This window comes from Peromyscus eremicus, chromosome 20 (assembly GCF_949786415.1).
Source record: "Peromyscus eremicus chromosome 20, PerEre_H2_v1, whole genome shotgun sequence".
In the NCBI taxonomy this organism is placed as follows: Eukaryota; Metazoa; Chordata; class Mammalia; order Rodentia; family Cricetidae; genus Peromyscus; species Peromyscus eremicus.
In genome coordinates, this window is record NC_081436.1 from 14,552,750 (window position 1) to 14,696,195 (window position 143,446).

The following is a 143,446-nucleotide window of genomic DNA, read 5'->3' on the forward strand; positions in this document are numbered from 1 at the left end:
TCTTAATTAGTGATTGATGGGGGAGGGCCCAGCTACTTGTGGGTGGTCCCATTCCGGGGCTGATGGTCCTGAGTTCTGTAAGAAAGCAGGCTGGCAGGGTGGTGGTGGTGGTGGTGGTGGTGGTGGTGGTGCACACCTTTAACGCCAGCACTGGGGAGGCAGGGCCAGGCAGATCTCTGTGAGTTCGAGGCCAGCCTGGTCTAGAGAGTGAGATCCAGGAGAGGAACCAGAACTACACAGAGAAACTCTGTCTCGAAAAACCAAAAAAAAAAAAAAAAAAGAGAAAGCAGGCTGAGCAAGCCATGGGGAGCAAGCCAGTAAGCAGTAGACACACACACACACACACACACATACACACACACACACACACACACACACACCACACACACACACACCACACACACACACACACACACACACACACACACACACACACACACACACACACACACACACACACACACACCATGGTCTCTGCATCAGCTCCTGCCTCCAGGTTCCTATCCTGTTTGAGTTCCTGTCCTGGCTTCCCTCAATGTGCAAGTGTAGGTCAAATAAACCCTTTCCTCCCCAGTTTGCTTTGGTCATGGTGTTTTATCACAGCAACAGTAACCCTAACTAGGACACTACTCCAGCTAGATAGGAAGAATCCGGGAACAACCTGCCTCAAATGTCATCTGAAGCAGGAAAACAAACGACTCAGAAGGTAAGTCAAGGTAAGATGGTTGAGAATATTCTAGTGAAACATTCTAGTGAAACCTACAATCTACCACCCGAATACCTGTCTATGTAAGTGCCAAACCATGAGAACCGGTTACCAGCATTAGGGCTCTTGCCTGTTCTCTTGCAGGGCTATCAGCAACTGAGGATAGGGACAGCTCATCCATGTCCTTAGCACTAAGGGTGACAGGTGTCCAAACACATCCATCACCTGTCAGTGTATATTCAGGATAAAGATGCTTTTAGTGTCATTTAGGAAGCCATATTTCTGCTGTTAGCATGTTTTTCTGCAATCTCTTTTTATATCCTGTGACATAGGAATTAAACTAGAAAATGATAGTGTAATGCTGAAAATTTAAAACAGGGATAGAACCGCAGGTGAGGTCAGGGACCAGTACAGCTCTAAATGGACCCTTTTGAGCATCTCCAACATATATGCCTCTGGTTGCCATCACGACCATTCCATCTTGTCACTGCAGAATGACAGAAGCTCTTACACAAGATGCAAACAAAACAATGTGCCTGTGATCCAAGAAAGTGGTTTTTTTTTTTTTTTTTGGCTTTTTGAAACAGGGTTTCTCTGTGTAGCTTTGGAGCCTGTCCTGGAACTCGCCCTGTAGACCAGACTGAACTCAAATTCACAGAGCTCCACCTGGCTCTGCCTCCCGAGTGCTGGGATTAAAGGCGTGCGCCACCACCACCCGGTGATCCAAGCAAGTTTTACATACAAAAGCATACAGAACACCAGAAACAGCTGTAGTCTGGCATCCTTGGTCAAGCTTACAGGCTGGGCCAGATCTGGATACATCCAGGTAAATCAGTGCTATGACAGAATTAGCCCAGGTTCTGGAGAAAGAAGGGCTCTCAGTCACTCTTGATTGAGGACACTAAATGTAATCCTACAAGTTACTTGAGCAGACTTAGTCTGTTTTTGTTTTGATTTGAATAAGGTCTAACTCTGCAGCCCAGACTGGACTCAAAACTGGAGATATTTCTGCCTCCGTCTCCCAAGTGCTAGGACCAGCATGTACTACATCTAGAAGGGCTGACTTGTTTTGGAGGGGGAAATAGAAATCTATGAAGTTAAATATCCTCCAGATCTAAGGATATTATCATTCAAATGTATAATTCTAAGAAAATCAGGATGAGGGGCTGGGATGTAGTTCAGTTGTCTAACATGTACCAAACTCTTGGCTCTATGCTCAGCACTGCATAAAACCAGGCATGGTAACATGTCATCAATACGTGGGAGGTAGAAGCACAGTTTAAACTCATTCGCACCGTTGACTACACAGTGAACTGGAGGTCAGCCTGGGCTACACGAGATCCTGCCTCAAAAAGAAAAAAATGAAAGCAACGGAAAGAAAAAACAGAATGGCAACTGCTGTAGGCAGTGTTCAGCAAGATCGGCTAAACTACTGTTTTCTTGCTCCTACCAACAACTAGCCCTTCCCATGCCAGGAGTGCTGGCCAGGGACAGTGCAGTGGGTGGACCGTAGGACTCATGTTCCAGGTCAAGAGCTCTATGACCCTCTGGAAACAGGCTGGTGTCTAGGAGGTAAATGCACAAACACCAGGTAAGAGGGGCTATGGAGAGGTGCTAGCCGAGTTCTAACCATCATTACCTTCATCAAAACTACTACTGTTAGGAAGAATGCCCGACTCCCTAGTATCCTACCGTAACTAGGATGACACTTCAAACACTGTTCAAATCAAGTCTCTATATTAACCCATAAACGCATGCCTGTTTATTATCCTAAAAATAAAAAGCCAGCATCAATCAGCAGTAGAAAATCGCAAATAAAAAGTTTAATTTCAGAATCCAAGTTCATCATTTATAAATACACTAAAGCATAGTCCACGCAAATTTAGACTGAGCCTACGTACAGTATTTCAACAAAAGAACAGCTTTTTCTAGAAGGTCAGAAGCAAATGAGTGATTTGTCTCACCCATAATATTTAATTGACTTGAAATGAGAAAATTAATTTTTTTCTTTAGACATTTTTTAAAACAAAAACTTTGGAGTCTGGTAAAAGAATCTGACAGCTGATACTTCATTTTGATATCCTTGGGTATTATTCTATAATAATACCCCAGTGACAGTTGAATCTTCCCTATCATAGGAAAAAAAAATCTAAATGCCTAAGGCTTTTCTGACAACTGCAATAGACAAGCGCTTTCCCTGTTAACAAGCTATCTCCTCAAAGTAGAATCTGAGCTACAGTCTGATCGAACAGGAGGGGGTCAGTGCACACTTCTTAGGAGATAGCTTTATAGTGTAGAGACGCATATAAATCAGAGGCATGGAGATTTGATCAACAGGCCATCTGCTGTAAACGTGTCCTATCATGCACTGGTGAAATCCTAAGCATGACTTTAAAACTTGGATCCAATTTCAAGGAGTTCATGATAAGTGGGATATCTCTGAGTTAACTGACCGTGTAAAACCTGAATGCAAACACCTGACATGGGAAAGTTCTCGTGACCAAACAGCCACGTAACTGTAACTGATACTCCATGATATGCCTAAGTTCAGTTTTGTTTTCAAATGCCTGGTTTCTGTTACAGTAAACAGCTTCCAGAATATTCTCTCCTCGACATAACTTTGGAGCCTGTGGTTAAGAACTATTCAGTCAGGATGGCTTAACCTCCACCTCCTATTTACACGTTTCATCTGACAGCCACAAAAGCTGTTTTGTTGCAATTAAAATAATATTTAATTAAAATGCAGCACCTGATTTGTGGTTTTTACACAACTGAATAAAAACCCTACACAATAAAATTGTTTACATCTTCCCTCCATTCTAGTAAACCAAATTACTATCCCCTAAAAAAACAAACAGCCAAAAAAAACTTTATAGTTATGAATTAAACCTGATCATCCTATTTCATAATTGCCAAGACTGTTTCTAGTGGGCTTCTGAAAACGCACCTCGACACCTGGCCTGAAGGAGGAGTAAGGCACATGTGGATATTACGGTGAGAGCTGGCAGGTGGCCCTAGATACCTGGTCTGGCGTCCTACATGGCCCTGCCAGACACGTCAGCCTGGCACCACAGCTGGCACTCTGAAGCGCATTTCCAGCCTGGTGGCTCCATCATGAGTTCAATACTGAAAGCATATCAAGGGGAGATTCACTTTTAAAAAGATGAGCTTTTCAAAATGCTCCATCGCAAGCCTGGGCTGCCCAAAGCTGCCAGCCTCCATGGGTGTGCTGAAGAGCTTTTCTGAGGGAACTGTACTTGGGGGGCAGCCCAGAAATCGGACTGCTAAGGTAGACAGCCCAGGCCAGGATGACCGCTTCAGGTTCCAGTAGGTAAGTGGGTCACAGCTGTGTTCCAGCACCTCTTCCTCCAAATATGCAAGCACCATGTCTTCGGGTAGCTTCTCTCTCTTCTCTCTCTTTATTGGTGCAACAAGTGACCACAGGCTCTCCCCTGTGCCAGTGTCTTTAAGTGGGGACCCTGAGTCACAGCCATTGGAGGTGGCCGTGTCCTCTGAGGTAGAATTCAATATTTCTAGCTCCCTGATTAAGTCTTGCCTGTACTGCTCCGCCTCTTCCTCTGTGAACAGGGAAGCTTTGTAGCGAGGGTCCAGCAGTGTGGCAAAGATGTACCTGGGGTCGTGGAGGGTGGCAGATAGGCGGCTCGCCATGGCTTCCTTCAGGGACTTAAGCATGGTGTCAATGCCCATTGTCTCCCCAAAGAGCATCTCGACTTTCCTGCTGAGGATGTGGATCATGGGGATGACCTGGCTCAGAGTAGACATGTGGGCGCTCATCTCTCGGCTTGCAGCATCAAACGGTCTCAGCACATGACACACAGACTGCATGACCTCCCACTGGTCACAGCTGATCAATTCTCTGAAGTTACACTCAATGGACACCTCGTTAACTGCCCTCTTCTGCTCAATTAGCCGTTCAAGCATGTGGAATGACGTGCTCCACTTGGATGGCACATCCTGGATCAGCTGGTGCTGCGGCAGCTCGTACTCCTTCTGCAGTTCCGCTAGCTTCTCTCTTGCCCTGGGTGACCGGTGGACCCGCTCGCACAGCTTCCGGGCAATGCTCAGTAAGTTCTGCACCATCCTCTGGCTCTTGATAGCCTCACTCACAATCAGATTCACTGTGTGGCTGAAGCACTGCACGCTTGAGTGTTCGCCCTCACTCAGCATCTTCCCTATACTTGGATTGTCAGTGACAGTGATGCCAATCTGAAGGCCGATGGAGGTCACCCAGGCTTCCCACCAACACTCCAGCTGCTTCTGAATGCTGTTCCCACTATAGTCACAGTCAATCTGTGACACATCTAAAAGTGCTGAGCAATGGTGGTCCTCACAATGTGGCCGGACAGCAGATGCGAAGGTGACCCAGTGAGCTGTAAGGGTCAGGTACTCACGAGTCTGGCTACTCATCCATATTCCAGAGGTGAAGTGGACCACACCACTCTCAGCTTCCTTCAGATGTGACATAATTATCTGCTTCACATTGTCATACATACCTGGGATAGCTGTTCTAGAGAAGTAAGAAGGGGAGGGTAAAGAGTATTGAGGTTTCAAGTATTCAAGCAGCCTGTTAAAGCCAATGTTGTCTACAAGGGAGTATGGCTGAAGGTCAAGTGCAATCATTTCAGCTATGAGACTTGTGATTTTTTTGGCAACTGGATGAGAGTCATAGAACTTCTCTGTTGAGTCACGGAAAGAGGAAGCTCCTGAGAGCTCCATGGCCAGAGGTCTCCGGACTCCTGAAGAACGGGGCAGAGTGGCCTCTGAGCCATCGTTCTTGAGGACATGGCCATGGAACCGCTGCAGGTGTCTCAAGAGACAGCTGGTGCCCAGGTTGGTGGGCTTCTTGCCCCTGCTGATGGTGCGGCCACAGTGCAGGCATACCACCTTGGTTGAGTCTGCAGAGCAAATAGAGAAGTGGTTCCACAGCTTTGAGGTCTTCTTGCTATGAGCAGGAAACACACCTTGATGGTTTTTTCTGACCACGGCTGGCAAGTCAGTTAATTTGGAGGAGCTTTCTGCAGAAGCCAAAGTGGCATACGGAGAGTTTGCCAAACTTGCACCGAAAAAGTTCTTCTGGTTCCCGACAACCTCGGGGTGGCGTCTGTACAGATGTCGCATCAAACAACTGGTGCCTACGTCCCCCTTCTTACCCCGACTAATCACACAGCTACAGTATCGGCACACTGCTTTGAGACTGTCCATGGGGGCCAGGGAGAAGTGATGCCAGACTTCAGACTTCAGTCTTCTCATGACCTTCTTATTTTGCTGGAAGACAGTGCCCGATTCAAACCTTGAACTTCCTGTATCTGCTGGCTGCTTCTCTGGAGAGGACACTACAGAGGCCTCCCCCAAGTCATCAGAGGATGACAACATGGACACGTCTTCCCGGGACACATCCCCAGGATTTGTGTGTGATGACAAGTCCTCAGGCAGCCTCTCTGGGGATGAGGAGGCAGAAGGGCACTCTTTGACTTGTTTGCCTGGAGACAACGATGCAGAGTTTAGCTCCCCGTCTGGGGGCATCAGGGCAGGCAGCAGGGTTGGAGGCATAGGGTACAATGGTGGGATGCCTGTGCTGCCCCCATTCTCCTGTAGTACAATGGATCGATGTGCTCTCCACATGTGCCTGATGAGGCAGCTTGTGCCCAGGTCCTTCCCGTTCTTCCCTCTGCTGAATTCATTCATACAGTGGACACAGACAGCCTTGGAGCTATCGAGGGGCGACAGGTAGAAGTGCTTCCAGACGGCTGACCTCCTCCTGGACCCAGATGTGCTTTTGGGAAGGGGAAGGTTTCTTTCTGCCATGCTTTCTGAAGCGTCATCATAATGGAGCATGGAGAGGTTGGGAGAGGAGCCTGCTAAGGCCTCTTCTCTGCTATACTTTTCAGTGACAGACACATCAGAGGACACCTCTTCGCAAGAGACCACAGTCATGGGCTCTTCCATTATTTGGTCAGGGGATAGGGTCTTGGGAGCCACTTTCTGGACAAGTCTGACAGGTGAGAGCACAGTGCTGAGATCTCCCACATCTGTATGCTGTGATGGAAGCAGAAGAGAGGGAGAGGAAAAGGAGGACCCTGCTGATAGACTTCCATTTTCTTGAATGAGCTTGGTGGGATGTGCCCGCCTCACATGTCTCATGAGGCAACTTGTACTCAAGTCTTTTTCATTTTTGCCCCTGCTGAACTCTTTCATACAGTATGTGCATATTGCTTTAGTGCTATCTCGAGGAGAGATAAAGAAATGCTTCCAGGCTGGAGACTTCTTCCTGGAGCTTATGTGTCGGCTAGAAAGAAGGCTCTGGGTCACGGCTTCCATGGCTACGTTGTACAGTGTGCTGCTGTACTGGGAGAAGAGTGAGCCATACTCATCCTCACTCTCAGCAGGGAAGAACTTCCCAGGAGGCTGACAGGCACAGCTTGCTGCCCTGATCTCTGTCTGCTCATCGCCACTGTCTGTCTGTCTCATGTCCTCTGGCTCACTTTTAAAGTCCACTCTTTCCAAACTGTGACAAGGAATTTGATCATCTTCCTCTTCTATTTTGAAATTTACTTTGTCAGAAACAAAATCACTGTCCCCCTTGGGACAAACTTCCTGCTTATCCTCCATGACCAACCATAATTATCCTGGCTGCTTCATCATTCTGACATCTTAAGTGAATAAAAACTGGTTATAATGCCTACTTGTGACCCCAAAAGTAGATTTTATTCACTTTTTCATAATCCCATCTTCTAGGATGTTTATTTAGCATGGCTGATCATGAATGTCACTGGAAAGCAGAGTATGTAGCTCATACAAGCACACTGTCACAAGGCATGGAGTGCTGTTCTCCAGGAGTGCCACAAATAAGTACTTCTTGGTGTGTACACCAATACATGCAGCACAGGTTTGTTTTTCTTCTCCAAGACGGGAGCCCCACCATCTTGAAGGCATACACACAGTCCTTTTGCATATCCTGTAATAGATGACATCGAATTAAGCACAGAACTGAACTATAAATTTAAAAATCTATATTGTCCCAAAGATCAACCTAACTGTATAGAAGAAAATTTCCATGACAGAAAGCTAAAGTCAAAAACGTTGCTAGTGACAATTTGCAATCCATTCATATCATAAAAAACCCCAATACTACAAAATTAGCAAAAAGATATAAATTCAAATTCAAATCTCCACCAGTAAAGGAGTAAGAAATATGAGTGAAAAGCAATGATGACACTAAAAGGCAGAGGCAGGTGGATCTCTGTGAGTTCGAGGCCAGCCTGGGCTACAGAGTGAGATCCAGGAAAGGCGCAAATCTACACAGAGAAACCCTGTCTCAAAAAAATAACTTTTTTTTTTTTGGTTTTTCAAGACCTAAATTCCTTGAAACCAATTCATTCTACTTTCCTAATAGAACATGTAGAGTTTAAAAAATTCCAAAGAATCTATGAAATAATCAAATCCACAGAGTAAATCAGACTGAAATCCAAAGGAGAATATAGGTGTGTGGAACAGGAGAGGAACAGTTTAAAAAGCAACAAAAGGGCTGGCAAGATGGTTCAGTGGGCAAAGACAGAGGCCATTATAGAAAGACAAAGGGCTGCCTAACCCCAACTGATGCATCTATAAAGCAACCCCTACATAGAAGGCTTAAGGAACACTGTGAAAGAGGGGGCAGGACACGTTTAAGAGCCATAGGACCAGGACTTCTGCGGTGAGATAGTGTCTTCTATATATATCAGGGAAGCTGTACCCACAAACTCTCAATATGGTTGCATAAGTGAGACCTGAACAGTAACACCACCAGTTGACAGATCAACATGAATAAAGAAAATCTCACAAGACCTCACCCCTAAATAAAGAATTATAGCCGGGCAGTGGTGGCGCACGCCTTTAATCCCAGCACTCGGGAGGCAGAGCCAGGCGGATCTCTGTGAGTTCGAGGCCAGCCTGGGCTACCAAGTGAGTTCCAGGAAAGGCGCAAAACTACACAGAGAAACCCTGCCTCGAAAAACCGGAAAAGAAAAAAAAAAAAAAAAAAAAAAAAAAAAAAAAAAAAAAAAAGAATTATGGGTAATTATTGACTGCTGAGAGAGGGAGAATTAGTCTGCTCCAGGGACAAATCTCAAATAGATGATCCAAGCCCAGTGGCCAGCTCAAAACTCATATACATATGAGCAACACTAAATGAACTAAGCAGGTTGAATTTATAAATTGATGTGTGTGTGCGTGCATGCATGTGACAATAATAAAAAGCTGAGCATGATGGTGTGTGCCTGTAATCCTTGTGCTGGTGCATAGGGGGACAGGAATAGACACATCCCTGGAGCTTGTTGACCAGACAGCCTAGTCAACTCAGTAAGGCACAAGTTCAGTGAGATCCTGTCTCAAACAAAAACAAGTAACAACAGCACTCGGGAGGCAGAGGCAGGCGGATCTTTGTGAGTTTGAGGCCAGCCTGGTCTACCAAGTGAGATCCAGGAAAGGCACAAAGCTACAGAGAAACCCTGTTTCGAAAAAACAAAAACAAAAACAAAAACAAACAAACAAACAAAAAAACCAAGTAACAAAACACTAAAGTGGATAGCTCCTAGGAAAGGACACCTAGGGTTGACTCCTGGCCTCCACATGTATGTGCACACACACACACACACACACACACACACACACACACACACACTCACACTCACTCTTGTATGCAGGAGTAGGGTGGAGGGGATAATGAGAAGCAAGTCACCATGAGTCAAAGTTGACAAAAGAAAAAACAGTCCAGTCTAGAACAGGGCTCTATAGTGAGTCCTTGTATTGAAAAGGAAACAAAGTACAGTTCAGAACATAAAGGCTCTCATCACATGCACAGTCTAATACAATTACATACCGCTGTCCATAAAACAATATGTAGTTCTGCCAGGCAGTGATGGCACACGCCTTTAATCTCAGCACTCAGGAGGCAGAGGCAGGCAGGCGGCTAAGATGAGCCTGGTCTACAGAGCAAGATCCAGGACAGCCAGGACTACACAGAGAAACCTTGTCTCAAAAAATCAAACAAAAACAAAAACAGCCGGGCGGTGGTGGCGCACGCCTTTAATCCCAGCACTCGGGAGGCAGAGGCAGGCGGATCTCTGTGAGTTCGAGGCCAGCCTGGGCTACCAAGTGAGTTCCAGGAAAGGCGCAAAGCTACACAGAGAAACCCTGTCTCGAAAAAACCAAAACAAAAAAAACAAAAACAAAAACAAAAACAAAAAAAAACAACAAACAAACAATATATAGTTCATACATAACTACATACACGTATTTTTAATATAGAAAGCAAAATTGAGCAAAATAAGAGACCAATGATAAGTAGATTGGGAAAAGAATTAAACACAACAGTTAGAAAAACATATACAAATCAAACTAATACATTAATATACACACTAGGGGGTTGGAGAGATGGCTCAGAGGTTAAGAGCACCTGCTGTTCTTCTTGAGGTCCTGAGTTCAATTCCCAGCTACTACATGGTGGCTCACAACCATCTGTAATGAGATCTGGTACTCTCTTCTAGTCTGCAGGTGTACATGCAGACAGAACACTATACATAATAAATAAATAGATAGATAAATAGATGTTCTATTTTAAAAAATAGAGAGAGAGACACTAGGATGGATGAAATAAAAATTTAACAGATCCACTGCCAGATACTGTCTCAGTTACTTTTTTTTGAGACAGGGTTTCTCTGTGTAGTTTTGGTGCCTGTCCTGGATCTCTGTAGACCGGGCTGGCCTTGAACTTACAGAGATCTGACTGGCTCTGCCTCCCTAGTGCTGGGATTAAAGGCATGCGCCACCACTGCCCGGCTGAGTTACTTTTCTATTGCTGTGAAGAGCTACCATGACCAAGACATCTTATAAAAGGCGGCAGTTAATTGGGGGCTTGTGGTGGGGAACATGGCAGCAAGCAGGCATGGTGCTGCAAAACTAGCTGAAATCTTACATCTGATCCACAAGCAGATAGAGAGCTTACTGGGAATGACATGGGCTTTTGAAACCTCAAAGCTCGCCCCCGGTGACACACCCACTCCAACAAGGTCACACCTCCTAATCCTTCCCAAACAGTTCCACCAACTGTAGACTAAGCATTCGGATATATGAGCCTATGGGGCCATTCTCATTCAAACTAGAATACTACTCAAGAGAAGTGAAAACATATGTCCAGACAAGACTTTCACATCCGTATTCTATCAGCTGGATCAAAGATCTTCACAGTTCCAGTTAGAGGAAGAAAGCTTTCAAGTAGGACAAAAATGACATCATCCAAGGTTGCTTATCTCAAGCTAGTATCACTGACTGATATCCTGGGGCTCATGTCACCAACACCCACTTACAAAGCTGCATGTAGCATCCTAACAGTTTTGGTTATATGTGCTAGAAAATGATTTCTAAAAAAGCACCAGGATCAGTCAGGCAACTCTGGCAGTTTCCACTTAGGGAGGCCATGGTTAGATCAGGCTGGATTCTCACAGAAATGAACATATTTCACCCCAGTGAGAGAACATGATAATTTCTAGATACAGAAAAGGCAGTTTACATAATTCAGCACCTGTTCATGCTTAAACACCTCAGCAAATGAAAAAGAAAAGAGTTTTCATGATCTGCTTAGGGGAATCTAGAAATAGTTCCAATCTCTTCCATGTTCAGACAAACCCTCAACATTCCTCCGAAGATCAGGAATGCCTCTAGGAAGTTGTTTGTTCCCATCACTTTCAGTCAGAGTCCCAATGGTGGGGGCCAGAAAAGCAAGGCAAAAATAACAACTAAAGGCAAGCAATTGGGATTGGGGATTTAGCTCAGTGGTAGAGTGCTTGCCTAGCAAGCGCAAGGCCCTGGGTTTGGTCCTCAGCCCTGAAATAAAATAAAATAAAATAAAATAAAATAAAATAAAATAAAAAAGGCAAGCAATTATAGTACCAAAAAACCCCAAAAATGGGGTTGGTGACACATGCCTTTGATCTCAGCACTTGGGAGGCAAAAGCAGGTGGATCTCTGAGTTTGACATCAGCATGGTCTAGAGTGAGTTTCAGGACAGCCAGAGCTACAAAGAAAAACTCTGTCTCAAAACAAACAAATAAAAGTTAGGTATGGTGGTGCATGCCTTTAATCCCAGAACTTGAGATGCAAAAGGTTTGAGAACTAACCTGTGCCTTTTGCAGGTAGAGCTCTGTGTTCAAAGCCAGCCTGGTGAGATCCAGAACAGCCAGGGCTACAGAGTGAGAACTTGCCTCAAAAGACATGAATTTGGACCAGGCATAGTGGCTCATGCCTTTAATCCACCACTCAGGAGGCACAGGCAGGCAGATCTCTGTGAGTTCAAGGCCAACCTGGTCTACATAGAGAGTTCCAGAACAGCCAGGGTTACATAGTGAATCCCTGTCTTTAAAAAAAAAAAAAAAGACATGAACCTGGGAGAAAGATTTGCTTGGAGAGCAGGGGAACAGAGGGTAGATAGGACAAAAGATAGGATCAAAATACACTATATACATGAATAAAATTCTTAATAAGTAAAAATATTAAAGAAATAACATGCTGGGTGGTGGTGGCACATGCCTTTAATCCCAGCACTCGGAAGGCAGAGGCAGGAGGATCTCTGTGAGTTCAAGACCAGCCTGGTCTGGTCTACAAAGCAAGTTTCAGGATAGGCTCCAAAGCTACACAGACAAACCCTGTCTTGGGAAAAAAAAAAAAGCAAGTTACAAGACATAAGGTTAACATACAAAAAGCAACTCTTTTTCTTTTATTCCTTTTTCTTTTCAATCTTTCAAAACAGGGTTTTTCCTCTGTGTAGCCCAGGCTGTCCTAGAACTCAGAGATCTGTCTGTCTCTGCCTCCCAAGTGCTGGAATTAAAGATGTGCACTACCACACCCAGGTAAGCAACTGTATTTCTACAGATGATTAGCTGAAAAATATGCATTTTAAAAATTATATAAATAATATCCTCTCAAAATAAAATTCTTATGAGATGTTTTTTCTTTCTTTCTTTTTCTCTTTTTGGTTTTTCGAGACAGGTTTTCTCTGTATAGCTGTGACTGTCCCGGAACTTGCTCTGAAGACCAGGCTGGCTTCAAATTCACAGCTATCACCTGCTTCTGTCACTGGGATTAAAGAGCCAGTACTGGGGCTGGAGAGATGGCTCAGAGGTTAAGAGCACTGGCTGTTCTTCCAGAGGTCCTGAGTTCAATTCCCAGCAACCACATGGTGGCTCCCAACCCTCTGTAGTGAGATCTGGTGCCCTCTTCTGGCCTGCAGGAAGAAGAGTGCATACATAATAAATAAATCTTAAAAAAAAAAAAAAAAAAAAAAAAAAGAGCCAGTACTGCCTGGCTCTTTTCTTTCTTTTTTAAGAAAGGGCCTTGTTATACAGGCTGATCTTGAACTTGGAATTTTCCTTCCTAAGCTTCCTGAGTGTTGTGTTCATGAGTGCACCACTTCATTCAGTAATTACAAGATGTATTTTTGTTTTTACATATTATTTTGAGCATATGTATGTTACAGGGCTTATACTTTGAGCTGTGATGTAGTAGTAGGTTTTACCTTCACACCTGGGACAACCAGGGTGAAGACCAGCAGTCAGCAGAGGGTGGTGATCACAGACAAGAAAAGCTGGCAACAGCTTCCCTACTTACTACCAGATTCTAAAGAAATAGAACCCGGAAGCAAGCAAGAGTAGCTAATTTATATCTGACAAAGCAGACCCCAAGTCAAATCAGAAGGGATAAAGAAGGTCATTACAAATTAATAAAGGAAACAATCTGTCAAAAAGAAATATATAGGGCTGGAGATGTAGCTCAGTTGGTAGAATGCTTGCCTAGAATGCAGTGAGCCTTGGGTTAGATCCCCAGCACTGGGCTGTGTAAGTCAGGTGTGCTGTAATCCCAGCACTGGAGAAATGAGGGCAAGAGGATCAGAAGTTCAAGGTCTTGGCTAGCTAGAGTTTGAGGCCAGTATGAGCTACGTGAGACAGTGTCTCAAACAGGGGATGTGTTAAGGATTTTAAATGTATATGCGTACTGAATGTCAGGCACCAAATTTAATAAAACATACTACTGGACATAAAGTGACACACAGGTACAGATACAATATAGTAGGGAACTCAATATTCCACTCTAATCAAAAGATTAGTCAGACCCCCCCCACAAAAAAAATCAAAAGAACCAAAGAGCTGTGCCATAAATGTAATGAACTTAACAAAATATTCCATCTACAACTGCAGAATATATTCTCAGCAGCTCATAAAATTTTCAAGACAAACCACATTTTAGACAGACCACAAGTCTTAACAAATACAGAAATATAAAAGTATTTCTTGTATTTTACCAAATCATAATGGAAAAGAATAGAAACAAATAGAAAGAGAAATTATATGAACTATAGAAATACATGAAGACTGAGTAAACTTTCAAACAATCAATGGGTGACTGAGAAAATCAGAGAAGAAATTTAAGTACTTCTAAATCAAGTAAGAAGGGCTAGGGAGATGGCGCTGTGAGTAAAAGCGCCTTGCCACACAAGCCTGAGGGCCTGAGTTCAAATACCTAGAATCAATGTAAAGGATGGATGTGTAGTGCAAGCATATGCAGTCTCAGTGCCTTTGTAAGGAGATGGGAGGTGGAGACACAGACTCCCCAGAAGCTCTTAGGCCAGCTAGCCCAGCATATACAGCAAAAACAAGAGATAGCTTGTCTCTAACAAGGTAGAAAGCAAGGACCAACACCCAAGGTTGTCCTCTGATCTCTACAAATGCGCTGCACACATACACTCTTTCACAAACATTTAATACACAAAAGAAGAAAGGAAGAAGGGAAAGAGGAAGAGAAAGAAGTAAGATTAGGGTAAGAAAAGAAAAAAGAAAATGAAAACATCCCTAGAACTTTCAGTATACAACATGACAGCTCTAAAGGGGAGGCTTATAGCTATGGATATTTAAAAAAAATGTAAATGGAGAGCTGGCTCACTAGTTAAGAGCAATGGTGCTCTTGCAGACAACCAGAGTTCAGTTCCTAGTACTCATTATTGGGTGGTTCACAACTGCCTGTAACTCCAGCTCCAGATGATCTGACACCTTCTGGTCTCTGGGGCAATGGCACACACATGTGCATACATACACACAAACATATAAATAAAAATTTAAATGTATTTTTAAATTAAAAACTGTTAAAGACCATTTTTTAAAAAATAGTGAGATAGCTCAGCAGGTAAAGGCACTTGCTGCCAAGCCTGAGAAACCATGTTTAGTCTTCAGAGCCCATATGATGGAGAGAATTGAGTCTTTCAATCTGTACTTTGACCTCCACACATACACAACACATGCTGTGGCACATGTGTGCATTCACGTGCCTCCCCCCCACAGATTAAAAGGTGTTCAATTTTTTTTTTTTTTTAAAGATTTATTTATTTATTATGTATACAGTGTTCTTTCTGCACATATCCCTGCAGGCCAGAAGAGGGCACCAGATCTCATTACAGATGGTTGTGAGCCACCATGTGGTTGCTGGGAATTGAACTCAGGACCTCTGGAAGAACAGCCAGCGCTCTTAACCGCTGAGCCATCTCTCCAGCCACAATTTTTTTTTTTTAAAGATTTATTTATTTATTATGTATACAGTGTTCTGCCTACATGCATGCTTGCAGGCCAGCAGAGGGCGCCAAATCTCATTTCAGGTGGTTGTGAGCCACCATGTGGTTGCTGGGAACTGAACTCAGGACCTCTGGAAGAGCAGCCAGTGCTCTTAACCTCTGAGCCATCTCTCCAGCCCCCTCAATTTTTTTAAAAGTACAAATGGCCAATAAATAAACAAAAAAAAGTTCAAAATCCTTAACCATCAACAAAATGTAAGTTAAAACTATATTCAAATTCTATCTCACCCTAGTCAGAATTGGCTATCCTCAAAACAACAAAAACTGGCTAGGATATGACAAAAAAAAGCAGCCTTCATACACTGCTGATGGGAAAGTGAACTTGTGTAGCCACTATGGAAATCGTTATGAGGATTCCTGGAAAAACTAAAAATAGAACTAAGCATATGACCCAGCTATAGCTCTTCTGGGTATGTACTCCATGGAGTCTAAGTCAGTCTATCTCAGAGACACCTGTACAACCATGTCTATCACAGCATTGTTCACAAGCAAGTCATGGAGTCAGCCAAGGAGCCCACCAATAACATGAATAAAGAAAATGTAGCCGGGCGGTGGTGGCGCACGCCTTTAATCCCAGCACTCGGGAGGCAGAGGCAGGCGGATCTCTGTGAGTTCGAGGCCAGCCTGGGCTACCAAGTGAGTTCCAGGAAAGGCGCAAAGCTACACAGAGAAACCCTGTCTCAAAAAAAAAAAAAAAAAAAAAAAATGTACTAATGTACACAATAGAGTTTTATTCAGCCACAAAGAAGAAGGAAATGTCATTTGCAAGAAAATGTATGGAACTGGAGATCATCATGTTATGTGAAATAAGCCAGACTCAGAAAGACAACAAGCACGTTTTCTCTCTTATGTGGAATTTAGGGAGTAACTGAAAGTGTCAAAAATCACAAAGCAAAGCAAACATAATCTAATGAGTAATTGCCAAGTCTTCTCCTCTCATCACCTCTGCTCCCAAGGACCAGTGTAAAAAGGAGACAGAAACTGAAGCAAGGATATACCCTATATTCTCTAAACAGTTATACACTGATTCTGCTCACTGCCAAGGCCTGCAAACAACAACCAGCTCACAGAATGGCATCTCTCATATCCAGCCTGGACTATAGTTCAAAACCATCTCTTCAAAACTATTAACGAAAACCAGAGATGAGGAAATGGCTTATTTTAGGTTTGGAGCTGAACAAATACACAATGAGCCCAGAACATTTTGGCATGGCAGACAGCAAGAAACCTTTCAGAGTGTATGAGATCGATTTCAAAAGCATCTAGACTCTTGCAAAGCTTTCCACTGCCCAGAGAGACAATCTGAACACAAATAAGCAATACATCAATGTTTAAATTTATAAAGTCACTATGCACCACTATGGTTTGAATACAAACTAAGTGCATGCTACAGGTCCCCAGAGTAGCAGGACTGGGGGGTCCTGTGGGTCTTTAAGAGGTGAAATCTACAGGAAATCCTTAAATCACTGAAGTACCCTTGGATGGGATGGTGGGATCCCAATCTCTCAGTGTCTATCTGCTCCCAACTTTAACATGGACTCCTGCCAAGCAAAGTCCCAAACCAATGGGAAGGGTTTGTGAGAAACCAGCCCAACTCCATTTTGTAACCAAGAACCATTGTTCAATTAGGTTTCTGTTTACTGTAAAACTTAAGTTTCTGTTCCTTGGAATTGGGCTGTGCCCCACCCCCCATGGCCACAGAATGTTCTGTAAAGGAAAATTTCCTTAACCATGGGTCTTGCTTCTGTAACCATGCTTGCTTGCAAAATCCCCCGCCTCCCTGCAGTTTTGCCCTATAAAAGAGGCTTGAGAAATTGGCTTTGGGCTAATTTCTTGAATCCCCATTTTAGGGAGAGACAGCCACAGGAGTGGTTCTACTGTGCACAGAATAAAGCTTGCTTTGATTTGGCCATAATTTGTGGTTGGTGGTCTTTTTCCTGGCAGCTGTAGGATTAACATTTGGAGGCCCCAGCAATATTAAGACCCCAATCCAGATTCAGAAGCCAGACCCTTCCTCCAGGTCTCCAGGATTAGAGCACAGCTTCCCAGGTGGTGCACAACTTGAAATGTTCCAAGGCCCCAGGCCTGCTTTCAGATTGGCAGACTGCTGGAGTGAATGGCCACGGCAAGAAAGAAAACAGAAAGCACCTGTCTGCAGAGGCCTCCATTTGTAAGTCACAGTCCAATTAGTCATAGTTCTATTTCTATGACATCTGGTTCTGGTTCTGCTGGTTTCCCATTGGGGGACAGTGAGGTGTCTGGTGAGGTACAAGAGCTCCTCTCCAAGGCACTAAGCAAGGCATCATACTGCCCCTGCCTGGTTCTTGGCCCCATGTCTTGTTCTGTTTTGTTTGTCTCTTCTCTTTGCTGTGTGTCTTCCACGGTCTGGACTTGAGGTGACTGGAAGGACGGACAGAATGGGCAACAAGACTAGTAAGCCTGATACTCCATTAAGCTGTGTCTTGAAAAAATTCTGAAAAACTTTATCCTCTTATAGTCACAGGATTATGATTATCCCATCACCAAAGGCTGTCTCCACACTCTCTGTAAATTGGAGTGGCTCATTTTGTGGGTCAAATGATTCCCCAGAGGGTACGTTCGACCCTCAAGTGGCATGGGCAATACCAAATGTTGCCCTTAGAAACTCTGGTCACTCTGACTACATCACATATATCTTGCCATGAGCAGAAGCAACATCAAATTTGCCTCCATAAATGAAGATCTATATAGTCCACAATGGACAAGACGGCCAGGTCTTGGTCATTACAGGAAGGGCCCCTGGGGGACCTTCAAAGGAAGCTCAGAAACCCCCCATTTTACAAGACCCTCAGGAGGATGAAGACCCACTCCTTCCCCCATATAATCACCTTTGTACGCCATTATCTCCCATTCCTCAGCCTCTACCTCAACCCCAACACTTAACCTCAGCTACCTCATTCCACTACCCCCTCTGCCCCTACTCCACCAGCCAGCTCACCCCACTCACCTTCTGTCCTCTCCCCTCCCACATCTGCCAAGGGCTCCTTTATGGTCTCCCTGAGCATACTGAAGAGCAATACTATCTATCCCCTGTCCTTCCCCTGTGCCAGGTTCCCCCTGATAACTGATATGTCTATGTTCCTTTTTCTACAACTGATCTTTATAACTGGAAGAACCAGAATCCCCCTTTCAGCACAGACCCAGGCTCCTTAATCTCTCTAACTGACTCTTTCTTCTTTAACCATCTTCCTACCTGGGATGATTATCCACAGACTCTATGTACCCTCTTTACTATGGAAGAGAAGGAACGGATTCTGACTGAGGCAGCTAAGGTACTCCCTGGAATGGATGCATTGACCAATGAACAGAGGGCAGATGCAGTTGACCCCATTCTGCCCAGACAGAGACCTGACTGGAACTATAGAATGGAAGAAAGTAGGAAGTCACTAAATACCATCAGGCTTTACTGGAGGGACTAAAGTGGGGCGGCCCAAAAACCCACTAACTTGTCTAGGGTGACAGATGTAAGAAAAGGCCCAACCAAATTGCCTTTGGCATTTTCAAATACTTCCTAGAAGCTTACAGCCTACATACTCCCATAGACCTGAAAGACTCGGCAAATCTCAAGGCAATTAACCTAGCCTTTGTAGCCTAGTCTGCCCCAGACATATGCAAGAAATCCAGAAAATGGATGAGTCTGCAGGGAAGAACAGGTCAAAGTTATTAGAAATAGCCCTAAAAGTATTTGACAATAAAGACAGCAAAGAAGAGCTGTTGACAAGGAAAGTAAATCTGGCACCAAGGCCATGCTACATGCCCCTGCCCCTGGCACCCTCAATCCTGGGTAACCAACATACAACAAAAAGAGGAAGCCCCTGCAAAGAGACCAATGTGCTTACTGCAAAGAATTGGGATACTGGAAAAATGAATGCCCTCAATGCAAGACCAGTTTTGGCCTTTGAGGAATAGTAGGGTCATGAATCTTTCAAACTGGACCCCTGGGAGCCTATGGTAATGTTTTCAATTGGGGGCCAACCTGTAAGCTTCCCAGTTGACATGGAAGCTTCATATTTGATACTACAGAAGTTCCTGGGGCCCCTCATCAATCTAACAATGAGTGGTGGAGGGAGCAACAAGGTTAAGTCAGAAAATATAAATGAACCACAGAATGGACCATTAATCTGGGAAAGTGAACAGTAACTCATTCTTTTTATCATTATCCTCAAATGCCTATTCCCCTTACTGGGAAGAGACTTTCTGAATAAACTCCAGGCAACTATCTTGGTCTCAGGAGGTACAACGTATGCTAGAAATGGGAGCCCGGCCAAAGCCTTGATCTTCACCTGTCCCTTGAGTTTGGAGTACCTCCTCCTCCCAGGCCCAACTCAGGCCCCTGAAGGGGAATTAAAAGAGTAACTGATTGAGAATGCTCCAATCATTTGGGTTGAAGACAACTCTCCTAGTCTGGCCAAACATGTACCACCAGTTATAGTACAACTGACCTCTGAGGCTATGCCCATCTGAGTCAAACAATACCCCATCAGTTCAGAAGCCAGAGAAAGGATCAAGTCAAATAGTACCCCATCAATTCAGAAGCCAGAAAGGGATGGGGTCCATATCAAATGCCTCCTCAAGGCAGGCATACTCACTCCATGCCAATCAGCCTGGAACATTCCCTTATTACCAGTTCAAAAGCATGAAACCTGAGACTATAGACCAGTACAGGACTTAAGAGAAGTAAATGAGCAGGTTGAGACTATTCACTCAACTGTCCTCAATCCTTATACACTGCTTAAAATGTTACCACTGGAACATAAGGTTTATACTGTATTAGATTTGAAGAATGCATTCTTTCCCATAGCTTTATCAAAACTAAGCAAGCCCATCTTTGCAATTGAATGGGCTGATCTTGAACTGGGAATATTGGAGCAACAAACCTGGACTTGATTACCTTAGGGGTTCAAGAATTCTTCGACCATCTTTGATGAAGCCCTCAAACAGAACTTAAGTCATTTTTGCAGTAAGTACCCAGAAGCCACCCTACTTTAATATGTGGATGATTTACTGTTAGTAGCTAAAGACAAAGAGGACTGTTTAAGAGCCACTCGGGGTCTCTTAGAAACTCTGGCTCAATTAGACTACTGGGTCTCCAAAAAGAAAGCTCATATTTGCACACCCTAGGTCACCTATTTAAGATATGAATTAAAAGAAGGAAAAAAAAACTATTATCAAAAGCCCACATAAAGGTCTTAATGAAAATTCATACTCCAACTACCAAAAAGCAAATTAGGGAATTCTTGGGGGCCGTTGGGTACTGTTGTCTCTGGATACCTGGGTTTGCCAAAATTGCCAGGCCCCTATAATTGGCCATGGCAAGTATAAGGCAACACCCCCTTGGACTGGACTGAAGAATATAAACAGGCCTTTAAGAACTTGAAAGAGGCTCTTGTACAGGCCCTGGCTTTAACTCTCCCTGATTTCTCCAAGCACGTTCATCTCTACATTCATGAGAGAAACTGTGCTGCCAGGGGAGTCCTGACCCAAACCCTGGGTCCTTGGAAAAGACTGGTAGCCTATATCTCAGAAAGATTGCATCCCATGACCTCAGGATGGCCTCCCTGTTTATGGGCCATAGCAGCTACTACAATTCTTGTAAAAGAGGCAAATAAACTTATCCTGGGACAGATTCCGACCATAATGGTCCCACAACTTGTAGAGACCCTATTAAGAGTTGTCACTACTGCTGGATGTCTAATACCTACCTAACCCAGTACCAGGCCCTTCTCCTAGAAAAGGACAGGTTGACCTTTGACAAATCCATGGCTATCAACTCTGCCACCCTGCATCCATAACTGCCTGGAGATGCTAGATGTCATCAAAGGTTCCTGACCAGACCTGACAGATGTTCCCTCTTGTTTAAGAGACACTGACCTCTATACCAATGGCAGCAGCTTCATCCATAAAGGAATAAGGTATGCAGGGATGGCAGTAATTACAAGCTAGAAAGAAATAATATGGGCACAAGCCCTACCCAGAGGCATACCAGCCCAAAGAGCAGAAATAATAGCCCTAACTCAGGCCAAGGGAAAGAGAGTGAACATTTACACAGATAGCTGATATGCTTTTGCCATGCTCATGTTCATGGACAAATAAATACACAAACAAAGAGGCCTACTAACCTCAGAAGGGGAAAAAAATTAAAAACAAACACAAAGCACAAAGTCATCCAACTGTTGGAAGCCAGCTAAACTAGCTATTACACACTGGCCAGGACATCAAAAGGACAATGGCCCCCAGACCCAGGGGAATAATTTTGTAGATAAAGCAGCCAGGGAGGCAGCTCTTGGGGACCTTTGCCCCCAAATCATATTGGAGCTATCAGCCATCCTGAGTCCCAACTCCACCTCAATGAAAATGCCCCCACGTACTCTCCAGAGGAGACTAAATTATATTCCAGCATGGGAGCCCATCAAATTTGCCATGGATTATGGATCCAACCAGACAGGAAAATTTGCATGCCGAAGTTATTGGGAAGGAATTGGCTGACTGCTCTCCACAAGTCAATGCATTTCATATACACATACACATACACACATACACACATACACACACACACACACACACACATCTCAGAACTCATCTCACCTTGTGTTGGTTGCCTGGACACTGGGAGATACTCCAAAACATCTCAGATCATTGCTTAACCTGTGCTCAGATAAATGCCAAAAAGAGCATGCTCTCCAAAGGACATGGGAGTCAAGGTACAGTACCTGGTAAATTCTGGGAATTGAACTTTATTGAAGTCAAACAAAGACCATATGGATATAAATACTTGCTGGTCTTTACTGACACTGTCTCAGGCTGGGTAAAGGCCTTTCCAACTTAAACAGAAATGGCACAGATGGCACCCAAAAAAATTTAATTAATTAATTAATGATGGAGATTATCTCAAGATTTGGCTTTTCCTTAACCCTGGGGTCTGACATGGCCTGGCCTTCACAGCCAAGCTATCTCAATTGATCTCAAAATCTCTCAATATAAATTGGAAACTCCTCAGAGTTCAGCAATGATAAAAAGATGAGTAGGACTGTAAAGGAAGTCTTAAATACTCTTGAGACTGGTGGTAACTGGGTTGATCTCCTGCCTTTTACCCTCTCCAAACTCTTTTCCCCTTGGGGAGGACATGAACAAGGATGGAAACTTCATTTGGGCGCTTTGGGGGAAGGTTCTGGCACTTTAAAACTGGAGAAAAACTTACAAAGTATCAAAATGTATACATGTCTGGCACCTGCACTTAACCCTAAATCCTGCCAGGAAGACGCACCTATCATTGTGCCTCTTGGAGCTGTGTAACTATTGCCCCCTGGGAAAAGATGTTCTTACCACCTCCCAACCCCACAGAGATTAGTCCCAATTGTAAACAGGGATATTGCAACCCCATAACTTTCACACTTAAACGCCATGGACAGGAACCCCTGTGTTTCCCCAGATGAATTATTCTGAGACACAGGAAGGACCTGAGGAACTAGATTATATCTCTCCATGAGAGACCCAGGTACTTTGATTACAATCCAAAGAAAATGCATTTTATCTGAGATACCTAACTCACAGGTTCCAATACGAACCCTTTCCCAGTGCCCCAAGATCTGCTTCTATGCACCTACGCCCCAAGGATCCACCAACTACTGTCTTGCCTATTCTAACCTCCCCTAAGCTACCCTTGACCACCCATCCATTGGAGGTGTCTCTCCTGACTATGTTAATGGCAACCTTTTCTTTCCTCAACCACTCTGCATCTAACTTAAAACAAGATTGCTGGCACTGCCTTGACCCAAACCCCCCTTACTATGTAGGAATGCCTTACAATCTGCTACTCTCAGCATTGCCACAAGCCACTGCTGATATTTGCTCCTGGTCCCAACCCAAATTAACACTAGATGATACAAGGGTGAGGACTATGCATTATGTCAAAGCTACTAGATAACTTGGCTTTTTCTTATTTGGACAATTGTGCAACTATTTTTGGAACCCGACTACCTCCAGGTACTGAAAGCCAGCAGCTATTCCTCCTTGCACCCTCCAATATACGGTGGGCCTGTACAGATAGTATTACCCAATGTCTCTCAATCTCCTGCATCGATCATAGGACACATCCACTTTTTGGCATCCTTACCCACATCCTCTCATAAATTTATATTTATGATGTGGACACAGACCACTTGCATTTAGCCATGGCACTTGACCATCCTCAACCTAAATGAGCAGACCCCATATTGGTTCCACTCTTACTGGGTGCAAGGATCACAGGATCTGCAGCACGAGGAACATCAGTCCTAGTCCTGCAAGACCAGCAGTTAGAACCTTGAGCAAACAAGCATAGCATGACTTAGGGTACTTGGTAAAGCTCAGTCTCCATACTGGAACATCAGGTAGACTTGCTAACAGAGGTAGTTTACAAAATAGGAGAGGCCTCGACCTGCTCTTTATGTATAGCCTCAGGAGAAACCTACTGTTTTTATGCCAGCCAGGCAGGAATAACTAGAAACAATCTTAAAACTAAGTATTTACACCAGTAGGAGGGAAACAATTGGTACCAATCACTGTTCAACTGGTCCCTAGTTAACAACTCTTACTGTAGCTGTTGCAGGTACCCTAGTCCTCCTGATAATGTCCATGCATCTTCCAATGTCTCACAATTTTGTTTTCCATTAGATAAAAAATGATAAAATACTTGCCCTCTGTCAGCATCATCAGCCCCTACAGCAGCTAGAAATGAAAGTTACCTGCCAAGGATTTGAGAAGGACACATAAGACAATGGGAGGGGGGAATAAGAAACCAGCCCAACTCCATTTTGTAACCGAAGCCATTGTTCAGTTAGGTTTCTGTTTACTATAAAACTTAAGCTTCTGTCTCTTGGGCTGCACCCCACTCCCATGGCCACACAATGTTCTGTAAAGGAAAATTTCCTGAACAGCTAGTCTTGCTTCTGTAACCATGCTTGTTTGCAAAATCCCCCACTGCCTCGTATTTCTGCCCTATAACAGAGGCTTGAGAAATTGGCTCCAGGTTGACCTCTTGAACGCTGTCTTAAGAGGGAGATAGGTGCAGGAGTTCTGCTGTGCACAGAACAAGCTTGCTTTGATTTGGCCATGATTTGAGGTTGGTGGTCTTCTTCTTCTGAGACTGTGGGATTAACAGTGGTACCTGTTCTTGGATGGAAACTTCCAGAACCTCAAGTATCTCTCACTGTATTAACACAAAGCTGAACAACACAGATACCCAAAGATGATTAGAAAATTATTATTCTACTGCGAATGTAATCAATGAATACCACAATGTAATTAATATCATGAGTGTAATTAATGAATATCATGAGTGTAATTTTTAAAAATAAATTAATTTAAAAAAAGAAAATTATTATTATTCTGTAAACTGGTAAATATGAAGAAAGAATCACTATCTTTAGTTTCCTACCTTTGGTACAAGGAGAGGTTCTTTCTTTGTAGAAGTCCAGCTGACACCTGAGCAAACTGGGTCAGAACCATAACACAACTGTAGCTTCTGGAAAGAAGCCTGCCTGTATGTATGTACATGTGTACACCAGTAGCTGCCAATCAAAATAAGATACTCCTAACTAGGCAGTAGTGGCACACGCCTTTAGTCCCAGCACTCGGGAGGCAGAGCCAGACGGATCTCTGTGAGTTCGAGGCCAGCCTGGGCTACAGAGCGAGATCCAGGACAGGCACCAAAACTACAAGGAGAAACTCTGTCTCGAAAAACAATAAATAAATAAATAATTAAATTAAATTAAATAAATAAATAAAAAGGCTTAGGAACGTACATATGTGTGTGTGTGTATATATACAACACAAAAGTGCCCTCTATCTATAATGCCAGTATTTGCCATGAGTTTGAGGTCAGCCTGGGCTACAGAGTAAGACTTAAAAATAATAATCTCAGCCGGGCAGTGGTGGCGCACGCCTTTAATCCCAGCACTTGAGAGGCAGAGCCTGGCGGATCTCTGTGAGTTCGAGGCCAGCCTGGGCTACCAAGTGAGTTCCAGGAAAAGGCGCAAAGCTACACAGAGAAACCCTGTCTCGAAAAACCAAAAATAAATAAATAAATAAATAAATAAATAAATCATCATCATCATCATCATCATCATCATCATCATCATCTCAAAAAAATAAGGGGCTGGAGAGATGGCTCAGTGGTTAAGAGCACTGACGGTTCTTCCAGAGGATCTGAGTTCAGTTTCCAGCATTCACATGGCAGTTCAAAACTGTCTGTAACACCAGTTCCAGGGGACCCAAAACCCATGGCAAAATACTAATGCACATAAAATAAAAATTACAAAAAACAGTTAAAAAAATAAATAAAAAATACAGAGGCCTGCAAATCAGCTCATGAGGTAAAGGCACTTTCCACTAAGTCTGATGGCCTGAGTTTGATTCCTGAAATCCACATGGTGGAAATAGAGACCCAACTCATGAAGGCTCTTCTCTGACCTCCATGTGTGCACTGACACATCCACACCCACATATACAAATATTTTAAATAAACAATACATAAAACTATACAAGTATAACAGTACATGCATACACATACACAAAGCAACAGGACTCTGTGGCACTGGAGCTGATAGACTGATGGTCTCCAGGGTAAGGTAGAAGAACAGACAGGATACACATGCCCTTCATTTCTATAAAGACAATGCTATAATTGTCCTGCCAGGAATAAAGTTATTCCAAGGGAATCTGATTTCTTTCACTATCAGATTATTGAAAAAATGGTCCCCAAGAAATTGGAATTTCCTCCAGGAATCTCATGCTAGGAGAAGTGAAAAGCTGAAGCATGGTGCCAACAAAGAAAAACAATCTGTCTCCAAGAAGATATGACACAGTTCTGACTTGATGAACCACTTTGAGGAGACTGAAGTCTAGATGATGGGTCTTTGACCAGGACTGCTTAGTTATGTAACCTTAACCTTATGTCCAAGGATGGATTTGGGGGGTGGGGCCACTGAACCTCTATTTGTTCCTTTTCCCAATATGTCCACACTAAATAAATCTTTCTGTGCTTTTCAGTACTCTGCTTAGTTGACCTATTGTAGGCAAGGGACTAAGCTTAGGTTGTTAGGGCTGACAGGGGCCAGGTTCTGACCCCAACAACTCTGGGAACAATGTGAGCCAGGGCAGGGGAAAAGATATTTTGCCTGTTAGTCACTCAGAGCACGTGGACTCCAGGAGAGACTACGCAGGGCCACACAGCTATGGGAACTCCAGAAATCCATCTTCCCACTTCTGCCAGCACTGGGTAGTACTTTCTACTTTCATCGTGTGAAGCAGAGGAGTGAGTCCTCCCAGATCAGTGCACCTCAGGTTTTGCCTTCCTGTTAGCTTAGGCTCCCTTGAGCTGTCTGGGCTCTTACTGAACCATCTTAGCAACTGTCCCTTGGTGAGGTCTTATCTCTTGGAGTTCCTTGGAGCCACTGAGCTTCTGTTGAATTATTTTGGCTATTGTTGCCATTTCTATGACAGGCCTTGTCAATTTAGAAGCTAAGAAAATTTGGAGGTCTGTTGAATAACTTGGGTATCTGCTACATGCAAGGGAAGGTTGAAATGTATTAGTCTTTTGGAGCTCTACTCAATCACTGGGGTTCTGCTGAACAATTTGGGGCAGAAGATGATGAGGGGGACCAGCCCCCACTTTTACGACCCATGGTACTCTTGAGTAGGGAGAAGTGAGAAATATTAGATAGGAGATACCTAGATGATGAGTGGAAAGAGAAACACAGGATAGCCTCAGGAAGGCCTGGGTCTGAACCCACCAGCACTGAACTTTTTTCCAAAGGGCTTTTTATGACAATGCCAAGGGATGGAGCAAAAGACCTCCCCCTTGCTAGTTACACCAAGTGTAGACCCTTCCAAGCACCTGGTACTCAGGCCCGAGGTCCAATCATCCTCTCTATGCAGACCTGCTGGGCAAAGCCACTAGGAAACCTAAATGGGCTCCAACAGGAAAAGGGTGCTGAAGAAATCCCTACCGTGATTTATATAACCATGGAAAATATTGCCTATATTGTCTTGATGCCTGAAGGAGAAATCTAGTTAACTAGTCTCTTGTAACTTTGTGAGAGCCAAAGTTACATTTTAAGTTTTAATTACATGCCTTAGCCATCCATGAAACAAAAATGCTTCTGATCTGCAAGCCCCTTGCCCAAGGACAGACAGTTCCTGGAGTACTGGAAGCTACTGTTTATGGAGATAACAAGCCACATGTTTTTACTCCCCTAAACAAGTCTGTGCTTGATCACTGGGCAGGAGGTTTAACGGGCAGGATGTACACTTGCTCCTGATTGGACATAGGCTGGAGGTACTTCAGGATGTCCGTATGCTTGCCCCTGATTGGACCTGATGGGAAATACAATGAATTATGGTTTTCCTTCTTAAGCCCTGGTAAAACTTGATCCTGGGCCATTTCCCAGGAACCTGGGTATGGACAAGGCCAGAACGCACTCACCTGGCCAGTATTTAATTAAAGTGTATTTCAAATTTGGCTTTAAATTGTGGTAGTGGTCTTATTCTTAATCGGTGAGGTTAACAACTTATGAGAAAAACTTAATTGTCCTGGAAAGTTCCTGAAAACAACTGAGCAGCAAACCCCTGCCCACTTCTTTTTCCATTTTTTGAACTTATCACATACTGAAATCACTGTTCCTGGCATGCTTGATTTAAATGTAGTTCTGAGTGCATGAGGGCATTTGGGAATGACTTCTGGACTGTTAATATAGAGGAACTTTGGCCTCTCTTTGTTTTCCTCTTCCTCTGAAAATAATTAACGATTAACTATAGATCTGGGGATTGAAGAAACTGGCTATGAGGACTTTACCAGAGGCAGGCCTAACTAAAATGTTAACGGAAATGGTAATTTTCAGCTTTCTTTCAGGTGGAATGGTTTGGGGATGGCGCCAAATGTTAATTCTGGAAACTGAGGCTGAGAAAAAAAATCTTGTTTCAAGATTCAAGAGATGTAAATGTTCTCCTAAAACAATTATTTATAGTCAACAGACATCTAAAATACTTTACTGAAAGTAGAGTTTATTTAAAAACATTCATTGGCACCAAGATAACAATTTTGGTAAGTTATAATTTTTTTAATTAACTAATTAATGAATTAATTAATTTATTTATTTATTTTTTTTTTTTCAAGACAGGGTTTCTCTGTGTAGTTTTGGTGCCTGTCCTGGACCTCACTCTGTAGACCAGCCTGGCCTCGAACTCACAGAGATCCACCTGGCTCTGCCTCCTGAGAGCTGGGACTAAAGGCGTGCGCCACCACCGCCCCGGCCTCTATAGACATTATTAAATTTTATAACTTAGACGGGCGGTGGTGGTGCACACTTTTAATCCCAGCACTCGGAAGGCAGAGCCAGTCAGATCTCTGTGAGTTCAAGGTCAGCCTGGTCTACAGAGATCCAGGACAGGCTCCAAAACTATACAGAGAAACCCTGGAGAGGGAGAGGGAGAGGGAGAGGGAGAGGGAGAGGGAGAGGGAGAGGGAGAGGGAGAGGGAGAGAGAGAGAGAGAGAGAGAGAGAGAGAGAGAAAGAGTTTTAATAAAATTTTCTTCCAAAACAGATTCTACAAAGAAACTGGATTTTATTTATTTTTAGCAGGGAAGGGTAACAGAAAATTAGGCTGTAAAAAACGCTTTGGCTGGACCTGTGAGGTGGTTTAGCAGTTAATAACAGTGCTTACTGCCAAACTTGACAACCTGAGTTCTAGGGTGGAAGGAGAGACAGCTCCCACCAGTTGTCCTCAGACCTTTCCAAGGGCTATGTGCTCCCACACACAGATACAAATAAGTGCAGTAATAAAACTTTTAATGCTTTTTCTAAATGCATAAAAATTATTTTGCTAGGCATACTTAAAAATGTAAACTTTTAAAATTAATTTTCAGATTGTCTGTATGCAAATACTGTGGTCCATATGAAATATGTGTATATGTGTGTGTACATGTCAATGTAGAGATGGAATTTTGGGATAAATGCTAACATTTTGTTGTACATAATGACAGTGAATATTTTAATAACTTACTGGGTATATATGTTGAAAAATCATGAAGGCTTTAATTATTAACATAATTGCTTATTTTCTGCAGATTTTTAAAATTATTATTTTGTGTGCATGAGTGTTTTTTTTTTTTTTAAAGATTTATTTATTTATTATGTATACAGAAGAGGGTGCTAGATCTCATTACAGATGGTTGTGAGCCACCATGTGGTTGCTGGGAATTGAACTCAGGACCTCTGGAAGAGCAGTCAGTGCTCGTAACCTCTGAGCCATCTCTCCAGCCCATGCATGAGTGTTTTGCCTGCATGTATGTCTGTGCACCATGTGTGGTATGTACAGTGGCCCTGGAAGCCAGAAGAGAGTGTTGGATACCCTGGGACTGAAGCTGGACAGTTGTAAGCTGCTATGTGGGTGCTGGGGATCAAACCCAAGTCCTCTGGAAAAACAGCCAGTGTTCTTAACCACTGAGATACCACCCCAACCTCATTTTTAGCTGATTCTTACAGAATTGACTACTTAGAGACATATCTTTACAAGGTCAAGGTTCAGCTAAGTATCTGCTTATATTAAAGTTTTTATTTGTTTATTTTTAGGCGGGATCTTACTATGTAGCCCTGACTGGCCTGGAATTCCCTATGTAGGCTAGGCTGTCTTTGAACCACCTGCCTCTACATCCTGAGTATCTTAAAAGCACATGCCTCCTCCATGCCTGGCAAGAATATTTTTTAATTGTGTCTATGTGGGAGTATGTGCATGTGACTGCAGTAGCCCATGGAGGCCAGAAGATGGCATAAGATCCTTTGAAGTTGGATTGTGAGGTGCTGGGAAGTTGAACGCCAGTCTTCTACAAAAGCAGTATATCCTCTTAACAGCAGAACTATCTCTCCAGCTTTGTTAAATTTTTGTTTGTTTGTTTGTTTGTTTGTTTTTCGAGACATTGTTTCTCTGTAGCTTTGGAGCCTGTCCTGGAACTCACTTTGTAGACCAAGCTGGCCTTGAACTAAGAGATCCGCCTGTCTCTGCCTCCCAAGTGCTGGGATTAAAGGTGTGTGCCATCACCTGGCTATGTTAAGATATTTTATGGTTTTATTTAGGTGGTGGTGGTGTTTGAGACAGGGTTTCTCTGTGTAGCCCTGGCTGTCCTCTGTAGACCAGGCCAGAGATCCACCTGCCCCTACCTCCCAAGTCCTGGGATTAAAGGCGTGTAGATGTAATTCTAAACAGTCTTATTAAATAAGAAACACAGAGCCAAATATAGAGTTAAAAGCCCAAGAGGTCAGAGCACTAGCGAATTGCCTTTAGCTTACCAGTGGCTGCCGTCCTTCCCCTGAGAAAGAGACCTACTTCCTGTGTATCTGTATTTTTAATTGCCTTTCTGTTCTGCCTTCTCATTGGCTGTAAACCCAACCACATGACTTCGTCATCACTGCCTGTCTATACAGACCTCCAGGTCTCTATGGTTGGTACTGAGATTAAAGGCCTGTGTCTCCATGCTGGCTATGTCCTTAAACACACAGAGATTCTGTCTGCCATGTGATCAGGGATTAAGGGCATGTGCTACCACTACCAGACTTCTGCTTAATGGCCTGCTCTTAGCTCTGATCCCCAGGCAACTTTATTAACATACAAATAAAATCACATTTCAGCACAAATAAAATATCACCATATTTCCTCCTTCTATTCTAATAAAAAGAAAAAAGGAAAAAGTTATAACTAATATAAGAAAAACTATATACAATAAGTACAATAACTATATACAATATATATAAGCAATAAATACCTAGATATAGCTTGAATCTTAAAAGGGCTTATTAATAAAAACAAATCTGGAGCCAGGTATTGGGGTGAACGCTGGAAGATCAGAGAGACAGAATCAGCCACAGCTAACCTCACCTCACCAATTCTTCAGCTGATCCTGTTTCCTCGGACTGGAAACCTCTGTGTTCTCATCCAAATGGATCTCAGCTTAACTGCTGCTCAAAAGCCTAAAAGCTTAACCAGCTCTAGTTCCTGGTTCTCATGCCTTATATACCTTTCTGCTTTCTGCCATCACTTCCTGGGATTAAAGGCGTGAGTCACCATGCCTGGCTGTTTCCAGTGTGGCTTTGAACTCAGAGATCTGGATGGATGGCTGTCTTAGGAATACTAGGATTAAAAGGATGTGTGCCACCACTTTCTGGCCTCTGTATCTAGTGGCTGTTCGGTTCTCTGACCCCAGATAAGTTTATTAGGGTGCACAATATTTTGGGGAACACAATATCACCACAAAGGCGTTTGCTACCACCCATCCGGCGGTACAAAGCACTTCACAGTGCTGCTAGCTATTGTGTTTATTGTATTACACAAGTCTCCTAAAATGCAAAGCTTAGCAGAATATTTTACCAAGCTGGTGTCCTCCAAACTAGAATTCTCAGTGGTGCTAACCTTCCCCAGGCCTATTCATGGGGTCCTAATTGTATTATGACTATTCTCTAAGCAAAGATCACTAGACATGTCCCAACACCATGCACCCCAAACACTGCCTAATAATTTTGAAGACACTGGACATTTGCCACCCAGCAAGCACATCCGTAAAGCAGTACTTAATTTTCAAAACAGTTTTCTTTAAATGTTTGCTCTTGTTGATTATGTTTTTGTAAATCTTTCTAATTGTTGTCTGTGAACGTTCTACAGAGGTACAACTTCTAACAAGAGAACCTGAGCAATGTTTTTTTTCTTTCATTTTAAATATACATTTATTTGCATGTGTATTCATGCTTCCATAGGCAGGTCAGAAGACATCTTGCAGGAGTTGGTCCTCTCCTACTACACAGTTTCTAGGAATAAACTTCAGATGTCAGGCTTGGTGGCAAACACCCTTACCTTATGAGCCATCTCACTGGCCCCTTGAAAAAAACTTTTTTTATTTCTATTTCAGGGTGGTGGTGGCACACCCCTTTAATCCCAGCACTTGGGAAGCAGAGGCAGGTGAATCTGAATTTGAGGCCAGCCTGGTCTACAGAGTGAGCTCCAGGACACCAGGGCTACACAGAGAAATCCTGTCTCAAAAAATGAAAACAAAACAAAACAAAAAAATTTATTACATGTACTGTGCGTGTATGTGTACCTGACTATATATGGACGTCAGAGGAGGCAGTTTTCTCCTTCCAACATGTGAGGCCTAGGATTGAACTCAAGTTGCCAGGCTTGGCAACAAGTGCCTTTACCCACTTGGCCACAGAACAGGCAGAGTTAAAGTAGAAGAACAGACTCCAAGACAGCCCGACCTGAGAGCCACTCCCTCTAAACCGCTTAGTTGGTTAAAATTGTACGTGAAGATTTTTATTGGCACTAACGTCTTAACATCACTCACTTACTCCTTACCCTACAACATGGGATCAGACCAGACCAAGCAGGACAGACCCCACTCTGGCAATGAGGGGCAGCTGAGATAAAAGCACCAGATGGTTAAGCAGTGGTGTTTTCACAGGAGTAGTTTTCAGAGACAAGGTGGGGAAGTTGTCAGGATAAAACCAACAACTGCTGAGCATGATGGTCCTTGCCTATGATCTCAGCATTTGGGAGGCTGCAGCAGGAGAATCTCAAATTTGAGGTAAGCCTAGGCCCATACAGAGACCCTATTTCAAAGCCAACAACAAAAGGAACCACTTCCAAAAGTGACTAGAGCCAAGTTACAGAAAACTGGGCACGGTGGTGCATGCCTTTAAATCCAGCACTTGAGAGGTAGAGGCAGGTGGAGTTCCAGGCTAGGTTGGTCTACACAGAGTTCCAGACCAGCCAGGGTTATATAGTGAGGTCCTGCCCACCCCCACCCTCCCCCAAAAAAAGACAAAAGAAAAATTGTTTTGGAGAAATGGTTCTTACACAGGGTTACCTGACACCCTAACAGTGGATCCTACTAAAATTGTGTCTATATCTGTTTCAGACACAGCCATTATTTCACCATGAGACTGAAGTATGAAAACAAAGAGTAAGGAAATGGAGCTGGCAGGAAGGAAGATATTCTAAAGAGACAGTAGTGAACCTCCTTTTGGCTACCAAACTATTCAAACAATGGTACCCAAGAAACTGGTAGCAACATTGTAGAGCACTGAGACAGACTCTTCTAAATAAGTGTGGGAGGGGCACTGCTTTAATCTTCCTTTTTTTTCTTTTTGGAGACAGGGTTTCTCTTTGTAACAGTCCTGGATCTCACTTTGTAGACCAGGCTGGCCTTGAACTCACTGAGATCTGCCTGCCTCTGCCTCCCAAGTGCTGGGATTAAAGGCGTGGGCCACCACCTCCCAGCTATGCTCTTAACCACTGAGCCAACTCTCCAGCCCCATTACTTTCAATATTTTATAACCATAAATAGCAAAATTTTAGTTTTTGTCATCTTTTTAAGAAAACAACTTTCTTTTTTAATGCTACTTCAGCCTCAAATCAAAAAGGGAGGAGGGGGGAAGCACATTAGTTTTGGTTTTTGCTGCACCAGACTCCTGTGGCTCTCCAACATTGTCACACCTATGTGAAGAAGAATCTACTTACTGATAAGGGTAATAGTCTTGAAATGAGACACTGTACAGAATTGGAAGGCGGAAAGAAAGACTTGTTCATTGTGATACTTTCTGTAGGCAGCCAGTTTGTTTCTCCTAGGGAAATCCTGGATCACCCATCGTCATGTTGGCTCCTAAGGAACTGCTGTTGTAAGCAGCTCATCAAGAGTTGAAGTTCATGTAGCCTTGTTGGGAATATGGAAAAGGAAGAAAGCCACATGACTGCCCATCCAGTCTGGGAAGATCTGGATGATTCTGCACATGCAAAAATGACTTGAAATTTATGTATAGACACGTACCAATTCATCTTCAGCTGACTGAATGATGGAAGATAGCCCTTCTCCAAAGCAGGGGTGGAATGTTCTGCTTTCACCACACATTTTATAAGTACATTTCCTTTTTTGAATTGGCCTATAGATTGTAGGTTCCTTTTGTATATAACCTCTATTATTTTGCTTTAAAAGAAAGTCTGTTCATATTTAATGCCCTGTATTAGTCAGTGATTTTTGTTCAATATTATTTAAACCATTTGCCATTACCGAAAGAGAAATACTTATTTGTGTTTTAAATAAAACTGATATGGGGGGGGGGAAGAATCTACCTATCCCAAGACTGTAGGGGTGACACTTTGATCTTGAAAGATGAAAGTTCCCAGGAGGATGGCATTCAGAGCCAGCATCTATTCCATAGCACTCATTTTATTCTCCAGGAAATAAAAATCAGTTTAAAATGAAACTAAGGGCTGGGAAGATGGCTCAGTGGATGAGACACTTGCTACCCAAGTATGGGGGCCTGAGTTTGAATCCTCGGCACTTATGTCAAATGCCAAGTATGGCTACACACATCCCTGTAACCTCAGAACTGTGGAGGGTAGAAAGAGAGAAGTGCTGAGCCTTGCTGCCCACCAGCCTAGCTCCAGGCTGAACAAGAGACCCTATTGTAAAGTAATACTGTAGAGTTACAGCAGAACATCTGACATCTTCCTCTGGCCTCCATGCACAAATGCATGCACTTGCACATACATGTATTCTCTCTCTCCATGAGGCATACATATAAAGTAAGACCATCAATGACAAACAAAGGTTCCTTCCAGAACAGACCCAGTCCTTTAGCCCTCTCCAGCTCAAGAGCCACCCTCTGACCCAGGACTAGCCATTTGATGTGGAAAATATTGCCGCACTTGAGCAGGGTAAGAACAGAGGGAAAGACGAGGCAGAAAGGGAGCACTCAAAAATACAAATTTTTGGTGCTGGACAGATGGCTCAGCAGTTAAGAGCACTGGCTGTTCTGCCAGATGACCTTGGTTCAATTCCCAGCACCCACATGGCAGCTTACAACTGTCTGCAACTCCCAGATGTGACACCCTCACAGAGACATACATGCAGGCAAAATACCAATGCACATAAAATAAAAATAAATTCTTAAAAAAAATACAAATTTTCGCCGGGCGGTGGTGGCGCCCGCCTTTAATCCCAGCACTTGGGAGGCAGAGGCAGGTGGATCTTTGTGAGTTCAAGGCCAGCCTGGTCTACAGAGCGAGATCCAGGAAAGGCGCAAAGCTACACAGAGAAACCCTGTCTCGAAAAACCAAAACACACACACACACACACACACACACACACACACACACACACACAAATTTTCTAGTATTTTGTATTTTTCAGTTTCAAATATAAAAGTCCTAAATTTAGCCAGGCAATGGTGGTGCCCACCTTTAATGGGGGTGGGGGAGGGCAGACTGGTCTACAGAGCTACACAGAGAAACCCTGTCTTGGAAAAACCAAACCAAACCAAACCAAAACAAAACCTCCTAAATTTTAAAGTAATTGGTTCAAAGGATCCTTTCCACAGTTTAGACAGCATGGCATGGAACTATCTCAATTTAAGACATATGTTCTGATTTGGGAGAAATGTTGCTTTCCAATGAAAGCTTTGCTATGCACAAGTGCGCAATGAGGATGACACTCCCCCTTTCAGTGGGGATCACTCAATGATTTCCTAACACAACCACCCACTTGCATTTAGTCAACTCAACTGCTTTGACTACCTGATATATCCAACATGGGGCAGCATTAACTTTTCCTTTTTCACATTCAAATTGTAACATATTAAATGAAAACCATTTTAAAATACCACTTCTCAACAGCAGCATTCTGCCAAAACTACACACACACACACACACACACACACACACACACACGAGTGCCCTGCTGTGGGATGTCCTGTATGTTGTGAATATATGTTGCTATGACTGATCGATAAGTAAAACACTGATTGGCCAGTACCCAAGCAGGAAGTATAGGATAGGTGGGACAAACAGAGGAGAATTCTGGGAAGTGGAAGGCTGAGGCAGAGAGACGCTGCCAGCCACCATGATGAGAAGCAGATGTTAAGATACCGGTAAGCCATGAGCTAAGTGGCAACTTATAGATTAATAGAAATGGGTTAATTTAAGATATAAGAACAGTTAGCAAGAAGCCTGCCACGGCCAATCAGTTTATAAGTAATATAAGTCTCTTTGTGTTTACTTGGTTGGGTCTGAGTGGCTTCGGGACTGGCGGGTGAGAGAGACTTGTCCTGACTGTGGGCAAGGCAGGACCAGAAAAACTCTAGCTACAGTGCCCTTTATGGTTAAGGCTCTCATATAGGTCAAACAAGCCTACAAGAGGGAATGTAGGGGCTGGAGAGATGGCTCAGCGGTTAAGAGCACTGGCTGTTCTTCCAGAGGTCCTGAGTTCAGTTCCCAGCAACCACATGGTGGCTCACAACCATCTGTAATGAGATCTGGTGCCCTCTTCTGGCCTGCAGGGATACATGTAAGCAGAGCACTGTATACATAATAAATAAATAAATCTTAAAAAAAAAAAAAAAAAAAAAAGAGGGAATGTAGAAGCTCTTACCAGAATGACATTTACCCTTCCACCTAGCAACCCCATACTAGGATTAGTTAGACCTAAAAGACCATGCTCCCCAAATAAAGAGCACACAGGACATCTTCAGCAACAATAACTCTCCACAGCAGGACTGGAACCCACAGGGAAGGCTTGCTACCCGCAGGATGTGCTGACAACTGTACAGACATGCTGCACTGACTACGAGTGATGAAGTGGTAGAGGGCAGGCTGTGATCAAAGCTGGACTCCTTCCTGTGGGTTGGCTACCAAAGAGTATTCCATCACCCATGCCATGTGTCCAAACATGCCACCTACACTCACTCAAGTCTCCAAATGCCAGGTCACAAGGTCTATACAGAGGCAGAAGGACAGACACAATACTAACCAAGATACAGGATTCTGGTCTGGAAGAAACAACTACTCAAGGCAAGTGGGAACTTAACTACAGACTGGCCACTGGATGATACCAGGGCTTCTCATTTCTTAGGTTATCTGTGATGGAAATGGAGTGGAGAGAAAAGAATACTTCTAACACCCACAATTTCCTCCAAAAAGTTTGTAAGCCCACAGAGGAGACAGCTGGCACCCTGAGGGTCCCATCTAGGGATGGGACATCAAGGAGCACCAACTCTGCAGTTCAGAAACTCAACATAAGTTAAAAACAAAAAACAACAGCAACAACAACAAAAACCCATCTGTCTTCAACGGGACTTTACAAGTCCTCACAGAGCTATCAAAGATACATAGGGGGTCTTTGTTTCCAAAGATCTTAAAACCTGGCCCATACCCGAGGGCAACTTTAATCTACTAGGCGTTCTGCAGAACTAACATATTCTAGGGGAAGCAACACCATCAATAGCCTTAATGCTACAAATGCCATAGAGTCACTGGGCCTATCTAGATGACAACTATAACCACTGAGACTATGCTGAGATGGGAAGCCCAAAGCTACAAAGAGTTAAACTTCAGAAATCTAGAACCAGTTATTTCTACAAGACATGGTCAGAAACCCTGATAAGGCTACCTTGGAAACAAAGCACATTCCACAGTAAGCAAACAGCCCACATTGAGGTCACTTGGTCCCTGTTTAGTCCCTGAAATGTTCTGGGTCACATACCACAAGCCTGGATTTTTCTGGTTGCTCTTTTTGTATTTCCCCTGAACTTAACACTAGCATCTTCACCAACTACCCTTTATGATCTAAGCAGTCACCAGTGACAGGCCTAAGCCACAGTTTCGGCTGAAAGTCGCTGGAAATCTTTAAATGTCCTTCACAGGATGTGAATGTGGCTTTCATGATACAGTGGCCAAACAGAGCCACATCCCTGTGATTGACAGATGGAGAAGAGACCACAAGGTGAGGCTTAGTGAGCAGCCATGATGGCTGCTTTAGACGAAAAGTCAACTGTTCACAGTATCTTCAGAGGTAATGCAGTTGAACAATGCAAATCTGGGGTTGCTGGTTCACCAAGCCAAGGGACCCCAGATCAGGGAGTAGTAGCTATGGCAATCATGACAGCACCCTTGTAGGGCAGCAAAGAAAAACAGGCTTACTGCTGCTGCTAGTGTAGACGCTGTACAAAAGAGAAAGAGAAACCTGGGCCACAGCTGCTGGGAGGCCCTCACATGGGAGAAGCTGTAAGCAGAACTCGTACCTTGCCGAACTTTTGTCCCAGCATTTTCACACCAACCAAGTCATTTAAATTGTGTGGCCACTGACTTCCCAAAGCATATCCCTGAAGAAGTGGGGAGGAAGCTACAGCAGACAGGCTCTAGACCCTGAAGTCATGACACCCTCCCCTGGTGCCCAGCCCCTCAGAGATGCCCTCAAATGAGCCAGAAGCACTTCATAGCACACTCTCAGACAGAACACACAGCAACAAGTCTGCCCTTAACTGTCTAATTTTCCTTAGAAAAACTACTTGGGAATTGGAGCTCCTTATTTTCTTATTTTAGAGATAGCATCTCAATATTTTGTACAGACTGGCTTTGAACTTCTGTGTTCAAACAAACCTCTGGCCTCAGCCTCCTTCCCTCAAGAGCTGGGAACAAAAGATGTACCCAGGTACAGGGAGGGCCCTTTTCTCAATATAGATCCCTACCACCGTTATAAAATTATAAAATTCTCTGAGAACAGGAATTTATAAAGACACCACTATTATAGCAGGTAGTGCAGTGCCAGGTACAGGGAAGAGGCAAGAATGGCCCACGAGACAGAGAAGTTCTTCTGTCTCTCCAGATGTCCTCTTCGTCAGAAACAGGAAAAGTTTTACTATTCCTAGCAATACCCTTCAAATTTTGAACTACTAAAAGCATATATCAAATAATTAGCAAGAAGGCTATGTGTTGAGTGTAGATCAGTGGTAGAGCGCCTGCCTAGCATGTCCAAGGCCCAGAGATCAATTCCCAGCACTACAAAAAATTTAAAAAAAAATTTTAAAAATTAGAAATAATTAGCAAGATGGGCTGTTGAGATGGCTCTGTGTGTAAAGGTGCCTGCCACACAAACCAGACAACCAAAGTTGGATCCCTGGAATACACATAATGGTGGAAGGAGAAAACTGCCTCTATTATCTTCTGACCTCCACATGTGTCCTGTTCTGTGGCACATGCACCACCCCATCATGCACACAACAATAATAAAAAAAAATTAAAATATGATTAGCAAGGAAATAACTTGCTATTAACAAGTACTTTGAAATCACTTTTGCTATAAAGCAACAACTCCTCACCTGGGACCACATGGTAACTAAATGCAGACAAAAGCCTGGCATTTAGACGGTGGTGGCACACGCCTTTGGTCCCAGCACTCAAATCTCTGTGAGTTCAAGGCCAGCCTGGTCTATAGAGCGAAATCCAGGACAGGCACCAAAACTACACAGAGAAACCCTGTCTCGAAAAACAAAAACAAACAAACAAAAAGCCTGGCATTCCTGGCCTCTTTCTGCATTGTCTCCTGTCTTGAGACTCTGGGTCCCTCACCTGTTTAACTCTGACTGTAGCTATGCCACATCCTCAAGGAGTCTTGTCTACAAGCTGATGACAGCCAATCCATTTCCTATTCCTTCAAGGTTGAAGGCACAAAGAGTAACTGAGGTATCTTAATGTCAGCTTTGACAATGTCCTGTCCCAAACCCACAGAAGGCACCTTAAGTCTCCAGTTGTCCTAAACCCCACAGACACATCACCTCATGATGAGATCACCCCCCAGCAGGAATACTCATCTCAGAGTAACTGGACCGTCTTCTTACCACCTTGAAGAACCAGAACTGAGATAATGATCAACCAGACCACACTGTGACCAAGACTACTTAATTATACATCTCTCTTGTCCCTACCTAATTCTGTTTAAACTTACAGCTCATGTCATGCCCTGAAGATGGGCTTAAACACTTACTTTTCATCTCCCTTAATGGTTGTTTTGATTATACTTTTTCGTGCCCTCTCACACTTCTGTTTGCACTCCCCACCTGCAACAGGGTTTCTTCAGGTATCCCTGACTGTTCTGAAACCAGTTCTGCAGACCAGGCTGGCCTTGAACTCAGACACCTGCTTGCTTGCCTCTGCCTCCTGAGTGCTGGGATTAAAGGATCAAAGGCGTGTGCCATCATGCCTGACTTGTTTGCTTTCTTCAGGGATGAGTGGCTGGACCTCGTATGCCGAAACCTGGATGGGACTCTGGCCTAGGACTCCAATTACAGGCATATTCCAGGATAAAGAAAAGCCTAGACACTAAAAAGTGGGGCAAGAAGGCTATAGAGATGGTTCAGCAGTTAAGAGCACTGGCTGCTTTTCCAGAGGACCAGGTTTCAATTCCCAGCACCGACATGGCAGCTCATAACTGCCTGTAACTCCAGTTCCAAGGGATCCGACACCTTCACACAGACACATGCAGGCAAAACACCAATGCACGTGAAATAAAAAGTGGCCTGGAGGATGACAGCCTGGGGAGCTGCTGCACTTCCCAGATATCAGGAAAGTCAGGAAGGGTAAGGACACGCTGAGACTCCTGCAGCTACATTCAGTAACATACAGAACACCTGCAGGAACTACGAACCCCTACAACAGCATCCTCAAAGAGTGACAAATGAGGCCGGGCGGTGGTGGCGCACGCCTTTAATCCCAGCACTCGGGAGGCAGAGCCAGGTGGATCTCTGTGAGTTCGAGGCCAGCCTGGGCTACAGAGTGAGTTCCAGGTAAGGCGCAAAGCTACACAGAGAAACCCTGTCTCGAAAAACCAAAAAAAAAAAAAAAAGAGTGACAAATGAGAAGAGTGACAGAGGTGACTCTGAATGGGTCTGTGCAGGTGTGCAGAAGGAAACAATGCTGGTTGGAAGAGCCTCTGGTTAGTGGCTAGGCCTCTAACCCCAGATGGCTCCACCACAGGGCTAACCAGTCGGTGGCCAAGAAAAGAGTCACTTACCTACTCCCTCCTCTCATCAGGTCAACCAGAAGTCAAAACTAAAGTATTTGAAGCCAGGCACATAGAAAACGCAGATATGAAGTGAAGAGGCGGAGGCAGTGACCATGGCCTTACTGTCTCCATGGTTCTGGAGCTTCACTGCCCAGTTCTCTCTTTCCAAACTCTAGACCCACCAGAGACCTGAAACACATACACATTGTTTTCACTGAACAAATACTATACATGAGCTCTCATATACTCCCCTCATAATTTCCTAAAAACCCTTTCAAAGGTGTTAGGGACTCTCCGTATATGTACCAACATCAAAGAGTTTTCGATCACCAAAACATCGGTCACCACAGTAAGGGATTAACTGGTCAGGGACACACTTGTGTAACCCTTGTCAAATGAACTAAGAGCTTTCTTTCCTTTTTTTTAATTTATTTTTACTTTATGTTCACTGGTGTTTTGCCTGCATGTATGTCTGTGTGACTGTGTCAGAAGCCCTGGAAATGGAGTTACAGACAGGCGTGAACTGCCACGTGGGTGCTGGGAATTGAACCTGGGTCCTCTGGAAGAACAGCCAATGCTCTTAAACCTCTGAGCCATCTCTCCGGTCTCTTGCTTTCTTTCAACGTAAGAGATTGCATACCTGCCTAAAAGAGTGAGTGTCTTAGGCTTTCTATTGCCATAACAAACACCATGACCAAAAGCAACTTGGGAAGGAAAGGGTTTATTGCATCTTACACTTCCAAGTAACAGTCTACACTGAGGGAAGTCAGAGCAGGAACCTGGAGGCAGAAGCCGTGAAGCACTGCTTACTGGCTTGTTTCTCAGGGTTTGCTCAGCCTGCTTTTTTATACCACCCAAGACCACCTGCCTAGGGGTGGCATACCACATCACTCCCCATCTTCCTGGGCATGACTTGCCTATATTAATCATTAATCAAAAAATGCCAGACTTACCTACATGCCAATTTTAAGGAGGCATTTTCTCAATTAAGACTCCCACTTCTGGGGGCTAGAGAGGAGGCTCAGTGATCAAGAGTTCTTCCAGAGAACCTGGGTTCAATTCCAAAAACCCATATGACAGCTCACAACTGTCTTAACTCCAGTTCCAGGGGACCCAACATTTAAAAAAAAAAAAAAAATTTAAATTCCCTCTTCCAACGATGTTTCTGTCAAGTTGACAAAAACCAACCTGCACACTGAGACTTTGAAACTTTTTAAAGATTCACAAAATATTTTGTTATATATCTTTTCCTGAAAATAAAAATCACAAAGAGAGATATGTTTATAGATTACAGGAAGGGAGCATCAATCCTTCATGGACAGGCTACTGAAACCTTCAGGATGTAGAGCAGTGGTTCTCAACCTTCCTAATGCTGTGACCCTTTAATATGGCCCCTCATGTTGTGGTGACCCCAACCATAAAATTATTTTCATTGCTACGTTGTAACTGTAATTTTTCTACTATTATGAATCGGAATGTAAGTATCTGTGGTTTCCGATGGTCTTTAAGCAACCCCGGTGAAAGGGTCGACCCTAGAGGGTCGCGACCCACAGATTGAGAACCTTTGGTGTAACGTCAACCTGATAGCTACCTCTCAACTCTGGTTAGTATGGAATTAACTCAAGCCCGAAACTTGGATTATCTCTAGCACTTTTTAAAAAAAACTCAAACTAAAATTTCCCTAGCCTTAATTTTACCAGCACGATATAAAGGGGAAAAATTTTCTTTCTTCCTAGAAAGTCACAAGAATGCACTTGCCATAGCTGACTGGTTTTACCAAGCCTGAAGTGTGTCTTTTTTTAAAAACGTCACTTAATCTTATCCTAATTAACTTCAAAACAAATGACTTCCCTTTTTACAAACACCACAATAGCGACAGAAGCTCCTCCGGAGGCTCCTAGCTGCAGGGACTTGAAAAGACGCGCACGAGCCTCGTGAGAACCTTCACACAGAACGAGGACCCGCAGCCATCCCAGCAGAGGCGAGTGGGTCGCCCAAAAAGGACAAAAGGAACAAAAATGACTGCAGGTCCTGCGACCGGGAAGACGCTGCGGAGCCAAGGCGTGAGTTTAAGTTTTGTGTTCGTAAAAGCCTCGGTAGTCAGCCCCAGAAGCACACGCTACAGCCAAGGCACCAAGAAGCGTGACACCGACTCGTGTCACCACCGCGCAGGCTGCCGGCGCCCCTTCCTGGACACGCGCGCCGACCGGCACCGGCTTGGGGGTGCCACGACGTGGCGGGAGACGGGCACCTGATGAAAGATCCCGCGGGGCGTCCCGCTGCCGCTCCTCTCCGCGGCCTGGGCCCGACGGGGGCGCGAGGCGCAGCTGTCAGAGGCCCGGCCGGGTGCACCCACGGGACGCAGCCCCCGCCCGGCCCGCCGCGCACGGACAATGGCGCGGTCCCCGACCCCTGCGCGGCGCCGGCCGTCGAAGACGTCGCTGAAGCGTCCCGCGCGCACTCACCTGAGGCGCCGGCTCCGCGCGGCGCAGCGCGGGCCCGCGGGCTGCGGACAGCGCGACGGGCGCGCCCATTCATTAGCCGCTTTGTCTGCCCCCGCCGCCCCTCCCGCCGCCCCAGCCCCGCCGCCCGCGATGCCGGACGCTGCGCCCCTCCCAGGGCCCCGCGCGGGTCGGGGGGCGGGGCCCGGGGCGGGGCTGGCGCGCGCAAGCGCAATCCGTGCGCACCTGCCCCGCCTTGGGTTGGGCCCAGAAGACCGCTGGCTGGGCTTGAGCAAATTAAGCAAGGCAAATGGGGCGGGGCCGCGAAGACTACGCAGGCGCAGTTTCCCCTCGCCCCCACTCTCTGGAGGTCAGGTTACGCCGGCGCAGTCTCACGCACTGGGCCTTGTTGCTGGTCTCCTCCGTCAAACTACGCAAGCGCGGTCCGGCGCACCTGCCCCGTTAGGGTTTCGTCCACAGACTACGCAGGCGCAGTCGCCGCGGCGGTTGGTTAGACTTGCACGTTTGCGAACGTTCGTCCTCCGCGGTTTCTTCTCCGGGCTGGGCCGTTAGTGGTGGTCCAGCGCCCTCCTAACGGCTGGCCGCGGGGCTTCCGGGCTTGTGGTCGAGACGGGTGCCCTCACGGGGGCGTGTGCGCAGCTTCTCCAGTAGCCCATGGGTGGAGGCTAGACACAGCAGGTGCTAACTGCATGGGGCCTGAGGCCCTGTTTGGGTAAAAGAAATGTGTTTATCGTAGAACGCCCCCCACCCCACCCCCGATTCAAATTCCTGTGCGGACCAAATAATTTCTGCAGGTGAAATTTGACCCAGAAATCTCTGTTGACACTTGAGACCACGGCTTGTTATTTTATGCGGAAGTTCTATCCTACGCTTGTCTCCTGCCTTGCGATTTGGGGAGAGTTTCTTCTGTGATTTAGGATTATAAATCCAGCTCTGGGTTGGTGGCTGATGTCACAGGTTGAAGCGGCTTGCTTGCCCTGATTCACAGTCACTAGTCGATGGAGATGCTTTTGCCAAGGTTCAAAGACAAGGCCTGAAGGAAAGGTGGTTTGCACTGCGGATGGAACTTAATGGCCGTCAATGGTCTGGAACCCTGAGTCTTGTCTTCTGTCTTCTCTGCCTTCCATTCAGGGCAGCTGTTGTATGTACTTGGAAGTGGTGGTTTCATATCGGGCTAGATAGGGAACAACGCAGACAGGCCTGGGTGGAGGTCCTCAGATTGCAGGTTCCTGTAGGGTACAGAAGTTTCTCTCCAGTAATCTACCTCTCCATGTTCGCTCATGAACATCACCGCACACCTCATGCAAGAGATAGCAGGGATTCTCAACCCCAGGGACAGATCCAGCTTCACGAAGGATTTCAGAAGCCCCAGGAGAACTGTTCCAGACATGGGTTCTTGGGGTGTATTGCTGAGAGTCAGGTCTGGAACAAGTAAACTATCTAGGAGAGAGTGTGAGCATTTGCACAGAGTGTCTCAGCCCAGCCTGAGGTCTCAATTGGCTTGTTTGTCCCCCTTCATACTGAAGTACCTGCCCAAACTCTTCCCCTGGAGGTGGCCCCCCAAGGCCAGGCCGAGTGCCCTCAATGCTCCTAGCCCTGCCCAAGCTGAGCAGGGGAAGAAGGAAAAGGGAAGTGGAAGGGCAGCGAGGCTGCTTGCCCAGTGTGCAAAGAACAGGCTTCCCCTTCCATGACTTGCATAGCGTCAAGATGCCCAGGGGTTTTGGAGGGCTAGGGCACATTTGCATGTCCCTAAGGACCGTGTAAAAGGCAAGCAAAAAACGGCAAAAGATGATGACAACAGTTGAAATCCTATTTGCCTCTTTTTTACTATGTTAGAGGGAGGCAGTGGGCCTAGTGAACAGGGAGGTGGATGCATCGGGCAAAGCAGCAGCCCCTTGAGAGTGACTGGCCCTAGGAAGGGGAAGAGCACGGTCTGGTTAGCCAGAAACTGGCTTGTTAAGACATCTGGCTGTATTCTTACCTGATGTCCAGGAAGACTGAAACCTCAGCACAGGAACCCCCTTGGGTCCAGGAAAGGCTCTGGTCATGACCTCTTGCATCTCAGCTCTAAGAGGACCACCCCACAGAAGATTGTCTGTTGCTCCAAGGTCCAGAAAGGGAGTGCCTGCCAGGCTTCTTATATGAGGAGGTGTTTGCCTCCTCCATGCTCAAGGGCAGAAGTCCAAGCCCCTGTTTCCTTCACAGTCTGCTCCAGAACGGCTGCCCTGACCTGGGATTGTGGAGCTACACCAGTGGCCACTTCTGAGTCCACTGATGACTTAGAGGGGTGACAGCGTGCTATGTACTCTTATCATTGCTGTCATCACCGACTCCGACAAAAACAAGGCAGGAAGAATTAGTTCTGGTTTACAGTACCCCTGGCAGGGGAGGCATGGCAGGATCTTGAAGCAGCTGGTCACTTTGCATCTGCAGTCAGGAAGAAGAGACCAATGAACATGGGTGTTTAGCTAGCTTCCTTAAATGCTGCCACCCTCCTTTAGGGTTGGTCTTCCTACTCAATTATCCTTCCTAATCAAGATAATCCCTCACAGGCATGCCCAGAGGCTATCCTAAATTATTCCTCAGTGTACCTGGAGGCTTATGTCCTAGGCAATTCTAGACTCTATCAAGTTGACAGCACTAATCATATCACAGGTTTTAAGAGGAAGGTGCAGGCACCAACCAAAAGGTATGTTTTGAACTCTGGCCAGGATACTGATCTGTGCTGGGCTCTGGGTTCTAGTTCACTCACTCTCTGTCCCAGTCCTGCTACTGAGATTCAGTGAGGCCTCTGTTTCCCATCTGAGAAATGGAGTAGGTTTGGAAGAGCTGTGTCCACTCCAGCTCCCTGCTTGTACACCAACCCTGTCCAGATGGGCAGCCAGGGAAGAGCCGCCGCTCCAATGGTCAAACCACCAAAATGGCCAGTTTTTTCTAAGTGAAGGCATGAGAAGCCTAGCTAACAGGAAGAAGTGCAAGTATTCCCACTGGAGAGGATGTTGGGCTAGGTGTTTCCAGGTTCTTGGCCCCTTGTTTAAGAGTGAAATGAAAAGGCTAGAGACCTCTTCCAGAGGTCCTGAGTCCAATTCCCAGCAACCACATGGTGGCTCACAACTATCTATAATGGGATCTGAAGCCTGCTTCTGCTGTACAGGTGTGAATGCAGATAGAGCACTCATATGCATAAAATACAGAAATCTTTAAGTGAAATAAAAGCCCACACAGATTGTTGTAAAATAGCATGGAAACTTTATTCAAAGAATAGAACAATTCAGAACACATCACAAGAAAATAGTGGTCCATACTCAAGGGCACAATTTCCTTTTTAAAAAATGTATATGAGGGGTTGGGGATTTAGCTCAGTGGTAGAGCGTTTGCCTAGCAAGCACAAGGCCCTGGGTTCGGTCCTCAGCTCTGAAAAAAAGAAAAAAATGTATATGAGTGTTTTGCCTGCATGTATGTCTGTGCACTACCTGCATGCAGTGCTCATAGAGGCCAGAAGACCTCAGATCCCTTCAAACTGGAATTACAGATGGCTGTGAGCCACCATGTGGATACTGGGAATCAAAATGAAGTTCTTTGCAAGACCAGCAAGTGCTCTTAACCTCCAAGCCATCTCTCTAGCCATAAGGCTTCCTTTTATGGAGCTCAAGAGGAGTTTGGTTACTAGGGGGATCTGTAGCATGGTTCTTTATCTTGACAGATTGAGTCATAAACTTTAATGCTATGCATATTCTTTCTCATAGTGTATCTGATTTTAATCATATACATACCCAATTATGCACAGACATTAAATAGTAAATAGATTTCTCCTTAAAAGTTCACTTAGAGAAGACAGTTTGCTTTATTGTACATGTACCCCAAACCAGTCCAGGTTAGATTAATCCACTTCTCTGTACCCATGTATTCCTGTATTGAGAATCTGCCAAGTTTGATGCTCTTTAAGGGGAAGAGAAACTTCTTCCATTGTTCAGAGTGGAGTGGGTTTGTAGCTAAATACAAATGAGAGTCCTGGGTTGCTAAGTTGCTAGGAACAGTGCTCAGAGAGGGGTGTGTGTGTGTGTATGTGTGTGTGTGCATAGTACATACAGGTGAGAGTCCTAAAATGTTAAATGCATTATAAAAGGTTTGTGTGCTGCAACCTAAGTCAGAAGCTCATCTTTTAGTAAAAGGGGGACCTGTAGGGCCCTAGCCCCCGTTTTGGGTAACTGTTGCCTTGCTTGCTGACCTTGATCTTGATATCCTCCCTATGCTAATTCCCTGCCAGTTCCACCCTCCTGAATGCTTAAGGGAAGTTCCTTGTCGGTGTATCCTGCATAATGGGCGTTAACAGCTTGGATGCAAGATTGTAAAACATCTGTAGCGAACTTCTGCCCTCTGGGGTTCTCCCATTGTGCTGTAAGCCTGTATTTAAGACCTCTTCCCTCCTTCAATAAACAGCATTCGGCATACAAAAAAAAATAAATTAAAAAAAAAAGGTTTGTGTGCATAGTCTAAACCAAGTAGAGTCCCAGGTTGCCAAACTATTCTTTATGGTTGTCTGCCTCACTGGGTGCTGACTGGGTTTGGAGCCCCTTTCTGGGGTGGCAAGGTAGCAGGTATGTAGGTGATGAGAAATGTTTAGACAACCACTGGGGTGATATGGAGGCAGTTTGAGACCATCCACAGAGACCACTGAGATACCTTAGGTGATATAAAATGGGCATGGTGAAGAACTACCTTGGAGGAAAGTTGGAGATGGGTACCTAGGGGGGCTGCTAAGCTCAGATGAGATGGAACTTGTGGGAGTTAGGGACAGGCAAAGGTTCTTAATAGCAGTGAGTAACACCAGTAAAACTTAAGCAGCCAAGGAAAGAAGGCTATGTGGCTGGGAAGGGTTTTGTGTACTCTGGCGGGAACTCTCAGGAGTGTTGAGATACAAGGGTCTTATGAAGAGAGAAAGGTCAGTATGCAGGGATGAGGAGAAGGGTGGATCATGGTGAGGACAGTAGGAAGGAGCAAAGGAAGGAGGGTTTAAGGGTTTGCTGCAGGGTCCTGGTGGGGGAAGGGTAATGGCGTCCAGGGGAAAGCTGGACTGACTGTGGAAGCTGAGGGTTCAGATGGGCCCCTATGGGCTATTTGCCACAAGGTCACGAAAGATAACAGCTTCTAGTGGCCTTGGTTCTGACTTATTTTCCAAGATGAAAATAAACTTTTCAAAAAATATTGTTGACATTTTGTTGTTCGTTCATTTTGAGACAGGGTTTTACTATACAGCCTCGGCTGGCCTAGAATTCACTGTAGATAAAGCTGAATCCCGATTGCTGGACTAAAGGCTTGTACCGCCATGCCTGCCTTTTGGTTTTGGGAATGGGTCTCACTATGTATTCCAGGTTGACCTTAAACTTGGAGTGAGCCTCCTGCTTCAGCCTTCTGAGTACTGAGATTATAGGTATGTGGTATCACAGCAATTACTGTTGAGTTTTGTTTTTTATTTTGTTTTTTGAGATAGTGTCTTAACCATGTAACTTTGACTTTGAGTTCACAGAAATTCATCTGCCTCCATCTCCTTGTGCTGAGATTGAAGGTGTGAGCCACCACACCCTGCTGAGTGGTTTGGGGTTTTTTGTTTGTTTGTTTAGTTGGTTGGTTTTGATTTTTTTTAAATACTTATTTATTTTATGTATATGAGTGACCTGTCTTCATGCACACCAGAAGAGGGAGTTGTATCCCATTACAGATGGTTATGAGCCACCGTGTGGTTGCTGGGAACTGAACTCAGGACCTTTGGAAGAGCAGCCAGGGCTTTTTTTTTTTTTTTTTTGGTTTCTCGAGACAGGGTTTCTTTGTGTAGTTTTGCACCTTTCCTGGAACTCACTTTGTAGACCAGGCTGGCCTCGAACTCACAGAGATCCGCCTGGCTCTGCCTCCCGAGTGCTGGGATTAAAGGTGTGCGCCACCACTGCCCGGCAACAGCCAGTGCTCTTAACCACTGAGCGACTTCTCCAGCCCTGGTTTTGGTTTTGATGCTTTGTAGCTTTGGCTGTCCTGGAACTCACTTTGTAGATCAGGCTGGCCTCAAACTCAGAGATCCTCCTGCCCTGCCTTCCAAGTGCTGGGATTAAAGGTGTGCGCCACCACCGCCCAGCTATTACTTTTTTTTTAATAATAAAACATTTCATGAATTTGCATAGCATCATTGCACAGGGGCCATGCTAATGTCTGTATCCTTTTATTTTCAGTATATGTACTGCTGAGTTGAGCTCTTGAAAGGTTAAGGTCTGTATGTCCATCTTTTTGTGGAATGCAGATATTTTCTCCTATCTTTAGCTTACCTTTTTAGACCCTTGTAAGGGCGTGTGGATCAAAAGCTTTCGGCTTTGGTTAAGATCCCATTTACCAATATTTCCTTTTGAGGTCATGCTTTTGATATTCAGTTTAGGAAATTGTTGCTTAATTCTAGATCCCAGAGACTTTCTACTAGTGCTTTTTGGAAAGGATGATAGGTTTATATTTAAATCCTTTGTTCAGTTTGACTAAATCCTTGCATAAAGTATGATATTCTTAGGTTGATCTGCCTCCTTCACCTTCCCCTCCCCCAGCTTCACTTCTTAGTAAGTTAGGTGGACTGACGTTTTTTTCCTACATAATTAACCTTTTCCAAAATTGTTTTAGCTGTCATGTCAATTTTTAGAATAATGTTGTATCTATCCAAAAATATTGCTCAGATTTTGGTAGGAATTAGGTTAAACTTAGAGCTAAATTTGGAGGAAATTGATGTTTTTATTATTTTGAATATAGTAGTGTGTGAACATAATATGTCTCATTCATTTATTTAGAACTTTTCTTTCTTCCTTCCTTTCTCTCTTTCTTTCTTTCTCTTTTTCTAACTTCAGGGGGAATTTTATTAGTATTTAAAAGAAAAACACCTGAAGGCAGGCAAGCTGTAAATCTCAGTTACTGCCCAAAGAGGGGCAGTGGAGGAGAGAAGGAAAAAGCCATGCTGATTGAGTTAAGCTGGCATGGAGGTCCGCCACTTGCTTGTGGGTAGCCACATGGAGGGAAAGGAGCCTTCAGAGAAAGAGCAAGGAAAAGCATAGTTCTGGCCAGCATTTGCAAGAAAGAGAAAGAAAAATGAATAGTTACACCTTTCTCAATTGGAACAAAGAAAGGTGGGCAGATCCAGTGAACCTCATTACAACTTTGTGAATCTCACTGTAACTTTGTGGCAGCTTATAGGGGGGCTGCCACACATTGTTTTCTTTTCTTTCTTTTTTCTTTCTTTTTTTTTTTTCTTTTGCTAGGCGGTGTGGATAGGGGCGTGGAAGGGTGTTGTTTTTTTGAGACAGGGTTTCTTACCCTGTGTAACAACTCTGCCTGTCCTGTAACTTGCTTTGTAGACAAGGCTAGCCTCAAACTCACAGAGATCTGCCTGGCTTTGCCTCCTGAGTGCTGGGACTAAAGGTATGCACCGCCACTATCCAGCAAACTGTTTTCTTAATCAGTGTTTTATAGTTTTCAGTGTACAAATTGTATTTTGTTAAATTTATGTTAAATATTCCATTTTAACCCATTGTAAATGTGTGGTATTTAAGTATCAGTGTCCCTATGTTTACTGCTAGTAGGAAGATATAATTGACTTTTTCTTTTTTTTTTTTTTTTTTTTTTTTGGTTTTTCGAGACAGGGTTTCTCTGTGTAGCTTTGCGCCTTTCCTGGGACTCACTTGGTAGTCCAGGCTGGCCTCGAACTCACAGAGATCCGCCTGGCTCTGCCTCCCGAGTGCTGGGATTAAAGGCGTGCGCCACCACCGCCCGGCTAATTGACTTTTTCTAATGTTATTTGTGGGACAGGGAGATAGCGCTTCATGGAAAGGTACTAGTTGTGCAGGTCTCCTGACCCAGGTTCCATCCCCAGCACTTGGTAAGTGCTGCATGGGCTTGTTTGTGTTCCTACAGCAAGGTGAGAGGTGGAAAGAAGAGAATTACCCAGAAACTCCTGGGCCAGCTAACCTGGAGCAAGCAGTGGAACAGCAGAAACAAGAGAGACCTTGCCTCAACAAGCTGTGAGGCAAGAAGCAACTACAGAAATTGCCCTTTGACCTCCACACAACATGCTAGCACCTGCACTTACATATACACAAAATAAAAAAAAAAATTTTTAAGTCTTTTCTGTCTTGTCTTTGTTTGTTTGTTTTTTTAAAGATTTGTTTATTTTTCTTTATGTGTATCCTGTGTCTGTGTGTTTGCACATGTATGTGGTTTCCATGGAAGAAAGAAAAGGGTGTCAGGTTCCTTAGAGCTGGTTACAAGCATTGTAAGCTGCCTAACATGCTTGTTGAGAATTGAACTCCATTCCTCTGGAAGAACACCAAGTGCCCTTAACTGCTGAGTGAATGAAAATGAAGACATGGGGCCAGGCGGTGGTGGTGGTGGTGGTGGTGGTGGTGGTGGTGGTGCACGCCTTTAATCCCAGCACTTGGAGGCAGAGCAGGCGGATCTCTGTCAGTTCAAGGCCAGCCTGGGCTACAGAGTGAGTTTCAGGACAGGCTCCAAAGCTACGCAGAGAAACCTTGTCTTGAAAAACCAAAAAAAAAAAAAAAAAGAAGAAAAGAAAATGAAGACGACATGGTCAATCCTAGTTACGGTTGAGGAGAAGGTTTTATTGTAGACATGAGGGAGAATAGAGCCAGAGGCATCTGGAAGTTACAGACTAAACCAGGCCATAAGAGGAGAGAGACAGGGAGATAGAGGAACCAAGAGGCCAAGAGAGGACCAAAAGAACAAGTAGCCAAAACGACTGGGTTATATATAGGAGAAAAGAGAAGCTGGGGGAAGGGAAGGGAAGCTTAGGAGCTGGAGAGGTTTAGAGTAGGGGGGTGGGTCAGACAGGATGATTTGTAAGTAGAGACTGAAGGAGCCAAGAGGTTAGCATAGACCTTGATATGCTAATAGGCACCACAGGCATAGGCTATTGGAGGAGCCATATTTCCCTTAAGTCCTTGAGGAAATGCTTTTGTCTAAATGCCAGACTTTGGGAAAACGAATTTTGTGAGACCTAACACTGAGCCATCTCTCCAGCCCCTAGTTCTAGGAGGGTTTTTGTTGGTGGTGGTGGTAGTTTATTTAATGTGTTTTCAAGACAGGTTTGCTGTGTGTAGCCTTGGCTGTCAACCAGAAGGAGCTGATGTTGCAGAATATATTCAAAGGGAGCCTACTGGAGAATTCCCTCTTGCACTGGAGATACTGCAGTTACTTGTATTCAGACAGTGATTGGCAGAGACCTTCCCTCACTGTGGAGATCAATCTGCATTACTCAAAGCTCACTGATGGAAGAGTAAATCTCATTCAGAAACAAACAGAATGTTTGACTAAATATCTGAGTACGGTGACCCAGTGTCTTAGTTACTGTTCTATTGCTGTGAAGAGACACCATGACCAAGGCAGCTCTTACAAAAGAAAGCATTTAATTGGGGGCTTGCTTACAGTTCCAGACGGTTAGTCCACGATCACCATGGTGAGGAGCATGGCAGCATGCAGGCAGGCAGGCGTGGTGCTGGAGAAGTAGCTGAGAGCTCTAAATCCTGATCCATAGGCAGCAGAAAGAGAGAGACAGGCAGGCAGGCAGGCAATGACTGACTGACTGACAGATTGGGCCTGGCCTGGGCTTTTGAAACCTCAGACCACATTTCTGTTGACACACCTCCTCCAATAAGGCTATGCCTCCTAATCCTTTCCAAACATTTCATCTACTGACGACCAAGCAAGCAAATATATGAACCTTTGAGAGGCATTGTCATTCAAACCAATACACCCAGGGACATTGATACCTATTAGCCATCATCATTTCCCTCTGATTCACAACATCTGGGTGCTCCAGAATTTGACCTCCTATGTCTCCCCAATGTCAATATCAATCAGTACTAGGTCTTCTTTCCTTGACTGAATTTTATCAATTTTATTGATCACTTTGAAGAACCAACTTTTTGTTTCATTGATTTTCTCATTTTCTTTCTTTCTTTCTTTCTTTCTTTCTTTCTTTCTCTCTTTCTTTCTTTTTTGACCGGGTTTCTCTGTATAGCTTTGTGCCTTTCCTGGAACTCACTCTGCAGCCCAGGCTAGCCTCGAACTCACAGAGATCCACCTGCCTCTGCCTCCTCAGTGCTGGTATTAATGGCGTGGACCACCACCGCCTGGCTGATTTTCTCATTTTCAATTCCACTGATTTCTATATTACTTCCTTTCATTTGTTTTCGGTTAATTTTGCTCATCTATATCTATGTTCTCAAGATGGGAGCTGGGGTGGGGGCAGGCTGGAGAGATGTCTCAGTGGTTAAGAGCACGGACTGCTCTTTTAGGGGACCCAGAGTCAATTCCCAGCACCCACATGGCAGCTCACACCTGTTCATAACTCCAATTCCAGGGGATCTGACACCCTCACACAAATATACAGGCAAAACACCAATGAACATTAAAAAAAAAAAAAAAAAAAAAAAAAGATGGGAGCTGGGATCTTGCACCATTGCTTTGAGATACTGTTTCTTTTCTTTTTAAGATAAGTTCTTGCTATGTAACCCTAGCTAACCTGGAACTCGCTATGTAGACCAGGCTGGTATTGAACTTAGAGCAGTCCTCTTGCATCTGTCTCCTGAGTTCTGGGATTACAGGCATATACAACTAAGCCTGGCCATGTTTCTTTTTTTTCTAAGATATGTATTTAGAGTTTAGATTTCCCTGTGTCCACAGTTTTTGATATGCTGTATCTTTTTCACTGGATTTAATGTATTTCAATTTCCTAATGCCTCTTTTTTGTTCTATTTTTTATTTTTATTTTTTATTATTAAGAGATTTTCTATTCATTTTACATAGCAACCACAGATTCCCCTCTCCTCCATCCTCCCGCCCTCCCCCAGCCTTCCCCCCACCCACTTCTTTTTTGTTTTATTTTGGTTTTTAATTTTAGGTGGTAGGGAGATGGCTCAGTGGTCAAAAACACTTGTTGCTCTTATAGAGGACTTGGGTACAATTCCAGCACTCAGTTCTAGCTCATATCCAGTTCCAAGGGATCTGTCACACACACACACACACACACACACACACACACACACACACACACACTTCTGACACCACAGGCATCACACATGGTACACATACATACATACAGAACACTCATATACCTAAAATATAAATTAATCTAATATTTTTAAATTTTTAGTTTTAATAATAATATGTTTATGTGTGGGTGCCCATGTGAGTTCAGCTGTCCAAGGAGACCAAAAGAGGATTTCCTTGGATTGGAGTTACAAGTATCTAATATGGATGCTGGAAACCAGACCCAGGGCCTCTGCAAGAGCAGTATATACTCTTAAGCACTAAGCCATCTTTCCAGCCCTTATTATGAAACAGGATCTCACCAAATAAACCAGGCTAGCCTTAAACTCTAAGGCCTCCTGATTTCTGCCTCCCAAATTCTAGGATTACAGGCATGTGCCACCACACCAGGCTTTTATCATGTTTCTTTTTTTTTCTTTTTTCTTTTTTTTTTTTTTTTTTTTTGGTTTTTCGAGACAAGGTTTCTCCGTGTAGCTTTGCGCCTTTCCTGGGACTCACTTGGTAGCCCAGGCTGGCCTCGAACTCACAGAGATCCACCTGGCTCTGCCTCCCGAGTGCTGGGATTAAAGGCGTGCACCACCACTGCCCGGCCTTTTATCATATTTCTGTGCCATGTGTTTCATTATTATTTAAAGGTGTGCACCACCCACCCATATCTAGGTTTTGTTGTTGTTGTTGTTTGTTTTTTCCAGACAGCGTTTCTCTATGTAGTCCTGGCTGTCCTAGAACTCCCTCTGTAGACCAGGCTGGCCTCAAACTCAGAGATCCTCCTGCCACTGCCTCCTGAGTGCTGGGATTAAAGGTGTGTGCCACCACCACCCCGCTAAAGTAATTATTGGTACATTGGATTTTAGTTTTTGTTGGGGGAGATTTGTTTGTGTTGATTGCTTGAGACCACCAGTAGAGTCCAACATTGGTTCAGAGGACAGAGTACACATTCAGCTGGCTGGAGTGGACCATAGAGTTGAGTTTCCTGGTCTACTCAGAGATAGAAGGACACACAGAGGAGAAAAAGGAGGAGCCGAGACATTGCTGGTGGGGAGAGACAGATGTTCATGTCTTTGTCGCTCCGTGGCTCTCTCAAGCTTATTCCCTAATATTTATTTACTCCTGAGTTATATTTTTTAATAAAACGAAAAGAAATTGCAGTGTTTTGCCATTTTACTTTTTATTTTCTTTCTTCCTCATTTCACTTCTCTTTTCTTGCCTTCCTGTGGGATACATGAACATTGTTTAGAATTCCATTTTGATTTTTTTGTAGTGTTATTAGCATAATATTTGTGTAATTTTCTCAGTGGTTTTCTGGGTATTACAATAAACATGAATACATTATCATAGTCTATTCATATTGACATTTAGTATTATGAGTGAAGTACAGAAACTTCACTACATTTGTCTCCTTACCTTATCCACTAAAACCTAGAAATACTTTTGTTTAGTGGGTTTTTTTTGTTTTGTTTTGTTTTGTTTTTGTTTTTTTTAGAATTTCTCTCTGTAACCCTTGCTGTCCTGGAACTCACTCTATAGGCCAGGCTGGCCTCAAAGTTGGAGATCAATCTGCCTCTGAGTGCTAGGGTTAAAGGTGTGCACCATTATCACTGAGCAAAACCTATAATTTAAAAAAAATTCCTATATGTACATTTATATAACATATCCTATATGTACATAGACTGTAGCCGGCCTTCTTTTAGGCCAAATCATGACACAGTGACTTATTATTAGTTATCAATGTGCGTCCTTATCTTAGCTCTTATTTGAATCTGTTTCTCTTTACATTTTGCCTCGGAGCTTTTTACCTTTCTTTTTTTCAGTATGTCCTACTTTTTCACTGTTTTTCATGTCTGGCTGGCTGGCAGCTGCCTGGCTTCTGGCCCTGGGTGTGTTATTCTCTTTTTCCCTTTTTCTCTCTTTTTTCAAGCCTAGATTTCTCCTCCTCCTAATTCTCTCAGCCCTCCAGCCCCTCCTGTCCCTCTCCTGCCTAGCTATTGGCCATTCAGCTTTTTATTAGACCAATCAGGTGCCTTAGGCACTCAAGGTGAAACAAATGCAACACATTTTCACAAAATTAAACAAATGTAGCACAAATAAATGTAACACATCTTTACATTGTTAAAGGCAGCAGAAACAAATGTAACACATGTTTACATAGTTAAAGTAATATTCTGCAACATAAACAAATGTAACACATCTTTGCCTAGTTAAAATAATGATATTCCACAACATTAGACAGTGTTATTTTTTGCTTCAACAATTCAGCATGGTTTAATTTACCTTTTTTTTTTTTTGGTTTTTCGAGACAGGGTTTCTCTGTGCAGCTTTGGTGCCTGTCCTGGAACTTGCTCTGTAAACCAGGCTGGCCTCGAACTCACAGAGATGTGCCTGGCTCTGCCTCCAGAGTGCTGGGATTAAAGGCGTGCGCCACCACCGCCCGGCTTAATTTACTTATTTTTATTTTAAGTACATTGGTGTTTTGTCTGCATGTATGTCTGTATGAAGATGTCAGTATGGTTTAAGAAACACATTGATGGGGCTGGAGAGATGGCTCAGCAGTTAAGAGCACTGGCTGCTCTTCCAGAGGACCCAGGTTCAATTCCCAACACCCACATGGCTCACAACTGTCTATAACTCTAGTTCCAGGGGACCCAACACCCATGGCAAAACACCAAAGCAGATAAAATTAAAAAAAAAATTTAAAAAAGAAAGAAACACATTGATGATGTCCAATCTCACTTACCTGTCTTGCATTCATTGCATTATTCTTTTTCCATTGCTGAAGATGGCTTCTGTTATCATGATTTTCCTCCTTGAGAGCTTCCTTCAGCTAATCGTCCTATGTGTGACACACATATGTACAGGCATGGGCCTGCATACACACAGGTATACACAAACACACACACACTCATGCGGACATGTACACACATACACATGCATATCTGCGCATGTGCACAGAGGCCAAAAGAGGGTGCTGGGGTCCTCTACTTATCTCTGCCTGTTCCTTTGAGGCAGAGTTTTTCTGAGAACCTGGAGCTTCTTCTTTTTTTTTTTTTTTTTTTCTCGTCCATTTTCTGGGCTAGGCTGGAAGCCAGAAAGCCTCAGCAACCTTCCTGTCTGCCCCTCGGAGGAGCTGGGGTTTTACAGGCATTCATAGGACGTTAGCTTGTTACGTGCACTGAGATCTGAACTCCTGTTCTCTGGATTGTGCAGCGGGCTCCCTGACTGCTGAGTCTTTGCTCTTGCTTGTGTGTCTCTCTCCTGTGTAGTTCTGTTCACAGTGCATTGTTCTCATCTTCCTGTTGTTCCTCTAACATTAGAGATTCTCTTTATTTGTTCTCTTTCAATCTGAAGGAGTTTCATTAAATAGAGAATTCCTGGTGGACAGTTCTTTTCTAGGAGAGTGGTGTCCACATCTTCCTGGCTTCAGTGGCTTCTGCTGAGACACCCCTTCCCTGCAGGCAGTGTATCATCTTTCTGAGTCCACTTTGCAGATGTTTTGTCCCCAGTTCAGAAGTTTAACTACGATGCACAGAGCAGGCTTCTGGGGGGTTGTCTTATTTGGATTCCACTAACCTTGAATGTGTAGGTTTATATCTTTTGCTGTATTTGCGGTTTCTGCTATTAGACTTAAAAAAATGTTCTCAGCCCATGCTTCTTCTTGGACTTCACTGACAAAAAGCCTAGCAAAAACTAGATTTATTTTAATAGTTTTATAGATCATCTTCAAGGCTCTTTCAATCTGGTTTCTCTCTCTAGTGTGGGTGGGAAACTTTTATGACCTTATCTTCCAGTTCAGAGTCCAGATTCATTCCTACATCCTATTTAATTTGCTATTGAATCTATCCAGTAAGTTTTGCAAAATCTTTTTTTTTTTTTCAGTTCTGTAATTTGCCTCTGGTTCTTTTGACAAAGAATTTTCCCTGAACTTTTCTATTTGTTCATCTATTTCAAGATAATTTGTAATGACTGTTGAAGCATTTTGGGGGATGGATGCTTGACAGCCTTTGTCAGACAATTCCACGTCTGATTCCTTTGTGCCGCCCCTGGCTGATGATCTCTTCGCAGTCAAGCTGTGAGTTTTGATTGAAATCATCCCCCAACCATGACTGGACAATTCGGATTAGGGTTATGAGACTGAATCCTGCTTAACTCTGCCCTGTCCTTTAGCTGGGCTGTTGTTTTGTGCAGGTGAGGACTTCCTGGGCTGCGCCTGTGGGTTGTGGTTCTCACGACACTGCAGTTTTAAGAGTCCTTGCCATTCTGTCCTGGTCTATTTTATTCATCAGGTGCCACGGAGGTATCTACTTAATTCTTTGGGGTGGGGTTGCCTATGGGGATAGAGGTGCTTTCTCAGGCGGCCCAGAGTGGCTGGGTGGGAGGGGTAGAGACCAACTGAGGTGGACTCACTAGTCTCAGGCTCCTGCCTTGTCTCTGCTGAATCCAGGGAAGGTACTCATTTTTTTTTTTTTTTTAAATCTGGATCTCGCTCTGTAGATCAGGCTGGCCTTGAACTCAAAGAGATCCACCTGGCTCTGCCTCCTGAGTGCTGAGATTAAAGGCGTGTGCCACCACCGGCGGGCCAGGGAAGGTACTCAAGCTTCCCTCACTGCTGGGTGGGGTTCTAGGGAGACACAGATGTACCTGGGCACCTCCGCCACTGACTGGAGGTTCAGAAGATGCTGGGCCTAGACTCCTGATTGAGCAGGGTGTGGGAGACTGCAACTTGTGTGTCTCCTAGGCCCCTGGCCAGCCTGCTTTCTTCCTCCTGTCATGGAGACTTCTACAGTTATCTGCTGTGTCACTTAAGAGCTGTGCTTGGTTGGAAGGAGCAGGAAGAGATTAGTATCATCAGGCTTGACTAGAAGCCTCCGGTTACCTCCTGGTTTGAGACAGGCTCTTGCCTCGTCGTGCCCCATTTCGGTCTGTCAGGTGCTGCTATCGCAGACGGGTACCCCAGGCCAGGTTCCACGGTCACTTTTAGAGCAGTTTCAGTGCCATCAGCAGTCACTCTCAATTTCCTTCTCCCACAGTCCATGGCAACTAAATCCATCTTTGTGGATTTGCCTAGTCGGGACATTTTCTCCAAGTGGGGACGCATAGCGTGTGTCGTTTGTGCCTGGCTCCTTTGCCTGAACTTGTTTGCCAGGTTCTTCCACATTATGACATGTCAGTAGTTCATCTTCCTTTTAATCTCAAATAATATTCTATTTATGGTTATACATTTTATTTATCATCAGTCACTTCCCCCCCTTTTTGCCTGTTGTGAATAATACCGCTTTTAATGTTCCGTATAAGACATGTATTTTCATTTCTTTCTTTCTTTTATTTCCCCTCCTCCAAGACAGGGTTTCTCTGTGTAGTTATGACTGTCCTGGAACTAGCGCTGTAGACCAGGCTGGTCTCGAACTCACAGAGAACCACCTGCCTCTGCCTCCCGAGTGCTGGGATTAAGGGTGTGCGCCACCACCGCCCAGCTGTATTTTCATTTCTTTTGAGCATGAATGTAGAGTGGAGTCGCAGTGGCAGGCTAACTCGATGCTTAGCATTTGAGGAACAGCCCCTGTTTTCCAAAGTACCATGCATAGGAGTCTCAGTGTTTCTACATCCCTGCCAGCACTCACCCTAGACCTTTTGGGTTCTGTTTATCCCCGAGGTTGTGCAGTCACATCTTGCATTTACAGTTCCATGATGGTTGATGATGTGAGGTGTTTCCCTGTGCCCACTGGGACGTCCTCTTTGCAGAAGAGTTTGTTCCAGTCCTTGGCCCATTTTTAAAAATGTTTTTTTTGTTTTGAGTTGAGGATCTTGTCTTTCATTCTGAGGGAGATGGCATCCATGATGTTCTCAGTTTGGGAACGATGGAATCACTTGAGGGGCTGCACTGCACGGGGAAATGCATAGAGAACTAGGGAGGTACAAAGAAGATCTGAGTGATGAGTCAGACACAGGGGTCATCCAGGTGAGGGAAGATGTTGACTGGCCTTGGGAGAACAGAGGAGTTGGTGTTGCAGGTCTGGTTCTGGGTGCATTGTAAGAGGAACTCACAGAATTTGCTGATGGAATTTTCTTTTTTTTTTTTGACAATGTCTCACTATGTAGTTCTGGTTGTCCTCAATAAACTCATAGAGACCTGCCTGTCTCTGCCTCCTGAGTGCTGGGAATAAAGGTATGCACCACCATGTCTGGCTGCTGATGGATCTTGTGTGAGCAGTTGAGACTGCTTGTCATTGAGAGGCATGAGGGTCCCAGTAGTGTGAGACTTTCTTCGTGTCATACAGCTTCTGGAACACAGAATGAGTATCTTCATCAAAGGAAATTTGTTGTCCCACAGTCTGGAGTCCAAAAGTCCCAAATAAGTGCCTGTAGGGCTACCTCCTTCTCAAACCTTGAGTGAAAGACCCTTCCTGTCTCTTCTAGCTCCTGATTATGAAGCTGTCAGGCCTTCATCATCCTTGGCTTTGCGGTAACATCACTGCAGTCTTTGTCCTACTGTGTCTGAATTTCCTGTTTCCCACAAGGATACTAGGCACAGGAGTAGGGCCTGGCTTAATGACATGACCTTGAGTACACATGTGAGGACTGTTTCCAAACCAGGTCATGGTTCAGTACTGTGACTGAGGACTTCAAAACACCTTTACAGGAGACACACCTCTTCCTGCAGTGAAGGAAGACAACAAAGCAGTTTGTGGATGAAGGCTGAAGCCGAGCCTCAGAGGGGTTACGTCAGAGAGGCCCATTAGGCCTCCTGGAAGAAGCTGAGGAGGCTGCTGAGGAATGGTTTTTAAAAAACTTACAACCGTGACTCATACAACTCCCAAGTGAAGATGTGTCAAAGATTTATTTAATCATCCATGAGCAAAGCCAGCATGATGCTGAGACCGTTCATGAGACTGAAGAGAGGTATTTGCAGTGGCTGACACAGAGCTTGTTTGAGTCCGGCTTGCTAACCTAGATTACAGAATAAAACTGTTAATGCTCTCCGGGGCCATCAAATGGCTACTTTTTCTATCATCTTTTCCCCTAGGCAGAAATAATTTTCTATTATTCACTGTTGAATTTATTTGCACTGTCATCAGAGAAGAATCATTTAACATAGCCATCTGTTTTCTACAAGTTCAAAATCTACCTTTACTGACTTATAAAAGACCATAATTAATGGTCTAGCAAGATGCATACCCCAGGAGTCAGAAAATTCCCTTGGCGAGTCTGCCAGAAAACATTCAAGCTGATGGCGAAGACACATGCCACTCTTTTGCTTAATCCTAAGTTTTGGAGAAGCTTTATTAGTTCCTGCTTGTGATGGTAATCTTCAAGGGTTATTGTTGTCCCAGGAAAATCAGTCTCCTTGTGTGCTGACCTGATTCATGCACACAGGCACTGTGAGAAGTGGTAATTAACTTGGATGAACCTCCTTGTTAGGTGGTATATCTAAGCCATGCATTACACAAGACCAAGGCCGGAAAATCGGCTCTGTCTGAAGATGTCATCATGAGGAACGTGGGACTGAGCCTCAATTATGCCTAAGGTATATTATGATTTGCCTTTCTATTCCTTGGCTAGGAAGGTGAGCCAAACTAATCTTCAAGTTTGCTTACAGTCCTCCTGTGTGTAGGTGAGTTCTCATTTTCTCACCAGCCTCAGTGGCTAGAATGGTTCCAGGTTTTTCAGACTGTGTTTGTGTAGGGGATGGGCCTTTGTATGTCAGAGTACAGGTGCCTGGCCAGCCTGGGTCTGAGAGTGGTGTGGACCAGCTCGTGTACTTTGTTCCTTTATGGTAGGCATGCCATGTGGCTCATGAGAAACTTAAGACCTTATAAGGTCTTAATGTAAGGCCTTGGTTACACAAATAATTTGATTTCCCAGTAAAAAGGACAACCACTTTCTATCACAACTATGTAAAACATCGATTTTCATTAAGAGGAAAGGTTATAAGCCAGATACAGCAGCAAATAATCTGTGATCTCAATCATATTTTCATTTTTCAGGTGGAAATTTTGATATTTTAACATTATTGTCCATTTTCTTTTCTTTTCTTTCCTTTTTTCTTTTTTTTTGTTTTTCGAGATAGGGTTTCTCTGTGTAGCTTTGCACCTTTCCTGGATCTCGCTCTTTGGACCAGGCTGGCCTCGAACTCACAAAGATCCGCCTGCTTCTGCCTTCCGAGTGCTGGGATTAAAGGCGTGTGCCACCACTGCCCGGCTCTATTGTCAATTTTCTTTGGATTCTAAAGTTCTCTAACCATACAATGTAAGAATATCATTGCATTTGCATTTCTTTTTTCTTTTCTTTTTCTCTTTTTTTTTTTTCCAGACAGGGTTTCTCTGTGTAACACCCATGGCTGTCCTGGAATTCACTTTGTAGACCAGGCTGGCTTTGAACTCACAGAGATCTGCCTGCCTCTGCCTCCCCAATGCTGGGACTAAAGGCGTGCGCCACCATGCCCGGCTTGAACTTTCTTGTTGCCTCCTTTCTTCATAGGTGCAGTAGAGTTTGTCTGAGATTTTGGGGTTCTATCTGACATTAATAGTACAAACTGGTTTCATGGCTGAAATTGATGTCTTGCTACTGATTTCATTTTTAATCTTGCTAATATATATCTTTTAGTAATTTTTTTTGTTATTGTTGTTGTTTAATACAGGGTTTCTCTGTGTAACAGTTCTGGCTGTCCTGGAACTCGCTTTATAGACCAGGCTGGTTTTGGACTCAGGGATCTGCCTCTGCCTCCCAGCGTGCTGGGATTAAAGGCCTGTGTTACCACAACAGGCCATCTTAAAGTAATTTTTAGAGATTTGTTTCAGTAAACTTGACTGTATGTATATGGGCTATGAATCCATCTTTATTTTGTTGTCTCATTTGAACACTTAGTTTCTTCTGTATATGAATTCTAGATTCAATTCAAAATTCTTTTAGAATTTTGGTAATTCCTCCTACATACATATTTGAGTCACCATATAGAAGGTCCTTCCTCTCCGATAGCCTTTCAGCTGCTTTCTTCATTCTTGAAATTGCAGGATGTCTTGGTTTCATGCCTGCTTGTGGGACTCCCCCAGCCTACTAAGCACTGCTTTCTTTCTCTGAGGAGTCACATTCTCCCTCAGCACTTCCTGCTCTGTGAAGGTTTCACGTCTTTTCATCTTTTGTTTTATGAGATTGTGTCTTGCTTTTACTCTGTGTTGTGGGAGATCCTTTCCTGGCTGGTTTGCATATAGTTTTCCCAGGGTAGAGAGAAGGTTGAGGGCTAAGCTTGCTTGTTCTTCATGGCTGGCTGTCCTGGCCTGCTCGGATTCAGGTAAGTGGACATTGATAGAGGAGGCAACATTTACAGTTCCTGGCTTTGTGGCAGATGTGCTCAGGCCTCCCAGGGCTGCTCCTACCGAGGCTCGATGGTGTTCTAGAAGGGAGTACTAGCTAAACATGGGACCTTGCTTCTGAGTGGCCACAGGATGACCCTGGCTCCAGGATTAACCCACTCTTAAAAACTTTATTTTCCAGCAGGGCAATCACTTTTAGTCTCAGGATTCAGGAGGCAGAGACAGATAAAATCTCTGAGTTCAAGGTCATACTGGTCTACAGAGGAAGTTCCAGGACACCTAGGGCTACACTGAGAGACCCTGTATTGAAAAACAAAACAAAAACAAACACACAACAAAAGACTTTATTTCCAACCCATAGTTTGGCTGCCGTGGGGCATGAGTGTTGGTAGCAAAAAGCTCCTGGGGCTCCAGTCCCAACCTGGGATGCTTAAGTGAGCAAGGTCGCACTGTCCCAGTAACTGGTGCGGTATCCTGAGCGGTGATCCCGCCCTGCCTATTATATGGAGGCAGACTCACCACCTCAGGAAGATGGGGGCTCTGCTCTTGAGTGAAAAGCTTGTCTGTTTACCTGAGGCGTCCACCCCAATGTCACAGGCACACTACTCCTTTATTACCATGACCCCCATCCTAAGCCTTTAAAAGCAACCAAAGAACCACCTCGTCTTCACCCTCATTTCAAAACATGTGGAGATTAATCTCACAATAAAAAACGCTCAGGACACCACTAACTTTTAGTTTTAAACTGAAGGCTAAAGTAGAAACAACCAACCAGAGAATAAGATGGTTGTCTCTGAGCTTCTCCCTACTGGGCCCTGATCTTGAAACCTTCAACAGTCTCTACAGTCCAGGTTTCTCAACCTGTGAATTTCACAGGGGTCCCATGTCAGGTAGCCTGCATATCAGATATTTACATTACGATTCATAGCAGTAGCAAAATCACAGCTATGAAGCAGCAAGAAATAGTTTTATGGTTGGGGGTCACCACAATATAAAGAGCTGTATTAGAGGGTTGCAGCGTTGGGAAGGTTGAGAAGCACTGCTCTAGAGTGTCACCAGGTCCTAGGTAGACAGATCCGTGCTTAATTACCTCTACTAGTATAATGCTTAAAGGAGGAAGGCCTGAGCCAGTTGTGGTAGCCCACGCCTTTAATTCCAGTACTAGGGAGGCAGATCTCTGTGAGTTTGAGGCCAGCCTGGTCTACACAGTGAGTTCCAGGACAGCCAGAACTACATAGTGAGACCCTGTCTCAAAACACAAACCAACAAACAAACAAGGAAAGAAGGCCTGTGTTGGGGAATGCCCCCCAGGACCTAGCTGCTCCATGCTTTCTGAGACCTCCATATTTTGTCAAGGTCACAAAGTCATCCTCAATTCCTTTGCATACCCTGTCCTAACCAACCACTGACCCCCCTCCTTGTGCCCTTTTCTAGAGCCACTTTAGGGTCCTCCAATCCTAGTCATTTATCCCTCAGAGGGACGCACCCTTGTCTGGGGACCCTCCCCGGGGCTGGGGGGAGGGCTTATTTCCATCCCCTCCTAACTCACCCTTCATGAACCACCCTGGTCACCCGACACTATCCGAACCTCACTTATCCCCCTTAGGATGCCTACCGTTGCTTCCCTCAAGAACCACCCCTTTGGAAAACATAGACACTCTCAGGAAACCCTACCTGCCCTTAGGGTCAGCAATCTCGCTCTACTCAGGGCCACTTGCACCCCCCAGTAAACACCATCTGGTTACCCCCCAACTCCGGTAGCAGTCCTTCACCCTTCAGGAGCCCCACCCTTTCTTCCTCAGCACCACCCTTCCGAGTCACCCCACTCTTGCAGCACTCCTCCTCCCCCTCCTCACTCCTCGGGATCCCCCACCCTAACTCGCCGAGAGCCACCCTTCCTGGTCACCCCACTCCAGCCTTCGCGTCCCGCCCCGCCCCCTCATCCCGGCTTGGCGCGGCGCGCGTCATGGCGGCGGCGGCGGGCGGGGCGCGTCTCGCACGCAGCGCGCCGGGCGGAGCGCTCGCCGCATTGTTTGCTTCGCTGGGGAGCGAGCAGCGCCTCGGCAGGCGTCCGAGCAGCTCCGAGTCCGCGTCCTCCGCCCGGCCGGGCCCCGAGCCGGCCTCAGCCGGCCGTGCCGGCGCCGCCGACCCCGCCCGAGCCGCGGCGCCCTGCGGGCCCGGAGCCGCCGACCGAGCGCGCCCCGGAGCCCGGCGGGGCTCGGCTGCGCGGCCGTTGGCGGAGGAGCCGCGGCGCCATTAGCGCCGCCTCGGCCGCGCCGGCCCCCGCGCCTGCCCGCCCGCCGGGCTCCCGCGGCCGCGGCGCCCCGAAGGTGAGTGTCTGGCGGTCGCTGCTCGCCGCCCGCTTCGCCGGCCGGGGCGGAGGTGCCGGCGCCATGTTTGGCGGCGGCGGCGGCGGCTCCGCATTGTCCGCGGGCGGGGAGGCAGGCCGGAGAGTCGAGGCGGCGAGGCCCGGGAGGCCGTGAGGCCTGGCGGGCGCGGGCGCCCCCGGAAGAACTGAGAAGACCGGGCCGGCGTGGGCCGCCGTGAGCCGGCGCGGCCGGGGCCGCCGGGATCGGGGCCGGCGGCTTGCCGAAGAGGCCGGGTCGGGGAGGCGAGGCCGCGGCCGGATCGCAGAGGCGGAGGCCGCAGCCGGGTGGGGGCGGAGAGGGACACGGAGGCCGCATCGGGGTCGGGGAGACAGAGGCGTAGAAGGAGGCCGCCGCGGCGCGGGAGGCGCGGCCAAGAGAATGGAGCCGGCGGCAGGGCTCAGGAGGCGGGGAAGCAGTCGGGCCGGGCGGGCTCTGGGCGTCCCGGCTGACTGAGCGGCCGGAGCAACACCGACGCCGGGCGTCGGACTGCGGAGGAGGCGGAAGGCCTGGGGTCTCCTCGCGGCGTCTGCCCACGTCCTCGCCCCGGAGCCTTGGCGGTGCGGAGCGGGTCGCATTATGTAACAGATAGGTCCGATCTATTTTGCCAAGACAGGAAACTCCCTTGAAGAGGGACGGGCTCGGAAGATTTCCTAAGTCGAGCGCGTCCTGGTATCTCCGGAGCAAGTGTGCAGCTCCGCCAAACTCCGTGGATGTGTGCAGGAAACGCTGAGAAACGAACGCGCGTGCGCGGCTTTCTTGGGCCTTTAGGAGAGAAGCAACTTTCTGGGGCATAATTTGCAGAAAACACAGCTCCTCTTCGTGCACGGCAGTTGTGACACACTTAAACACACCTAGGAACCTAGGAAACCGCCCCCTTCGTGGAGGACATTCCCTTCACTCAGCTGCGACTGTTTTTAGAGTTTCAATCATCTGGTAACATATAGTTACAGAGTTGGGGGATTTATTTACTGTCTTAACACCTGCTGGGTCTAGCAAGGTCTGAGTCTGTATTCATTCCTTGAATGGTCACACCACCCTTAGAGGTGTGTCTCTTTCCTGTGTGCGCTTTTATAGTGAGGGGTAGAAGCTGGAAGAGTTTAAGTGGCTTGCCTACAAACACCGGGCAGGAAATGAACTGAGCTGATTTTGAGCGTGCAGTCTTTCCCTCTTTTTGCCAGCAAAGCTTTTTAGCGTGTGTTTAGCACAGTTATTTCTGGAGAAACATGCTTATTGCCTTTGCTGATCCCTCCATGGAAATGCTTGTTGCTGCACAGAGCCGGAGGGTCAAAGTGCTGGGTATAGGAAAAAACGAGGAAGCAGATGAGATTGTTGGTCACCGCGCTGAGCAGTGCTGCTAAATGCCCTCTTTCCCCGGGTCACAATTACTTTTTCAAATTACAGAGCGGCTGTGGCCATTAAGCATTAGGTTCAGTTCTTGTAGAAAAGTGGTTTAAAGACCTTCAGTGCTCAGTAGAAGAATGTGGGATTTGAAGGGCTGGTTACAGTACTTTACTGTGGAAGAGAAAATTACATGTTTGTCTTTAATCTGGGAGCTATGGCTTCTACCCTGCCTTGGTAGTGATTTGTGAAGTGTCCGTGGGTTCTCTCTGTGCACCATGGTTCTTTCTGTGCAGGATAGGATGTTGACAACTGCATGTGTACCTATCTCACTAAGGGATGCTACTGGAGGCTTAGGGCTGGCTAGGGTGGATTTGCTGGTAGCTCCCTGAGAATCCAGGGTTGAGTAGGCACCTGGAGGCCCCACAGATGCAGGTGCATTGGGGTCTGGCTGACCACAGCGTTGTCTTGTTCCTGTTCCTAGGGAGATAGCATCTAATTTTCACACAGAGTGTGGGTTTCTGCAGCTTGTAAGATCTATCTTAAAAACTGCATACAGGATTTGCAGAGATTTCTTTTGGGGACTTAAAATGTGAAGTCTGCTCTTTGAGGGCTTTTCTCAAAGACTGGTAAGATAACTGAGGTTGTGAATCCAGGCTTCCTCAAGAGCTCTGATTCTGGGCTATTCTGACATGTCACTTGGAATGTTTGTGAATCAGCCCAACTTTGCTTCTTGTCAGTGAAGTGAGTTTGTTCAGAGGGAGCAGTTTGAGTGGTCTCAGTCCTTGTTGCTCCATATGCTTGTCCTGCTTGACTGGTGGTTCAGAATGGGCATGTCTGCTCATAAGGTACACAGACACCAAGTCACCTCAGGAAAACTCAAAGGAGTCCACTACAGTGAGGTGGGAGTGTAGGCTGTAAGCACCTTGATTTTTGTCCACACTGGAAATGAGCAAATCTCGGCATTGAAGTTTTCAGGCATGTGAACCAGTGATAAGGACTCTGATTTGTTGGGGTGGGAGAATTCTGCAGGCTATTTGTGGTTTGAGGGAGCCCATCCTTTCTTTGCAGCAAGAGCTGAGCAGTGTCAAGTGTGTCAGGAAGAGAACAGAGATGCCCTTTTGCATTTTGTCCACAACTCGGTTGACTTGAAGAGTGTGTGTCCCAGTACATAGCCAAATCGTAGCCTGACTGAAAGGGAAAGGCCCATGCTGCTGCCTATGAGAGTTTCCAGGGTGGTCACTGTGTAGGCTCTGTGGAAGCTATGCTCAGGGTTCTCTTCTAAGTCCTGATGGGGCTGCGTTAGTGGAGACAAGGGACTACTCTATGCTGCTGAGTTATGAAAGCTTCTGGTCCCCAGCAGCGAGGTTCCAGGAGCACTCAGCTGGGCAGTAGTGGGAAAGAAAAAGGAGACCTAAAGGATTGTTAAGGCTAGGTAGCCAATGAGCATGCCTGCTTTGTGGCCACAGGTCATGGTCTCTGTGTGTTGTGAAGTCTATCTGAAAAACAATCCTATACTTGTGAGAAAGAGGCCATGGTCTCAACTCTGGAGGGTATGTTGCTGTTTTGTAGGTGACTTTTGGCTTGATCTAAAAAGGTGACTTGTGGGTGGTATGCACCTGTACCCTAGCTATTCAGAAGAACCCTGAGGGCTGCTGCCTCCTGCTGCCTCTGTGCCTGTCAGTACCTTTACCTGGGTGTGGTGAGGGGGTACTGTTGGAGGCTTATTGAAATGTCCTAGGAGAAGTTGTTTGGAAGTCTCAGAAGTATTCAAGCTCTGAGCTTCATTTGTGGGGTGTTGAGTTGATTTGTTAGTGTTACCAAGCCTGTTTTGTGGTTGTCTGAAGTCTTTTGTCATCCTGGAATTAACTTTTCTTTGACTTTATTTTAGGTAATCATTGCCAAATGAGGAGGAAAGGACGATGTCATCGAGGCTCTGCAGCGAGGCATCCTTCTTCTCCGTGCAGTATTAAACACTCCCCCACTCGAGAAACATTGACATACGCACAAGCTCAAAGGATGGTGGAGATAGAAATTGAAGGGCGTTTGCATCGGATCAGTATTTTTGATCCCTTGGAGATCATACTAGAAGATGACCTCACTGCTCAAGAAATGAGTGAATGCAACAGTAATAAAGAAAACAGTGAGAGGCCACCTGTTTGCCTACGAACTAAGCGTCACAAAAACAACAGAGTCAAAAAGAAAAATGAAGCCCTCCCTAGCACCCATGGCACCCCAGCTTCAGCCAGTGCTCTTCCCGAGCCTAAGGTGCGGATTGTGGAGTATAGTCCTCCTTCTGCACCCAGGAGGCCCCCTGTGTACTACAAGTTCATTGAGAAGTCAGCTGAGGAGCTGGACAATGAGGTGGAGTACGACATGGATGAGGAAGATTATGCCTGGTTAGAGATCATCAACGAGAAGCGGAAGGGTGACTGTGTCTCTGCTGTGTCACAGAATATGTTTGAGTTCCTGATGGACCGCTTTGAGAAGGAGTCCTATTGTGAGAACCAGAAGCAGGGTGAGCAGCAGTCCTTGATTGATGAGGATGCAGTTTGCTGCATCTGCATGGATGGGGAGTGTCAGAACAGCAATGTTATACTCTTTTGTGACATGTGTAACCTGGCTGTGCACCAGGAGTGCTATGGGGTGCCCTATATCCCTGAGGGCCAGTGGCTTTGCCGCCACTGCCTGCAGTCTCGGGCCCGCCCTGCGGATTGCGTGCTGTGCCCGAATAAGGGTGGTGCCTTCAAAAAGACAGACGATGACCGCTGGGGCCATGTGGTATGTGCCCTGTGGATCCCGGAGGTTGGCTTTGCCAACACGGTATTCATTGAGCCCATCGATGGTGTGAGGAACATACCTCCTGCTCGGTGGAAACTGACATGCTACCTCTGTAAGCAGAAAGGCGTGGGTGCCTGCATTCAGTGCCACAAAGCAAATTGCTACACAGCATTCCATGTGACATGTGCCCAGAAGGCTGGCTTGTACATGAAGATGGAGCCTGTGAAGGAGCTGACTGGAGGCAGCACCACGTTCTCTGTCAGAAAGACTGCTTACTGTGATGTCCACACACCTCCAGGCTGTACCAGGAGGCCTCTGAACATTTATGGAGATGTTGAAATGAAAAATGGTGTCTGTCGAAAAGAAAGTTCAGTCAAAACGGTCAGGTCTACGTCCAAGGTCAGGAAAAAAGCAAAAAAGGCTAAGAAAACACTGGCTGAGCCCTGTGCGGTTCTGCCGACCGTGTGTGCTCCGTATATTCCCCCTCAGAGGTAAGTGCATCTGAGCTTTGGCTCAGGTGAGCCTGGATTGAAGGACTTGATGGAGAACACAGATTAAGGCCTGCAGGAAGTCCTGCCATTTGTCTATTGTACCTCCTGATAGTCTGTTTGTTTCCTAAGCCATGTCTCCATTCATTTGCTACTGTCCAGTGTGACAGAAATGTAAGAGATGTTACAGATTGGGATAACTTAAAAGTTCTTTGTGACTAGTTGGCCTTGAGTATAAGATAGACATGGTTATAGCTACAGACACATTAGTATTCCCTCAACCTTGGGTTCCTGGATTTCATAGCATCCTAGGTTTTGTTCCCATCTCTAATGCAGTTAAACTCCCTTGCCAACAGATTTTGGGACTTTGTAAAAAAGTTAAAGAAAAACATGTGGCTGGAAAAGTGAGCCACCATCCTCTGTAAGGTGCCCTCTGAGGTGGGGTTAGAGAGAGAGCTACTATTAGCAGGGAGAGAGAGGGTGGGCTTCCTGCTAGTCTTGGACTCACAGGGATCCTCTGCCTCCAGCTCCCAAGTTCAGGATCAAGGGTGCTCAGCACCACACCTGACTTTTCTTTCTTTTGCTGATGATGTCTTCAGTAGTGCAGATGTTGCCTGTCTACAGAAGGGCTGCTGTGTGAAGGCCCACATTCTGTGTCCTGGTGGGAGGAGTTGGGTCCTGCTGTGCTCTTCTGTGCTACTTAGGGACTGTTTCAAATCCCCCTCAATCTGCCTTCCTTGATCTGTCCTCAATCCTTGTGTCTTTTGAACTTACTCCTTGGCTTGCCTTTTTTGTTCCATTATTAAAACAAAACAAAACAAAAACAAGCTATTCTTTTTTTTTTTTTTTTTTGGTTTTTCGAGACAGGTCGAGACAGGGTTTCTCTGTGTAGCTTTGCGCCTCTCCTGGGACTCACTTGGTAGTCCAGGCTGGCCTCGAACTCACAGAGATCCGCCTGGCTCTGCCTCCCGAGTGCTGGGATTAAAGGCGTGTGCCACCACCGCCCGGCAAGCTATTCTTTTTCATATCATAGCACCCATTTGAGCTTCAAGGAGGTCATTTTCTGTGAAGGTTGTGGGCGTAATCTGGTCAGGTATGTAAAGGCCTGAGATGATGGCGCTCAGGTGAAGCCACTTATGTGGGTATTAGTGACAGACTGCTCTGTAAAAACACGTAGTTGGCAAACAAGTGGACTTTCAGGATGTCTTTATTGCTAAAGGGCTGAGGCTGCCTTGAACACAGTGAACATTAGGTTTTCTTTTAATGGCTGCTTTGAAGAAGTTGCCCATTCTTACTAGCTTGTGCATATACAGTGGAGGTGGGCGCCGCTGCGCCACAGTGAGCTTTCTGGCTGAGTTGGGAGCACAGTTTTAACACAGAGTTTAACATGGTTTTGTAAATGCTGTGTTACCTACCGTAGAGCTATACCTCCTTCTTACAGTCAGTGAGTCAAGAATGAAGAGAGCGTGCATAACTCCTTGCTCAGACAAGACCCCTGTGTGAACCAGCATGCCTGTGTCTGTAAAATTTTCAGCCTAACTTAAAAGGTAGCCTCACTGGGATTTCCACCCCCAAGGCAGAAAGGATAGGGTTATAGCAAGAGCTTCTGCTCAAGAATCGTGAAGAAGTTTAGTTTTACCAAAACTGAAGTAAATGAAAGAGTAGTCTATCAGTACTTCTCCGGCCAGCGCCAGATATACCTGTTCCAGGTGATGGGTGCAATCATGTACCCTGTCCTGCGGTTCCTGATGGTCAGGTTTTGGAACATGAGAGCTGCCAGATGGGTGGGACTGTTGGAAGGAGGATCTGCAGGTGAGAACAAAGGCTCTCTGGCCTTCTGTGGCCAGAACCATTGAGGAGAGAACTGGATGCTTTACATACTTCAGGGTCTGTTCAGCAGGGAAGAGGTGCAGCCTGGCTCATGTACCTCTCTCCAGACAAGGTCTTATCTGTGGGCCAGGATCACCTGGGACTTAGTGAGCACACTGAGTTGGCTTCATCCTTGAGAGTCTCTTGCTGCAATCTGTTAAGTACTGACCATGTCCTGTCCTGTCCTGTCTTACTTTGTTTTGTCCTGTTCTATTTTGTTTTGAGACATCTCACTGTGTAGTTCAGGCAGGTCTCAAACCCACAGCCTCAGCTTCTTAAATAATGTAATTACAGGCATAAGGTAGCATGCCTGGCTGCTGCTGCTGCTGCTGCTTCTGCTTTAAGAGTTGTCCATCTATGTGTATGAGTGTTTTGACTGCATGTATGTACATATGTGCACCATGTGTATGACTGGTTCCTGTCAAAGTTGGAAGAGGGCTTCAGATCCTCTGAAACTGGAGTTATGATAAGGTGGTTTTTGTGAGTCACCATGTGGGGTGCTAGGAATTGGACTCACATCCTTTGCAAGAGAAACAAGTACCTTTAACCACATTTTCTCCGCTCCCCTCTTTTTTTCTTTACTTAATTTAGGACTAAACTTAAGTCAGCTTTGAATAGAGATGAAGAGTGTATCTGAACCAGATGTTTGTACTGTTGAACTTAAGAGTCTGTGCTGCCTCAGTCTCCAGGGTATTCTGCTGTCTTTGGTGCCCTCAGTCTGCTGGTTACATGGGTCTGGACCTACCTTTGGGGTGGGGGATATGAAGGGCAGAGCCTGTGCACAGCCTGGCCTCTAGTTGGAGGCAGAGGCTGCTGCTTCTCAAAGTTTAGTCTTGTCAACTAGAGTGTCTTGTCATGTGACATTTCAGGCTAGTTCAGCAGGAGGAAAGTCTCACTGGAAGAGGGAGGGACAAGGACCCATCCAAGCAGTTACTTGAGAACTTTAAAAAAGTGTATCTTGAGTATTTATTCATGTTTTTATTATTTAGCATTTGTAAAGCATAAAGATTACTTTTTATTTGTTAAGCCATGAACTTCGGAGATCAGATGCAGCTATTCCTGGATTACCCACTTGTTTAGGAACTTTCTGTGAATCTCTGGGTGGACACCTCCTTGACACTAGCTGTAACCAGTATACATGGGCAGTGCTGGGTTCACATGTTCGTGTACACCTTGAATCCCAACCCTTGGGACGTGGAGACAGGAAGATGTCTGAGTTCAAGGCTAGCCTGCTCTACATTGTGAGCTCCGGGACAGCCAGGATTACGTCGAGGGACCCTGTCTCCAAAAGGGAAAAAGTTTTGAAGAACATAGGTATTTAAGTGGGGAAGGTTGCAGAGGGAAGTTTGAGACTTTGTTTTTCTAGGAAAAGCATTTCTGTGTGTGTTTAGTCCTTCTCTATGCTCTTCTGATGGAATTTGTTGTCACCTTGCTCATCTCCCTCCAGTCTGTTTCACAGAGGAGGGACGAGAAGGGCAGGTGAGGGTGGTGCTTGAGTCTCCATGGAGTCCTGGCTGTGCAGGGCCATACCTTTTATTTCCAGGAGAGAGCCACCTGCCTCTGCTTACTGAGTGCTTGGGATTAAAGGTGTGCCACTACACCGGGCCCCCTTTTTTTTTTTTTTTTTTTTTTTTTTTTTGAGATGGTCTTACTATGTAGCCTTGGCTGTCCTGGAGCTCCCTGTGTAGATTAGACTAGCCTTAAACTCACTGAGATCCACCAGCCTCTACTTTCTGAGCACCGGAACTAAAGGTATGTAGCAGTATGCCTGGCTGAGTTACCAGTTTTGAAAATGAGTGCATACGAAAATGCTATGTATTCAGTATAAACAACACTGAATTTTGCCCTTTCTGGGCTGGCAGTATGGAGCATACACTCTGAAGATGCTGGGCAGTGCACTGATGTAAGCCACAGCTTCCAGTGAGCTGCACAAAGAGGATGACTGAGAACACTTGGTCGGGAGCTGGGTTGTTTAACTAGGCTGTTTGGTAGGATAGATGCAAGAAATGAACTTTTGACTTGTTGTATGAGGTTATCAGCATGTAGCCCCATCATGTCTGAGAGCATCTGTATTTGATAAACATTTCCATCTGCCACAGGTTGGCTCCATCCCTCCCAGGTGGAAGCCCTGCCCTGCATCTACTGAGAGCAATGTAGGGATGTTTGCTGCTGTGGGAGGGCCTTGGAAAGCAGGCAGATGCAGCTACAACAGTGATACTGGGGAGGAAGCATTCAAACAACCAACTGAAAAGTATAAAATAACATACTATGGTGTGTGTGGAAGGCAGGAGCCCACCCTGATTGATACCTGGCAAGTAGAAAGAGCCAAATTGGTCTGGGGGATCCGCAGCAGCATGCCTTCTAATGTGTTACTTAGCCTGCCCTTGTAAAGCTGTATCATTATTGATCTGAAATCGATGTATACAGGCCACCCATCTTACTGACTCTTCCCACCATCTGGACACCTTTCCCTAGTGGGCCTGGGTCTTCTGTCCTGGGCACTCAGCAGAGGGGGATCTCCAGTGTGGTTGATTTCCTCCTCTTAGTTCCCATCATAGTTACTTTGCCAGAGGTAGAGGTGGATATTTATTTTAGAAGTTTATTGCTGGGGGTGGGTTGTTCCTGCAGTCCCCTTGCTGCTGCTGCTGCCCAGTGTGAGTCCACTTAAAGCTAACAGTGGGATGGACATGGTGCCAGGGCTGCCCAGGGTCCTTCCCTTGGGACCCTGAGGTCAGAGGAGACCCAAGTTTGGCTGTTTTAAATTTCAAAATGAAAAAAGGGGGGGACGACAAAAGAGACCCCCATTTATTCTCCTAGTTACTTACTGCTAGTGTTCTGCTGTGAACTGCTTACGCCTTTAAACATGGATTGTGAAGACTTACACATACTTACGTGTGTAAGGTGCCCTTCAGGACATAGGTTTTAAGTTATGCTTTTGCAGTGGGAAGGGCACCAACATGTCCCAAGTCCTGCACATCCCCATCTTCTAGAGATAATCTCAGATGCCTTGCTGTTGCTCCATACTCTATGCCTTGTTCCATGCCCCAACCCAGTCTGCCTCACAGTGATCAGGCCCTGTGAGTCATAGGGATGACCATTCTGATATCTGTTTTGTTCTGAGGTGTCAGGTCATTGGGCCAAAAGGAGGGTAAGGGGCCAGAGAGCCTGGGGGTAGACAGGCCAGGCACTGGGCGGTGCCCTGTGGACACAGGGCTGGGGTTTATCTGTACTGAAATCCATTCCAGCTGCTGCTGTGACTGTCTCTTCAGCCTTCCTGGTTTGGATGTTTTCAGTCTTTGTCTTTTGTGATACCCAGAAGAATGAGTTTGTCTGGTGTTTCCTTCTGGCTCACTCAATATGGAATTAGTCTTCCTCCTGTAGTTGTCTAGAGTTTCTTAACCTTCCTATTGCTGCCATCCTTTAATACAGTTTCTTGTGTTGTGGTGACCCCCCCCCATAACATTATTTTTGTTGCTACTTTATAACTGTAATTTTGCTACTGTTATGAATCGTAATGCATATATTTTTGGAAATAGAGGTTTGCCAAAGGGGCTGCTTCCCATAGGTTGAGAGCCACTGATTTAGAGGTTACCTGTTCTCTATGAGTGATGGTGGTATTGCTGAGTTTTTTGTTTGAGACAGAGACTCCCAGTTGACCAGGCTGGCTAGAACTCAGAGATCTACCTGCCTCTGCCTCCCCCTAATTGTTGGGATTAAAGGCATGTGCCGCCATGCCCAGCTGTTGTTGGTCTTTTTACTGTGCTGTTTGTGAGGGTGTTGTTTCCTATCTGACATCTGTGGCAAGACTTGAAAATGGTTCTGGACTGAGGGTTGTTTCTGCTTGGCCAGTCTTTGCTCTGATGGTTAGAATAAGTGTTCATCCTCAGGTCACCTGGTGCTTTCCTGCTCCATGGTGCTTCCATTCCCCTGCCTTTGTGCTGGCTGTCAGTTACCTGAGCAGGCTGGCAAGTTACCCAACATGGAGGGAGGGGCCCTGGAGGGTCTCACTATCTCATGGGATGTAAGTGGTTGACCATTTGATAGCATTTATAATAAAAGTGGCCTCTGCCACAGTTGAGCTGTCACCTCTGAGATCTTGGCTCCTGGTCATTTCCTTGTGGTGAGTGTCTTGTCATAGGCAGCCAATGAGGATGCCCAACTGCCAGCTCTCTCTCAGTGACTGTAACTGTTGTGGTCTTGGCAGTTCCAGGCTGCATGTGGCCATCTGTTGACCAGAGGGTGTGTGTGTGCTCTATGCCTAAAGGTAAATTCTAGGCTTTTGAGTCCTTGGAAAAAAACTAAGGCTTTAAAATACTCTCCCCCCCCCCCCCCCATGATTTACTAATTCTACTTATTGATACTGTCAGGTGTCAGGTGAGAGACTTTTGCCAGCCTGACCGTGGAGCTGTCCTGAATATGAGTGGAGTTCATGTTAAAGACTTAGGATGTGTGGGAAGTGTTGGGTAAGAATGGAGGCTGGTTTCACAAATTGCACTCTCCAGAAATGACTTGTGTGAAGCATTTTCAGAGATTCTGGATCTGTGCACGTGTGTAGGTAGAAGTAATGTCATTTTCCCACTTCATGATTTTTGCCTAGGAAATTCTAAATAAGGAAAAAAACAGAGACTAACATAATTAGAATTATCAAGTGTAGCTGAGTACCACAGGGTCAACTTTGGAGCTCTGCAGTCCCTGGTCCTGTTCTCTTTTTTTTTTTTTTTTTTTTTTTTTTTTTTTTTTTTTTGAGACAAGGTTTCTCTGTGTAGCTTTGGAGCCTGTCCTGGATTTCGCTCTGTAGATCAGGCTGGCCTTGAACTCACAGAGATCCGCCTGGCTCTGCCTCCCGAGTGCTGGGATTAAAGGTGTGCGCCACCACTGCCTGGCTGACTTCCACTTTAGATTTAGGATTTTTCTAGCTAAAAGTAGGCAAAACCTAGTCCTCCAAAGGTTAGAGTATGTGAGTCACTCACCACCTTCTCTTTGCAAGCATCTCTTCAGACTTTTCAGCAAAAATGGTTCATTTAGTTTTTTTTCTCTTGCATTTTGTTTTTGCTTTTTGTTTATTACTGTATTCAGGAAGGCTGGAGAAACTCTTGAGTGTACTCTTGCCAACATTTAAATTTTTAAATAGAATACAGTATCAAAAAGCTCACAAAACAGATGTGTGGTTAATAAGTTACTCTGGAGTAAACACTCTTGTAACTGGCTTGTGTTACATGAGTCTTTCTTATTGAACCCCTGCACAGCCCCCTTCTATCATCACCAGGGACTGAGTGCTCTCTGCCTTATAGGGCTGGCTTCAGGAGCTTTTCCTCTAGATAATCCTGCTTTACTTGTGCCTTTGACATAATACCTGTGTCAGTTTTTAATTACAAAAACTGGGTGCTTTATAAAGGAAAGTTTTTGAAATCATAGCTTGAGGAGCTGAAAGTACAAGATTGGGTATCACATCAATTTATTCTCTGGCTGAATCACATCAGAGCAATGACATTATGACAGGAGCATGTGTGGGAAGTAGAAATGACATGGTAAAATAGGAAGCCAGAGGTAAAATAGGAAGTCAGCCTTTGGTCTTCTTATTGGGTACTAGTATCACCAGAGATGTGGGACAAATTAGATCCAGACTGGAGTAGCAGCTCTCTTTCCTTCTAGGAGTTCCTTTGGTCACTTGTACTTGCAGATCCCTGTGTGCTGTGGGTCTCATGCCTGGCTTGTGTTGGTGGCCTGTCAGTGATGTGGCTTGACCTGTTCTTCTTCCTTGTGCTTTCTCTGAATTAGTAGTTGGCCTGGGAGTTTAATGAGTGTGGGATGAAGACATGCTTGCTTTGGGCTTGTCTGCTTCTGGGGGCTTACAGTATTGTGCCTGTTGTTCTTCTCTTTGTCCAAGGCACATGGTTGCTCACTAGAGGTAAGTCAGACTCTGCATATGGTGTTTGGATACATACCTGTAGGGCACATTTTAAATGTATTTTTATGTATTTGTAAACAGTCTTGTTTACAGCTTGCAAGCTGTTCACATTTTTCCAAGTTCTTGCACTAAAGAAAGGGTCTTCCCCCCCCCCCCCCAAGTTTCTTTGTGAAGTAGTCCTGGCTGGCCTGGAACTTACTCTGTAGACCAGGCAGGCTGGCCTCGAACTCAGAGATCCACTGGCCTCTGCCTCTCGAGTGCTGGGATTAAAGGCTTGGTGCCACCACTGCCTGGCTTTCTATTTGTTTGTTTATCTATCTGTCTGTCTGTCTATCTGTCTGTCTGTCTGTCTGTCTATCTATTTATTTAATGTAATTGGAAGCTTGCTTTATTAAAGCAAATTACTAATCAGCATTTCTTTGGGGTTTTAAATTGTTAAAAAAAAAAATCTGGTATCTGAGCCGGGTGGTGGCGGCGCACACCTTTAATCCCAGCACTTGGGAGGCCCAGGCAGGTAAGTTCCAGGATAGCCAGGGCTACACAGAGAAACCCTGTCTTGAAAAACAAAACAAAAACAAACAAACAAAAAATCTTATATCTGTACTGCCTCATGTGATGATTAAAATAACCCTACATTTAGTGTTAATCAATCTGTTTCCATGTTAAAGCCCTCTGTCCTTTACATGTTCTTGGGATTTATATAGTTTACTGTACAGGTGTGTAGTCAGAAGTGGTGAAAACAGAGTTAGGCTATACCCAGGAAAGCAGCTCATGAGGTGACCAGGCCTGCCTGACCTATGGACATAGTTTCTTGTGGGACTTTGGTACATCCTCAGGTGTCTCTCACTTACTTTACTGTCTTCATCTGAGTGTCTTTTGGTGGATTTGTCATTGGAGATATGCTTCATGGCCTTGGTGCCAGACCCACCCATACTGAACATGCAGAGCCACAGAGGGCAGTACATTTAGCAGAGCTCTCCAGGAGGCTGGCAGACTCAAGATTTGCAGCGTTCTCAAGAGCAAGCTGGCCTTGCAGAGCTGGTTTCCACCCAGTGGTGGTGGTCCTTGATTGTTCTGTAAAACTTAGGTTTGATTCTTTTAAAAAAGAAAAAATGTGAACTTAGAAATTTTTACTGAAGGAATACCTTACAGATTTTGTAGTTTTGTTGTGTTGAAATGGTGGGTTTTGGTGGAGTTTGTTTCAGTGTCTTTGTGAGGCACACTGAGCTCTTCTTCAGTGGTATGGGGAAAAGGAGCAGAGGCGCTCTCTGACCAGCCTTTAAAGGCTTGATGGTTTAGCTGCCCTTCTGCAGAGGTTTTACAGCTTTTCATTTCTAGTCCCCCGAGGATGAAGTGGCTCAGAAGATGGTTGTCATTTATTAAGAGCAGACTGTGTTGTCAGCCTGAGCTGGTGGGCTGCTCAGCTTCATGTTGTTGTGCTTCAGGGTTGAGTGGGACCAAGGCCTGTAGTGCCACCTGTGAGAGCAAGCTCTGACCTCAGAGTCCATCAGCATCTCAGCTGACAGTGATCGACACTGGTCTGTCTGTGTGTAGATAGTACACCACATAGGATTTCAAGTTTGTTCAGCTATGTTTCTTTTTAGACATTTAACCTGATGACTATTTTGGTGGATGAAATCTCCAGATAGCTGAAGGTTATGAACTGTTTTCATAGTACCAGGGACCATAGATACTATGTGTGTCATGGCTCAGGGAGAGACCTGCAGTGTTATGGAAGGTAACGTTGTCCTGTCTAGTTTTCTAAATGCAAACACTTTTAAATATGCTTTTTCAAAGCTAAACTCTGAGTTTTTCCATGTTTTAGATTAAATAGGATTGCGAATCAGGTGGCCATTCAGCGGAAGAAGCAGTTTGTGGAGCGAGCCCACAGCTACTGGTTACTCAAAAGGCTGTCTAGGAATGGTGCTCCCCTGCTGCGGCGGCTCCAGTCCAGCCTGCAGTCCCAGAGAAACACGCAGCAGGTATGTGCACATTGCCCCCATCTGCCTTTTGATGTCACTTGCCTCTGAACACACTGATCAGACCCTGTCCCCTGACCCCTGGGCTTTGAGCCGCTAAGCTGCAGAGTGTTCAGGTAGCTCATATATCCTCAAGGTCTGGTGTGACCTCAGGGTTGAGTTGTGCTGCCATCCCTACTCCGAGTACACTGATGGTGTCTGCTGTGTCCAGTGCTCTGCCAGTTCCAGGGAAGGAAGGGAATGGCCAAAGAAGCTGTACAACTTGGGCCATATGGATATTCAAGACAGGGAGGGAGGCATGATGACAGCCTGGATCTGATGGGTGGGATCTTTGTGCTGGGCCTTGAGTGTATTACACAAGGAGTAATTGATTTAAAGGCTTTGTTCTAATTGTTAGTTTAGCATAACTATAGCAAGGAGGAGGAAAGGAGGCGATTTATTTTATTTTTTATGTGCTTTGGTGTTTTGCCTACATGTATGTCTGTGTGAGGGTACCAGATCCTCTGGAACTGGAGTTACAGACAGTTGTCAGCTGCCCTGGGGGTGCTGAGAATTTTGAACCTGGGTCCTCTGGAAGAGTACATTGCCCAAATATAGAAGTCTGGTGGCCTCTACTGGTTCTAGTGGATGGAGCTAATCATTGCATCTGTAAAATATCAGCCAGCTTTAATGGAAGTGTAAGTCTGTAGAATCCTGTTGATTCCCCAAAGCTGTCACAGGCACGGCTGTGGAATGAGCTCAGGGCTCTCATCCTGTACCCTGGCTGTCAGATGAGCTGTGGTACTGGAGCCTGCTGTGTTGATTAGACACCCATATCTGCAAGTGGCCAAGTGTTGTCCCTCTGGGATCTAAGAACTTGCTGGACTGTGGGTCTGATCTGAGTGGAAGGGGCAATCCAGGGCTTCCCAAGTGTCTGGTCTTCTCTGCTGCATTCTGTAGGCCAGCTGTGTCTGTTCATTGAGGACACATGCCTCCTCGGAGGCTACTGGGATTTATGAAGCAGCCCCATCTGAGGAGTGTCAAGGAATCACCAGACTTTGAAGTGCCTAGCACAGTAGACTATTTTCATTGTTGAGTGAATCAACCATGTTCTTTACTTCACTTGTTGTGAGATGCTGCTATTCTTTCTACCACTCTCTACTCAAAGCATAGCCCTACTGGGGGTTCCCAGCATGCCTGCTTGTCCTAGGTACCAGAGGAGAAGGTCTTAGGGCAAGAGGGTCTTAGGGCTATTAGCCATGAAGTGGAGAAGTGTTTGTCAAAACTGGGCACTGGTAGGAACACTGCTTTTGGTCTTTGCTTATGTGATGATAGCAGTGTTGGAAATAAGATGTGGAGAGAAGTGGAGAATTCAGACCTAATGTGTTGTCTTGGGCTAGAGGATACTCTAAATAAGCTGAGTATGGACTACAGAGGAGGAATGCTTTTGGTAGATTGTCAACAAGAATGGAATGCTGTCAATACAGTGGTAGGACATTCAGCTGTTGAGTTCTTCTCCTTTGCATACATAGAAGCTTAGAATGAAGGACATGGGTTGCCAAAAGGCCTATGGGTGGCTTGTGTAGAGATGGAGCCGGGAGGAAGAAAGGGTTACAGGAAAGAAGATAGGAAGGGGGGATAAGACAAGGTGGCAAAGACAGCCCTCCAGGGGGTCATACCATGTCCCCCGGAAAAGCTGTCCAGTGCTGTACTCATTTAGACTCATCCTTTTAGAGACAGGTCTGTGTGGAAGAGTATTTGCTGCCAGCTATCAGAGGACATTGAGGCCACCAGAGAAGGGGAGCAGACAGAATTTGAGGATACAAGTCCTGTGGTGTTCCTGGGCTAGGGCATTCTAGAATCACCAAAAAGGGAAGTGGAAGGCATTGCCCATGGCAGAGGGGTCTGCTATGTAGTGTTGGACCAGACAGGACCTTAGGCTGAAGGCTGGAAGCTATACCTGCATTGTCCTAGTGACAATAAGGCTCGATGTAGCTCGCTTTATTTATTTATTTATTTATTTATTTATTTATTTATTTATTTATTTATTTATGGCTCTGAGTGTTGCCATTGGAGCAGAGCACGTGCTCCACCTCAGCTCCTGATGAGTTTTAAACTAGAAATACGTGATGTTAGAATTTGATTTACTGCTGGCTTTGGTTGTCTGTGCTCAGCCAGTCTTTGGGAGAAGACCACTGGACTACTTCTCCACTGTGGTTGACCTTGGGGAGCATGGGGCTAAGGGACAGTGGAACAGGGTGAGCTGCTCTGAGAGAGGACATCACTGAGGTTGGGGGTACTGTACCTGAGCCTGTCAGTGTTGCAGTTAGAGAGGCTTCCCTAGCTGTGTGCTGGGTCTCTACAGGTCTGAGTCTGGTAGAAAAGGCAGGGACTTTGTCTTGTGCCGTCTGCTGAGGCGGTGCTATGGTAGGTGGGTTAGGGTGGCTTTGTGTGTGCAAGTTCCCATTCATTCTGGTTTATTTTTGTTTTTGTTTCCTCTTTTCCTGCCCCCACTAACTTCTTGGGGCCTCTGTACTTCCACCCTCCTGCTCATACCATCCTGTAGGTCTGGGAGTCTGACATGGCTGAGCCTAGCTGCCCTTGGGGTCATGGTTGTAGCAGATGAGAGCCGTTGCTGCGGAACTGGTCTGTGCTTCATAGATGAGCTGACCTGTCCCTGCAGTATAGGGGGTGTTGGCCTGACTGCTGAACTGGTCCTGGTTAGGGGTTGGGTCTGGCCATCTTCCCTCATCCCAGCACCTGGATCCCGACATGTGTTGGGAATGGAAGCACGGAGTGCATGTGTTTCTTCTTGGCAGTGGGGGACCACTTCTGAACTTCACCTTTTCAGAAACTACTCTACTTTTAGCCTCCTGTGAAGACTTCCGCATTGACTGCTAGGTAGAAAAGTAGACTGCTTCAGAGCAGCACCGAGCAAGCAGGGATTTTTTAAATGAGGTGATGTGTATACGGGGTCCTTTCTTCATGAACCTGTAGCATGTTGGAGTATGGTAGTGGCTCAGTGTCACATGACCTTTTAAAGATTAAAACCAGGCCTTGGAAAAAAAAAAAAACAACACTGCATTTTGCTTGTCCCTAAATACACAAGCATAGGCCTATTTATAATCTGGAGATTTCATTTGCTTCATAGGGGTTGCCAGGCCAAATGTCCTTTTGGTTACTTAAAGTCTGTTTCCAACTAGTGGGTAGGAAGTTGTCCGAATGTTGTTAGGGTGTTTGTTAGGGTGTTTGGTTTCTTTTCTTTTTTCTCTCTTTCTTTCTTTTTTTCTCTTTGATTTGGGACAGGATTGACCTGGAAGTTGCTATGAATGTAGACCAGGCTGGGCTTGAACTCACAGAGCTCTGCCTTTGCCTACTTCTGCCTCCTGAGAGTTGAAATTAAAGGTATGCACTGTGGCATCTGGTTTCTGAATTCACCTTTCCGTGTATTTACTGACTGTGTGTATGTATACATGGATGATACTGTCATCAGCCCCAACTAAATGCTTAGGGATTTTCAGTAGTACCAGGTATAACCCGAAGTTCTGCACAGCTGTGGGCGCTGAAGTGTGTGGATGGAAACAGATCATGCCCCAACCCATCCTGTGCCCCTCCTCTTCGTGCCATGAAGAGTGGCTGCCCAATCAGTTTGAGTAGTGACACTGCCCAGATACCCTACATTCTTGATCAGTGTGCTGGTAGCCTGGGTTGCAGAGTCTGCTATGATACCCTCTGAGGACGGGCCGTGAGAAGCAAAGCCATCTAGAGAGAGAAGGGTCTTACTTATGTCTGTGGCCTGTACTCTGCAGCTGGGTGGCATCACTTTGTTCATGGTTGGCAGATGTTGGTACTTTTGGGTTGCTGTCCTGCATCAGTGCAGGACAAACTTCTGGTGTAGGTCATTCTTCACCCTTTTATCATAGGGACAGGACATGTGGGTTACTGTGAGGAGGTAGTCTCATACATTTCTCCATAGAGCAAAGAGTAGGTATTAGTTTTGGATAATGACCCCTGTGGTGTTGCGTGAGGACCAAGGGTCTTGGACAGGCTCACTCTGGGGTGGCAAAAAGGGGAGTGTGGGTTGGCCTGAAAGTGAAATCTGGATTGGGGAGCAGAGATCTGGGATCTTGGTTGAATAAGATGCATGGGATACTGAGAGTATGTGGCATGTTGACTTTCCTGGAAAGTGGCTGGAAAACCCGGTCCATTGTAAATAGGACTCTGGTCTTGTTTGGGTTCCTTGATTGCTATCGAGGGATGTGTGCTGTCTCTGTGGCAGTGGCTCTTGTTTCTGTACCTTTGTGAGATAGTAAGGATACCCTTTGGACACTCTGGCCTTGAGGGACTCTACTAGGCCCCTGGACTATTGTGGGTAGTTTTGGCTTTTTACTCTGCTTAGAGCTCTGAGCAGCTCCAGCATTGACCTCCACATGTCCAGGCAGAGCCAGATTGCTTTTCTACCACTGCGTCTCCTGGCTTTCCAGTGCTGCGTTTGGGTTTTGATGACTTGGGTAGAGTTGGACAGGGTTAGGACATGTGCTGTCTCATATACTGCTCTGTCACCTGAGAAGACAGAGGTGTGACTGGTGACTGCAGTGCTGCCCACCCTTGTCTCTAAGGGGTTAGAAGTGATCCCTACACCTAACCTGCTGAGCCCAGAACTGAGCCTGGGTAATATTCCATTTCCAGTCAGGCTAGCTCGGCCTTATATTCTTGTGTACCTCCTTTGTACTCCCTCCAACCCCCCACTGCTCTGGAGATTAAGCCAAGAACCCCTGGTGCCATGGACCCTACTGGACCCTTCTGTCCGTTAGTCACAGCACACTCACAGGGACTCTAGAAAGAGAATAGGTCCCAGGTAACCCCTTTTAGTCTCACCTGATTGAGCTTTTTAGACCCCTGGCAGGAAGACCTCTAGGTTTGACTGAGGGGAAGTTTCATTTCATCTTCTTAGAGAGAAAATGATGAAGAGATGAAAGCTGCCAAAGAGAAGCTAAAGTACTGGCAGCGGCTTCGACACGACCTAGAGCGTGCACGCCTGCTGATTGAGCTGCTGCGCAAGCGGGAGAAACTCAAGCGGGAGCAGGTAAGGCCCTGGGCTTCCGCCACCCTCCAGCGCTGTCTCGGGATGGACCTCTTGCTGCTGTCATGGCATGTCACTGGAGAGGCTCTGGAGTGGCTGTTGTGCCTGCTGACTTTGTACTGCTGTCCCTACCCCACAGCATGTCCCCACCGTATAGTTGGTCCCGTGGTGCCTTTGTGGTGCCATTGTTTGGGTAGCTATCCCCTGAATTTGCAAGGGGCTTAAAGGAAACTCAGCCTTGGAAGAAGCACATGTCCTTGCACATAGAAAGTTGCTTTGTGGTAGGGTGGTGGCTTGCATTAGGCTGCTCTGTGCTGATGGTTGGGGTGTTGCTTCTGTGACTGTGCAGTATGTGAGGTGCCATGGTCTTCAAGAGAGGTGTACCCACAATCTCTAGAGACTGTGCTCTTGTTGCCAGGTGAAGGTGGAGCAGATGGCTATGGAGCTCCGATTGACACCACTGACTGTGCTGCTACGCTCAGTCCTGGAGCAGCTTCAGGAGAAGGACCCTGCAAAAATCTTTGCCCAGCCCGTGAGTCTAAAGGAGGTGAGTGTTGCTATGGCTCACTGTTCTGCCTCATGTGTGACTCTGGATCTGTACTGCTGTTTGATTAGTAAACATGTAACTGGGAAAGAAGTTACTTGAATTCTTAATTTGCATTATTATTTAATTAATGAGTAATATTTTAATTGTAAAAGATTATGTGTTTCATTGTAAAGCATTGAGAGTGCCCAGATGAGAAGCTCTACTCAGAACTTAGCTATTGGTGATGTTAGCTCTGCTGGTACTCCACTTGATGTACTTGTAGCTAAAGGAGCTAGATTGGGAAGGTTCCTGCCATGATTGGGCTTAGTTTGGATTGGCTTAGTGTTGCTGTGTGAAATTAGTCTGGGGTGGGGGAGTATGTATCAGGTGTGATTGGTTATATGGCATGAAATATATTTTGATTTTTCTTTGGTTTGTAAGTGTTTATTTTCCTCTCTAAAATTAGGTACCAGATTATTTGGATCACATTAAACATCCCATGGACTTTGCCACAATGAGGAAAAGGCTAGAAGCTCAAGGGTATAAAAACCTCCATGCGTTTGAGGAGGATTTTAATCTCATTGTAGATAACTGCATGAAGTACAATGCCAAGGACACCGTGTTCTATAGAGCTGCAGTGAGGCTGCGAGATCAGGGAGGTGTTGTTTTGAGGCAGGCCCGGCGTGAGGTGGACAGCATCGGCCTGGAAGAGGCCTCAGGAATGCACCTGCCTGAACGACCTGTCGCAGCCCCTCGGCGGCCTTTCTCCTGGGAAGATGGTAAGAACCCAGCACTCAGCCAGGAAGATGGCAGATGCTTTTTCCCTCAGACTGTAGAGAGTTAAGATTCCAGCGTGCGGCCAGCGTAACTGCTACTGAGGGTGCTCTTTCATTTCCTGTCTCCATGTGTGTTGTATACACAGTATGTCTCACTTGGGCCTTGCCACATTTCACATACCCACTACTAGGAACAAATGTCTAGTTCAGCCCAGATCTACATGATACAGGCCAAGAAGACAGTAGAGTTGAGGATTTGTACCCGAAGGGCCTGACCTTGCTTCTGAGGAGGTCTTGCAGTGAGAAGGCAGCTATTGGTAGTTGTATTTCAGCTGAGAAATAGAAAGAGGAGCTAACATTGGCTTTGCCTCTGACCCTTTTCCTTGGATGTTCATGGGTGTTCATAGAGGGCCCGGCCTTAGCCTGTCTTCAATACTTGGCCTAACCCTCCAGGAATCCAGGGTGAGCTTATACTTTGGGCCCCACCGGGCACACGCTGTTGAGTTGCTCATCAACTTCCTCCAAGCAGGTTTTTTTTTCCCCAGACAAGGTCTTACTTGATGCCTTAGCTGGCTAGGAACTCAATATGTATATCAGGCTGGCTTGGAATGGACAGTAATCTACCTGCTTCTGCCTCCTGAGTGCTGGGATTAAAGATGTGCATTACCATTCCTATCTTCCAGTCAGTTCTTGTAAACTTCTTGCCCCTTAATTGTTTATTCAGTAGGCGAATTTCCACATGGGTTGGTGGTCCATCATGGAACACGAAGTTTTCCTGTATTCAAAATTGTTACCAAAACCTGAGGTCCTGTGTTCCTGTTTTGACCCCCTTTTTCTTCTGCTGTTTACTGTCCAGGAAAATGGTGGGACTTTACTGACTTTATGTTTACTCTATACTTTCCCTTCTTTATAACTGTGTCTTTTTGTTCAGTACTCAGGCATCCACAGGGCATACAGGGCATACAGGCAAGATAGAATTCAAGATAGGATACAGTGGCACACATCTGTAGTCACAGCACTCAGGAAGCTAAGGTAGGAAGTTTGCCACAAGTTCAAGGCCAGTCTGGACTGTAATGATTTCCAGGCTAGCATGAGTTACATCCTAAAGCCCTTTCTAAAAAAACAAAACTGGCCCACAAAGTATAGTTAGAAAATAAATGTAAACAGGCTGGAGTATGTGGTGTAGCAGTGCTTCTCTAGCATGCACAAAGCCCTGGGTTTGATCTCAACATTGAATAAACTGGGCATGGTGCAAGGATTCAGATTTCAAGGTCATCTCAGCTACATAGTGAATTAAGGCCAGCCTGAGTTACATAAGGCTTTGTCTTGAAAAGTAGACATGCACGCATGCACATATAGAGGTAACAGATCTCTGCAGCCTATATAGGTCCAGTGTAGTTAAATCAGAAACATCTTATGCTGAGATGTTTGCCCAGCAGTCTCTGTTGGAGCTGAGTCTGATAGCCACCAGGATTATAGAGGGACCCTTAGTCCTCCACATACATCCATGTTCTGTTCTCCAGGCTGTGTGGAGGCAAGGGTGGTGCTCCAAACTCGTCTGTTTGTTGTGGACTCTGGGTGGTGTTGGCTGTCCTAACTTAGAAGCAGAGGAGCCCAATGATACCTGGGAGCCTTTGAGCCCGCAGCTTCTGATTGTCATGTTCTCTAAATGTGCAGGGCTTGGAGGTCTCAAAGTTGACACTTTTAGGAAACTGACTTTGCCATTGATAAATAAGTTTCTATGTCAGGCTTGTTGTCAAAGAGGAAAGTAATAATGAAAAGTACGAATTTATTTCTTCTCAGTAATTGGAGTAGAAAGAAAGTGTGATCTGTGGCAAGACCAGCTATGGGTACCTTTGCCACTGTCCTGAGCCCTACTATAATGAAGATAATGGTCCTATTGAAAAAGAAGCAGACAAACAGGTCATGGTAGTTCATGACCAAAACTCCAGCACTCAGGAGGTTGAGGAAGGAGGATTGCAAGTTTGAGAATGGCCTGGGCTACATAGTGAGACGCTGTCTGAACAACCAAAGAACAGAAAGAAATGAGCCTTGAAAAACTAGGGTAATACTTTGTTGGTTATGTTTTTTATTTATGTTTGGTGCTTCAAATTAAAAGAATTTTGTTTACCTGAATGCATTTGAGGTATTAACTTGAGATTTTGTTAGAAATAGTGTGACTATAAGCCTTGAGTCAGCCCATTGGGGGATTTTTGTTCATGTCCCAGTGCTGATTAGTGTTCTTGTAGACAGGGCACTTCAGCTGGGCCATCTCCCAGGTCTGGGCAGATCTCCTTTATTCTGTGTTTTCCTTTTACCCCTGTTCTTCTTTTGGTTTTATCTTCACGAAGTTTAAAGAACTTCTTTGGCCATTTCACTAGTTTAAGTTTTGAGGACTTCTGTAGTCAAGTGTTCCTAGAATTTGGGAAGACCTGTGGACTCTGCAGCCTAGTGTCCATGGCCAGTAGTAACTCATGTGCGAGTACTTTAGCTAGGATGACATTTGTGATGTGTAAACAGTCCACATCAGCATATTTACACACTGTCACTTCTGTTGGCAGTCCATCTTGTTTGAGTGCTGGTGGTCTTTGTACCCCTCACTTGGAATGGGCTGTCTACACAGCAGGACTTGCAGGAGAGGCCACATATGTTACCTGTATATCCTCTACTGTAGCTATACTGTTCCTTTGTGTCTAGCTAACTGGAGGGGAAATTCTCTTAGGAGTGTCTTTTTTTCTCCTTGTGGCAACAGCCTTTTCATGGGTTCAGAGTGAGGGTAGAGGAGTTTGTGTTTGGCATCAATTGGTGACACTGGAGCTTTGGCTATCGGCAGGCTAAAGGATAGTGGAAACTGTTATTAGAGGTGCCCAAGGATCAGGTGACTAATGTTGCGTGTTCTTTGGTTCAGTGGACAGGTTGCTGGACCCAGCCAACAGGGCCCACATGGGCTTGGAGGAGCAGTTGAGAGAGCTACTGGACAAGTTGGACCTCACCTGCTCCATGAAGTCCAGCGGCTCACGGAGTAAACGGGCAAAGCTGCTCAAAAAAGAGATTGCTCTTCTCCGAAACAAGCTGAGCCAGCAGCACAGCCAGTCCCCATCCATAGGGACAGGGACAGGAGGCTTTGAAGACGATGCTGCTCCACTGGGGCCGGACACAGGGGAGGAAGGTAAGCACGAGGCGTGGGAGGGCCACACCCATGGACGTGGGTGTCTCTTTTCAGGCGTGAGTGATGCTCTGAAGTAACCATGACTTTGTAGGTTTTGAGGGTCCTAGAACTCTGATCACTGGCTGTTCCTTCCAGGTTTTTGTTCTAGTGTGTGCTGGCTGTGTGTATTTTGGCGCTTAGTTTACAAGCTTAAAGGCATGGAATGAAATTTTCTGTAACTTGAGCCTGAAAGACTTAAAAGGATAGTTTAGATCAGATACTGTGTTGCAGGTGGCTTCTGTGGTAGGAGTGAGAAACACTTACGTTGTATTGTAGATTGAGGCAGAGTATTAGATGGTTAGACAGCCTAAACTTGTTCTGACTTTGTGTGTGTGTAGGTCAGAGGACACTAGTGTGAGCTGGTTCTCTCCTGGCACCTTACAGGATCTGGGCATGAAACTCAGGTGGTCAGGCCTTGTGAGCACCTCTCCTCTCTAAGGTATCTTGCTGACTTTGTGACAACTTTCTGAAAGACGTTTAAAAAGTAGTGTTGCCAGAGTACACCCAGCCCTGGGTGTGGGGGTAGGAAGGAGACTGAGGTACTTTTTGGCACAGGCCTACTCCCAGACACTTTCCCAGCAGCCTGAGACCTTTCTTGTGGGTCACCTTCAGTGGACACCATGTTGTCCTAGCGGCATTGAGTGGTATCAGGAGAAAGAGCCGGACAGTTGAGATGTTAGGATGGGGCAGGAGGAGATACAGGAGAGACTCATCTGCCCAGTGGGGTACCTGCATGATGAGAAGGTCATCGTGTGTGTGTGTGTGTGTGTGTGTGTGTGTGTGTGTGTGTGTGTGTGTGTTGGGGAGAGTTTAGAGAGTCTTAGCACCCTTTAATCCCCTTCCTCACACTCACCACATTTTAGTTCCATGAGATGGAAAGAATAAGAGCTGCTTGTGCCACTGTTGTTAGCAGTTTGGCTTGTGATCTCCCTCTGTATTTTTCCTGCCCCATCCAAATAGGAATAGAAAACATTAAAACAAGACCCATGCTATTGTAGTTTGCATTTTGATCTGTACGGCTGTCTGCATCAGTAGATGTGGCTCTGACCTGCTCCTCGTAATGACATCGTTTCAGTAGGTTTGTGCCATGTTTCATTCGGTCCTGTAGATTAACAGTTGGTGACAGTCCTGTAGCCCACTTTCCTCTTTTTCTGGTTGCTTCTTTTATGCGGTTGTGCTTGGCAACCAGCAGAAGGTAGGGCTAATGCCACTGAGTTCTCCTGGCCTTAGAAGTTACTTTGAGTGTGTCCCATTGTAAATTTCACACACACCCCCTTTACCTTACTTAGGTAACAGGTTTGATGGGTCCATAAAGTAAGAGTTTTATCCTTGAGTGTGTGACATATTTTCCCCCTATTCTCTAAAAGCTTGATCACCAGAACATGGCAAGCTGTCCTGGATCTCACTCTGTAGACCAGGCTGGCCTCGAACTCACTGAGATCCGCCTGTCTCTGCCTTCCAAGTACTGGGATTAAAGGCGTGTGCCACCACCGCCCGGCTTCTATGCTTTTTTTTAAAAGAACTTTTGTTCGTGGGACCTTTGACAGACAGATGCACCCGAGATACTGCTATTCTTTGCACTCTGTGGTGAGTTACAGGTAATGCCATTGCCTGGTTCCCATGGTAGCCCTGTGCAGGCTCCTCTTCCCACTGCTAGAACTGGCTGAGGGGGACCCTTGGGTCCAGCCACCCAGTGACCTGTGCATTATGTGTTCTGAAGAATCATCTGGTGGCAGGACAGCTCACTGATAATGCAGTGGCTTGCTCTTGAAAGAGAATCCTGACATTTCCTCACAGCTGTGTGCAGCATTTCATTTTTCCTCCCTTAAAAGTTCCTCATGTGCTGGCTTTACAGGGCTGAGTGTCCTCTTTTTACTTCAAGTCTTTGACTTGGAGGAAGAGCCAGCAGTGCCCATAGAAGACCAGATCAGGTGCTTTGTACTGTTGGGCCACTTTACAGGAAGCATGTTGATGCTAGCTGCACCAGATGCTAGAATCGAAGCTGGCCCGTGTTTAAAACTCAAGAAAAGAGCATTTTCCTGTTAGCTGAGAGAGAGAAATGGAGAAGGACACAGCCTGACAGACAATTCTGAGGCAGAGCTGTGCGCATGGGATTTAGGGCCCCATTAAGAGTGTTTTGGTTGGGTGCAGTCACAAATGCCTTAATTTCCAGTCCTCAAGAGGCAGAGGCAGGTAGAACTCTGAGTTTAGAGGCCAACCTGGTCTACATATTGAGTTCTAGACCAGCTAGGACCTTGAGAGACCTTGTGACCAATTAAAAAAAAATCTGTTATTTTTAGAGAATGACCATAGATTTTTCACACTTAGGCATTCCTTAATGTAAAATAAACAGTCTCACTTAATTTTTAATTAAACAACACTTTTGTGTTTTGTGACATTTAGGTGGCTTGCATTAGAGGAAACATCAGCAGCACAGCTGTTGGGAGCCAGGCCCCAAAGACCAACATCTGAGGAATGAAATCGGTTCTGGCCGGCTTGGGCAGTGTGAGGGCCAGCCAGCTGAATGCTGAGGGACACATAGAATGGGGTCATGATATGACTGTGGGACAAGCTTGAGCCCACAGACCTTTACATTTATTGGGATTTAGTGGGTTAACTAGGGGCTTTGGGGAGACTAGAGTCTATGTGCTGGTGAATGGGGCTTACACCTTGTCTGTGGCTAAGTTGTGGGGTATAGCTCTCTATTGTTGAAGGCTGGGCCAGATCAGCACCCCCACTGGGACATCACTGTTTATACACCAGCTGTGTGCTGTTCCTGCTCTATGTACCCCCATATGCATTCAGCATTGAATATGGTGTAAACTCTTCTTCAGGGCTGCCAGAGGAAGGGGGCAGGAGGTAGATGGCTTGTGGGGATGGTGTAGTTTCTAGCCATTTGTTGAAATGTCTCCACACAGTCTGCTGTGGTATCCGGAGCTGTCTGTGGCTTTAGTGGAAGCATTCAGTTGGCTTGGTGGCTTTGTATATAGAGAGTCATGGTCAAACAGGGATTAGCTGGTTCTGAGTAGATGTCTGTGTGATCAGCATGTGAAAAAGAGCAGCTTTTGCCTTGCTGCTGTATGTTGTAATTTCTGGTTGGGGATTTTTTGAGTACTGACATCATACTCATGTTTGGGTTGTGATGTGCTGATTCTGGAAGTTAATGGAACGTGTAGTTAAGCAATGTCCATTTGTTAGCAGACAGTGAGGTTTTGAAAATGAAAGTGTTTTGCATTTGTATATAAACTGCCAGTGAGATTTCTGCCTGAGGGACCTGATGTGAGTGTTAGCCGTGGTGCTGACACTGCCCAGTGTGCTAGTGGGAGGGTTTACTCATCAAGGGACCTGACAGCTTCCGGTGCTGCTAGTTCTCAGCATGGTGAGGAGACTGAGGATAACAGAGTTTTAGTAGTCCAGGTGGCCCCATGGCTATTGGAAATGGCTTTTCACTTGGGCCTCTGATCCAGTGTGATTCCTTCTGTAACACCTCAGGAGTATGCCAGTGGACTATGTGGCAGTGGTTGGGAACCTGGGCTCCTCCTTGGGTTGCCACAGATCAGGGAGAACACATGGCTTGAGTGTGGCTGGGACCACAGATGAGTGTGCCTGGCCATGCAGTCCCTCATGGGCAGGCAGCTTTTGATTTAGACATTGGTTGAAAGTAATGGAGTGTGCTGGAGGTCTTGTGCTCAAGGGCAGGCATGTTCACCTGTTGTCTTGGCGGTAGTGACTGACTCTAAAAGTTAAGCTGGGGGCAAAAAATGGGTCTTTGGTCCCTTAGCGCTGTGGAGAGAATGGATGGGAGATCTGCAGTGCCCGTAGCCCTGGGCAGGAGGCCCTCTGGTGCCATCTCTGCTGGTCTTGTACTGCTTTGGGGCTGCTCTTGGCCCTGAAGAGGCCATAGGACTGGATTGGACATTGGGAGTCTCAGTCAGTGAAAGATGTTTGGACTCAGGTAGGAGGCAGAGACCAATGAAGGAAGAGGAGGCAGGAGGCAAATTAGGCACTGAAATTAAGCCCAGTAGTGGTCACCTGCCCTAGCCATATGCTCCTATAGCAGCCTACATACCACCCAGTGCCAGTGACTTCTGTTTTCATGTTTATGTGCACCAAGAGTGCCACGCATGGCTCTGCACTGTTTCTAATCCCATCTTCTCAGTGTTCTGTGTGCTGTGCAAATGCTGTGCTCTTAAAGTGGTTCATGAACCTAACAAAGTGGGCGGGAAGAATTTTTGTCATCATCCAGCATGCCAGTGATTCAAAATTCAGCATTTCCACTTCATTGGAATTTTAATCTCTGAGTACAGATTTTTTGGCCCCTGTGGCATTTTATGCATTCTTATCTCCTGGATAAAGCTTTTCAACAGTGACCTCTTAAACAACAGGCTTTTGTTGAGGCTCTGCTTCCTCCGCTTGGTGGTGGAGATGCCTTTACCAGGCTGCACATGCACACTGTCTGCTGTCACCCTCAGCTTTGTGTTGCTGATGGGAGGGCCTTAGGAGAACTGCTTTGTCTTAGAACTTCTGTTCTGAGGTAATCAAGTGACCCAGACACATAAATGGGGCTTGTAAATTGTGTAGCTTTTCATTTTCAAAGTGACTGGAATTTAAAATATTGTGACAATGTTTTATGGGAAGTTTGTAGTTTGAATAAATTAAAAACCATACCTACTAATTGTATGCTACTCTGGGTTGTTTCAGTTGATGCTCTTGGTTTCTGTCCAATGCCCTGTAGTGAGAATCTCAGAATCAGTTAACCCAGCAGGGCCTAAGCTAACCTTACACCATGGGCTTCACTGCCATTCTGTTCTTTTTGTGTGTGAAGACAGGAAGATACTTCTTTCTTTCTGGGGTTTGAATTAAAGATTAAGATGTCAGGTCAATATTAGTTCATGCAAGTAAAAAGTTTTATTTTTATTTTATGTGTATATAAGTGTTTTACCTGCATGTAAGTGCACCAAATTCACGCCTGGTGCCACAGAGGCCAGAAGAAGGTGTTGGATTCCCTGGAACTGGAGTTACAGACAAGTTTTTGGCTGCCATGTGGATGCTGGGAACTGAACTTGAGTCTCTTACAGGAGCAACAAGTGCTCTTCTTAACCTCGGAGCCAGCTCTTCACTCCATGTTGGCAATTTGTAAACTCCTTCCGAAAGAGGTTGAAATAATTTTGTGGGTCTTTTTTAATTTTTTATTTTTAAAGCTATAAAGGTAGAGTTGGGGGAACTCACAGGTAGTACCCACAGGTAGTAGAAGATGGTCCTGTCTCCGTTAGAGTCCTCCCCAGCCACTCACTGCTTTGGGCTTTGACTTAGAAAGCCCTGGTCAGATGATTTAATATTTGATTTCCTTCCCTTTGCCACCTTGTGGTGCAGCATAAAGTGCTGTGAGAACCTCTTAAGGCTGGCTCCCTTAGTTCTGTGCCTGTTTAGTCTTCCTCAAGGTAAGTGAATATCAATGCAAAAATTGTCCTGAACTCAGATAAGAGATTTAATATTGCTGTGTGTGAAATGCTCTCTCAAGTTTTTTCCAGAAAGTAACTTGTGCACCTGGGTTTAGGACACCAGGCCCACAGTCTTTGGTTAGGGAAACACACACAGTGTTACCTGATGGCCCCAGGCTGCTCACTGCTCAGCAGACCATTGTGTGTGATGCTGTTTCCTTAATTGAATTAGTGTTTTGGTGGACTTCACATTTATATAAGTTTTATAATAGATTTTATAATCTTCAGTTTTCAAAATCACTTTATTTATAATTTTTTCAGGAGATAAATCTCCCCCTAAACTTGAACCATCAGATGCATTACCTCTTCCTTCAAACTCGGAGACTAATTCAGAACCACCAACCCTCAAACCAGTAGAACTCAACCCCGAGCAGAGTAAACTATTCAAAAGAGTCACATTTGATAATGAATCACATAGCACTTGCACTCAGAGCGCACTGGTAAGCGGACACCCTCCAGAGCCCACCCTCGCCAGTAGTGGCGATGTGCCGGCGGCGGCGGCGGCCTCCGCAGTGGCGGAGCCATCAAGCGATGTAAACAGACGCACTTCTGTTCTCTTCTGCAAATCGAAAAGTGTAAGCCCCCCAAAGTCTGCCAAGAACACTGAAACCCAGCCAACTTCTCCTCAGCTAGGGACCAAAACCTTTTTGTCTGTAGTCCTTCCGAGGTTGGAGACTCTACTGCAGCCAAGGAAAAGGTCGAGGAGCACATGTGGAGACTCCGAAGTGGAGGAGGAGTCCCCGGGAAAGCGCCTGGATACAGGTAAATGTCAGGGGCAGCTGCCTCTCCAGGGATCTGTTAATACGAAACCAGGGTACTGAGCTCTTGTTTTTGAAGCAGTCTCCGTTCTAGAGATGAAGACAGACAACATGGATTTCCTTTCAGAAGCCGTGAACTCTTTTCAGGCAGTGGCCTCGATCCAGCCTCTTGGCAGCACAGCGGCTGGCCCTGGCTGGCCCTGCCCTTCCTTTGTCCCCTTTCTCCTTTCCCTTCATTTTTCCACATATCAAGTGCAACTTGGAGTGTGGTTTGGTTGAGTACCTTTTACTGTGTGCATGTATGTGTGTAGCCTGTGACCTGCCAGTTGGCCATACCTGGCACTTAGGAGTTCTACTCAGTTGCCACAAACTCAGGGCCCTAGGTTTGAACCTGAACCGTTCCTTCCTGAAGACTGCTTGCCCATTGGGTGCTCTGAAAACAGTCTGTCATTTCGTTACTTGCAACACTTTGCATAATTGGCTTAAGGAATATTTTAATGTTTCTCCAGTATTTTTTTTTTTTGTAGCTTGTTAGTATATGTACATTGTACTGCTAATGCCTGATATAATCACACCCAAAAAATTTCTCATTTACTGCTAATCTTTTTTCCTTTTAATAGAGACAGTCCTTTTAAAAAGTTCTGAATTAGTTTATTCCTGTATTTGGTTGGGTTGGAGCATGCCACAGGGTGCACACATATGGGAGAAAAATAAATCTAGAGAAAACTGGGGGAGTTGATTATCTCCTTTCACTATTTGGGATTGAACTCAGGTCATCAGGCTTAACAGCAAGCGAATTCATCCACTGAGCCACCACCAAGGCTCCACTACTAAGCTAAGATGTGTTTCATTTCCCAAGATGTTGCCCCGAATGAAAATTCCCTGTGCAGTGCTTGAATAATGCTGGCTTGGCTTTCTTACAACTTCCTGTCTACCCTCAGACAGAACACAGTGTGGAAGGGTGGTACTAGAGTTCTTGAACAATGACTGTCGTTAGGCCCTTTGGTACCAGCATCAGATTTTCAACGTTTGCTTTCTGTTAGAAATAGGTTTGTACTTTTGGTTTTGGTCCTGGGGTAAAGCTTGGTTATTATTCTCTGTTATCCTGGCACACGTAGATAGATAAGTGTCTCAGTTACTTTTCTATTGCTGTGAAGAGACACCATGACGAAGGCAACTTAGGAAAGAAAGCATTGAGTTTGTGGCTCGTGGAGGGTCAGGGTCCATCACCATCTTAGAAGGGAGCATGACAGCAGGCAGCCGTGATGCTAGAGAATTAGCTGAGATCATGCATTCGATTCTAAGCTTGGGGGTGGTGGGGAGAGGAGAGAGAGCAAGCAAGCAAAAGAGTGAACTGGCAAAGGCCTGGACTTTTGAAACCTTAAAACCCACCTCCAGTGACACACCCCCAACAAGGTCAGATCTCCTAATCTTTTTCAATCAGTTATACCAACTGGGGACCATGCATTCAAATATATGATCTTATGAGGGACATTCTCATTTAAACCCTGGGTCCCTATAGGCTTGTTGCCATATCACAATGCTAAATGTGTTTAGTCCAATTTCAAAAGTCTCCGTAGTCTCACAATCTCGCTTTCTTAATTTTAACTTCTTGTAAAATCAAAATAGATCACACACTTCCAACATATAAGGGAGGAAAGGGAGCATAGTGAGGAAATAGTGGACCAGAGCAAGACTTAAACCCACCAGGGTAAACTCCAAATCATGTAGCTCTATGTGCAATGTCAAAGGGCTTAGATGGCCCTTGCCTTCCGGCTTTGCAAAATACATCATCTCTCTGGTGGACTGGTTCCACTCTGTATGCAGCTTTCCTTGGTAGACATCCCATGACTTGGGCACTTCAGCATCTTGAGATCTCCAACACAATCCAGGCTTCACTTTGACAGCTTTGCACAATAGTCTTTCTGGACCTCCCCATGCAGGGTTCCTCTAGGCCACACCTGATCTCAGTGGCTTTCCTTAGTGAAGGAGGAAGAGTCCACAGTTCCTTTACTCGTGTACCTTCAAGACTGAAGTCAGAACCACCAGGCCGAAGAACTAAATTAGGCTGCCAGCGTGGGATGCCTGGCCCCGCTTGAATTACATGGGCATAAGCCTTGGTTTGTTGTTGCTCTTTAGGCACAGATAATTCCTTAGCTGCCGCCACCCCCTTCCCTACACACACACACACACACACACACACACACACACACACACACACACAAGTTGCAGGATTAGCTGCGTAGAATCTCATCCTAAGGATACCACTCCCTTTATTTCATTTCTCCTATCTATTTCAGCACAAGCCTTGGCTCCAGCGTTAACTTTTGTGGTATCCTTGTTCTCCTCAAACTGTACTTTGTTTTTCTCCCACTTGCTTCTTTTCATTCTAGGCATACGTAAGAGTGATTACTAGAAACTATATAACAGAGTCATTAGTAGGCGAAATCTCTGCCCCAAAACTTAGTCCTACATTTTAATTTAGTCTCAGGCTGATTCTTTTTTTTTTTTTTTTTTTTGGTTTTTCGAGACAGGGTTTCTCTTGTGTAGCTTTGCGCCTTTCCTGGATCTCTCTCTAGACCAGGCTGGCCTCGAACTCACAAAGACCCACCTGCCTCTGCCTCCCGAGTGCTGAGATTAAAGGCGTGCGCCACCACTGCCCAGCTCAGGCTGATTCTTAAGACAAGGACAAAAGCAGCTACAGTCTTTGCCAAAATATCACAAGAGTGGTCTTTAGCCCAGTTGCTAATGTTTTTTCACTCTGAAACCTCTTGAACCTGGCCTCCATAGTCTGTCTACATTGCTCGCAGGGCTACTGTCTTCTGAGCTTTTATTAGGGTGGCCATTTAGCCCCACTTGGAACATTCAACTCCTTTTCTATTCCAAAGTCCTGAAGTCTTCCGTAATAGTCCAACAAGCATCATGGTCAGGCCTGTCCTAGTAATACCCAACTCCTGATACCAGCTCTGTCTTAGTTACTTTTTTATTGCTGTAAAGAGTAACTTGTAAAAGAAAGCATTTAATTCATGGCTCATGGTCCCAGAGGGTTAGAGTCCATCACCACCATGGTGCTAGAGAATTAGCTGAGAGCTTGTATCTGATCCACAAGCATGAGGCAGAGAGGAGAGCTAACTGGGAATGGCCTGAGCTTTTGAGCCTGAAAACCTATCACCAGTGACACACCTCCTCTTACAAGGCCTCCTCCTACCTTCTAATCCTTCCCAAACAGTTCCACCAACTGAGGACCAAGTATTCAATATATGATCTTAGGGATCCGTTCTCATTCAAACCACAACTGAGGAAAATTGCATTTCCTTCCAGGCACTCCAGTGTCGGGTGCTTACTCTTCATGTCAGCAGGGAATAACACATAGGCCTTGCTGATGAGTGAGTTCTGTTTTCTGGAGCCTTGCCAGGTGGTCAGGTCAGAGAGTAGAGTGGGAAAGGCTGGCTTGGTAGTATACAAACTACACTGTTGACACCTCTTCATCTCTTCCTGTCTCCATCTGTTGGGTTCCTCCTACTGGAAGCACCACATCCAGAAGAGAATTTTTTGCCAAAGGCAACAAGTTGTGATTTTTTTTTTGGAACAAAATAACTCTTTACAAATTCTATTTCTTTTGTGTGTGTGATGCTGGAGAGTACCCCTACCCCCACATGCATTGGTACTGCAAATTGATTGACTTCAGGGCCTTGTGGCAAGTTGTATACCATGGAGCCCTTTTTATTTTTTAGGTTTATTTACTTGTGTGTTTGCGTACATGCTACAGTGTGTGTGTAGGTCAGAAAATTCTCTCTACCATGTGAGTCCCAAGGATGCATCAGACTTGTGTAGCAAGTACCTTTTCACTGACCCACCTTGCTGGTCCCTTTTTAAACATTTTGAGACAGACTTGCCTTGAACCTTTCCTGTAACTTATAGGCCACAACTCTTTAGCGTCCTACCTCAGCTTCTGAAGTAGCTGAGGTTACAGGCCTGTACCAACAGGCCCAGCTAATTTAATTTTTATTTTGTACTCAGTAATTTCATAGAAGCTTTTCTTCCAATGTCCTCTTATTTTGATAAGTTGACAACAGCATTTTAAAATTTGATAAAACCCTGTTTCTTTTTTAAAAAAAAAAATTATTTTTATTTTATGTGCATTGGTGTTTTGACTGTATGAATATCTCTGTGAGGATGTCGGGTCCCCTGGAACTGGAGTTACAGACAGTTGTGAGCTGCCAGGTGGGTGATGGGAATTGAACATGGGTCCTCTGGAAGAGCAGGTGGTGCTCTAAACCGCTGAGCCATCTGTCCAGCCCCTGATAAACCCAGTTTCTGTGAAGCATTTCAATCTGCCACTGGAAGTAAAGACTGAAGCTGAAGCTGTTTGACTTCTTGGGAGTTTCTGTAACTACAGACTGAGCTTTTCCTAGCCACATTTAGTGAAAGACTCTGGTGCCTTTTTGAGTTCACTGGAAACCCTTCCTGTGTTGCTAAACTAGTCACGGTATGCTGTGTTCTGGTGCTGGGAGGTTGCTCAGTGAGTGTCTCAGCACCAGCTGACATGTACACAGGATAGAGTGGAAATGGCTTGCTACCTCCTCAAGTTCCTATCTATCAGCAACAGAAAGTCTGCTGACCCTGCAGGACACTGTAGGAAAAGCTCTCACTGTGTAGCTGCTGTCCAGAGCCCTTGCTGTGTGTGTGTGCATCTTCTGCCAGGCAGCCCAGTTGGCCATATGGGCTCTGCTAGACCATTTGTCACCTGTGGGCTGTTGACCATGGAGTTCATGAGATGTTACTTGTTTGTACATCTGAGTGGAGTTCTTTTTGGGTGCTCAGTGATAACGGTGAGTCCCAAGCAGTCTTAACTGTAGACCTTTAGGACATGTGACCCTGGTACCTTTGATCTTGACTGAGATTTCTGCTTTCTTATTCCAGAATGGCAGTAGATTTCAGTGGATGCATGGTGAATTCCTAAACGCACTCCTGAGCAGCTGGGAGCCTTATTAGCACTAAGATCTGACCCTCAGGAGCAGGAGGCGTCCACTGCTGCATCTGCCTGGCCTTTGGTGGGCCAGGCACGGGCTGAATGGGCCCATCCTACCATCGGTGCTGGCTGCGCCTCCACCTGAACCTTCTGGTGCTCTCTGCGCACCTGGATTTCTTGTTCCAAGTTGCAGTTCTTCGCTGTTTGAGGACTTGGAGTATTCAGAACCTTCTGATCTTTCCCAGTTCATCTGGCGCTGTGAACGTGTAGGGACTTCTCTGGTGCTCCTCAGTGCACTGCAAGATTCCAAGTTAGATTAAGTACGGACTCATTTATTAAAACTGCCCACCCACAGGGCTCACTTGCTCATTGCCTGCAGGATGGGCAGGACGGGCAGGACATGTGGGCAGTGCAGAGCATGATGTGACTGATTTTATGATGTCACATTTTTTGGAGCTGGCTCTGTGTTGTAGATTCTTTACTCTGCCTGCTTGTTTATTTCCATCAATGGACCATCAGGTCAGGACCTGTGTTACCTCTTACACTCCTGGTGTGGAGATTCTCATTGAAATGGGTGGTGGTGAGCAAGCCAAATGTCTTCCATGGCCATAGACTGTTGAGGGAGGAGATGATTCCTGCCCTTGCAGTCAGACTAAATGGTTCTCACTGTTTTCCAGGTTCTCAGTTAACCACTAATGTGCTTGGGTAGCTCAGTCTTTGGATCCTAATCCTTTTCTTTTAACCTCGACTTGGATTGGAGTTCTGCTAAATGGCCTCTTGGAATGCAAAGCCTTCACTGCCTGCTTGCCTTGCTCCTAGTTCTTGAGGATCACATTGGAACCACCTGTTGAGCCGTCCTTTAAACAGACACTCAGACACCTACCCTTGGAGGAGATCTCTCTCCCTGGCCAGCTCGCCCCTCTCTAAGTCAGCCCAGCAGTGAGAGCAGCTCTGGTGCCTCAGTTCTTCCTGGTGGATAGATATGAAGGAATGCCTAATGCTGTGGCAGAACCTGCCGTAGCTTGAACAACATAATCCAACAGTTCGAGCCACGTCCTGAGCACGTCCAAAACTGGCCTGTGATGACTGGGGGCTCTGGTTAGGCAGCCTGGGCTAGGTGTCTGAAGGGACTGCCTCAGATGAGGCCTAACTAGTGCTCCTTACTTGGCTGTTAACGTGTTATTTCTTTGTCCTCTGCCTGATTTCCCTTCTTTCTTCTTCAGCTTCTCTTGGATTATTAAGCATTGTTAGTCTTGTTGGTAGCTGTACGAATGCCTGCTGAGACAACCGAGAAGTCCTGCTGGAATTGCCCTTTACTGGGCATTTTGGCCTGGCCTCTGGCCTGTCTTGGCCGTGTGCAGCTGTGTCTTCATAGACCATACTCAGGAAAAGCGGGTGGTGGGTGGGGCGGTATTGTTTGCTGTGCTTGTATTGAAAGGTTGAAAGATGTGCCCAGTGTGTGGTTCTTTAGGAGACAACAAAGTCAAGTGTCATGGGGATATTAGATACTTCTGCCACCACCCTGAAATGGTTGCATTCCTAGCCTGGGGCACAGTGTCCAGCATGGGACACAAGCTTGTCAATATGCAGTAGGTGGGAACAAGTTGGCGCTTCGGGCAGCATGATCCTGTGCCGTCCTGTTTCAGATGAGTCAGTGGACTCTGAGGTAGTAGCTGGTGGCGAGAGTTGCAGCAAGGGTGCATACAGTGGCCACACTCTCAGGCACATCTCCTAGGCCATGTGGGCTCAGTAGAGGGTGGAGAGGCTGCTCAATCCAGTTCACCAGGCAGGCCTGATAGTCTCACTTGGCCACAGCCTTGGGGGCTCTTGGCATTGTGCAGGTTGGGAGCCCAGGATAAAAAGAATTGTGTCCCTGCTCTCCCACTTTCATGCCTCAGCTTTGCACGTAGACCACCTGAGACTTCTCCCTGGCCTGTGGGTGTGAGCTTTTCAGAGTGGAGACCCAAGCACCTCAGGGGGTCCTTTACTGGCCACTCTGTGTACCCCAGTTGTCCTGTAGAAAACCTGGGCCAACTTAAAAGCCTGGGGCTGGGCATACTTTGGGGCTTAGTTGCAGTGGCACATTTGTGGTGTCCTCTGGGCCTGAGCAAGGTGTTTGGGCTCTGCTTAGCCTTTGGAGACTTCAGAACCCTCTCTGTAACATGTGCTTGGGGTCACTGGCTCTGTCTAGGAGTCATCTCATCTTTCTGTTTTGATTGTCAAGGGCGGCGGGGATGTGTATGATCTTAGACAGTAAGCCTCAGAGCTAAGAAGGTACTTTGTTCCCCATCTTACAACTGATGGGAGAGACAATAGAGCAAGTGGATCACAAAGGAGGTAGAGGCAGAGAGGGCTCACACCTGGCTTTGTGTCAAAGCCATGTCTTCTCCAGGCAGTGGCTGCAAGAAGAGCTTTTCAAGCTTGGGTCTCTGGCCCACATTGCCTCTCAGGACATGTTCAGGCCTTAGAAACCCTCAAGAATCTGGTTGGGCCATGAACACCTTTGTCCTGTTTGGGCTGCTGCACCCCTGGAGAGCAGGCCTGGAGAGCTGCTTTGTTCGGCAGGCCCCAGGGGTCTTTCCTGGAAGCTTCTCAAGTTTCACAGGGGCTGTGCCAGCTTCTTTACAGGGTAGTGTGTGTTTTTATGTAATGTGTGAAAAAGTTTGTGTGGACTTGGGAGCCCAGATGCAGTGTGCCCTGATAATTAAACTCTTGGGAAAATTAGAGAGAGACATTTAATTGTATTTCTTCCTTCCCAGAATTATAAACCCTAGTCTTTCCTCTTTTTCTTCTAGGGGCTGTGTAGGCCCCAACAAGGCACCTTGCTGTGGCCATCCTTGCTGGGAACACCAATTGTACATGGGCTGTGCTTCTGGGTCCTATCCTGGGCCTTCTTCCTAGGACAGAGATGCCAGTGATGGGGACCTGCTTGTCCAACACTTTCAGACTCCTCAGACCTGCCTGCTGTTGCCTGCTCAGCCTAGCAGTGGCAGATAATTCCGGGCTTGCAGTCTTCCCTATAATTCTGGGTCATGGAGCAAGGACTTTGCCCCTCTGTTAGTCTATCCAGGTTGGGAGGGCGGCCTGTGTTGAATCTGCTGACCCAAGTCAGTGAGTGTTGTCCCCTCTCTCCAAAGGCAGCAGCATATTCTGCTGCCTCCTAAGAACTCTTGAGCATGGAGGCCCTTTAAGAGTTGGGTGTGGCTTCTTCCCTGTCATGTGCCTTCTGCTTTGCCATTGATCAAATAAGAAGCTTCTCAGAGGCCTTGTCAGCACAAGCAGGTCCTTTTCACAGGTGTGATGTGGGAGAATGCAATGAAAACCTTGTTTCTAGACAGTCACTTCAAATATTGCTAAGAAAATGTTAAGTTTATGTTTTACTTTGAAAATAGTTTTTTTACCTTTTTAAGGATATGGGAAGATGGGCATGTATGAAAAAAGTATTGCCAGTCTCCCATTTCTGTTCCCTTCCCTGTCTCGAGCTGGTGTAGCCAGAAGGATCCAGGCAAGCATACAACCTGGAGGCATGAGCCTTCTGATTCAGGGAGCTCTGCAGGGGCCATGGTTGTGCCTTTTTTTTCCTACTTACTGACTTAAATGGAAGATTAGACCTTTTTGGGAGGAATATGGTGGTTGCGTTGACTCAGATTTGTCTTTATTAAAATACTTTTCAAATATCAAGATGATGTGGTTGTGTTTGTCCAGACATTCATTTATCTGGTCACCAATGTGGGTCAGGTGTCTGTGGGGAGGTGTGTAGTAGTGGTCTGCCTCAGCTGGGGCAGAGCTCCATGAGCTTTGGAGCTTGGGGACTTGAGGATTGTTCAGGTGCCTCGGGCCCACGCTTTTTAAAGATTTATTTATTTATTATGTACACAGTGTTCTGCCTGCATGTTTGCCTGCAGGCCAGAAGAGGGAACCAGATGTCATTACAGATGGTTGTGAGCCACCATATGATTGCTGGGAATTGAACTCAGGACCTCTGGAAGAACAGCATTAACCTCTTAACCTCTGAGCCATCTCTCTAGTCCCGCTTTCTAGTTTTAAAGTGTTTCATTCAGCATTTTTAAAAAGTTCTTGTTGCTGGGCGGTGGTGGCTCATGCCTTTAATCTCAGCACTCAGGAGGCAGAGCCAGGAGGATCTCTGTGAGTTCAAGGCCAGCCTGGTCTACAGAGTGAGTTCCAGGACAGTCACCAAAGCTACACAGAGAAATCCTGTCTCAAACAAACAAAAAGTTCTTGCTGACACCTATATTTTGAAACACACACACACACACACACACACACACACACACACACACACACTCACTCATACACACACACTCATACACATATCCCCTTGTTCCTGGTGAAATCCAGGACCTACTTGTCCTGGTTGGGTTATTTGTTTTTGGTTTCTGGTTTTTGGTTTTTTTTGGGGGGGGGCATTGTTTGTTTTTGTTGTTGTTTTGCTTTTAAAACTTAATTTTCTATTGACTATTCTCTAATGTTCCACAGGTATTAATGTGTCTTTGTGGAGTATTGTAGAAATTCCACCACTCTAGGGTACTGGAGGGCCCTTGTCTAGACACCACTCATTCCTTGTAGAGTGGACAGTCTGGCCCTGTTGGAAGCTCACGGAAGTGCATGTGATGTGTTAATTTGGGGAGTGGTAGTAGATTCTCTTGCTTTGCATTCATGGGACTTGTTGAAATTACATGTTGAGTGTGGAACTGCCTTGACTGATCTTACTGTGATCTGTTGTGCTTATTTCACTCAACAAAGACTCTGGTTTGTCTGTACCAAATGTTTGTGGGGTTGGAGATGTAACTCAGGTGGTGGAGTGCGTAGCTGGCATGCACAAACCCTGGCTTTGATCCCCAGCACCACATGAACCAGGTGTGGTAGCTCCTGACTAATCCTAGCATTCAGGAGGTTGGAAGCAGGAGGATCAGGAATTCAAGAGCAACCTGAGCTCTAAGAGACCCTGTCTTACAAAAACAGTTATTTGGAAAATATATTCTAATTTTAAAGAAGACAGCAGTGTAGGAATAAGTTGGGCTTGAGCTGCTGCTCTGGGGTAGGTGACTGTGCATCTGTCTGCTTCTTGTGTTCCAGGTCTCACCAATGGCTTTGGGGGTACCCGAAGCGAGCAGGAGCCGGGCAGTGGCCTGGGGAGGAGAGCTGCGCCCCGACGGCGCTGTGCATCTGAGTCCAGTATTTGCTCCAGCAACAGCCCACTCTGCGACTCAAGGTAGGTCCTGTTCTCGGGGCAGGGTGCGTGGCTTTCATCTGAAGACCTCTTGAGAAAGGCTTCCCTAGAGTTGAGTTGATATGTGCGCTCTGCCATTCAGGGAAAGTTTCTTATGAGATAAATCGATCTACTTGGTAGAATTTAACTGGAAGTCAGAAGTAAATCTATATAAAAGGTTAATCTAAGTTAGTGTATGATTAACTTGCACTTTATACTCACCACTCCCCAAATCTTTTTCTTACTGAGGTTGTGGTCTGCATAGTCCTGCCTGTTTGTTCTATGGCGACCACTGTGTCGGTTGGGTAAGGGTAGCCCGAGTACCCTCATGGGACAGGCTCACTTTTCTTGGGTCTCTATACCCTTGGCAGTCTGGCACCTGATGTACAATCAAGCCACAGGCATGGGGCTCTTCACTGTAGTCTCATTTGATTCATCTCTGCTTTTTCTCCCCAAGTTTTAGCACACCCAAGTGTGGGCGAGGGAAGCCTGCCCTTGTGCGAAGGCACACACTAGAAGACCGCAGTGAGCTGATCTCCTGTATTGAAAACGGGAACTATGCTAAGGCGGCCAGGATTGCAGCTGGTGAGTTGGGATACACCTTTTTTTTTTTTTTTTAAATTATTTTATTTTTTATTTTTTTTGGTGGGCATTTTGAAATACAATGGTTAGAGAGGTGAGGTCTCCCAGAACAGAGTCTGGTCTTGGTGGCTTGGGCCTGTGAGTCAAGCCCTCACATTTGAGAAAAGGTGTGGACTTATGCTTATCCACCAGAGGGTTGCTGTACAGGGTTTCAGGCCTGTCCTGGGCTGTATTGTATGACAGAGTCTATGGGGAAGGAATGACTTTGTCGTGCTAGGGTACACTTGGTTCTGCATAGTTCCTGATCATCAGATTTGTTCAGGCTATCTGCTTTGACAACTGAATGCTGTGGCAGGGTGGTCATTCCTAGCTTCAGGCCACAGTGTAAGGGAGGGGAGCCTGCTGGGCTGATGCTGTTTATACTTTTCTGTCAGAGTGGGCTAAGCCAACTCCAAGGATAGATGCATCTGTTATTGCCTGAGGCTTGGGGCTTTGGTGGTGCCATTTCTGTGAAAGCAGCTGAGCTCTGTGGGTGTCAGGGCAGAGACCTGAAGATGGGAAGGGCCTGAGACTGCAGGGAATCTGGTGTGGCCATATGGGCTGCATTGAGTGTGATGGGCATGCTGGAGGTTCTGAGCCTGGAGAGGCTAATGTGCTCTTTTGCTGCTGTGAGGCGGGACCAGGGACTGGTTGGATACCTCTTACCTGCAGTATTCAGTGGGGGCCTGAACATGGTAGACTCCTGGGGTATGTTTTGGGCTGCTGGATGTACTCAGTGAGGCTTGGAAGAGCAAGGTGGTGGTGGAGCAAGCCAGGAGTTGGGCTTAGGTTTTTGGTTGTGTAATAGGCATCTGATACATGCCAAGGAACCCATCTTTAGAGTTCAAGTGTGGTGAGGTATTGGGGACCTGGAGTCATTCATAGGCCTTAGAGCTAGGGAGGGTGGGAGGCAGGGAGGCCTTTGACAGGCTTCTAGGCCTGACCTCCACAGGAAGAAGTGAGGAAATCTGCCTTTCCTGGACTGAGATGGTGCTATGAGACTGTCCTGCTGCAGTAGCTAGGGAAGCTGGGGTCTGGCTGGGGGCTTTTATCAGCCCTCAGGCTTTGTGGCTGTGCTGGGTATGTTGGGGGTTCTCCTGCTGGTCCTGATTCTGGGGTTCCTCTTTTTCTAGAGGTGGGACAGAATAGCATGTGGATTTCCACTGATGCTGCTGCCTCTGTCCTGGAGCCCCTGAAAGTGGTATGGGCCAAGTGCAGCGGCTATCCCTCCTACCCAGCACTGGTGAGTCTGAAGGTTGTGAGTAGGGTCTTCTGGTGGGACCTGGGATGGGGCCCCAGTGCATGCTCTGTACCTTGCAGTTCTGTGCTGCCAAGGATGTGTGTATGTTGTCATGACTCTGGAGGCAGGTGTGTGAGTGGCTGTGTAGGGCATGTGGCTCTGAGTTTGAGAATACTTTGAGTGACTGGAGCATGTCCTTGGCAGATCATTGACCCCAAGATGCCACGAGTGCCTGGCCACCACAATGGTGTCACCATCCCCGCTCCACCCTTGGATGTGCTGAAGATCGGTGAGCACATGCAGACCAAGTCTGAGGAGAAGCTGTTCCTTGTTTTGTTTTTCGACAATAAGAGAAGCTGGTGAGTGTGGTGTCTTGGGCTCTGCAGCAGGCAGAGCTGGGTCCTAGTAGTCCCAGGACTTGGCTTGACCCATGCTCAGTCAGGGTGTCCCCAGGTAGTCTGTGTCCTGGTCCTTGTCTGTCGAGAAGGGCACTGTCCAGTGACATCAAAGGGATTGTGGAGTGTTGGTCACTTCCCATCTGACAGCTCCTATCACTTAACCAGATCCCTGGATGGCTCAGGCTGTCTCTATTTCTTGCTCCAGGTTCCCTTGCATGGACTTTCTGACCCTGCTGCTCTGCTAGGACACAAGCTTCACCCCCTTCCTGAAGTTCCCTGTCTGTCCCCGCTGTCCTGCCTTCACCCAGAGCTATTGAGACCCCTATTATGCCATGGTTCAGATCCTAAATTGAGTGTTACCTGCTGACATCTGGACCATATTTAGTTGAATCCAGACCTTTCCTATGTGGCCCTTTATGATTGGGAATGCTTAGGACTAGGAGGAGCTTCATAGCCCCCTGTGGAGTGGGCACTCTTGGGGACTCACCAGGTCCCCTGTGGTCCTCTGTCCTCCTTGCCCTGCTTCTCTGGCAGCTGGCATTCATCAGTGAGGCTTACATTGGCCTTGCTCACTTGATAGTCCTGTTTCTAGAGTCTTCCTAGGGTGCCTCCTTACTCTGCTCCAGGGTTCACTCCACCTGTGTTATGTGCACACATCTGTTCTGCTTTATTATCCCTTGTGTGCATGTGTGTGTGTACCTAGGCTTACCTTGTGTATCACATATATGTGTATTCTTGGGCTGCTCTGTGTGCACAGCTGCATGCTCCCAACTTACCTCCATAGCCTGTTGGATATGTTGGGTGGGGAAAGAGGGTTGTATCATGGTTTTTCTGCCCTGCCTGAGTCCAGGGCTAGGTGCACTGTGCACCCCAGTCATCCTGTCTGAGGCCCAGCACGTGGGGAGCTTGGGTTGTGTACTGCCAGAATCCTTCTTATGTACAGGGGCTGGTGGTTGGTGGACCATACTGAGAATGGGTTGGTGGTTCTTATGCTCTGTCTTCTCTCTAAAAGGCAGTGGCTTCCCAAGTCCAAGATGGTTCCTCTTGGTGTTGACGAGACCATCGACAAGCTGAAAATGATGGAAGGGAGGAACTCTAGCATCCGGAAAGCCGTGCGGATTGCATTTGATCGAGCCATGAATCACCTGAGCCGGGTCCATGGGGAGCCAGCCAGTGACCTCAGTGACATTGACTGAGGTGGCTTCCAGCAAAGCCACAGCCAGCCGGGAGCCTTGTCCATAGTGTTAATAAGCTGTACATGTTTGTATATTGTTCAGAACTTAACTTATTCTGATTTTCTAGGTGTAGTTCTTTAATTCTTTTTCCCCAGGGAGGGGGAGGTTTCACTTCCAAGTTTTCTATGAAACCATCTTGTCCTGGCGCTTTGCAAGTGGGGCAGGCGTGTTCCGAGCAGTGCGGTGTGGGTGTCCCACTGGTGGTGCCGCGGCCTCACTTACTTTAATCTCTAGTTTTTTTCTTTTCTTTCTTTTTTTTTTTAAAGACTTTTGAATGTTTAATAATTTTGTAGATCATGCTCTTTACACAGAGTACCGCTTATTTAATAAGACGGGATGTAAATTTACAATGACAAATGTGTATTTTAAGAAAGAAAATGACATTATTTTGAATGGTACTTTGTGCAAAGAGGGAATAAATTTATGCTGTGTGCATCACTTGCAAATCACCAAAAAAAATGTCCCGCCAGCTGCTGCCGGGCAGGGCCCGTTCTCATCCTTCTGTCTGCCCTGAGTCTCCTGCTCCGCCCTGACTCCTGCAGGCCTGCCTCCCAGCGGGTTATTTATTGTAGAAAGTGTACTCATTTGCTTTATAATGAAAAATAAATTTGCAAAGGTATATTGATATGCATTTTTATACAGGCACATAAAAATTCAACTTTGGTGTGGGAGCAGAATGTGTTGTGTGGTTATATACATGACTGGCCTGTGTGTACTTTGATTTTGTAACTTGTAATCTTTTGTTTACAATGAGGGGCTTTCTGTAACTTGTTTTAATTTAGAACACTTTGGTAGCAATAGACCTTTGGATACATTTTTGTATGGTACATGTGATGTATATAGAATTAGTACTTTATTTTTATTTTTAAGAGGTAAAGCATTATGTTAGGGGGGAAAAGGCAGGGTGGGTTTCCAAATTTGCATTTTTATATTAAAAATAAAGTGAAGATTTGGACAGTGTGGCCCTCTCATTCCTGCATCACTAGGAGGCTGGGTGAGCTGTAGCCTGAGATGTATGAGGGCATTGGGGCGTTGAGTGGGTGGTGTGACCAGGTAGATGACACACTTGATTTTAACAATTCACCTGGGATGGCATTATTTATTATTTTGCCTAATCATATTTTTATTTTAAAGCTAAATAGTTACTAAAAAATTTAAATGTTCTTTTAAGTCTACATGTTTGTAATATCTCCATAGAAACTTGAAAATAAAAAGTCTTCCTTTGGTAGTTTTTGTCCCGTGTTTGGCAGATGCTCACATGCCCAGCATCCCTTCCCACCTCTGTGAGGAAGACTGGAGTGGACCAAGGCCTCCAGACTGTATGCTCATGGTGGGCAGACGCTGTTGGCTCTCCACCTGTTGGCTGCTGCTTCCAATCTGGCCTCCTGCTGTTGAGTCTGATTTGAGCTGTGGCTGACCTTTGCCCAGGGACAGCCTGTGGCCTGGAGCTGGTGCAGGAGTATGGCTTGGTGATGTCATTCATCATCCCTGGTTTTGGGGAAGCCAGGACAAAGTGTCTCCACCTGAGCAATTGTCTGAACTCTTCCAGAGCTAGCCTGGCATTTCCCAGTTTTCATTTCCTGTCTCTCCAACCCCCTTTTCCAGATCTCACCCTGTACCCACTGTGGTGTCTGGCCACTTATTTCAGTCTGTCCAGAACTTCCCTGACATCAGCACTTTAGTAGGTATCAGGTAGACTAGGTGACTGGTCACCCTGGAGCCCAACAGGCATCATCAGTCCTGGAGGCAGGAGTGTGAGCACCCTCCCTGGTGAGTAGCAAGTCTCAGTGCTGACTGAGCCCCTAAGAGTGTATATCTTGGGTTGGCCATCATGGATCTGGCTGTGTAGTGCCAGGGAGTATGTTTTTGTGCCTCACTGTCCTGCCACTTCCACAGCCTCAGTTCTGGGACTGAGGCTTAAGCTGCTTTAAAAAAAAAAAAAATGTTTTCGAGGCAGAGGCAGGCAAATCTCTGTTTGAGACCAGCCTGGTCTACAGAGTGAGTTCTAGGACAGGCTCCAAAGCTACACAGAAACAAACCCTGCCTCGGAAAAAAAAAAAATGTTCTTGAAATATGATTTTAAAAGAAATCTCAAATTCTGCGGGTGTACACAACAAACTGACCATACCCACCTCCATTTCCCTCCCCTCTCTCTTACCATATCCCCCAAACAGGTCCATGTCCCTCTCCCTAGCCACTAATTCCAGTTAATGCTGTCCATGTGCACGTGGGTACGGGAAACCTCGCCAGTGGGAACACTCTCAATAAAGTTCCTCCTCCAGCAGCTGTTAACTGTCAGCAGCTCCTCAGTAAGGAGTGGGGCTGGAGATCACTGGCCTCATCTATACTGGGATTTTGCTGGGTTTTGTCAGATAGTCACAGCTGCCTGCTGTGGGTCCGTGAGTGTGATTCGTCATGGCCAGAAGACAGCATCTCACAGCACTCAGCTTCATCATGTAGCTCTTACATTCCTTGCATTTTCCTCATCTCTTCCATGATGTTCCCTGAGCCTTGGGGTGTGAGGGTGTGTTGTGTGGCCCTGTTTAGGGCTGAGCACTCAGTCTCCTCTCAGTACTTTGACTAGCTGATTGTGTTTCTCCATGGGCATCAAAGAGAAGTGGCTGTGACTAAGACCGAGCAGCCCAGGTCTTGAGTCACTTCCAGTTCTCGTGCTGTGTTGTTTGGGCTTCTGGCTTGGTTTGGGTTTTTATTGCCATGAGGAGACAGCATGACCACGGCAACTCTTACAAATAAAAACATTGAATTGAGGGTGGCTCCCTTATAGTTTAGAGGTTCTGTTCATTATCAGGATGGGGGGAGCATGGCGGCCTGCAGGCAGATGTGCTGGAGCTGAGAGTCCTACATCTGGACTTGGGCAACAGGAAGTTGACACACTGGGTGGTATCCTGAGCATATGAAACCTCAAAGCCCACCCCCACAGTGACACACATCCTCCAACAAGGCCACACCTCCTCATAGTGCCACTCCCTTTGGGGGCATTTCCTTTCAAACCACCACTGCTTCTCTTAATTTATGCCACGTAGAAAAGTGGAGCTGGTCCAAGCCAGCACCTCCTCTTGAAGGATGCGGGTCATCTTCCTCTTCATACACTTGATTCTGTGAAAAGGGAAACGGGACACTGAGCACTTAGTTGCCTCCTGAATTATCAAAATTGCAGAGCCAAGACTCCAAACTAAGATGCTGTTGATGTGTAGCAGTTCCACACAGTGGAACTTACTATGTGGGCTAACCTGAAAGGATTTTTTTGAGAGATGCAAACTGGACCACCCATGAGACGTGGAGCCCACACAGTTCAGCTCCCGTGCGTTAAACACAACACACAAAAGCCTAGGTTTCTCCTTAGTTTAAAAACCGTGGTGAAAGGGCTGGAGAGGTGGTTCAGTGGTTAAGAACAGTTGTTCTTGCGGAGGACCTGGCTTTGATTCCCGGCCTCCACATGGCAACTCATAAACTTGGCATCCAACACCCTCACCCTGTTCTGACCTCCATAGGTATCAGGTACCCATATAGTACACATACATGCATAAAGGCAAAGCACTCAAAGTAGTAAAAATACCTTTTTAAAGTGTAAAAACAACAGACTGAAAAAAATAGCATAACATTTTTTTTTTCAGAGTGACTATAAACAAAATCAGTGGATGTGGCTTTCTGTCCAACCTGGCCTCACCTCAATAGCATACCCTCCTTGCCAAGCCCCACCTGACAGTCTCTTGCCCATTTTCCTTTTCCTTTGCAGCTTTTGGGGGGCAGGAAGTGGAGGGATTGGGGTGTGTGACTTCAGGAAACGTCCAGAGTAGATGATCAGGGGTTATTTTGACCCACGTTGAGCATGACAGAGCCACAAGACAGTGAGGCCTATGGCTGCAGTTGTAATGCAGAACTTCCCCTGTGGGCCTGCACATTTGTTATGTAATAGAAACATTTACACCTTAAACCCACAGCTGGTCTCTTTACAGCTGGTAAATTTCTTTACAGCTGGTAAATTTCAAATGGTTCAAAGACAAGAAAAACAAAGCAACAATAAACTAGTGACTTTGTGGATATCTTGTGGCAAGAGGGACAGTGGACAGTGGGCCCAGGGCAGGGTCAAATACTTTGGAGGCCAGTAACCTAGGACCCAGATCAGTTATGTGTAAGTTGGTTTTAGTTGGTGTAACGTAGTTGTAGTTCATGGCGAAGCAGGGCTTTGGCTCTTCTTGTGGCTCTGGGGACTTTCCTCTCTCCATGCTGGTCAGTGGGCTTCTAGAAAGCTGACAAGGCACCCACCAAGGTTTCTTAGAAGCTCTCGGGTACTTCCTGCCATTTTCTGAAGCTCTGGAATGGCAGCTCAAGACTCAGTCACCCCAACTACCCTCCTCCCTGCAGACTGCTGGCCAGGGGTCCCTGGATGATGATATGGGCATTTGGGAATATGAGGTGGTAGGACACTCAGTCTAGGGTTCTGGGCCTAGGAGTGAGGAACCCCAGAACAGAGAACAGAAGGCTGCTGGGCCTAGGGCCAGTGCTGTACTGGCCTTGGGGGTCCAGCACCTTACACTTCGAAGTCAGTATCATCATTGCAGAAGTAATTATTAATAGCGCCAAACAAAAACGCTGCACTTCGGTCACTGCAATAGAAATGAGCGAAGCCTGTGGAGAAGATGCCATTGAATTTGTAGGTTCTGCTACAGAGACAGCAGAGAGATGTGAGGAGTAGGGTGGTTGCTGTGTCCTACCACAGAGAAAGTGAGGGGATTGCTTCACGTGTGCTGAGAGCTGACCCTAAGGGGATTGATCACATGTCACCACAGTTAGGTTGGATATGTCTGCCTGGTTGGCAGGGATGAGCTGGCAACTAGACCCTTGGACTGTGGTATCTCAGGGACAGAAGGACAGACAGCCGCCTTCTGCCATGTCTGTCATTCATTCTACAAACATTACAGTGGAATGTCAGCCCTTAGGCCCAGCGCCTCTTCTTGCCAGGTGGGACTACCAGGAAAGAACCCTTCAGCATGGCAACAGCTATATGCCATAAACCTTGCTCCAGGCTCTCCCCAGAGGTACCTGGGTTCTGTGCCAGTGTGGCTGAGTCCTGGGGAAGACTTGCCTGACTGTGTCCCCTGCTGAGTGCTCCAGCTGAGCCTGTCAAGCGGAGCTGGTGGGGGAAGCATGAGGATTGATTGGCAGGAGGTGAGGTGAGGTGAACCCAGGCTTTGAGGCAGTGCTAAGCCCCCTTTGTGGCTGGCTGCTGTACCCCGGTGCACCACTCAAGCTTGACTTACATGCACGAGAGCTATTGTGTTGCCCAGTGGCTTGCTTTAAAAAAACTTATTTAAGTAGAACTTGGGCTCAGGGTGCCGTAGCCTCATCTCCACATCTGCCCATGTACCCTGGAGACTCTCAAAGACTCGGATTCCCCAGCTCTGCCAAATGAAGCTCTGGTGATGCTGTGGGGGATGTCCCCCAGGTGGAAGTTTAATTAGAAAGCAGGGTGAAGGCTTCAGAGAGAGGGCTCAGGTGCAGGCAGGTACCTGGGTGAGTCTGCCAGACCCCTCCCCTGTCAGTGGCACCAGCTAGCCACCTTCAGAGCTACAGCGGCTATCTTTAGTCTAGTCATTCTTACAGGGCTAGAAATCAGTGCTTCCTCCCCATTGCAGGTGAGAACAGTGGGGGACTGGCTTGCTTCCCATTTCTGAACTCGTGTTTTGTTGCATGGCTAGCTGGCTGGGCTGGCTGGTGATACTGGGGCAGGTACAAGTTCCTCTAGTTGGAGTATTGCTGCGGACGTCCAGGGAAGGGGCAGGAATCCTCTGTGCCTTGCATCCTTGCCACATGGTCTCTGGGTGCTCCATGTCAACCCCTAGCACCCCTGTTCCTGGCTGGCTCTGTAGCCTGCCTGATCATTCCTGTGTGTGTGGGTTCTCCCCAGCTTCACGAAGATGACGGTGTGGGTAGGACAGAGAACCAGGGGTATAGGAGCTGGGGACTGACCAGGGAGGGAGAACCCTTGATCATGCTAGGAGAGGACAAGATGCATGAAAGGCCCTTCTGATAGATCCTGCCCTGGGCAACACCAGGTGGGGCTTGGATAGCAAGAGCAAGGGCCCTCTGTTAGACCTCTGGGAGGGCCTACCTTACCTACACCTTTCTGTTCCCTAGGGACCTGCTTAGGCCAGAGAATTTTGGGAACGCAGTCTTGCAGCTCCTTAACTGCTTGCATATAACTCTCAGGGTTGGCCCCATGGTCCCTTCCTACACTTGGCTCCTCTCTGAGGGAACCCTTGTTTCTGAACCCCTCATCCTGATGCATCTCTGGTTTTTGCCCTTGGTCAGTGCCTTCTGAATCCCTCTGGGTGCAACTGTTTTGGTTCCTGTGCCGACTGAGGGTGGGGTTGGCCTTTCCTCAGTGTGGGACTAGCACGTACCCTGTCTAGGTGTGCTGCCCACTTAGCTGTGGTCTCCAAGGATGGTCCCCCTTCTATAGAGGCTTGCTGGACCTGGTTCCTAGGCTCATCTTGTCCTGCTGACCTGCTCAGCTAGTCCTGGCTGGCAATTATCTTATATCCCTTCTTTTTTTTTTAAAAAAATTATTTATTTTATATGCATTGGTGTTTTGCCTACATGTACAGACAGCTATGAGCCACCATGTGGGTGCTGGGAATTGAACCTGGGTTCTTCGGAAGAGCATCCAGTGCTCTTAACCACTGAGCCATCTCTCCAGCCCCCTTATATCCCTTCTTGATGCCAGTGTGCCCCTCTTCCTTTGTGTTGGGGGTTAGCTTCATAACCCATGAGAGAGCCATCCTAGGGGGCCATAGGTGAGAGTCTTTAGGGAGGCACAGTCCCTCCCAAGCCCAGGTGGATGATATTATCTACCTGTGTCAGTGTGGAAGGCCCTTGGTGAATAGCCTCTGGCTGAGCATTCAGGAACTCTCTAAGTAGCTCTCCCCAGGAAACCTGATAATGTGAGGACAGCTGTGACCAGGTCCCTGAAAGAAGAATGTGCACTCCTAACTGCTAAGTCATATATCCTGCCCCCGTTTCCTTTTTAAGACAGGTTCTTACTGGATAGCCCTGGATAGCCTGGAACTTGCTGTGTAGATCAGGTTGGCCTTGAACTTGCAGAGAATTGCCTGCCTTCCATGTGTGGGTACTAAAGAGATGCACCACCATGCTTGGCTTTAAAAAAATGTTCTAATTGGGCTGGAGAGATGGTGCAGTGGTTAACAGCACTGGCTTCTCAGGGATCCAGATTCAATTCCCAGCACTTTCATGGTAGCTTAGAACCACCCAGTTCCAGGGGATCCAACACCCTCTTTTGGTCTCTGTAGGCACTAAGCATATGGGTGGTATACGTGCATACATGCAGGCAGATACTTACAAACATAAAATATAAATTTAAAGCCGGGCAGTGGTGGTGCATGCCTTTAATCCCAGTACCCAGGAGGCAGAGCCAGGTGGATCTCTGTGAGTTCAAGGTCAGCCTGGTCTACAGAGCAGGTTCCAGGACAGGCAGGCTCCAAAGCTACACAGAGAAACTCTGTCTTGAATAAATAAATAAATAAATAAATAAATATACACATATACGTGTGTGTGTGTGTGTGTGTATATATATATATATATATATATATATATATATATATATATATATATATTTAAAATATTTTACCTAACTTTATTGCTCTTGAAATAAACATTTGGACATGTGACTAGACTTTCTGCATGTCACAAGAATACTGTGTTTCAAGAACAGCATATATGTTGAGGTGTCATAATTCATGCAATGCATTTTTTGTTTTTGTTGTTTTTCAAGACAGGGTTTCTCTGTGTAGCCCTTGCTGTCCTGGAACTCGCTGTGTAGACTTGGCTGGCCTCAAACTCAGAGATCCGCCTGGAGCAATGTTTAATTTGTAAAGACAACAAAACACCAAAAAAAAAAAAAAACAAAACCCAAAACACATCATAAAAGTGTTTGGCAAATGTTGAGCAGAAGTCTACCAACAACTTGGAGAGATTCTGGCCACACCATTGTTCTGTTTTGTTTGAGACAGGGTCTCACTGTGCAGCCTTGGCTGGCCTGGATCCACCCATTCCTGCCTTCCAAATGCTGGGATTAAAGGTATGTGCCACCACATCTGGTTCACAACACGCTTTTGGAGCGATAGAGTTAAATGCACCAAGTAGAAAGTCTCACCGAGAGGTTAGGCCAAGTGCCGGGTGGTGGAAAATCCTGGCGGAGCCCATCCTTGCCCCACAGCTATTGGGCTGATACAAAAGCCAGGGCAGTGCTGGGCAGTGGTGGCACACGCCTTTAATCCCAGCACTCGGGAGGCAGAGGCAGGCGGATCTCTGTGAGTTTGAGGCCAGCATGATCTACACAGTGAGTTCCAGGACAGCCAAGGCAGAGATCCTGTCTCAACAAACAAACAAACAAACAAACAAAAGCCAGAGCATCATCGAGAGCCTTATGAACCCCTGCTGCTGGCCTTTTGGTTATGGAGTCCATGCCCACCAGGAACCTGGTCACAAGTGAGGTAGGGCTAGAAGCTTGGCCAGGCTCCACCGGCCAGTATATGTTGCCTGGGGGAATCCTGTGGCATGTGCATGTGGGTTCATGAAGATTTGGAGTATGTATGTCAACATCTGTGGACCTGTTCCCTAGATTCTGCAAAAGGTGCCTCCATCTTCCGGAAGCTCTTTGGTAGGTCTCCTTTTGTGGCTGTTTTGTGGTTCTTGGGGGGCTGTTCTGTTCTTGGGCCACTGCTGACTTTGGGAAAGACCTCAGTGGGTGTTCGAGGAGCCCTTGCTGGGCTCCAACAATGAAGATTCAGGTGATGCTGCCTCCTTGAGCTATGGCTCTCTCAGGGCAGTAGCCTCTGTGAGAAGTGCCAAGAGGTTTATTTGGGCAAATCTAAGCATTTTCTAGAATGCCTAGCTGCCCTGGGGATCCAGCCTCCAGGTGGGAGGGGAAGGAAGGACTCTTTTCTGGCAAAGATGATTGTAGGTTATTGTGGGGATTTATTAAGGCAACTCCTCATAGTTAAAAAGGAGGTTTATTTTGGGGTAACTTACAGCCAGTAAAGGGGTTGGTTACAGGATCCAGGAGAAGTAAGGTGCAGTCCAGCAGGGTTCTCTGGAGAACTCTGACTCGGTCTGTCTTCCACCATCCAGGATCATCAGGAGCCAAGAGAGCCTGCACATCCGGATCTCCGGTGTTAAGGGCTCCTGTCTGGGCCCCGCCCCAGGGGCAGGTCATAGGTAGGCAGGGTAGTTACCAGAAGCCTCACTAGGGGTAGTACTTCCAGGTCAAAGCTGGAACAGCTACCCACTACAGTAGGTTCTTAGAAAGACAGGCCTCAGGCAGGGCTTAAGGTTGCCCACCACAGGGCTCTGGGGAGAGAAGCTGGGCTGGGTCATCAGGAAGACCTCACCAGGCCTCTCAGTCCCAGCCTCCTCTCCCTCTCCAGGTCCTCTAAGCGTTATTGAGGCATCAGACACATGACAAAAATTTATGTTTTCAATATGCAATTAGATGGCTGTGAATATTAGCTCACTGGGAATTGCTTTGTACCCATGCTTGGTGGGGCTCTATCTATAGAGGCCTCCACAGGGTGAGGCCCTCAATAGGGTGCAGGTGGCAGAGGGCTGGGGGAACCCTGGACAGCAGGCTGCTCTCACGTTCAGTGGTGTGGGATTAAATCAAACATTGCACCCTCAGAAGGAAGTGCTGGGGTGTGTTTGTCCCATCCGGGTGAGCACTAAAAGCAGTGAGTCTCATTGGCAGGTGGTGTTGAGTCAGAACCAAAGGTTGATCTGGAACCCAGGCAGCCTTCTTCCCATGAGGTGTGCGGTCTGGCCTCTGAGGAACTTGTCAGAGATCTTCACTCCTCCCCTTTCACCCCTGTAGGGTAGCACAACCGAACCTGAGGGGAAAAACCAATTTAGGATGAGGAAAAGCAGTTAGAAAGGGTTGTTATTCATTCAATGGCAGAAACCTACCCTTCCCCGAGGAACAGCTGCAGCATCAGGGCCTTAGGAGACTGTCCCAACAGCACCAGGCCAGGCCACGAGGACCAACCATCTGTGGCAGGATCCTGGAGGTCTCCCAGCCCTGCTGAGACCAAGAGGCATATGTAGGCTAGACCTCGTGCGTGAGGTCCTTGCAGGCCTTGGGAGCTGCCTTGAGGTACAAGGCTGGTACTCTGCCCTAACCAGGTAGATCCATGAGGTTAGCTGAACTCCACCATCACCTCCTGCCAAGGCCAGTGAGCTGAACAGGGAGGGCTCTGAACATCAGACACGTTGGAAGTGATGGAAGAGGGCGCATCGTGCACTGGCTCTCCTGGATTGGGGTATGGCAGCCCCAACCTGGACAGAGTCCTTTGGGTGCTCCAGATATCAGGAGGCCATGCCCACCCTGGCCTACCCATCACCCCAAGCCAGGGGTGGAATCCAGAGGTAGAGAGCTTCCCCAGAGTGCACTTTGACCCCCCAACACTGAGAGGAGAAAGAGAAGGAGGAAGAGGAAGAAGAAGAGGAGGGAGGAGAGGCAGAAATTGGTTTGTGAATGATGAGGTACGTTTAGACTTTTCTTCTGATAGATTTCTTCAAGTTAATTGAAAATAAAATGCATGATCTTTTCTTTTATGAGAAAAGGCAGATTTAGCTGGAACTAATCAGCAATGGGGCCAGAGAAAACTCAGAGACCGTGCAAGGAGAATAAAAGTCTGAAGACATTTGAAAGATATTGTAATTCTCTCAAAACAGCGTGCAGGATGATGCATTAATATCCAAGCCTGGAGTTACCATGTGCTCCTCTGGGCTACCAGAGCCATTATCCCAGCGCCACAGCTCTCAATCTCACTGTCATTATCTCTTAATTAAATCATGTTATTGATGGTGCCAGCTGTCACATTTATAGTGACTGTCTCTGACGGGCCACTGTAAGAGCCAGGGGCTGGAGCCCGTAGGTATCTGCTTGGGTTGAAGGATACTCCCGTGTCCTGGCCCCCTGCCCTTTCTCCTTGTAGAGATGGTTCTGCCCATTTCTGTCCCCCCTTTTCCTTCTATGAGGAGTGCCAGAAATCTGTGGCTTTTGGTACTGTGGGTGCTGAGTGGCTGATGATCTGCCTCCCTATGACCTATGACCTTCAGTTACACTAGTTTTGAACTTAGCCAAAAGGCTTCTGATGGTCCCAGGGACCTGAAGGAGCATGGTAACAGTGGCCACAGATGTCACCACTTAAAGCACACACTTGTCACCTCACAGTCTCTGGGGACAGAGGTCTGGATGCAATGTGGTTGGGGGCCTGTCTTAGCTTTCTTTAATTGTGAACTTGCTACAACCTAGAAATCACCTGAGAGAAAAGCCCCAGTTGAGGGATTTCCTAGATCCGCCTGGCCTGTGGACATGGCTGTGGGTAATCGTCTTGATTGTTAATTGACACAGAAGGTCCCTGCATATTATGGGCTACACTCATCCTTGGGCAGGTGGACCTGGGCTGGATAAGGAAGCTGGCTGAGCGTGGGCCTGTGAGTGAGCCAGCAAGTGGCATTCCTCCATGGTTTCTGCTGTATTTCCGTGGCTGTGAGTGAATTCCCTGATTGGAGGTGATTCTGTGCTGAACAGAAAACAGGCTTGGCTTCAGGTTGCTGATTGAGTTCCTACCTTGACTTCCTTCAGTGAAGGACTGTGACCTGAAAGTGTAAGGCAGGTCAGTCTTTTCCTCTCCTCAGTAGAGCAACAGAAATAAATCTAAAACAGAAACCCTGTCATTGGTTTGGCACATGAAGGTTCTTTTGGGGGAAACCATGCTTAGCTCAACATGTGGCTTGTACCTGTTGTTCCTTTTGGTGGTGGGATTGAGGATGTTTTTGTCTCTGGCTGCAGTCCCTCGGCAGCTCTCAGGGGCACAAGGCCCACCTGCAGGTTCCTAGGACATGTGTTTTCAGCGAGGCTGCTTTGTTCTCTCAGCGCAGGCAAGAGGCACCCCAGCAAGAAGGTGTGCACCTTCACCTTCATCCCATCTTACAATGGGAGTCAAGAAGGTCTCCCAACATTCGGGAGGAGTATACCAAGAGTTCCCCAGGATGGAGTTCATTCAGCTGTTGCTCAATGGGAGCCTCCACATAGGCTCCACGTGTATCTTTGGGATGAGAAAGACTGAGTTACCTGTCCCTCAAGGTTTAAGATTGCATCTTCCACCCTTATCAACCTTGCCTTCTGGGATGGCCCACATGTATATATGCCTAGCTACAGAACAACTCTGTGGGTTGTTTCACCCAGTAGCAGACAATATATTCTTCTCAAGCTCCCAGGGAACATTCACCACAGAAGACCACTTCTTGGACCAGCAAACACACCTTACGCATTAAGAACATCAAAAATCACAAGTGATCTTATATCACGGAGTTCTTAAAAACTATGATTTGATATCTGAACAATCATCCCCAAATACTTGGAGAACAAGCAACGAATGGGTCAAAAAACCAATTAGGAGAAACTAAAAGAATATTTTGAACTAAATGAATACAATGCAATTTATCTAAAATTGTTGGATGTGCAAAAGTAGCACTTAATGGAAACTTAGAACATTTGATGTGTATGCTAGAAAGAAGGAAGTTCTGCAATAACCCATGCTCTCACCTGGAGACTCTAGAAAAGCAATATCTAAAGCAAAGATTGTTAAATAGCAACAAAAGACAGAACTGCAGTCAACAAAATTGGGAAGGTTCAGTAAGATTGATAAACCTCTAGCTAGACCAACTAAGAACAAGGGGAAACCCAAGTTAGTAGATCTAAGAGGGGCCATCAGTACAGATCTTAGAGACACTGGCAAGGTAACAAGGAGACACAGCCACTCACCACCTTAGACAAGCTACGTGCACGGGACAAAACATCACACCAGAAGGAGACAATCAAATAGGCCTGTATTTATGAAAGAGATGAAGTCAGACATCGCTTACCTTCAAAACAGGATGCACAGGCCACATGGCCTCCTTGGTGAACAACTACCAGCTGGCTACCAATCGTACCAGTCCTCTATAGCCCACTGCAGAAAAACAACTATACAACCAAATAAAACCAAAACAAACATCTGCAAGGGACCCCTCAGAAGTCATCCTGAGGACAGCAGAGCTTCAACCCCTAAACCAGACAGAAGCAAGCAAGCAAGCAAGCCAGCAAACGTGGAGCTGTGTGTGGGGACTCATGCCCGTAATTACAACACTCAGGATGCTGAGACAGGAACATGGTGTGAGTTTAAAGCCAGCTTGAGCTGCTGAGTGATTTCCAAGTCATCCTAGGCTACAGAATAAGATCCCACCTCAAAAGCGAAACAAGCCAATAAATCATAAAAAGAGCAACAAAAAAGCAAAGAAAAGAAAGGGAAAAGATTTAAAGAAACAAAATAACTTCTTGGATGTACGTGGTATGTCTTTAATCTCAGCACTCAAGAGGCAGAGTGGCTTAGTCTCTGTTCTAGTGCTATGAAGAGACATCGTGACTAAGGAAATTCTTATAAAAAAAAAAGCATTTAATTGGGGGCTTGCTTACACTTTCAGAGGCTTGTCCATAATTGTCATGGTGGGGAGTATGGTACTAGAGCAGTAGCTGAAAGCTACATCCTGACTCACAGGCTAAGGGAGAGAGAGGGACGGAGGGAGGGAGAGGAAGAGAGAGAGAGACAGAGACAGACAGACAGAGAGAGAGAGACAGACAGACAGAGACAGAGAGAGACAGAGAGACAGAGAGACAGAGACACACAGAGAGAGACAGAGAGAGGAGAGAAACAGAAAAACAGAGAAACTGGCCTTGGCATGGGCTTTTGAAACCTCAAAGCCCACCTCCAGTAACACACTTCCTCCAACAAGGCCACACCTACTCCAACAAGGCCGTACCTCCTAATCCTTATAATCCTTTCAAATAGTTCCACTCCCAGGTGACTAAGCATCCAAATATATGAGCCTATGTGTGTGTGTGTGGGGCGGCATTCTTATTCAAACAACCAAACAGAGACAGGTGGGTTTCTATGCATTTGAGGCCAGCCTGGTCTACAAAGAGAATTCCAGGCCAGCCATGGCTACACAGTGAGACCCTGTCTCAATAAATAAATAAATTTCTAAAAATATTTAATTATTATATAATAATTGTGTAAGTTCTTGTAATACAATGCAATGATCAAATTGGGGTAATTATCATACCCCTTATCTCAGACACGTTGTTTGGTTTCTTTGTGGCGAAACTCAACAAGCCTTTTCCTTGTACCTATGAACTTCCTCCTGAGCAAAGGGATAAAAAACTTTTCTTGGTATTCTGTCTCTTAAGCTATTATTCCCTCTCTCTCCTCTCTCTCTCTCTCTCTCTCTCTCTCTGTCTCTCTCAGTCATTACTGTATTAGTCTATTTTTTGTAGTGGGAGCTTTTTTGGACAAACTTGAGAGGCTGTTTTAGATATTTTCCTGTTTCTGTACAGATCCAAGATTATGTTCTGTAAAATGTTTGTTGCAATGTATTTATTCATTTTATTTTTCATATGATTTTTTATTGATTAAAGTTATTCTTTCACAATTCAAACAAACAAGAAGAGGGAAGAGAGGAGGGAGACGCCATGTTGCTCATAAACATAATCAGAATGCCTCATATACATGTATAAAATTGTCAAAGAGCAAATGGAACCAATAAAATAATCTCTCATTAAAACAAAACAAAACAAACAAACAAACAAACAAAAAAACCACTGGTGATGACACACGCCTTTAATCCCAGCACTCAGGAGGCAGAGCCAGGTGGCTCTCCATGAGTTCGAGGCCAGCCTGGGCTACAGAGTGAGTTCCAGGAAAGGCACAAAGCTACACAGAGAAACCCTGTCTCGAAAACAAAAACAAAAACAAACAAACAAACAAAAAATACCTTCCACAAAACATTTAGGAATAGAGTCCAAGAATAAGTATAAAGAACTTACTTGTCATGACCAGGTGGGATTTCTCCTAGGTATGGAAACCTGATTCAACCCAAAGATCAACTATGCAAGCAACCACATCACCAGGCTAAAGAAGAAAATGACAAAGATCATGTCAATTCAGAAAAGGATTTGACAAGCTGGGTGGTGGCGCACGCCTTTAATCCCAGCACTTGGGAGGTAGAGGCAGGTGGATCTCTGTGAGTTCGAGGCCAGCCTGGTCTACAGAGTGAGTTCCAGGACAGGCTTCAAAGCTACATAGAGAAACACTGTCTCAAAAAACAAAAAACAAAAAAATCCAAACAAGCAAAAAAAATTTTGACAAAATCCAATTCCCATTCTGCAAAAAATTCTGAGTAAACTAGGAACAAAACAGAACTCCCCTAATTTGAGTATCTACAAATACCTACAGTGACCATCATAGCCAATGATGAACAACTAGATGGTTCCTTGTTCTTTTCTGAAGACTCAGTTCAGGACACTTCCTCCAGGCAGCTTCGGGGGTTTCATCTCCTTCCCATCTTGAGTGAAGGATTCCTTTCTGTGCATCACAGAGAAACCATAGCATGATATCTGTGTCTGTTGCTCCCCTCGGGGTGGGGTGGGGTGTCATTGTCTCCCAGCCTGACAGAATACTGTGAGAAACCATTTGCTGAAGGAAAGATGGGCACTGGGAAGGAGGAATGTAAAGAGCACTGGCAGAACAGACCACTCCCAGGGGTTCTCAGAGGTAGCCACCTCTGAATGTGCAAGGGCAGGTGCCCAAGTGGCTTTCTGCTCTGCTGGCACCTGCTTGTGATGAGTGGGCAGTGGTCACCATATCTCAGGGAGCTGATGATGCCGGTGGTTGAGTCTTCAGGAGCTTCAGGATCCATCTGAGCACAGATCTTCTGGTGATGGTAGGCTGTGTAATCTATCCACCCCTCTATCCACAACCTCCCCCATCCTATTCACATGTGTCTAACTGCTCATCCATCTACTCATCCACCTGTCCTTCTATCATCCATCCCTACAACTATTCACCTATGTCTTCATCCATCACTCATGCCACTCAGCTATTCCTCTATGCACCTACCCATCCTTCTAACCACCCGCTAATCTGTCTATCTATGCATCCCACCCACACACCTACCACTCCTCCATACATCTACCCATGCCTCCACCTACACACCAGGGATCAATGGATTCATCTCTTCATTGGATGTTATGAGCTGAGTTTAGGGAACCATCTTTACCTGTAAAGGCTTGAAATCTAGAAAGGTAGTTCTTACCTTTAAGATACTGTCATAGGGGCCCACTTATTTAAGCCCTTCCTCCTTCCCTCCCTCCCTCCCTCCTTCCCTCCCTTCCATGAGGAAGCTGGGATACAGGAGAATATTTCAACTCTCAAGAGATCATGTTCTAGAAATTTGAAATAAGAAAACTCTAGTGCTAGGTGAAGGACGGCCCAGGAAATGCCATTTGGACAGCACCTCAGGCTTCTTGGTCACCGGAGAGAGTTTTACATTGAAAGGTAAGAATGGCTTTGGAAGTGAGCCCTGTGAGCTCCTGAAGTTTGTGTCCCCAGTACTCAGCACAGGCCAGGCCTAGAGAGTGCATGACTGACAAGTAGGGGCTGAATGTGTGCACACTGAAGACTTGCCACATGCAGTTTGTCCTTGGTTCTGGCTCTGGTCCCTCCCTGGCCCTGGTTCCTGGGCAGGTTTCTGCTGAGTCCTTGCCTCAGCCCATGTTATTCTGGGTTCACCTCCTGGTCGCTCTTATTTTGGGGTCATATTTTTTTTTTCAGAGACCTCATTTCTCTAGAAGAGTCTTTGCTGTTTCAGTTTGTTTAGCCTTTTACTTATGCTGGGATGGAGTGGGTGACATCCAGGCTCTCACATGCTGAAGTGGAAGCTGGAAGCTTCTCCTCCTCCTCCTCCTTTTTGGATTTATTTATTGTGCATACAGTGTTCTGCCTGCATGTATACCTACTTGCCAGAAGGCGGCACCAGATCTCCTTCTAGATGGTTGTGAGTTATGTGGTTCCTGGGAATTGAACTCAGGACCTCTGGAAGAGCAGCCAGTGCTCTTAACCTCTGAGCCATCTCTCCAGTCCCTGGAGCTTCTTTTAGAGTCAGACTGACAGAAGTAAAGCTTAGATTAGAACTCATCCCTTCCTATCACAACTCAACAGGCTTTGGCAGACTCACTCACCACAACCAAACACACATTTGTACCATAGCACACACTGGGAAGTTTATCATCTCTTCAGCCCCAGGGTCTGACAGCCCCCATGACTGCCCTTGTGGTCTTGCCTTTTTCTAGAAGGTCATATACAGTGGAATCAGAGGATGCCGTGTGTGTGTGTGTGTGTGTGTGTGTGTGTGTGTGTGTGTGTGTGTGTGCATGTGTGTATATATGTGTGTGCGTGTGTAAGTATGTGTATAGGTTGGAGGTCAATGTCAGTGATATCACTTTCTATCTTCTATCTACCTTATTGAGGGTCTCTCAGTGGATCTAGATTTCACTTATTTGGCTAGACTAGCTGGTTAGTGAACACCAGGGACTCATATGTCACTACAGCCCTGGCTTTTATTTGGATGCTGAGGAGCTGAACTCTGGTCCTCATGTGTAGCAGGGTCCTTGCTATTGTTCCCTTTGGGGGCGGGGGCCAAGTAGGCGCAGAGTCAAACCACACAGACTCTGGGAGAATGTGGAAACAACAAGCTCAGTTTATTCAGGAAGAGGCAAGCCTTATGTACCCTCCAGCCCACCCTTGGGGGAGGTCTGATGAATATGCGTCAGCTGGTGTGACATGGCTGCCTCTCATTGGTCCAGGTCATCTCCAGATCATGTTTCAGCTGCAGCTGCTGCTAAGACCCTTAGGCAGACCCAGGCTGGCTCTCAGAACGTATCTTTTTTACTTATTTGGACAGTCTGGCCTTCAGGCCTGTTAGGAATGAATCATCCCACACTCATGCTTTCATAGCAAACACTTTACCCAATAAACCTGCTCAATGACCCTGTTTTTACTTTTTATTTAGTTCAATTAATTTATTTCTGGGATATGGTCACATGTAACTTGGGCTGGCCTTGAACTAGCTATGTAGCTGAGGGTGACCTTTAACTTCTGACCCTCATACCTCTACCTTCCATACTGGGTTCAAGTCTGTGCCATCACACCTGGCATTCTCTTTTACTGCTGAGAAGTATTCTAATTTGTTACCATACTATAATTTATCCACTCACCAGTTTGGGTATTTGGCTATTTCTGGTGTTCAGCTATTATAAATAAAGTGTTTATATCCACTTGTAAGTTATTGTATGGGACATAAAATTTCATTTTTCTTGAGTTAATAGATGACATGATAGGTGTAGGTTTGAATTCATGAAGCCTGCTGATCTTTTATGAATTCGGTGTTTTATTTTGCATTCCCAACAGCAATGCAACAGACTTCTTTGCCAGCATTTGGTATTTTCAGTTTTTAAGGAACAATGTCCCCCTTCTGCTCCATCAAATTTGATGATTACAATAAACCCAAATTTCTAAGAAGCTCAGTTTCAGTACATGGTGAAAATCACACCCACATATTATAAGCAAATTGCAGCAAACTAGCACTAAAGAATTAAAAGCAGATAGGAACACAGACAAAAATGACAGCTGACTTCTCACACCTTCAGATGTTGCAAGAAAAAAAAATATTGCCAACCTAGCACACCATCTGTGAAAATATCTTTGAAAACTGAAGGCAAAATGCAAGCTTTCAGGCACACAAAAGCCAAAGGCACGTATCTTAGTCTGTTGTCTGTCACTGGTAATAACATGATACTATAGAGTGGGTTATAATAGAAAGATGTATGTTTAGCTCATGGTTCTTGCTCACTGTCTCAGAACTGAGAACGGTATTGGCTTTTCTGTTGGCAGAGTCCCAAGAGAGTTCAAGGCATCATGGAGGGGGTTTTTGTTCTCTCTCCCTCTCTTCTTCTCAAGCACCTGGATTCAACCCTGGGGTTCCACCCTGATGACTTTGCCTACTAATCAGTTCCCAAGGGATCAACCTCTAAACACCTTAGTCAGATTAAATTTCAACCCTCCTAATACCTCACAGGAGGAGTTAAACTTCAGACATGAAGCCTAGGGACACTCAAACCGTCATCCAAACCACATGGGTGTTTCTCAGGAGAGGTGCGTATACAGTGTTAGGCAAGTCTCACAGCAGAGGGAAGACGATGCTCCAGGCGTGGATTGGCCAACCGGACAAGGCGACAATGTGAATAAATTGGAAACGCTTGTTATTTATCAACATCTCTAACTGTTAAAAAAGTAATTAAAATATAGTAGAGAGATTGTAACCTATATAGTGTGTGACAGCAGAAGACAGGTGGAGTTGATGAAGGGTGACCGTTCCAAACATTTTATATAACGTGTGAACTGGTATGACATTTTGGAAAGTCAGACTGCATTTTTGCTTGGATGTAGAACATCCATCTGGATTTTCCGATAAAGCAACCCTAAGCTAATAACACTTGTAGTATTACGTTAAAGTAACAATGGGTGGCTGAAGAGATGGCTCAGTGGTTAAGAGCACTGGCTACTCTTCCAGAGTACCTGGATTTGAGTCCCAGCATCCACATGGCAGCTCACAACCATCTATAATTATAGTTCCAGGAGATCTGATGCCATCTTCTGACTTCTCTGGGCTTGAAGAAAATATATTATATTGATATAAATGAAGGCAAAGGAATGGAAAAAAGTACATATGGGACAAACAGGTGGATACATTTAAACTCAGACATGGCAATTATCACTCAAAAGGCATAGACTATAGGGTGTGGTAGCCCACACCTGTAATCACAGTGCTTGGGAAGCTGAGGCAAGAAAATTGAGAGGTTGAGGCTAGTCTGGGTTATTCAGTAAGATCCCATCTCAAAATAACACAAAAGCCAGAGGCTACCAGTTTATATAAAAAAGGGAAGACCAACTAAGTACTTCTTACAAGAAACATATTTAAAAAAAACCATTTATTTATTTATTTAATTATTTAATTAATTATTTATTTATTTAATGTATAAGTGCTCTGTTTGCATGCATGCCTGCATGCCAGAAGAGGGCATCAGATCTCATTACAGATGGTTGTGAGCCACCATGTCATTGCTGGGAATTGAACTCAGGACCTCTGGAAGAGCAGCTAGTGCTCTTCACTGTAGTTGGACTTTCCTTTGGGGTGCCAGCTCACAAATAATAACATGGAGACTTATTATTAATGAAAGCTTAGTCATTAGCTTGGGCTTGTCCCACTAACTCTTATAACTTAAATTAACCCATTTTTAAAAATTAATCTACATTTTACCATGTGGCTTTTACCTCTGTCCTGTTCTGTGTGTCTGACTTTTTCCGCATCTTGATGGCATCTTCTGCTTGCCTCAATTATCTCCTCCTCCGCTTTCTGTTTGGAAGTCCTGCCTATTTCTCCTGCCTAGCTATTGGCCCTTTAGCTTTTTTTTTCTTTTGGTTTTTCTAGACAGAGTTTCTCTGTGTAGCAGTCTTGGCTGTCCTGGAACTCTCTTTGTAGACCAGGCTGGCCTCGAAACTCACAGAGATCCACCTGCCTCTGCCTCTCAAGTGCTGGGATTAAAGGCACGTGCCACCACTGCCTGGAGGCCCTTCAGCTTTTTATTACACCAATCACAGCAACACATCTTCACACAGGGTACAAATATTCTGCAACACATCACCAACAGACTTTCTTACTTATATATTTGAAACATGGTCTCACTATGTAGCCCTGTGTGGCCTGGAACTTGCTCTGTAGACCAGGCTGGCCTAGAACTCATAGAGATCATATGCCTCTGTCTCCTAAAGGCATGCACCACCATACCCAGTTTAACAAACTCTATTTCTAAAATCCTATAGAGAACTGGGGACAGGAGGGTACTTGAATAACTCATCAGGGCTATTTACATCTTTGCGCCTTTGAGAGAAAGGTCAAGAGTAGATACTACTTCAACACAGGGATGGTTACACAGGCAGTTAGGCAAGGAACATGATTGACAGGCAGCAGAGGGAAGGTGAGAAGAGTCACCATGTTCATACACAGATAGTCTGGCCATCTACACAGATGGTAGGAAAAAACCACTAGGAAAAAAAAAGTGAGTTTAGCCAGGTAGTGAATGAATCTAGTAGGTAAACACAACCCTTTCTGAGGTTAGCAATTTCTGGTGTGTGCAGAAATTGATAGATTGATTCTAAGCCAAAAATCTCTAACCAAAAATAGCTTCCATGGGAGAAGAATAAAGCAGGAAGTCTAGCATTGTGTGTTTGGGTTTGGAGTCACCTAGGAGACACACCTTGGGCATATCTGTTGAGGGTGTTTCAAGAGAGGTTTAATTAAGGGAGAGGAGCATCCCAGGGGCTGGGCTGACAGTAACAGAGGGAAAAGGAGAAAGCCAGCTGAGCACTGGCCTGCCCTTCTCTGTCCAGAGGCCACTCTTGGCAGGAGCAGCACCCTGGGGGACCCTAGTCATCATTTCCATCGTCACTCTGTAGGGCGTTCTTTGCCCTTTTCCTCCAGATGCAGTGGCCAGAGCTTCTGTTCACTTCAGCCTCTCATATTCCAACCAGCAAGGAAGAGGTGGCAGCAGGCATTTGGGCCAGGCAGTGTGAGCAGTGAAGCTCTGTTCAGCATTGGAGCCATGGCCTCACCTCCGCTCAACCCACTCTTTCTGCTGTGAGCCAGAGTCCCATGCAGCCTGGTCCTGTGGGAGGAAGCACACAGCAGTGCAGAGGCAGGGTGCCCAGGTTTTCGCTGAGTCTTAAAGTGTGCAGCTGAACAGCTCTATGTGTGTGGTGTGGGTCTCAGCGCCAAGCACTCCATGGCTAGCTGGTGAGTTCCCCACAGTGGCTTCTAATACCTCACAGGCAATAGATTTTCAGGATGGGCAGCTCTGGGACGTAGTGCCCCCAAAGCGTTTCTTAAACGGCCTACCACCGTGCGTTGGGAGCGGTTGTGTGGATGTGCCTGGAGCCTCCTTGCACTGTCTCCTCTGACCTGGAACCTGAGCAGTGTCTTAGGTTACAGTGCGGTTTAGCATCCAGCTGTATGATTCCCAGCGATATCAGAAATGGCCTAGCATCTTTTTAGATGGCTTTGCAGCAGATAAGCAGTGATTTTTATTAGTAGAAGATAGTTCTGCTTAGAAGAAAGTGTGGCTTAAAAGGTACCCAATCTTGAATTTTTTTTTTTTTTGCAGCGCTGGTCTGAAAGTGACTAGGGAAAGTCACTTTCAGTGACTTTCGGTGCATTTGCAGGGACCACACACCAGAGACTATCAAGAGCTGAAGCTTACGATGTGCGTGGTGTGTGTGTGTGTGTGTGTGTGTGTGTGTGTGTGTGTGTGTGCGCGCGCGCGCGCGCGCAGCTAACCTCCTTCCCTCTCCCTCACACTCCCCTCCCCGCGGCTCCTCAGCCCAGCCCTTGCACCACTTGATCACATGACCATTCATTCCTTCCTACTCCCGAAGTCACTATGGGTCTGGGGGGTCCCGCAGGCTTCTTGGTGACCTGCAGGGCTCAGGTGGTGCTCCTGCATATCCCATGCAGATTATCAGATTTCCAGCTCTCCCTCTCCTACCGTCTCCTTCTCTCCCTCTCCCCCAGACTCCCATTCTCTGCCCCCTCAGCCCCGTTCTTTCCCTTTGCTCCTCCCCCACTCTGCTCCGACTCTCCCCTCGCCCCCATCGCTCCTCCTTCTCTTCCCCATCTCTCCTCTCCTTCTCTGACTCAGTCCTGCTTCCCTCTCCTCTGTCCCTGCCCCGACTCACTTTCCTAGCCCACCTCACCCCTCTCTGCCCAACCCTCTAACTCTTCCTCCTCTAGCCCCTTTTAGCTATGAAAACTTCTTTTGGTGAAGTCCACGCAGTCTGGTGCCGCCAGGGGGCTCTGTTGCCCGCCGAGCGCGGAGGTGGGAAGCATCAAACAACAGATAAAAATTCGGTAGTAATTTCAGACAGAATCCTGAGGAGTCTTGGAACTGGGAATGACTCTAAAAGTGGTTACAGGGACACTATGGACCCTACTGTACAGGACTGTCAGGATGTCCGAGTCTTTGGGACTTCCTGGGAGTACAGGAAAACCCCTGGGGTGGATATCCTTCTGTAAGGAGGGGCTGAGTGTGTGTGTGGGTTGAGGGTCCCCACTTCTGGAGGGGATTGGATGTGGGCATAGGTCGTCAGGTGCACATGGAGGCTTGGGAAGGGTACTGATCTGCCTCTGGTCCTGGCTCTGCACTGTCTGACTCTAGTGCTTGTGTGACCTACGGTCAGGATGGGAACACAGGGACCTTACAGGTCATACGGATGGGTTAACAGGGTGCCTGTGCTCTCATTTGTCTGCTTGTCTTAGAGAAAGTGCAGTTAAAAAAAAAAGACTTTATCAGTAGATTTTTCTGAGATCCATGTATTGAGATATGAAAGTCAGATTTTTGTTGGTTTGTTTTTGTTTGTTTGTCTTTTTGAGATAGGGTTTCTTTGTGTATTGCTGGCTAATCTGGAACTTTCTGTGTAGACCAGGCTGGCCTTGAACTCACAGAGATCCACCTGTCTCTGCCTCCCCAGTGCTGAGATTAAAGGCGTGCGCCACTACCATCCGGCTTAAAGTCAGATTTTAAAAAGGGAGGTTGTAACAGTCTCACTAGCCCATACTTGGTCTTAGGGCTCCACCTTGTCCCTTTCCGAAGGTCAGTGGCACTAGATACTCACAGTCCTGGCAGGAGTCAGGAACTCTTTTGTCTTGGGCAGTCCCCAGCAGGTGGCTTTGAGTTGTAGATCTCTAACCTCCTGTGGGAACAACTGGCATTGTAGAGGAGCTCCATCAACGACAGACATGCATGCAGCCTTGTCTTGTCCTTGTCCGTTTGTACACTTGCAGCCTGGCTCTCACTGTGCATCCTGGTACTCCCTCCTGACCCTGGTTCCTTATCTTCACCCTGGTCCCCCATTCCCACCATGGTCCCCCATCCTTCCCTTCACCATCTTCACTCTGCATCCCTATTGTACAGGATTATCCTCTGAGCTAATGAGCCACCATCAGCCTCTTGTAAAAGATCATCCCATCTGGGCTTTCTGACTTTTTACGTCCCCTCACAGAAAGGCAGGGAGACCCTCACATCTTCATTGCCGGCAACTCTACCCTAAGAGCAGGTGGCCTGGGGAGGGGGCTAGAGCATACAGGCCAGGAAGACAGGTGAGGATACTCCATTTGTATGGCTATGGGAAAGCCATCATGCCTTCTGGTTAAAGACTTTCTGGTGAGGCCTTTGGAGGGGTACCCACACTGTAGTAAGTCACCTGTCACCTATGCTCTGTGAGGAAGCCCAATAAACTAACTGGTTCCCCAGGGTGAACTTTGGGGGTAATCCCACCTCAGTTTGTTGTTGGAACCTTAGAAGAAGGGATAGACGTCTCCCCATGGGGAGAAATTTTAGCAACAACCATCATCCCCTACCCTGGCCCTCCAACCCTGCCTTGGGCCCCTATCCTCATCCTGGCCTCCTCTCCCTATTCTGATTCCCCATCTCCACCCTGGTTCACCATCCCATGCTTCCCCAGTTCTCACTCTGGTTCTCCACTTTCATCTCCCGGCCTCCAGGGAGTCTCCTGAGCCTTTTGTTCTGATTTCCTGATCAGGGAGTCACTGGGAAATTTCCACTCTCTCAGAACAAACTGTGGTGACTTTCATATGCTTATAAAGGCCAATTGAGCATGTAGGGAGTTGTGGATGTTTCCCTTAAATGCCCCAAGTCTGCATTTCTGGGCTTACTGAGAGAGCCCCATCAGTCTGTACGTAACTGGAGTCAAGGACTGTGTTTTATGCTTGAGAGGTGTGGGCCAACCTCAGTGCAGAGGAGGCTAGCCTCAGAGCTCCAGATGTGGCGGTGGGTCAGATGCCCTCATTTCCCTGGGATGAACTGAACACTGGAGGCAAAGCCTCAACCCATCCTCCATCTACTTCCTCTTATGTTGACTGCCCTTCTGAGGTGGTGTGTCCTTCTCTGCATGCCTTTTGGAGGTGTGGATTGATCCATAAATAATATATAATGTTGTTTTGTGTGCTATAAAAATTTGCATAAATGGGATCACATTGCCGGATTCCTTCCTCACCTTCTTTCCCTCTGCACAGTGTGATGATTTGGGGATTCATCCGTGTTAATAAATGTACCTCTAGTTTATTCATTAATGGTTGCGTGAGGGGAACGAGCTGTGGCTTATGTCTCTACTTGCATGTGGAGGTGATTTATGGGCTTGCGAGTCCCAGCTAAGCCAAGGCCTGCCCTTGGGTGCTCTACTCTCCTGGAGTACCCAGCGATTCACACTCTGCTCTTCACCCAGCACTTCTAGGTGGGATGTGGAGCATTCCAGTTGTTTATATTTGTCATTTGGTCAGGAAGGGACTCTCCACCTGACCCTCTAATGTGACAGCTTTCCTGGGAATTTTTTTTTTTTTTTCTGGTGCAGGGTACAAATATACTCCAGGTGCATGCTAAGCTGAGAGGTGTGGGGGGTGATCGTTGGAGGTGGCATGATCTAAACTTGTGGTTTGAGGCATGGTCCTCTCCTAGAATTCAGGAGAGGACATCAAGAGGGAAGCATCTGAGACGAGAGAAGATGAAGACAGAATGCCCAGATGTGCAGCATGCAGCCACAGTAGTACTTTAGCTAAAGAGAATGAAAGAGGAAGCCCAGATTGAACTAAAACAAGTAGAAGGAAAGGAAAAGTAAGGATGGGGGGGGAAGGGATGGGAAGAAAACAGGAAGCAATACAAAAAGTCAGTGGTCAGAGATTAGTTTTTCATAAGGCTCAGAGACTCAACAAGCCTTTAGCTAGACGAAGAGAGGGCTCAGATTCCTGCGATGAGGAATGAAAGACAGTCTCGTTAGGTATAAGTTCAGTGAAAGAAACAGGAAGTGTATACCCCCAAAACTTCAAAACAGCCTTGAAAGAAATTAAATTCCTCCTAAGTAGATGGAAAGACACCCTAAGGTCATGGATCATAGGCTTTAATGTTGTCAATATTGTTTAATACTCTCCCGGTTGATCTGCACAGTCAGTGCAGTCCCTATCAAAACCAAAGCTTTGCTTTCCAGGCATAGAAAAAAAAATCCATTCTAAAATCAATACGTGGGCTGGAGAGATGGCTCAGTGGTTGCATCACTTGCCATCCAAGTATGAGGACCGAAATTCTGACCCCTGGGGATCCATGTCAGTGCAAGACGGGCATGGCAGGTGGCATACCTGCATTCCACCGTGGGGAAATGGAGACAAGGGACTCTCAGAGTGAGCTGGCTGAAGAGACCAGCCATATCAGTGAGCTCTGGGTTTGGTTGAGAGACGGCCTCTGTGAATAAGATGGAAGAGCAGCCGAGAAAGATTCCTGACGTCAGACTCAAGTCTTCTATGTGCTCACACACAGACCTGCACTTGCACCCCCATAGACACATGTGCACTTGTGCACATGGGAAAACTTGCATATGCATGTCTATACCACACACACCCATACACACACACAAAGGAAAAGTAAAAAATTAATAAGAACTTCAACTTGAGGGCCAAGGCGATCTTGAAAAAGAGCGGAGTTGAAGGACTCACACTTCCTTATTTTGTAATGTAGTATGTAGAAGCACATGCCCATGCATGCACTTGAGGCCAGAGGATGACATTTGGTGTCCTGATATCTATCTATCTATCTATCTATCTATCTATCTATCTATCTATCTATCTATCTATCTCTATTCCCTTAAGACAGAGCCTTTCATGAATCTGGAGCTTACTAATTTTTTTTGGCTAGACTTATATCCAGCAAGCCCTAACAATCCTGTCTCCACTTCACTCATCTCTGGGGTTACAGGTGTAAGTGGCCACAGCAGACTTTTTTACATGGGTGCAGGGATCCAAACTCAGGTTCTCATGCTCCTGTAGGAAGTGCTCTCACCTGTGGAGCCATCTCCCTAGACCCTCAGTTGCTTTTTGACAGAGGTACGAAGACCATTATTGGGAGAAAAGAATTACTTTTCACCAAATACTATTGAGACAAGTAGATATTCACACACAAAAGAGTAAATCTGGATCTTTATCTTACATCATGTAAAAACTAAATCAAGGCAGATCAAAGATTTGACTGAAAGAAGTAAAACTCTGAAAAATCATAGAAGGAAACATAGATCTTCCCAACCTTGGATTAGGTAATGGTTTCATGTGTATTTCTCTGAGACAGGGTTTCCTCTGTGTAGCCTTGGCTGTCCTGGAACTCACTCTGTAGACCAGGCTGGCCTTGAACTCACAGAGATCTGCCTGCCTCTGCCTCCCAAGTGCTGGGATTAAAGGCGCGCGCCACCACCGCCTGGGTGGTAATGGTTTCTTAAACACAATACCTAAATCACAAGCAACAAGTGGAAAAGAGACCATGGACTCATTTAAAAGTAAAGCCTCTTGAAAAGAAGATGTTGTCAAGGAAGTGAATATAATCCATATAACAGGAGAATGTGTTTGCACATGATATAGCTGATAACAAGTTTATTTAAAAACAAGGGCTATGGTTTTTCTTTTAAGTTTGGTTTTGTTTTTTTAGGGGGGAGGTTGCAAGGGCGGAGGGTGGATTCATGGGGACAGGGAGATAAGTGGGAATGGAATACATGATGTGAAATCTTCAAAGAATCAATAAACATAAAGAAAAACCAACAACAAAACCATGGGCTAGAGAGAAGATAGCTCAGGGATTAAGAGTGCTTGCTACACAGCCGTGAGCATTTGAGTTCAGATCCCAGCACTCATCTAGGAAGCTTGGCATCTAGTACATGTCTGTAATTCTAGCTCTGAGGGTGGTGGAGGCAGGAGGATCTCTGGGGTTTGCTGGCTTATAGCCTAATCAAGAAAATCAAGGACTTTCAGAGAAAGTCCTTGCTTCTAAAGACTATGTGGAGAGTGATAGAGGAGAAGATTTCACATCCTCTTCTGGCCTCTGGATGCATGCACAGCTGAATACATCTGTGCACACACACATGTGCATACACTTGCATGCAAATCTTTAAAACGTAAGTGTTATATAAAGTCCTATCTCATTCAATAAATTGAATGAGAAAGATTGATTTAACAATGAGCAAAGGATCTGAAAAGAGTTCTCTCTAAACACAATATGTAAATGGCAAATAAGGACATGAAGATATTTTCAACATGACTACCCACTAAGGGTGGGCAAATGAAAACCACAAAGAGTAACCCTTTCAACTCCTGAGGATGGCTTCACTCTAGGAGGCAGACAGAAACAACTGCTCTAAGAATGTGGAGAATGTCAAATGGTGCCACCAGCTTTAGGAAATTCTAGATCCTGAATGGTCAAAGGCAGGATTACTAGATGTGATGGTTAGTCTTTTATCTTTAAAGATGTTCTTAAATGTTATGTGTGTGGGTGTTTTGCCTGCATGTGTGCCTGTGCACCACATGTGTGAAAGTCCCTGCTGAGGCCAGAAGAGGTCATTGGTCCCTTGGAAATGGAGATACAGACAGTTGTGAGCCATCATGTGGGTGCTGGGAATTGAACCCAGGTCCTCTGAAAGAGTAACTATCTCTCCAGCCCCAATCTTTCTTTATTTCTCTCTGTCTCTGTCTCTGTCTCTGTCTCTCTCTGTGTACACACACACACACACACTGTGGACTTGAGAGTACATGTGTACTTGTGAATGCACATTTGGAGGCCAGAGGAGGATGGGTATCTTTCTTCATAGCTATCTGCTGTATTGTCTTGAGAAAGGGTCTCTTACTGAACCAGAAACTCACTGTTATAGAGAGGCTGGCCAATGAGCTCTGTTCACTCCCAGTGCTGGGGTTACAAGCATGCAAAGCCTTGTTTGGCTTAATTTTTCTTCCTACTAGAATTTCATGCATGTATATAATTGTTTAAAAATTTGTTAGTGTTTGAAAATTTCCTATATGAGTACTGTGTTTATATAATTCCCCCCTCCTTTCTTTCCCATCCTTTTTATTCAGTCCAGGACTTCAGCAATGGGATGGTACTGCCGCATTTAGGGTTGGTTTTCCCACCTCAGTTAATCTGGTCTAGACACTACCTCACAGACATGCCCGGAAGTTTGTCTCCTGGGTGATTCTAGGTCTTGTCACACTGACAATCATTACTAACCTTACAGTGCCTCATGATGGGGAAGTCCAGGAGAAGGAATTGAGGGCAGGAATGCTCTGTTCTGACCTGGGAGGGGACGGGGAGAGGCCTCAGCCCCTGCATGTTTTAGAACTAAAAAATGGGTGATAATGATAGTCAGAACACCATACAGAACTCAGCCATGGACCAGCAGGGGTGAGGACCTAGAGTCTGGAATGGATCTGGATGGGGATGACCAAAGTCTCTCAGAGCTGATTAGAGGGTGTAGACCCTGACCTGGATTCTGATGGCCCCGTGGTCCTGGGAAGGTCCCTTGGTCACCCTGAACATCGATTCTATCTATCCAGTGGCAGTGAGTGGCCACTCATGTGTTCACATTTGGTGTGGTAACCCCTCTGGTTCTGAGGGTCCTTGCCTCTGGGAGGTCTTCCTTGGGCTGCTGCCCTCTCCAGGGCTTTCTGGACACTGTTGGGCATGGAGCTTGCAGGGAGTCTATAGTTCAGGATAGTGTGACAGCAAGACATGGATCCTCGGGTGGAAACAGGTGAGGTGGGGCCTACAGGGTGCCTGAAGTGACCAGGATGACCAAAGAAGGCTTTGTGGAGGTCACTAACATAAAACCAAACCACCTCTAAAGGTTGGAGAAAAAGGTGCTCCAGGCAGAAGCCATAGGTCCCGGGTTCCTGAGATGTCTTATAAGGCTGAAATTTGTGTATGTGAATCTCAGGGTTCCAGGGTCCCAAATGAGGAGCCTGGAAGGTTGGGATCTCCTGGTGAGGGCAGAGGCAGGTGGGTCACTGGTCAGTAGTGATGTATTCTCCTAGCCTCTTAAGGATGGCTTGAGGCTTAAACAGAGGTGAATAAGCTGTGTGGCAGGGTGCACTTCTTTAGGGGTGGAGACTCGCTGCTGGTTTTTCAGGAGCCCAAGAGGAGGGCAAGGCTTGCTGTGGGAGCCCCCCCCACCATAAGCCTCACCCCACACACTCCAATGGTGGCTTCTCAGAGTTATGGCTGGTGCCTACTTACTGTGACCTGGGGACCCACCTGCATTAGGTGTCAGGATCACAGGATGTTCCAGTGAGAGGCAAGTGCTTCCTGCAGGTGGGGAACCCACCAAGAGTTTGAGGTGAAAAGATTTATCAACACATAGTGTCTTTTGACAAAACAAGGCATTTGCTCTAAGTGATATTTGCAGCTGAAAGAGAACTCAACTTTTCAGATCTGTAATCTGAGCCTATTCAGAAACCCACCCCCAAGAGGCCTCATCCTGTGTTTTATGAAATAAAGTCAAATTTGCCAACACATTTCCTTATATCTCTGTTTGGGAAGAGGATATGAATAACCAGGCTTGGTAGAAGCTGCTTGCTGATATAGATACACAGCTGTGAACTATTCCCAGCGGAATCAGCAGCAGCCCCCAGATGCCAGGTCTGGCTTTGGGATCAGGATGTATATGACCTTGGGCCTGCAGAAGTAGCAGTGCAGGAGGGACCAGGGTTGCTCTGCAGGGCCCAGGGACACGGTCTTCATTTTCATTGTGTTTGGGGACATAGATAACTGTCAGCCTGGGAGAGAGAGAGGGGGACAGGTTAGAGGAGAGAGAGAGAGAGAGAGAGAGAGAGAGAGAGAGAGAGAGAGAGAGAGAGAGAGAGAGGTCGAGAGAGAGAGAGGTCTGAATCTACTTCAGAGGGATGCTTGTTGTTAATGGCAATGGCAATTCTTGGGTCCAGGAAATACTTTCTTTAGTGGGAGTCAGGCCTGCAGCATTCTGACCTTAGGCTATTGTCATGGTTTCATCCTGCCACCGTTCCGAGGTGTCTACCTCACATCCTTCCACACCCTCTGACAAGCCGGGATCCGGTCCCTTAGAACTATAGGCTCCTCTTCTCAGGTTCTCTCCAGTCTGTGTTGCTTCTATCTGGAGCGTGATGCCCAATCAGGAAAGCACCCGGTAGCCAGGAAGTGTGCTGATCACTTAGTGGTGATATCGTCCTAGAGACCATCAGACCCCAGACGGGATGGGGTCCCTCAAACCACTCTGACCCTTTTGGCCTTTGGACACCAGAATGGTCAGAAGCCTGAAGTATGTGTGATGGATGGTGCTGTAAGGCCAACTTTGGCCTTTGTAGAACCCTCTGCTTCCAACCTGGCCAGGTCCTTCACATCCAAGTCCAGTGTGGGATGCCCCAATATTGTACCACAGTGTTGAGCAAATGCCTAGTCACACCTGAGCAGGGCCGATCAGCACCACGGACAGCGTCCCTCCCTGCAGTGCGTAGATTTCTCTTTCTGATTCCGGAACTGGTCACTTGATTCTTACAGATGTTGTCCCCTGCCCTCCCTCCCTCCTTGAACACTCTTCACCTAGATCTGATCTCTGGAGGCCTGCCCTGTCACAGGCAGTGAGCCTGTCTTCATGTATTGCACTTATATGCATTTTGCAATGAAGTCATCAGGGGTGAGTTGGGTTGAAGGGTGGGCAAATGTCAAGATTCACATTTTCATAACTGGTAGCAGAAAGGGAGTTCCCTCCAAGGAGGTCCAAGGATGTAGCACCAGATCTCAGTGGTGTCTCTGGAATCATGGTGGTGACAGGGTCCTGCAGAGGACACATCTCTGCTCTCACACCCACCTGTCCTTTCTTGCCTAGGCCTGAGTGTTGTGTGGATGTCCATCCTCCAAGAAGCTGTGTCTGCCAGGCCTTAGGGATCACTCTGAGGTCGCCACAGGGAGAAGCTTGGTTTTCCTCTTGCCTGAGATGCACACAGACCAGCAGAGGGCAGACCTTTCTCAGCAATGAGTTGCATTTCTCAAATGTGGCCATAGCTTCTGAGGACTGCAAATGAGCGTGTGCACCTGAAGGCCCACAGCTGGGACTTTGGGAATCGTCATGCAGGGAAGGCCATGTGGGTGTTGTAAGGCAGAGCAAGGTGTGCGAGGGGACCCATAGATTCTTTGCATCACCCCGACAGTAAGGATGTCAGTTGTGAGAGTTGCTTCTGAGATGGAGCATTGATGGAAGTCCTTGCATCTCCTTAGCCAGCTCTGCAAGCTCCTCCCCATAGCAGACACTTCTCTACAGTACAGCTGCCCGTCGTGAAGAGCTGTCTCTGTGGAGAAGCAGATGCTGGACTTGAGGCTCTGCAGTCTCTGCCACAGCAGGTGTACACCCCCACAGTCATTCGTAGTAGACAGGAGGGTGGCGCCAGGCCTGCAGTGGGGTCCATAAATTTTGAAATGAGTGCCCAGCATCACTCTTGCTCCTCCTCAGATGCAAGGTTCCCTCTTCCTGTTGCCCTCTCCTCAGGTAGGTTGCAGGGTCCATTCTTCCCTGACAAATGTGTCCGCTCACCCTGCCTGGTTATCTCTGCTCCAGGTAGATTTCTCTTTTGAGGTCTGGGGGCTTCAGAAACATCTAAACTCCCCTGTGCCTGGCCCAAAGTCAGCAATTAGCTTTGTTTAGATTGACTGAGCAGTTTCAGGTGACTGGTATGCAACTTGGCTAAGGGGCTAATGAGTTTCTGGAGGTGTTCAGCAGATCTCAGTGCCATATTTGGGTAGAGAAAATGTGTGTGGTGGGGTCATTAAGAAACCTACCTGTTTCAGAGCTGTCTGGGGTTCTGTTTCACCTCTTGTGTTCCTGTCCTGATGGGTGGTTTTGTCACTGGCTCAAGAGCAGCGGTGTCCATGAGGCATGGACAGAACCCTCAAACTGTTAGACAACAGAAGTCCTCTCTCAGGTATGTTGTGACAATAACAAAGCTGATGAACACATGCTAAACAAAGTGACAGCCACCAAAGGAATAGAACAGACGGCCTGTACTGGTCCTCTCCATAGAGCTCCTGCCCGGGCATCTGGACTGACTTCTGCCCTATCATTTCCCAGCCTGGCTCTCAGTGCTGATAACTTCTCTTCTCTCTGCCCTGAGACTGTTACTCAGGCACATAG

At 46.1% G+C, this 143,446-nt stretch overlaps 2 protein-coding genes and 1 non-coding gene across 6 annotated transcripts; 1 reads left to right on the forward strand and 2 right to left on the reverse strand.

The window, feature by feature from the left end:
* Positions 1-2,506: 2,506 nt before the first annotated feature.
* Zbed4 (zinc finger BED-type containing 4) lies at positions 2,507-42,067 on the reverse strand. The gene is made up of 2 exons (XM_059247416.1): positions 41,283-42,067; positions 2,507-7,682 (listed from the first exon to the last, which is right to left on the reverse strand). Exon 2 carries the CDS (start codon positions 7,334-7,336, stop codon positions 3,827-3,829), a length of 3,510 nt encoding a protein of 1,169 aa, XP_059103399.1. The 5' UTR covers positions 7,337-7,682; positions 41,283-42,067; the 3' UTR covers positions 2,507-3,826.
* A 7,809-nt stretch (positions 42,068-49,876) lies between these two features.
* On the reverse strand, positions 49,877-49,980 carry LOC131897290 (U6 spliceosomal RNA). Its single transcript, XR_009375642.1, has one exon. It is a non-coding gene; the product is annotated as a U6 spliceosomal RNA (small nuclear RNA).
* Positions 49,981-66,353: 16,373 nt separating this feature from the next.
* Brd1 (bromodomain containing 1) lies at positions 66,354-111,615 on the forward strand. 4 transcript variants are annotated; one of them, XM_059248141.1, is made up of 13 exons: positions 66,354-66,458; positions 69,727-71,107; positions 80,707-80,863; positions 85,794-85,925; positions 86,341-86,469; positions 86,915-87,227; positions 90,133-90,393; positions 96,195-96,695; positions 106,761-106,896; positions 107,351-107,478; positions 108,648-108,757; positions 108,959-109,113; positions 110,165-111,615. In XM_059248141.1, the coding sequence occupies exons 2-13, from the start codon at positions 69,741-69,743 to the stop codon at positions 110,346-110,348; spliced, it is 3,573 nt and encodes a 1,190-aa protein (XP_059104124.1). In that variant the 5' UTR covers positions 66,354-66,458; positions 69,727-69,740; the 3' UTR covers positions 110,349-111,615. The 4 variants fall into 4 exon arrangements, 3 of the variants coding, with proteins under 3 accessions (XP_059104124.1, XP_059104126.1, XP_059104125.1); XM_059248143.1 differs by having other exon boundaries at positions 96,591-96,695; XM_059248142.1 differs by lacking the exon at positions 66,354-66,458 and adding an exon at positions 66,969-67,430.
* Positions 111,616-143,446: the final 31,831 nt, after the last annotated feature.

What these genes read in the sequence shown, in the direction of transcription:
- Zbed4 (XM_059247416.1), bottom strand. Translation starts at nt 7,336, where the DNA reads ATGGAGGATAAGCAGGAAGTTTGTCCCAAGGGGGACAGTGATTTTGTT.
- Brd1 (XM_059248141.1), top strand. Translation starts at nt 69,741, where the DNA reads ATGAGGAGGAAAGGACGATGTCATCGAGGCTCTGCAGCGAGGCATCCT. An exon ending in CCGTATATTCCCCCTCAGAG is followed by an intron (nt 71,108 to 80,706) that starts GTAAGTGCATCT and finishes TCCATGTTTTAG; the next exon opens with ATTAAATAGGATTGCGAATC. An exon ending in TTCGACAATAAGAGAAGCTG is followed by an intron (nt 109,114 to 110,164) that starts GTGAGTGTGGTG and finishes TCTCTCTAAAAG; the next exon opens with GCAGTGGCTTCCCAAGTCCA.